General features: G+C 48.2%; 2 protein-coding genes, 3 long non-coding RNA genes and 3 pseudogenes across 18 annotated transcripts; 3 read left to right on the top strand and 5 right to left on the bottom strand.

Moving 5' to 3' along the window:
* Nucleotides 1-15111: 15111 nt before the first annotated feature.
* Nucleotides 15112-15626, bottom strand: LOC147367344 (uncharacterized). The gene is made up of 2 exons (XR_015170046.1): nucleotides 15544-15626; nucleotides 15112-15432 (listed from the first exon to the last, which is right to left on the bottom strand). It is a non-coding gene; the product is annotated as an uncharacterized LOC147367344 (long non-coding RNA).
* Nucleotides 15627-21797: 6171 nt separating this feature from the next.
* LOC147367345 (liprin-alpha-1-like) lies at nucleotides 21798-61231 on the bottom strand. 2 transcript variants are annotated; one of them, XM_086416286.1, is made up of 14 exons: nucleotides 61017-61231; nucleotides 59990-60128; nucleotides 40766-40867; nucleotides 40130-40294; nucleotides 38935-39036; nucleotides 38510-38713; nucleotides 36449-36595; nucleotides 34922-35056; nucleotides 33646-33729; nucleotides 31708-31931; nucleotides 29660-29891; nucleotides 25287-25438; nucleotides 24264-24439; nucleotides 21798-22979 (listed from the first exon to the last, which is right to left on the bottom strand). In XM_086416286.1, exons 3-14 carry the CDS (start codon nucleotides 40790-40792, stop codon nucleotides 22918-22920), a joined length of 1710 nt encoding a protein of 569 aa, XP_086272412.1. In that variant the 5' UTR covers nucleotides 40793-40867; nucleotides 59990-60128; nucleotides 61017-61231; the 3' UTR covers nucleotides 21798-22917. The 2 variants fall into 2 exon arrangements, with proteins under 2 accessions (XP_086272412.1, XP_086272413.1); XM_086416287.1 differs by lacking the exon at nucleotides 59990-60128.
* Nucleotides 33791-34772, top strand: LOC147367346 (uncharacterized; annotated as a pseudogene).
* LOC147367347 (2-hydroxyacyl-CoA lyase 2 pseudogene) lies at nucleotides 53383-58660 on the bottom strand (annotated as a pseudogene). The gene has a single exon (XR_015170025.1). The product of XR_015170025.1 is annotated as a 2-hydroxyacyl-CoA lyase 2 pseudogene (transcript).
* Nucleotides 61232-68505: 7274 nt separating the features above from the next.
* Nucleotides 68506-71767, bottom strand: LOC147367348 (uncharacterized). Its single transcript, XR_015170036.1, has 3 exons — nucleotides 71608-71767; nucleotides 70806-71416; nucleotides 68506-69208 (listed from the first exon to the last, which is right to left on the bottom strand). It is a non-coding gene; the product is annotated as an uncharacterized LOC147367348 (long non-coding RNA).
* A 4595-nt stretch (nucleotides 71768-76362) lies between these two features.
* LOC147367349 (tumor necrosis factor receptor superfamily member 10B-like) lies at nucleotides 76363-116825 on the bottom strand. 11 transcript variants are annotated; one of them, XM_086416385.1, is made up of 10 exons: nucleotides 114421-116825; nucleotides 86866-86965; nucleotides 86129-86242; nucleotides 85025-85136; nucleotides 84121-84194; nucleotides 83950-84033; nucleotides 83441-83506; nucleotides 82866-82925; nucleotides 81606-81672; nucleotides 76363-79740 (listed from the first exon to the last, which is right to left on the bottom strand). In XM_086416385.1, the coding sequence occupies exons 1-9, from the start codon at nucleotides 114565-114567 to the stop codon at nucleotides 81656-81658; spliced, it is 774 nt and encodes a 257-aa protein (XP_086272511.1). In that variant the 5' UTR covers nucleotides 114568-116825; the 3' UTR covers nucleotides 76363-79740; nucleotides 81606-81655. The 11 variants fall into 11 exon arrangements, with proteins under 11 accessions (XP_086272511.1, XP_086272509.1, XP_086272514.1 ...); XM_086416383.1 differs by lacking the exon at nucleotides 114421-116825 and adding an exon at nucleotides 91173-91469; XM_086416388.1 differs by lacking the exon at nucleotides 86129-86242.
* On the top strand, nucleotides 104143-108131 carry LOC147367350 (uncharacterized). Its single transcript, XR_015170038.1, has 2 exons — nucleotides 104143-104282; nucleotides 107780-108131. It is a non-coding gene; the product is annotated as an uncharacterized LOC147367350 (long non-coding RNA).
* A 9152-nt stretch (nucleotides 116826-125977) lies between the features above and the next one.
* LOC147367351 (rho-related BTB domain-containing protein 2-like) lies at nucleotides 125978-138633 on the top strand (annotated as a pseudogene). The gene is made up of 9 exons (XR_015170030.1): nucleotides 125978-126195; nucleotides 126823-126926; nucleotides 127526-127717; nucleotides 128311-129328; nucleotides 129630-129749; nucleotides 131275-131425; nucleotides 135782-135870; nucleotides 136870-136975; nucleotides 138319-138633. The product of XR_015170030.1 is annotated as a rho-related BTB domain-containing protein 2-like (transcript).
* Nucleotides 138634-141681: the final 3048 nt, after the last annotated feature.

The following is a 141681-nucleotide window of genomic DNA, read 5'->3' on the forward strand; positions in this document are numbered from 1 at the left end:
AGAGGGTAAATTTTGCAAAAATACGCAGACAATGAACAAAATCACCACCGACAAAAGCATTGTGGCCTCTGTCCCCTCAAAAGAAGAAAAGCAGAAAAAGACCCTGGATGGCTCTCATTCTTATAAAGCCAAGCAGGGGACCCCATGTGGATGAGGCAATGGTCGAGGTGGTAAAATTGACTCCGATGCTTTTCAGGAAAGCAGTGTAAACGGCTGTGACCGAGGATGTCCTGGCCCCACTGACTGACTCTGGAGGGCATGGTGCATGCCTTCAGCATGCTGGGGATGAGATTGCAGGGGCGGGGAGGGGGGGCTCGGGAATCACCATGGTGTTGGACCCATCATGAGAATCAATCTGTTGTCAACTTCAGCAGGTAACTCCATAGGATATGACCGTGTTGAAGGGGTGGGATGCGGTAGGGGTCAAAGGTCAGGGGAAAGGGCACTGACATGGAGAATAGGAGTCTTTGTAAAGAAGGATCGTAATGAAGTACGTGACCTTACTCAGTGCTGGTTGGTGATAACAGGGAAGAATGGGGGAACTGAACAGGAGCAAAACCAAGGTCAGTCCAGAGAAGAGGAGGGAGGAGACTGGAGGATGGTGGAGGATTAAGACAGTATCTTGCAGCCCATGGGGGAAAGCTGGGCCACAACTGACCCTCTCCCCCTTTTCTGATTCTGATTTGTATCTCACTCCACACACCCTTGTTAGATTCAGAACACAGGGTCCCTCTGATGAAGGTGGAGCCAGAGAGACTGAGCTCCTGTCCTCAGCACTCAGGACTCATCTCATCTAAGAAAGATGCTTTAAGGAGAGGAACTGGGTTTTGGTCCCAGGGCCCGGTGTGGGGGGCTCCACCCCCAATAATCTGGCATAGAGCAACCGCCCGCCCCCCCCCCCCACAAAAAATGGAACCTCTGCATCAATTTTGTGGTGCCAAGATCTAGAGATTTGAGGTCAAGGCCTTGTCAAGAGAAGGAGCAGGAGGTGGCAGGTCAAGTGCGTCTTCAATGGCTATGACCCTTGGTGTCCGAGCCCTAGACTTCAAGGCCATGGCTGCCTCCCCTCCAAGTCCTCCAGGTGGCAGGCTTGGAAAGCAGACATGTGCTGCCCTCTACTGGCTGGTCAGCTCACTTCTGCTGAGCTCAGGGTGAGGCTGAGGTGAATGGGACAGAAGGGGAACCTCCTAGGTGGGGTGTGCTGCTCTGCACCAGCCCCTTCACTCTGGGAAGGGTGTAGGAGGGGCCATGGGGACCTCCCAAGAACTCTAGGGGGGTGGGAGAGCCAGGACCTGAAATCCAACAGCAGGGGAATTAGGTCTCCATGAGCTTACAGGCCTGAGGCGTCTGGCCCAAAGATGAGGATGCAGAAAGGCCAGCAGGGACAGAAAGGGAAGGCGGCTCAGGAGTGGCAGGAGGCTCACAAGTGAGAGGCCACAGCAGGATCCCAGCAGGCAGGGTCTCGGCACCCCTTCCAATAGCTCCGTCAGAACCAGTCCATACCTCCAGGAGCCCAGCAAGCCCAGGTGGGACTCAGAGATACCACCTGGGGAGGCTGTGGGGGACCTGGGCCAGCCCAGTCAGGGGAAGGGTAGGGAGGAGAGGGATGGAGGAGGGGCTGAATTCCAGTCCCCCAGGAACCTGGTGCCCAGAAATCGTGAGTCAGAGCAGGAGACACATTCACACAGGGCAAGCTTGAGCCTGAGGCATAAAAGCGAGAAGGAAGGAGTGGGTCACACAGCAAGAACACACACTCCTGCACCCGCGTCACTCAGAACTCTAGAGGAGAACGGGAGGATGGGGGAGAAAAACACACACATGCCTCTTTTTATATAAAATTGCATATTTAATTTGGTCATGAATTCATAAACACATGAGTATTTTGTACCTAATGGCCTTTCTTGTACTGTTTGATATTTCCAACAAACTCTTCTAAGGTGAGAACTTCCAATGGAGAGAAGAGTGAAAAGATAAACAACCACTAGTGAAACAATTGAGTGCCTGTCGTGGGTCAGGGGCTCTTTGGACTGGATATAAAACAAGGCAACTTCAGGGTCTCCTCAAGCTTACCTTAAATAAACATGATGAACACTGACAAGGCTAATACTTTAGGTGGGCACTAAGGACGTCCTCCGAGAAAGGGATAAGTGACCTGACACTTGATTGACAAGAGTTCATTTCTATCTTCCTCTGAAGATGAAGGCAGAGTGCCCTCCACAAAAGGAACAGCAAAAGCAAGAAACACGTGACTTCCGGGGAACAGAGGGGCAGTAGGGCAGGACCTCTGAAAGGGAAGAGCAAAGGGCTATTGCACCAAGGCCACTGAGGTAGGACCCCTACCAAACTCCACTGGGGCACCATACCCTGAGGGTCCCTACATACTCGGCCAATTCTAGTTTGGGTCCCGCCATGCCAGTCTTGGGCACACGAAGTTTTGAGATGGAAAAGATAAACTGAGGAGTACTAGTTTCATAACATCACCCTGCCATGACTGGAATACTGTAGAGATAGGTGTGGTGGAAGGAGGGCTGAAGTGCTTACAAAGTTTTTTTTAAAGTAAGAGGAAGTGATGTGCCCTCCCTGGACTGAGGGTGCTGCAGTGCATCTTCCACACTAAGAGTACTCAAGCAAGGAAACCTCCCACTAAGAACTGGGAAAGGTAAACGGAGGAGGAGGCAGAGAAGGGGAGGAGACACCAGGAGAGGCCCCCTTGCATGTCTTTATTCTGAAAACAAGATCACAATACAGATGGGGCAAGATGGCAGAGCAGAAAGACCCTGAGCTTGGGTCCTCTCACGGGCAGCCCAAATTACAACTATTTGCAGAGCAAGCACTGATAAAAAAGACAGGAACCTACCAGCATAGATCTTCTACAACTAAAGACATAAAGCAGGAACCACACTGAGATGGTTGGAGTGGGCAGACTCATAATATCATCAAGTACCATACTCCTGGTTGGACAACCCACCAAGTAGGGAATTATATTGCAGGGTTTTTCCACAGGAGAGTTCTGAGCCCCAGTTGGGCTCTCCAGCCCAGGGATCCTGCATCAGCAAGATGAACCCCCAGAGCCTTAGGCTTTGAAGGCAAGCAGGGTCCTAATTCTGCGTGTCCCACAGGACTGGAGGAAACAGAGACTTCAGTCTTAAAGAGCACACACATGCACTGGGACCTAGGGCAAAAGTGGTCACTTGATGGGAAGCTGGGTTAGAGCTGCTTGCTGGTCTTAAAGAGTGTCCCAGAGAGGCAGTGGGTGGGTGCGGCTCAGGCTGTGGGTATAGACACTGGTAACAGCTATACTTTTTACACTGTCCATGGGATTCTCATGGCAAGAATACTGGAGTGGGTTGCCACTTCCTTTTCCAGTGAACCATGTTTTGTCAGAACTCTTCACCATGACCCACCCATCTTGGGTGGCACGGCATAGCATAGCTCATAGCTTCACTGAATTAAGCAAGCCCCTTTGCCATGACAAGACTGTGATCCATAAAGGGGATTGACTGAGGAGCCTGGCAGGCTAGTCTACGGGGTCACGAAGAGTTGGACAGAACTTAGCGACTGAACAGTAACAGCCATACTTGGAAGCTTCTTCTATTGGTGGACACGGGTGCTCATAGGCACTATGGTGGGATCTTCCCACTAGCTCATTAGCCCCAGTAGCTAATGAGTTGGGTGAGGTTGGTCAGCCCCACCCAACAGCCTGTAGGCACCACTGCTGGGATGTTGTTATTGTTGTTCAGTTGCTAAGTCATGTCTAACGCTTGCTGCTACTGCTAAGTCACTTCAGTCGTGTCCGACTCTGTGCGACCCCATAGACGGCAGCCCACCAGGCTCCCCCGTCTCTGGGATTCTCCAGGCAAGAACACTGGAGTGGGTTGCCATTTCTTTCTCCAATGCATGAAAGTGAAAAGTGAAAGTGAAGTCGCTCAGTCGTGTCCGACTCTTCGCGACCCCATGGACTTCAGCGCACCAGGCTCCTCTGTCCATGTTATTTTCCAGGCAAGAGTACTGGAGTGGGGTGCCGTGTCTAACGCTTTGCAGCATGCAAACGGACTGTAGCATGCCAGGCTTCCCTGTCCTTCACTATCTCCCAGAATTTGTTCAAATTCATGTCCACTGAGTCAATGATGCCATCCAACCGGTTCACTCTCTGTTGCCCCCTTCTTTTCCTGCACTCAATCGTTCCTAGCATTAGGGTCTTTTCCAATAAGTCAGGTCTTGCATCGGGTGGCCAAAGTATTGGAGCTTCAGCTTCAGCATCAGTCCTTCCAATGAATATTCAGGGTTGATTTCCTTTAGGATTGACTGGTTTGATCTCCTTGCTGTCCAAGGGACTCTCAAGAGTCTTCTCCAGCACCACAGTTCAAAAGCCTCAATTCTCAGCCTTCTTTTTGGTTCAACTCTCACATCTGTTCATGACTACTGGAAAAATGATAGCTTTGACTATACAGACCTTTGTCGGAAAGTAATGTCTCTGCTTTTTAACACACTGTCTAGGTTTGTCACAGCTTTTCTTCCAAAAAGCAAGTGTCTTTTAATTTCATGATTGCAGTCACTGTCCACAGTGCTGGGATGCTTCAAGCCAAACAACTAACAGCCCCACCCATCATCAGACAGCTGAGTAAAGACATCCTGAGCCCACTGCCACCTCTAGGCATGCCTCTAGACATGGCACTGCCCACCAGTGGGCCAAGACCCAGCTTCCCCCGCCAGTGGGCAGGTAAGGGCCCTGCCCTCCAGGAAACCTTCACTAGCCTCTGGACAGCCTCACCCTGTCCAGGGGGCAGAATGCAAGAAAACCACAGTCCTGCAGACTGTGGACGCAACCTGTACACAGCAGGTGACACCCTGTCCTAGGACCAAATGGGCCCCAACCCTGCCTATTAGCAGGCCAATACAAGCTTCAGGACACGCCAGATTCGATCCCCAACTGTGTCAGAAACTACCCCCTACCCCCACCCTGCACCAGTGATCTAACCCTAACTCGGGATACCTGGGCCCTGTAGCCAGACTCCAGGGCATGGCTCTGCCTGCCAGTCATCTGGCACTAACCCCAGGACCTGGCTTCACCCACCAGTGGGTGGGTAACAGCCCTGGAGTTTTCTGGAGCCTGGCCATGCCCACCAGTGAGCCAGCACTGGCTCCAGGTCCCATGGGGCTCTGCAGCCAGCTTCCTTGTGACCAGGTACCACTAATGAACAGCTGGCAGCCTCCACAAAGGTAGGCCCTAGCAACCAGGCCTATGACACCGCCTACATAGTCCACCCCCAACAACAGAGGGAACACCCCCTAGAGCAGGGGTCCCCAACCTCCAGGATCTAATGCCTGATGATCTGAGGTGGAGCTGATGTAATGATAGCCAAAATAAAGTGCATAGAATTGCCAATAACATATTGAAGAGAAGTAGTAAAACAGGGCATCCTGCTCTTATTCTCTATCTTACAGGAAAAGCTTTTTGTCTCACTACTGGATAAACTCTTTGAAAAAGCCCTTTGATTTTTTTTTTTTTGGATTATTACCTTGTCCTTCTAAAACCCAGGAACAATATTAAGCAAAATGAAGAGGCCAAGACTCAGAGAAACGTGGCTCGGTATTTTAAGAAGTATGAAGATATAATTGGTCCCTCAGAGGACTTATAGAACAAAGGAGTTTGACCACAGCTTAGTTTGCTACTTTAAGCAGAGCTGTACTGGAGAAGCCCAGAAGTTTTAAAAGCAGATAAGTTTTCTGGACTCTTGGAATATCTTACCAAGATATTCTTATCTTGGTATATCTTACCAAGCAGATAAGTTTTCTGGACTCTTGGAATATCTTACCAAAACTTCGAGATCGGCTTCGAGAAGTCTTATAATAAGTAGGAATGACTTGTCAATATTACAAAACTTATTTCCTAGCTTCCCTTTTATTCTGGTGAGAAAAGCAATAGCCAGGTCAAGATTCTAAATAAATGGAAAAGTATGTTTAGTCATTGGAAAATTCTTTCAGGGGCAATAAAAGCATATGTATCGTACAAAACAACCAATTGTCTATTTCTTTCTTGGGAAAGGTAATAATATGAATAGACTTGTTCACAAAGGAAAAATCAATCAATGTTTTAAAAATACAGCTGATATTAATTCCTTGTGGCAGAGTGGAGATGCACAGGAGGGAAAAGCCCAAGAGCTTTTGCTTCGGTTAAAGGGATGAGTTGAAAATAATTGTTTGTGCAAGGATATATATCAGTGAAAAAAATTACAATACCTATCACATCTGCTTTTTTGGATCAACTTAGAAGTGGTAGAAGCATAGAAAAAAAATCTTTTTATAATACCTGGGGTTTTCCACTGGAGACCCACAGGCTTTTGACAGGTTATGTGAAAGTCTAATCTTCTCCCTCCAGTTATGTGGACACAATAGCACTTAATTTTTTTTAGACCCAAGATCTATACTTTAATTTGACAGATTTATAGATACAGCCTCTGACTTCCTGGCCCTGTATGTGCAATATTTATGTTTCTTCTTAAGCATGCTGTGAATCCCATATGGACTGTGGTGAAGAAGGAATGAGAGATGTGGAAGCTATCAAATATCTCCCATGGTTTGGACCACACCACTGAAGGCAAACTAAGGGGGAATTATGGATGGAATTGAGCTTCCCTGGTGGCTCAGACGGTAAAGAATCTGCCTGCAGGGCAGGGGACCTGGGTTTGATCCCTGGGTCGGGAAGATCTCCTGGAGGAGGAAATGGCAACCCATTCCAGTATTCATGACTGGGAAATCCCATGGACAGAGGAGCCTGGTGGGCTACAGTCCATGGGGTCACAAAGAGTTGGACATGAATTAGCGACTAAACAACGAGCTCTTCCCTCTTCATATCCAGACTCCTTGAGAAGCCCACATTGTACATGAAAAGGCACAAGAACCTTTCCTGTGATGTGAATGGAAATTAAACCACAATACTGTGGTGCCCCATTTTTACTAGTTCAATGTGGCGAGGGTGTAGGGAAACAGGGAAACTTGTTTACTCTTCAGTTCAATTCAGTTGATCACTCGTGTCAGACTCTTTGCGACCCCATGGACTGCAGCATGCCAGGCTTCTCTGTCCATCACCAACTCCCAGAGTTTACTCAAACTCATGTCCATTGAGTCAGTGATGCCATCCAACCATCTCATCCTCTGTCATACCCTTCTCCTCCTGCCCCCAATCTTTCCCAGCATCAGGGTCTTTTCAAATGAGTTGGTTCTTCACATCAGGTGGCCAAAGTATGGAGTTTCAGCTTCATCATCAGTCCTTCCGATGAACACTCAGGACTGATCTCCTTTAGGTGGACTGGTTGGATCTCCTTGCAGTCCAAGGGACTCTCAAGAGTCTTCTCCAACACCACAGTTTAAAAGCATCAATTCTTCTGTGCTCAGCTTTCTTTATAGTCTAATTCTCACATCCATACATGACTACTGGAAAAACCATAGCCTTAACTAGATGGACCTTTGTTGACAAAGTAATGTCTCTGCTTTTTAATATGCTGTCTAGTTTGGTCATAACTTTCCTTCCAAGGAGTAAGCGTCTTTTAATTTTCAGGGCTGTGAGTGATTTTGGAGTCCAAAAAAAAATAGTCTTTCACTGTTTCCACTGTTTCCCCATCTATTTTCCGTGAAGTGATGGGACCGGATGCCGTGATCTTAGTTTTCTGAATGTTTACTCTTAGTGTGAGTTAAAATGATCCAGCCTTTTTATTTTGAGGGCTTTGTCATTATCTGAGCAAAGGTATAAAATTCTCTAACCCACTGACACAACAATTTCACTTCGAAGCATTTACCCAATAGACAATACACATACATGTATGACTCATACAAGTATAGCTACCCACTCCAGTATTCTTGCCTAGGAAATCTCATGGACAGAGGAGCCTGGTGGGCTACAGTCCATGGGGTCACAAAGAGTTGGACATGACTAATCTACTAACACACACACACACACACACACATACACACACACACACAACAGCTATTATCTCTGCTACTCACTTGACATAAGCATGTAGTGTTGTTGCTGTTGTTCAGTTGCTCAGCCGTGGGCAACTCTTTGTGACCCCGTGTACTGCAGCACACCAGGCTTCTCTGTCCTTCAGTATCTCCTGGAGTTTCCTCAGACTCATGCCCGTTGAGTGGATGATGTCATCCAACTGTGCATTACCTTCTATTTTATTTTCGTTTTGTAGACTGCTTGTATTCTGACCAGACAATTCTGTCAATATAATAGCTTTCTTATTCTCCCTTCCCATTTTTTACTTCAGAAGTCATTTTCTTTCCATACTGTGTCTTACATATGTTGTCTAACACAGAGTTTGTTCAGTGATCATATATCTTGATTTTATGGAGACATTTTTCATTTCCTGGGTCTATTTAAGCTTCCCATATGGCTATTATTGGACCTCTCTGGCTGAGTCAGCTGGGGCTGTGTCCGCCCAGCAGAGAGGACAGTAGACCAGAGCAGGTGTGCTGCGTCTGCAGTGGAGTGGGTGCGCGTTTCCCAGGCTGGGTAACTTGAGATGTCTGCCTTTACTCTGTGCTGAGGTATCAGCTGGGGTCGGGTTCCTCTGTAATTCCACCCTGTCCCTCTTGTGCCCAGATCGGACTCATCCCAGAATGACAGGACTTGTCACTCGCAGGCCAGCACCTGCTTGAGAGAGGGGCGCCCCCCACAACCAGAGTGTCATCCCTGCTTCCTGCAGTGCTCTGCCTGGTGCTGACTGTCTAATAAGAAATAGAGTCTCGTCAGCATAGGACCAAGGCCAATCTGGGGGAGAAAGCTGTTTTGATCAGAAAGTTGGGAGAATCACTAAGCTTTCACTCTGGCCACATTTTTGGAAGAGTTCGCTCTGACTTCTTAGTGATGAAGAGTCATGCTGGGGGATCCTTTGGCTGCTGCTGCCTCCATGTTCCCTTGTTGATATTTTCTGGGTGCAACCCCTGAAGCTACAGATGGGTGGTCTCTGCCACAGGTTTTTGGAGGCCGCGGTGCTCTGGATCGGCTGTTAGCTGTGGGCATTGGATCCAGCCTGGGAGGGAAAGTAACAGCTCCAGACTGGAAAGTAAAACCTGCTTTGCTCCCCGGCTGTGGAAGAACATGCGCCCTGAGCTGCCTGCAGAGTTGTCAGAGGTGGTGGTGACCCTGTGGGGGTTGGACCCTAAACGCTACCGCTGAAGTTCCAGATAAACAAGTGGGAGAGGAGTTGGTAGTGTGCCAGCAGGCCCCTCGCTTTATTTTAGGAGGGAGCCAAGGTGGGGGTGACCCCCTGAGTAGGAACTGGGCTTTGGCCGAGCCGCCTCCTCGCCTGGCATTGGGTCATGCGTCAGTCATCTGTCCTGTGTCTTCAGTGTCCACAAAGAGGTCTGTGACCACTCTCCATTCTGCCAAGGGAGCCTGGTGCCTTCCTCTAAGGGTCGGGCCTCGGTGACTAGAGCTGCACGGGGCCGCTCAGAGTTCGGGGTATAAATATTTTTAGCTTCCTGGACATCACAGGGTCTCGGTTGGCTCCTGAACTAGCTGTAGTGTCTTGACACAAAGTTAGGCATCGATTTTCTGTAAATGAACACATGTTCAGAAACATCTGTATGTTCCAGAAAGCGTTATTTACAAAGAACTTCGGTGCTGGATGTGGGCCGTGGGCCATGGGCCATGGCTTGCTGACCACATAGCAGAAAGCTCAGGGTGGGCTGCTCGGTCAGCAGGTGGCCTTGAGAGGTCACCAGACCCACTTCCCTGACTGGTGGTCATGAGGCGGTGGCAGGCCCCACTGCACACCTGGGCAGGCTGGATGTGTGGCAGGTGTTGACACTGAATGTATGGTGTGCCTGAAGCATGCCATCCGTGTTCCAGTTTGTGCCCTGATTCCTGGGTCATGTGCTTTGGCAGTGTCCCACCTGAAGAGGGTGATCACTGCCAGCAGTCTTCCTGGAAGTGGGCTTAGGAGTCGTTGGCAGGCTGCTGGCTCTGTGGTTCTGGTTCGGGGCTGGCCTCCTGTTTCTTCATGCTCAGGCACCTCAGAAGGCCCCCTGTGGCTGGGGTTTTTGGGAGACTTCTGGGGAGCCTGGTGTGGAGAGGGTTCAGGAACACCTGACTGGGGGGCCCTGGTGTTGCAATGCCCCCTGGAGTTACCTCCCTCTGGGCCGGCTTCCACGTTGAGTGATTTTGTTTGCATCACCCACACTGAGCAGAAGTGCAGGCTGCCTCAGGGTGGGGCATCGGGTCTAGTGTGGCAATGCTGGTGGGCGTCTGATGCTTCACTTTGCCCCTGTTCCAGTCAGCTGTCGGCCATGAACACCAGTCAAAGCTTTCCAAGCACTGCTTGCAGGTTGACTCCATCTAGGGGTTTGGAGGCAAGTTTGGCGTCCAGGTGGACAGGTGAGTGAAATAGGTGAGTGAAGCGTTGTGAGCAGACAAGAATCGGGGTAGTGGTTTCCCCTTGGGGGTCAGGAAGGGGGCTCCTGGGTGCTGGCCGCGTGCAAGTGCTTCATTACCAAAAAGGCATCCTGTGTGCCTGTCTCTGGCACGTGTGTGAAGCTCCCACGAGATGGTTTGAAGACATCAGGAGAGGGCAGTGCTGGAACCCACCCCTGCTTCAATCTACCTCGGCATTCTCACCAACCATGTAATCCCACCATGGAATTATCCATGACATGGCTTCTGTCTACACGGGGTATCCTGTGTTGAGCTTGCCGCCAAACCCTACACAAGGGTGAGAGTCCAACAGCAGGGTGGTTAGGACAGATGTCAGGCAGCTTCTGGGGTCTTCTCCTGCAGAGGTCCGTAGAAGAGCCTTGGTCAGAGACCTGCTTCTCAGGTACAACACCAGTCTCAGAAACCAAAACTCACTCTTTATCAAGCAAAGAGTTGGCATACGTTTTAAGTAGGGTATCCAGTAAACTAAGACGTCTATGCTAGTGGGATCTTAGAGCAGAGAAAACTGTGCCAGAACCTTGAGTCCATGAAAGAGAACAAGTTGACATGGATGAACTCACCACCCAGAGCCACCATAAGAAGTATATTAGTTAGCTTGTGCTGTGTAACAAACAACCTCAGAACCTAGTGGCTTAAAATAACGTGTATTTATTATCTCAGGTTCTTTCAGTGGGGTCAGAAATTCAGAAATGGCTTAGCTGTGCGATTCTGGCTTGGGAGTCCCTCGTGAGGTTATTGTCAAGATGTCATGTAGGGCTGCAGGTTTCTGAAGGTGGTTCTGGGGCTGGAAGAACAGCCTGCAAGATGGCACACTCACAGGGCTGTTGGCGGAGCCTCAGCTCCTCCCCATACGGACCTCTCCTCAGGCTGCTTAAGTGTCTTTACAACATGGCAGCTGGCTTTGCCCAGGGCAGGAAGTCCGAGAGAGAGTGAGGAAGAGTCTGAAATGCCTCTGACGGCCCTCTTTTCAGTAGTTACATGCTGTCATTTCTACCTTATTCTATTCATTAGAAGCGAGTCACTAAGCTCGGTCCATACTCAAGGGGAGGGAGATTGGGTTCCCTTCTGAGCAGAGGAACACCCCAAAACTTGAGGACATAATTTAAAACCACCACAGCAAAACCCCAGGGACAGCAGTATTCTGGGAGCTTCTTTCAACTTAGACTTTGTGACAGACTATGGGACGGTATCAACTGTCGGTAGCCCCCCTCTCTCCTCCCCACTCAGAAAGTGGCCTCAGCTGGCTGTGTCTATGGGGCCTAAGACCTCTGGGTGTCGGCCACCGTGTCCTCACTCTGGAGATCACACTCATTCTCCTCTAAGCATCGCACACCTGGAACCCAGCATGCTGGGCAACCCAGGGAGCACACCCCATCCTCTCCCACAAGTTGGCTCCAGCACCAGTTTTTAAATATTTATTTATTTGGCCACGCTGGATCTTAGCACCAGTTTTTAAATAGTTACTTATTTGGCCACGCTGGGTCTCAGCTGCATTGCGCTGGATCTTTTAGTTGCAGCACGTGGGATCTTTAGTCGTGGCACGTGGAATCTAATTCCCTGAGCAGGGATCAAACCCAGGCCCTTTGCATTGGGAGCATGGGGTCTTAGCCACTGGAGCATCAGGGAAATCCCAGTAGCATCATTTTTTGAAGCAATAAGACAAAATGAGCCTTCGATTTTATAAAGTCTCAGCCAATTCTGATAAAGAGTGCCTGGTCACATTTGCTGAGTTTTGGGCAACTCGGCAGCATGTCAAAAAATTGGGCCCGATCACACGTACAGACTCATTCTCTGATTTCCAGGACACAACAGTAAACATCAGTTCATGTTCAACAGGCCAAAGGAGAACAGCCATTGTGTGGTTATCTACTGTTGCACAGTGAACCACCCAGAACTTAGTGGCTGCAAACAGCCACCCATTATCTCTCATCAGGCTGTGGGTCGGGGGGCTGATTGGGGCCTGATGTGTGGTCGATCTCCAGTGGGGACACTCCTGCATCCACAGTCAGCTGGTGGGTTAGCTGAGGTTGGCTGCTCAAGGGTAGCCATGGTTCATGATGGACAAGCTGGCTGTTGGCAGGGATAATGATGGGAGTCTTGTCCTCCAGCAGGCTGGCCTGGGCTAGTTCACAGGGAAGTGGCCAGAGAGCAATGCTCTCAAGGCCCTGGAAGCTTGTCACTTTGCCTCTTTCTGTTGGCCAAGCCAAGTCACAAGGCCAGCCCAGAAGCTGTAGAAATATGCCATGCCTCTTGACAGGAAATGTTGCAAAGTAATGTGGCAAAGGGGGCAGTTACAGGCCAGGGCAGGAGAATCATGGCCTCCTACAATCCACTCCATGTGTGGTCTTCTTGACTTGATGCTGAAGAAGAGACTGGATAGAATGCAACATCTTCCCGCTGTTGTTATTGTTGTTCTGTTGCTAAGTTGTGTCTTACTCTTTGCAACCCCATGAACTGCAGCACCCCAGGCTTCCCTGTCCTTTAGTATCTCCTGGAGTTTGCTCAAACTCATGTCCATTGAGTCTGTGATGCAACCTGACCATCTCATCCTCTGTCTCCCACTTCACTGGATAGAACTGAACATCTTCCTGCTAAAAACTCTTTAAAAGCAAAAAAGACAGCTTTGAAACAGAGTTAGAAACATCTATTTCAAGCCAAGGGCCAAACATCGCACTGAATAGTGATGTGTTACAAGTGGTCTCATTGAAGTCAGGGACAAGTCAAGGATGTGGTGATCACCTCTGCTAATTATCAATGCTCTGAAAGTTCTAGAATGTGCTATCAGACAAGAAAAGTCAATAATAATTGTAGTTGCTGAAAGAGGGAAATAAACTAGCCACTGATTGAAGATGATATGATGGCCTACCTGAAAAACTCAAAAGTATCAGCTGAAACATGGTGATAATAGAACAGCTCTGTCAGGGAGTCAGATGCTAACAACTCTCCAGAGTTATTGTTGGCAAAAGAATCAGTGTACCTGCTGGAAACTGCAGCAGAGAAAGGATGCAATCCAAAAAAGGAAGGTGCTGGGAGAAATAGAAATACCCTATGATCAAACTTAAGAGGAATAAAATACCAATATGCACAAAAACGTAAAGTTCTCCTGAGGAACAAAGGATGGGAGGAAGGGATCGGGGGAGGGAGGAGGAGGAAGGAAGTTTGTATGGATGGATGGATGAATGAACAGATGATTGGATGGATTAATGAGTGGATGGGTGGATGGATGGATGGGTGGTTGGATAGATGCATGGACAGATGGGTGGTTGGATAGATGGATAGATTGATAGACAGATGGAGGATGGATGGATGAGTGGATGAATGGATTAGTGAGTAGACAGATGGATGGACAGATGACTGGCTGACTGGATGGACAGGTGGATGGATGGATGGATGAATTACTGAGTGGATGCATGGATGGATTAGTGAGTGGATGGATGGATGAACAGATGGCTGGCTGGCTGGCTGGCTGGAGGGTGGATGAACGGAGGATGGAATGAATAAGGCAGATGTTTACACTTCAATTCTAGAAACATATTCTACACAATTGAGTAGGAGCTGGGCAATGATTGTTTTCTCCAAAACAGTGACAAGTGTTTGGAAAACGGCCTAAGTGCTCATCAGTGAGGGGGGAGGTACAATCTGTGGACACCCCACAAGGAACAGCCCTCACCCTCCTTCCTGCCACCTTCCCCATCCCCAGGAGCTCATCAGGGGTTCTGCCCATGCCCCAACCCCAACCCCATCCTCACGGGGGTTGCTGCTTGAGTTCACCACCTGTTAAACTCAACTCATAAGAAGCTCCCTTTACTGAGATACTTTAATAAAACCTCCGGGGAACCCTCAGCACCTTCATTTCTAAAAAGGTGGCTCTGGTGAACCCTCTGGGGCACAGAGAGCAGAGCAGATACGCTGGGAACAAGCGCATCAGTGCGGGGTGAGTTGACCACCCTCACGCTCACACTTAGAAACAAGGAAGACAAACGGACAAGAAAGCCTTCACTCTTTTTGTGTAAAATAACTGTGAGCCTGAGTCAGGCTCCACCTGCTCCTCAGGGCAGGTACATCTGGGAGGTCACGTCTCCTCACCAGGGTTCCTCTCCAGAGTGGACACACCGAGTGTGGGGACTGAGCTGTGTCCTGAGTCTGCACTCGAGAAATGAGGAGCTGGCCGGCCCTGAGCTCCTGGCAGCAATCCATGTTTCCACCAGATTCGTTTTAATTTTTCCAACTAGGAGGACCCTCTTACAGGACTTTCAAGGTCTTCCCACGTGGAGGAAACTTGGATGAGCACGATAGGACTTGGTGTGACCTGGCAGATGTACAGACTCTTAAAACCCTGAGAGCCCAGGGTCTACAGCTCCCATAAAGGAATCTGCCGAATAGGACAGGCCTGACAAGTCAAATGCGGGAAAAACAATGCAGCCTGGGGGCTAAGCCTTTTCTTTCACTTTCTTGACATTTATATTTACATTTCTTTTAATACATTTTCAAAAACTTCCTTTCTTTTTACACTTTTCACATTTTCAAAAGTCCCTTTTTCATGTTTTCAAAAACTTCCATTTCTGTATTACACTGCCACTGCAGCCCAGCTGTTACAAAAATAATCTGTATGAAGTATTCATCATCTATCTTTTAACAACACAACTGCCGCAAATGAAAAGCTGTCATGGTTTTGAATGCTAGAACTTTATTTAAGCAGGAACAGTGGACATCTGTATAGAGAACCCCGCAAGCGACACAACCGGGGCGGGGCGGGGGGGGCTATCTCTCCCTACTGAAGGAGGGAGGTGCACCGTTCTGGACGTGGGAGGGGCTAGGGGCCGGTCAGGGACATGATCTCCTGGATCCCCAGGCGCAGCTTCGGCCGATGCGGCGGGTTGCTGATGCTGATCTCACGCTGGATCTCCGTGTGACAGGGCAGACATGATGACGCCGCTCTTCACGTTGGCTCAGCAAGCAGCCACCTACCAGGCCGGCATCCCGACCCAGAGCTGGGTACGGGAGACAGGAGGCAGGAGGTTATGCGTGGCTGTGGAGGGACTGATGCACCGGCCGCAGGTGCGGGCGCGGGTGTGGGTGGAGGTGAGGGGGCGCATACACACCTCCAGCCAGACCACAACAGTTGGCCCGTCCCAGTGTGCGAAGGCACACCTTGTCTCCCGGCTTCCTCCAGCAACTCATGCCTACAAGTAAGGAAACATTCAAAATTCAAGAATCACTACTACACACGGGTATAAAACAAGTTAACCTAAGTATTTATTCTCTTTATAAATTTGCAAAAGTGAAATAGTATGCATCTCATCATTTTCCTTTAATCTTCTAAACCATCTACTTAATAAAAGTTCAGACATATTACAAAGAACACCTGAGTCATGAAATGCTGAATGAGTCCCCGCAATTCCTTATAGAATCACCTCCTTCCCGATGAAAGAGTTATCGCCAACCTTAAAGGATTCAGAAGTCTGCACATCCAAGGGAGGAGGGTAGTCAAGGAAAAACATCCACTCTTCCCTTTCTAAACAGTGAGGACAGATACGTAGAAGAGGAAACCACACCGGGGTCTGAGCAGAGGAACCTGTCCCTGAGAGAGCTTCAGGGATGCACAGCATTTCACAACAGACACACAAAGAGCAGCGCAGACTTTCAACACAGAACACTCTAACACAGCAAGCAAGGAGAGGGCTGGATGGGGGCTGTTTCTATCCTGCACTGCTGTTCAGCTAATTAGCCATGTGCTAAATTAAGATACTGGTCATTCTTTTTTGACTAGGCCGCTGTGTGGCTTGCGGGACCCTAGTTCTCCAACCAGGGATCAAACCCCAGGCCCCATGCAGTGGAAGTGCAGAGTCCTAGCTATTGCACTGCTAGGGAATTCCCTAAAGATACACAGTGGCTTTTCAATACACTCAAATGGCGTTAGACTTTACTTAAGATTGTGAAGTCTATGTATGGTTAAAGCTCGAACTGTTTCACATCAAATTTCAAGTAACTGTTCCTTTAAGTCAACCTTAGGTTTCCTAGAATAGTAAATATTCTATTTTCTAGGAATAATTATACCAGAAAACACAACAGGTATCTTAATAGCTCAAGAAGTGAAAGTGAAAGTGAATTCACTCAGTCGTGCCCAACTTTTTGCAACCCCATGGACTGTAGCCTAGCAGGCTCCTCCACCCATGGAATTTTCCAGGCAAGAGTACTAGAGTGGGTTAGTTACCATTTCCTTCTCCAGGGGATCTTGGATCTCCCAGGGATCAAACCCAGGTTTGCCACATTGGTAAAGGCAGATGCTTTACCGTCTGAGCTACCAGGGAAGCCCCTTAATAGCTCAGGGAGAGTTTTTAAAAAAGGCAAACTTTTTAAATTCCCATATCCCAGGGGAACAAGGCATGTATCACGTGCCTGGAGTTCGCGTCCCAACCACAAGCACCATCCAGAAGCAAATGGAAGACTCGCTTGGCTTCTGCTGGGGTTTATTTCCTTCCTCGGCTATAAGATATTGCATCACTCTGCTGTCACCGGCTCTCTCTCAGCTGAAACCTAGCTTTATAGAGACAGCTTCAGAGACGAGCCTGGGGGGCTGCCTGCTCTGTGGAACACTGTGATGACCCTGCTCGGGCCACCCTGCGGGGCTACTTAGCTCAGACCTCCTCTGCCCCCTTGAGGGTCAAATTCGTGACCCCTGTTTTACAATTCGTTAAAACACTTGCTTAGCAGTAAACTGACGTGGCATGCTTCCTTGCCTTAAAATTAGAGCCACAGGAGAAAGATATTCGGAAATACGGTGAATTCTATGGGGAACAGACACGCCCAAGAGAAAGCCACACCATCTGTGGATGACAACGGGCACTTTAAAGCAGGACATGAGCACCACGGTCAAGCTGTCTTTCCTAACAAGATGGCTGTGTGAGCTTCTTCCCATCAAATGCTACACACGTGGCACCACCCAGACAACAGGTGTGGCCTTGTTTTCCGAGACTGACCGTCCGCACAGCCCAGCACCTCCTACGAGGGTTCGCTGGGCTCCCCTTCACCAACACCATGCCCCACTTCTGCAGCGCTGCTCAGCTCAGAGCCTGGAGCTGGGGATGAGCCCCACGGGGAGGCTTCAGGGCACACACAGCTCAGCACACCTGCTGACTCGGCTTCCCCTGCGAGCTGGCGCGTGACAATGTCCACCAAGGGGAAGAGGAAAGACAGCATTTAGAGCAGGAGGTACGTGATGCCTGAGGGGAGTCCCCACACACCCAGGACACTGCAGTGACCAACAGGGATGCGGACGGTCCCGCGGCCTCGGCCTCCCCTCCTCACGGAACGCGTCCAGCACCTGGTGACCCCGCAGTGCTCTCTCTGGGAGTTTCCACGCAACGTGAAAATCTGAGATTCACCAACCCTCAAAAATGCTCTGAAAGTGGATGCATTGGCTGCGTACATTTAGCAATTAAAAATACTTTTGAGACAAATTGGGGCTTAATAGAAAGAAAATAGTTTTGAGAAACAAACTGATTTTCACATCTATAATGCCATAAATGTTAAACAATATATCAAGTGATATTTTTTCTGGAATACTAAAACATTTTTTCACGTTTTATAGATAAGGCATTTTCCCTGAGTCGGTGACAGAACTGAGATTACCCACTGTGGTCAGAAAATCCTCGTACTTTGAATTGTTCTCTATGAAGCCACCAGAACATCCTAGAGTTTGCCACACGTAGCAACAGAGCAAAGAACAACCCACTTGTGCATGTGCACACACACACACACACAGAGTTAGACATCCACCTTAACACCAGATCCAGAGAAACCTGCCTACCAGAAAACACACACATGCACACACAGACCCCTAGACACAGGCACCGAATCCACTGAGATTCCTTTAAAATTATCCTTCCATCACTTTCAATAGGCACAGAGCTCCTGAAACTGACGACGAGGCGCACAGGCTCCTTACTTAAGGGCGTCCCGCATGTCCTCGTGGCTGGCCGTGCACAGCACCCCGTCTGCAGCCAGTCCAGCCGAAGGGACTGCAGAGAGGTGGGGGTCGAGGTTTCACATTTGATGGTGGTCTTGTCATCTCGTACCTCTTCCTGTAAAGCTGGCAGCTGAGGGAATGAGGTAAGTGTAAAACTGAGTAACAATAGACTGTGTCGAATATGTGAATCTGGAGCTCTGTGAATCTGGAGGTCTCAGGAGAGACTGGCAGCTAGCTGGTCACGTGGAGTAGCTGTCCCCATGACAGCATTTCTGTCATCGAATGTGCCGGTGCTGCTCTAGTGTGACCACCCCGCCCCTCCCCCCAGGTGGCAGGGACCCCCACGTGACAGCCCCCAGGCTCGCTCTCTCCGGCTCATCCACCCTCTAAAAGTTTCCCCAGACCCTCAGTAGCAGTGGGCGCTGCTGCGAGTGTGAGTGTGTGTGTCCTCGTGCCCCATGTGATGTTGCATGACTAACCGCAGTCTGTGTTTGCACACTTCCTCCCGCGCTCATGGGACCATGCAGCATGGCGGGAACGCAGAGGCTGGATTCTGCTACAGTCAGGACTTACTCCTGCTGAGCTTCGGGGTGAGTACAGGCCGGCCTGGTCCCGCAGGGGCATGGAGGCCACACCCTAGGAGTGGAGGGTCAGCGGGTCTCCAGAGGTCAGCCCGGGAGAGCCCTCAGCAGCAGAGAACATGACCTTGGCACCTGGCTGCCGCCGGAGTAGTCAGAGCACGGCCTGAGTCTCCCTCCCGTCCCGGCACACGGGTGTCCCTCCCACAGCGGCAGTGCTGCTGGCCACGCCCTGTGTGTACGTTCTCAGAGGGAACAGGGCCCAGAGCATCAGGGTTCACGAGGCTGCCCTGCCCTGGGCCTCTCTGTCTGGAGGCCAGTGTTTAACACTGAAGTGCACCGGCATCTAGGGGGTCGGCCGCCACTGAGGGGCCACCGTCCCTTGCAGGTGCTGCTCTGGGTGGTCCTCTGGTGGGTCCGGCCCGGGAAGCCAGCCCTGCTCGAGCCGCTCTGAGAGCAGGAGGCTGTCTGCTCTGTCCTGTTCACGGCTCAGCTGGAAGGCTGGATTGGGTTTTAAGTTTTTTTTACCAGCAGTTTTTAGCTATATGTCAGAATAAAGTCAGCCACAGAGTTCTCTCCTTGATCTGCTTGGTCCTTCGTGTTTCTCTGGATTCTCAAAGCAGCTGAAGCCCAGAATGGGCTGGGGGGGTGTCTGAAGGGGCAGGGACTCAGGCACCAGTCGCCGTCCCAGGACTGACTCGTCTGTTTGTTTCCAGTTTACCTGCACTAATTCTGCAGGTGATTATACAGCGTCCAGAATACAACAAAAGACTACATTTTAAACTCAATGCAATCTTTAATCTGTTAATACTTGTTATATGGACCCTAAGATATTTTATTACCGAGTTTTTAATTAGTGAAAAATTCATGAATACCATAGAGAAAATATTTTAAAATTTAATGTTTCTTTTATTTATGTAAACTTATGACTTCATTTATATACTTACTTTTTCTTGTATATCTGGGCTATGAATCTCCTTTCAGATCAGTTCATGTTCTGATACCTGATTTTAGTCTTTCAAATGTATGTACTGTAATGCTTGTCTGTATAAATCCTATGAACAAATATAGGGCTTTTATAAATGATGCATTTATTGTAATTATTCTTGTTTAATTTTTAAATGTTAAACCATGAGAGAAGGGGTTTTACTGCGATTGTAAAATCATCATGACACGGTGTGCATTATCCTTCCAGAATGTAACCAAGCTGTCCAACAATCACTCTGAAATGAGCAAACTTAATTTCAACCAATTGTTGTATTTTAACGACTGACCTAAACTGTACTTTTTTTCTAGGAGGAAATGCTTTTTGTCTGCAGTGTGAAGCGATTTAAAAGTACTGGGTGTTAAATGTGAGCTTCTAATGAAATTTGGGCTGAAAGGATGACTAGAAGACGACTATGAAAATCTCTCCGGTAACCTAGTCTCTGTGGCCCTGGATCCCTCGCCTCCGGTGAGACTCTTCGAGGACCAACCTCGGTGCCCTGCATCCGCTGTGGAGCCATCGAGCTGAACACGGAGGGCACCACATCCCGGACAGACAGACAGCATAGTGCAGCTCTGACAAAGGCCTTATTTTTCTTATGTAAATCATCTTTTTACATCTGTTTGTAAACATGTTTAAAGAATGGACCTAGGCGTACATTTTTAGATTTTGGTGACATAGCCATTTTGAATAGTATAAGTAGCAAATGTAACTTTTACTTTTTCAGCAGCACATTAAAAAAGCTAGTAAGAGATGCGTTCAGATCATGGTACCTTATGCAGCTGATATCTCGGTAGACAGAGACAGCATGTCTCTCTACATGTGGGTTCTGCCTTTAATTTCCTTGTACAATTCATTGTTACCATTCTGTTTTTCTATTAATCTTTTGTGATCTTCCTGAATATGTGACAAAGTATGTACAGTCTACTTTTGAACTATTTTTATCACAGTATTATTTATTGCTTTCTTTCAATAAAGTCAGAGCTTCCCTGGTGGCTCAGAGGATAAAGCGTCTGCCTGCAATGCCGGAGACCCGTGTTCGATCCCTGGGTTGGGAAGATCCCCTGGAGAAGGAAATGGCAGCCCACTCCAGCATTCTTGCCTGGAGAATCCCATGGACAGAGGAGCCTGGCGGGCTACAGTCCACGGGGTCGCAAAGAGTCGGACACGACTGAGCGACTTCACTGCACTCACTGCTTCAATAAAGTACTGGAGCAAAATTTCCCACTGCCAGTAAAGAGTGACGAGGGTAAGCTGTACTCTCAATGAGAACAGACCAGAGCTGGTAATGGGAGCCCGTGTCATCACACGGACATTCTGTTAAGAGAAACGGATGGATACAATGGAAAGGCTAGAAGGCAGAAGTATAGGTGTCCCCAAAGGACGACCGACTAGGTGTTCGTACCCTTGGCTCCGGAGACAAGAGGCTTCATCACTTCAGCATCTGCGGGGACAAGGCCCCTCTGCTGCTGAGGCCTGGGCAGCGGGCCCAGGGTGGGAACAAAGTGCAGGTGTCAAGGCTCACCGTGGATCCCAGGGCGGGGTGGCCGAGGGCAACCCTGACTCGGACCCGAATGATGCACTAGGGAGTGTGCGTGTACATGCTTGTGTGTGGGAGCTTTTGATCTTATTTTAGTCAAGTCTTTATTATTCATATATCCATAGAGACAAGAATGTAGCAAAGGGAGGTGGGAAGGAGATTCAAGAGGGAGGGGACATTTGAACACCTATGGCTAATTCATGTTGATGTATGGCAGAAATCAAATCTATATTGCACAGAATTATGTTTCAGAAAAAAAGAACATAGCAAGGTGGTCAGGAAAGTATGAAAAAAAGATTTCTCATATTTATAATCACAACTCTGTGTACATCTGGGAGCAGGCTGCCCACCATCATCACACCTTCCCGCCAGCATCAGACGTTTACCCCAAGCATCAGGCCATAGTCCAGCATCAGACCCTCCCCAAGCATCAGGCCCTCCCCAGCATCAGGCCCTCCTCCAGCATCAGGCCCTAGTCCAGGATCAGGACCTCCCCCAGCATCAGGCCCATAGTCCAGCATCAGGCCCTCCTCCAGCATCAGGACCTCTTCCAGCATCAGGCCCTAGTCCAGCATCAGGCCCTCCTCCAGCATCAGGCGTGGCAGCCCCACTTGTCTGATACTCCTGAGCACACTTAGGCAGCCCCAGAGCAGCAGGACAATAGCTCTTGCAGGAGGTGCATCTTTAGCAATCACCTGCGGAGCAGCAGTAGCAGCTGGGGTCTGTTTCAGGCCAAGGAGAGGCAAAGAAAAGGCACTTTGTGCCGAGGCAGCAGTGGGTGTGGGCACGTTTCAAAGCTCTGCTTCCTCCCCGAGGGGGCTTTGCTCTCCAGCTCTCTCACGTGGTCACTCGAGGGCCCCAGGGCTGTGTCCTTCCAGATTCACGGTCTCCTTAATATCTCAAGCCCAAGTCCTGAGTTGCATCCCAGTCTGGTGTGGCAGAGGGCTGGGAACACACAAGCTCAAGGGCTGAAAGGATCCCAGGGGAACAGTCGGGCCCCAGTGGGTGGCAGAGCAGGGGATGAGGGTGGCCGCCCACAGAGGGCCCCGCAGCAGCACTGGAAGGAGAGCAGGGGTGCCTTAGCTCACTCGGGGACGTTGCCCGGCCTCAGCGCCCAGATGTTACTGCCAGCAGCTCTGGGGATGCAGAAAGCCCGGCGAGTGACACCACTCCACTCGGGCCGTGTGAGTGGGCACTGCCTACCATGGCCTCAGTTTTCATTCCGGTTCCAACTGTCCCTCCAAGGGCTCCTCTTCCGAATGGCACATTTTCTTGATGTGGGTGAACGCGTCCCTGCTTGTTTCTGTCAGCACTGTTGTCGGTCATCGTGTGTTTTCCTCTTTACAATCTGTGCTTGCTGCTCTTCCAGTTTAACTTAGGAGCAGCCCTTATTTTCTGCATTTCCTAGTTGTCAGCGTTCACTGGGGCTTTCCAGGTGGTTCTAGCGGTAAAGATCCTGCCTGCCACTGCAAGAGATAACGAGAGATGTGGGTTCGATCCCCCTGGAGGAGGGCATGGCAACCCACTCCAGTCTTCTTGCCTGGAGAATCCCATGGACAGAGGAGCTAGTGGGCTACAGTCCCTGGGGTCACAGAGAGTCAGACACGACTGAAGCAGTTCAGCACACGCTCAGGTTTTAGTTCAGTCGCTCAGTTGTGTCCGACTCTTTGCCACTCCGCGGACTGCAGCACTCCAGGCTTTCCTGTAATTCACTATCTCCTGGAGTTTGCTCAAACTCATGTCCATCCAATCAGCGATGCCATAGAACCATCTCATTCCTGTTGCATCCACCAGAGAGGTGGCTGGGGCTCGGCAAAGTGCATGGTCCCACTGCATGGGTGTGAACCTGCCCTCACCACTCCCTAACCGCATGACCATCACTGTCTCCTCCTCTGTAAATCGGGAGGTGGCAGCACCTGTTTGGTAAGGGGCACACACAGCATCTGGTATATAATCAATGCACCATCCATCTCAGCGTTACATTTAGTAATAATAAGGATAGCATTTAATAATCTGCTCCTTTTTCTCTCTTCTCACTTAACTGCACTCCAGACCACATCTGTTTTACTTACCCTTATAAATCCCACACCCAACACAAACAAGACACTCAACAAATCTCTGGCTGAAGAGGCAGGAACATATCCTGTCCTTAAGGAGATGAAGCCGAGTGAGATGGGGGCCTGATGATAACACTGTGTGATGAGGAGACGCCAGGAGGACCTGCGTGGCTGTGGGATGGAGTAGGGGGCATGGGCAGAACCCGTGATGAGCTCCTGGGGATGGGGAAAGTGGCAGGAAGGAGAGGTGCTGTTCCTTGTGGGGTGTCCACAGATTTTACCTCACCCCTCACTGATGAGCACTTAGGCCATTTCCAAACACTTGTCACTGTTCTGGAGGAAACAATCATTGCCCAGCTCCTACTCATTCGTAGAGTATGTTTCTAGCACTGCAGTATAAACATCTGCAATATTCATTCCATGCTCTGTTCATCCACCCATCTGGCCAGCCATCTGTTCATCCATCCATCCACTCACTAATCCATCCATCCTTTAATTTAATTCTTCCATCCATCCACACATCCGTTCATCAACTGATCCGATCATCTCGGACCCTAAAGAAGACAGATGCCTCGTCTGCTCCTCCCAGGAGGACACCCAGCGTGAGTAACAGGGGCCTCATGGGGACAGCCGGAGAGACACAGAAGGGACATGCATGCAGACCCTCCTCCCTCTGAACGGTGAAGCACCCACCTGGTCCTAGCACCTCCTTGCCGGGGTGTCCAGGCCGGCCCTTCTCCTTCTTGCCAAACAAACGGCCGATGGAGGACTTGATGCCCTTCTTCTTTGGGGCTTTCTGCAGCAAGTCCTGGCCGCTGCTGCTGCTGCTGCTGGGGTTGCCCCCGGGGCCGTCCTGAGAGCCTGTCGAGCTTTGGGGAGAGAAAACAACCTTTAACCGGCACCCTTGTGCAAACACACACCCCTCCACAAGACCTACTGATAGAACTGGCCACCCAGCAACACCCGCGCCTCAACCTCGCAGCAGACAGTGGAGTCTCCTTCACCAACCACACTCCACACGAGCAATGCAGGCTTCCGGCCACAAACAATGGCCCCGGGAAGCTGAGATTCTCTGCCTGGAGCTCTCCCCTGAGGAGGGCTTCACTCCAGACGAGCTGGTGCAGAGGGCTCTCCAACCCTCCCTCAGGGTCGCTGCTCGGCAGGTGATGACCCTCCCAGAGAAGGCGAGCTCCCCTGCTCTGGGCAGTTCCCCCCGCTTCCCGCAGGGTGACCGTCCCCGGCCGTGGCAGGAGAGTGACGGTCACTGTGCAGGGCTGCTGGTCAGGTGACCACACGTGCCCTCCATCGAGTGCTGCCTGGCTCACAACGGGAGCTCAGCAGGTGGGGGTCTGAATGAGGACAGGGTCAGTCACAGGAGGTGACAGACAGTCTCCTGAGAGGAGACCCCTGAGAAAAAGGGAGGGACCCTCAAGAGCAAATCCAAGAGGCACGGAGCCGTAACCATCAGGAATGCACCCAGGCCGGGCAGAGCTCTAGCAAGAGCAGGAAGAAATCTCCCACAGGAGTCAATACGTAGAGACGGATGTTTTCTAAAATCACTGAGGTCACTGAGCTCTTCTACCCCAGCACCTGAAGTTCACCACTAAACACAGGCACTGAATCCAGTGGGATTCCTTTACAATCATCCCTGCAACTCTTTGAAGACAAGAGGCGCAGGGCTCCTGAGACTGACGACGAGGCACGCAGGCCCCTTACTTGTGGGCATCCCTGATGTCCTCATAGCTGGCTCTGTGCGGTGACCCCCTGTCCAGCCGGTCTAGCCGAAGGAACCGCAGCAAGGCGGGGGTCGAGGCTTCACATTTGATGGCGGTCTTGTCATCTTGTACCTCTTCCGGTAAAGGTGGCAGCTGAGGGAGTGAGGTAAGTGTGAAACTGGCTAATGATAGACTGTGTCGAAAAAGGCAATCACACAGGCTTTACATTATAACCAGAAACTTATTTGAAAACATAGTAGCGATGCTATCCGCCAAGTACAAAAAAATGTGTTGTTCTAGCTTAATGCCATCTTAAAGGACTGTCTTGTTCAAGAGAAGCGGGGCCGTGGGGCAGCGAGAACACCCTACTGAGTGCACAGATCCTGGCCTGGAGCCTCCCTGCAGCCTGGCTCCACTCTCCCTTGAATCCAGCGACCAGATGGCCCTGCCAGGCAGGACAGCGGAGCCACGCCAGCACCGTAAACCCTGTATGGCATGAACTGCCCTGATGAAAGGACTGTGTTCATCGCCAGATGCTGCTCAGGAGCACCACTAGCAAGAGTAAGAAACCTCTCAGCAAAGCCGTCCAGACCTTTCTGTTTGAAGGAGAAAAGGAAACAGCTTGTACCACCACCCAAGATCATGTTTAGTGATGATGCAGGTCACTGAACCTATGACAACAAGTGAAGTATAGAAAAGGTACCTAACCCCTGCATGCGAACACCACGTGTCTGGCTCGGCTTTCTCAGAAACATACAGACTGGGGGCTACACACTGAAGTGCTTACACGCAGTTTGAGTGTAATTTGCTCACTGTGGTTTACATAAAGTAAACTGCTGCTGCTAAGTCACTTCAGTCGTGTCCGACTCTGTGGGACCCCATAGACGGCAGCCCACCAGGCTCCCCCGTCCCTGGGATTCTCCAGGCAAGAACATTGGAGTGGGTTGCCATTTCCTCATCCAATGCATGAAAGTGAAAAGTGAAAGTGAAGTCGCTCAGTCGTGTCCGGCTCGTAGCGACCCCATGGACTGCAGCCTACCAGGCTCCTCCGTCCTAGGTCTTCACTAAGAACTGATTTGTTTCAACCTAGAGGGGTGGGATGGGGAGGGAGACGGGAGGGAGGTTCAAAAGGGAAGGGATGTATGTGTACCTATGGATGGTTCATGTTGAGGTTTGACAGAAAACAATAAAGTTCTGTAAAGCAATTATCCTTCAATTAAAAAATAAACTAATTAAAAAAAAATGATCTCGCCTGGACTCCCAGCTTTTCCGCTGGTCCTGGGTCTGAAGACAGGAAACACTGGTGGCAACAGTGTGGGGAACAGATTAACCCCTTCGGGGTCCAGACAGGTCTCACTATACATTTGCTACTGGGTGTGCGAGCCTGGGCACGGTGCCCGGCCTCTCTAAGCCTTAGTGTCCATGTCTGCTGAATGGGGATAACAGCAGCCTGGACCTCACCTGGGTGTCTACGGGATTAGATGACAGACTCGGAAAGCATCTGACACGGTGCCTGGCGCACAGAGTCTCCTGCACACTGCTACCCACCATCATTAAATTGGCTTCCTCCAAATCTAACATCTATGGCTCTGAGTCAGTCATTTGTTTTAAAAAAACTCTAAGCGGAGATTCCATGGTAGTCCAGACATTAGGACTTGGCACTTTCACTGCCGGGACACCGGTCTGATCCCTGGTTGGGGAACTAAGATCCCATAAGCTGTGCAGCATGGCCAAAAAAATAAGTAAAGAAAATTTTAAAAATAATAAATAATACTATGTCTACTATAAATAAGCATGAGATGATTAGAAGGCAAACAAGTGGGATAGAGGCAAACTGTTACAATCGTCCCAACGAATGACCTATTTCCAACAGAACCATCAACATATTTTAAGTGGTGGGTGAGTTTCATTACTTCCATTAAAATGTCAGTTCTTCACCAGTACATAACCACACAGTGTTCATTCACATAAAATGATAAGGACTCTCTAATACTTCACAGAGAAACAAAGGCATGCTAAATTACTAAATAGTTTACCTTTCAACAATGCTTCCTTAAATCACTAGGCTGATAGATGCATGCAAAGAAAGGAAGAGAAACCAGATGTATTGTGACTTTGAAGCTAAAACTTCAAGAATCGGCATAGACAAACACAGTATAGCCAAAACGATGGCAAACATAGAAGTGAGATGAAGATTTAGACAACGTGTAACTAGAAACAGAACATTTTTTTTGACCACAGAAGTGAAATAAGCTATTCAAGATTTACTAGAGAAACACTATAAATTATTACTCAGGAAGATACAGTTCTATTACAACATCATGATTTATTAAAGCACAGCATTCTCTACAATAAAGGGCCTTAACAGTTGTCTATTCTCAGCCAAACTTCTCTATAAGTTAGTTTCTCTTAATAAAAAAGATGTTATACTTTAAAATAGTGATTTAACTGATGAGGAAGTTACCATAATACCTATGTTAACACTGAACAAATCTAACCACCTATTGGATATTAATGTAAAACGCTTACCTAGAATTTGATGTAAAATTTCTCAAAATAAATTTATTAAAGTAGGTTCCCTGTGAAAATATGTAAGAATGGAAGCTAGCATAATAGCAGGTGCAGTCTTTACATTTTATTCACCATAGAAGATAGTTTTTTAAAGAGTCTAGTAGAAACATTAACTGTGCAAAAGCTGATGAGATTTATAGTCTTAAATACAAGCACCAAAATAGAAAGGATATTGTGTCAAAAGTCCATTAATTCTACACTTAAGAAGATCATTTCTATAGGTAAGGATAATCTCATTTATGAATTACACATGATATGTAGTTGAGGATCCATCTACATTATGCTTGTAAATGCATAGTGATAGGCTAATTCAAACTTACTGCTCTGGGGGGAAAACACCATTTAATGAGACATGAAGACAAAGCACAAACCCGACTAAGTGCACCCACAACACTGCTATGACCAGAGCAGGTGGGAGGACGGGGAAGGGGAGATGGATGGGTAAACTACAGCCTGGGGGGCGAGGGGGGCAGTGGTGGGAAGCTGGGGTCTGGATTGACAACCACTAAGCAGACAACAGGATGAGCCAGGAAATCAAAACCAATGATGAAAGCAGACACACCGTCAGAGAACTCCAACAACAGGACAAAATATACAGAACTGTTCTTCTACAAATACTCGGAAGGAAATCAAGCATGAAACCACAGAGAAATCGTCAAAGAATTTTAAATATCAACTACTTAGCCAAAGATGCAAATTAGAAAAACAGTGTCTCCAAAGACCACAAAATGGACTAGTTACCACTTCACATGCCGCTAAAATGATTCACAGTTAATTTAATTATATGCTGACTAACAATGCAGCTAACATGAAATGGGTGGTAACAACAAAAAAAGGGATAATACAAGTGCAGTGACAAAGCAGAGTGCTGTAAACATGATTTCATGGGGTAAACAGCAATGCACTCCCAAAACCTAAGCTAAACATGGAAGAAAGCTGGAACACGTGCTTTAGAGCTGCACACTCTGTCACCAAAAGCCCTAGGTCGTCATCCTGTTTTCAGACTCGGAAGAGTGAAGAAGCCCGACCTCTTCCCTGGGGCCCTGGGGCACCGGGCTTTTAACCTGGTTTCACACGCAGAGCTGGCCTGAGCGCGCGGCCAGGCCCATCAGCAAGCAGACCAGTGTAGATTCTTGGTTTGGTTCCCGCTGCATGCCCTGCACCCTGCAGCCAGGCATCCCCAGAGGGAAATGTGCCGCCCAGTTTCCACGTGCAGTGAGAGCTGCCTAAGGTTACTCTCACGAAGCGGTCTGCTCCCTGAGAACAGCAACTTCCTGCAGCTGCTGTGTCCAGCACAGGCCAGGCCCAGCGTTACAGAGGCAGGCTCTAGCTGAGTTCATGATGACGTGCTAAGCCTGTGGTCCAAATATCAAGACTAATTTGTCGCTGTGCGATTATGGAATGGTGGTCCAAATATCAAGACTAATTTGTCGCTGTGCGATTATGGAATGATTTCGCTCAGTTGTGTCCGACTCTTTGCGACCCCATGGACAGTGGCCTACCAGGCTCCGCGGTCCATGGGATTTTCCAGGCAAGAATACTGGAGTGGGCTGCCATTTCCTTCTCCAGGGCATCTTCCCAACCCAGGGATCGAACCCGGGTCTCCTGCATTGCAGACAGATGTTTCACCGTCTGAGCCGCTAGGGAAGCCTGATGAAAGACTAGGCAGTTTTAAAAATCTTAGACCTCTGAGCGTAGCAAATGTACCTGACTTTCTTCTGGGTAAAAAGAGAAAAAACAAACAAACAAAAGAAAAGTAGTGTGCTCGGGGAGGGACGCGGCAGGGAGGAGGCCGACACATACCAGAGTCATGATGCCCAGCTTGTCTACCTTCCGCGCCAGGCTGTGCCGCCTCCTTCGGGGCTTGGAGCGCCCTCTGCTGGGCAGGCAGGAGCCAGCATGCGAGGAGGTGGCATTCAGGTTGAGGGAGTTCAAGGATTTAAAACGACGAAGGTTGCTTGAGCTCCCCGTGCCCACCCTGCTCTCAATCCCCTCGGCCCGCTGCTCCGTGTTCTCCTTCTTTTCTTGGATCAACCTAAAATAGAAGAAAATCATCACCTGCCTTTGTCAGCAGAGGAATGTGTCTGGACAACAAATTTGGGCTTGCATTCTGTGTCACGATTAGCAAATTCCACGAACAGTTGCTCAATTAACATCTCAGCAAAAAGGTTCAACTTTCCCTCTTTGGAATAGTCTCAAACTTAGAATAATTTATCATTGAGTCTTACAAAGTGGCCCCTGATCATTCACGTTTGATTTGACCTATTTACTCTACCATTCTGATGGGGTCTGGGTGGCGACTCTCTCCGTGTGAGGAGATACCTGAAGTTGACAACCTTTACCTTCCCTGCTCTCAGGGCAGAGATGTACGTCAGTGCCTCAAGTCTTTTCCATTGGGAATCAGGAACTCTGTATAACCAAAACAGCGATTCACGAGCAAGCTAGAGTTTCTAAACACGAGTCTCCAGACCAGATGAAGTGCTGAGGTGATCTTTTAATTTTTTTTTTAAGGTTGTATATGTACAAATGCATCACTTGAAGTTCTCCGCCAGCTTTGTGTGAGTTTCTGGATTCATGTCAATGTGCTGCATTAACCTAGAATTCAGTTACTGCTCTTCTCCCCTAATGTGTCGTGGATGATTTTATATACAGGTTAAATACATGATTATGCAAATAAAATGCTTTTCAAATTAAAATACAAGATCCTTACAGGTAGTAAACTCTCCAGTTTCACTTCTACTTATACATCTTGAAAGTTTTTCAGTGTTGACAAGTTGATGGACAGAATTTACCATTTACATCAAGTCAACTTGTTGCATAAGGAAAAATCACTTTTACCTGACAACTTGCTGTAAAAATAAAAATATTAATATATAACCATTCCAAATTTCCTATGGGGATGCAAAAGACAGTCTTTCTGAGCTTGTCTGTGCTCAAACACGGCCCATAAAGCAGTCTGTCTCGGCGTCAAAAGTGCAGGTAGCACATCTGTGTTTGCTGGTTGTGGCGTTCACCCCTGCCTTTTGCCCGAGCCCCCCGCACTCGACCGGCAGGAACGGGCACCTCGGCCAGGGCTGACGGGACGAGAACAATCTGAGCAGCAGCTCTGCCAGGCCCTGTGCAGGGCCACCGGCCTGCGGCCACTCTGAACGTGGACTCGGGACAGGAGGCACAGGTGCGCGGGTGTGGCACCAGGCAGGCCTCGGGGCCCCCAGCCACCCGGCTGCACCCAGACCCAAGGCCCCCTGCTCACCACGAGGCGGGCCTTTGGGTTCTATCCTGTTTTGTAAACTGTTAGAACTGCCAAGACTGTGTCTAAAGAAAACATTTTATATATACTGATGAGATGAGAAAAACTCAAACACATGTCCTGAGAGTGACATACAGTAACATATCACTATCTTACAACAAGCCAATCTTCATACTGTATTAAGTTAAAAAGGAAATGCAGATCTGAGTGGGAATTTGCCAACCCCAGAACCCCAGCTTTTCTGTTCCAGGTGGCTTTTCACCAGAACGTGGGAGGCTCCGAGGGACACATGAGGATGAACCCTCAGTGCCAGAGGGTGCACGGGCCGCAGGGGACACCACCTCGGCACCTCACCCACCTTGGGGCCCAGAGCTGAGGGGGGGACACCCCACAATGATCCCCCACAGAGTGCTGACACCACCCGTTGGACAGAATGCCCTGGCTGACTGAGCTCTATAATCAAGGGCAATCTCAGAACGGAAACTTCTTGAAGCAGACCTGAAGTCAGTTTTCTTACTATGGAACACTCAGACTTCTCTAAGCAGAAGACAGCTCTTCAGAGAAACTGAGTTTCCGGGGAGTTGGGCTCAGGCGCACCCACCGGATCTCTTCGTTGATCTTGTCCAGCTGCTCCTGAATCATCACGGCCAGAGTCTCGGCATCGGCCTGCCCGCTGGGCGACAGCAGAGCGGCCGAGCTGAAGAGGGTGACCCCGTCGCCTTCGCCGTCAGACGTGCCTTCGTCACTCTCGAACGCCTGGGCCACGTTGGCTAGCACGCTGGCTTGCCGCCCGTGCTCCCGGTCCTGATCCTTCAGGGGCTGCACCTGGGCACGAGAGGACCACGTCTCGTCAGCGACATTCTGGGCAGCTCAAGTCTGTCAGGAACTGAACACAATTTTACATGGAAGCCCTGACTTTGGACAAATGGGCCATGCTTATGAGACACTGCCATCTCTTAAGCGAGCAGAACTGAAGAAACGGGCAGGAGGAGAATCCAGTTCCTAGATGGCCCGGTGACACTCAGGTCTTAGTGTGGACGGAAGGCAATCCTATGAGGTTATTCACAAGGGTGGGCTGATGGAGTCAGAGACAAAAACCGAACATTAAAAAAATACATCCATGCTTCCGTCAGCCAGGCTGAAGGAAAATTAGAAAAAAATCCTTCAGCTCCACAGCCGCTGGGTCCCCCTCAGCGGTCATCACTGGTACTAGTTCACCGGGGAGTGCCGTCCTCGCGGGTTCCCAGCCCTCCGTTTCCCAGGCTAGTCTGAACACGCACAGACAGGAGCGAGCAGGGGCAGCCAGGGGACGGGAGGGCCAGCCCCTCTGCGGCTCTCCTCTCGGGGCACAGGCCCTCGGGCTGTTCTGGGGATGGCCCCTCACACCGCGAGGGCGGCTCTGTCATTTGAGACGCATGGGAGAGTGCCTGCTGGGCCCCGTGCCGCCCTCCCGCTCTCACACCTCACACCCTTCTCTCCACAAGTCTCCCCCCACTGCCCCACTCTCACCCAGGTCCTGCCTTGATTTCCCAGACATGACTTCAAAGCAACCGAGGGGCAGCCTCGAGGTGCTGGCCTGCCAGCTCCCTATCCCCCGTGGCCAGTACCCTCACCCTCTGTCTTTGTCACGACCCCTCCCCAGGGCTCGGCCACCCCTTTTTGAGCCCACGGAAATAAAACCTGTCACAGCTTCCCCAATAAGGCATCGGCATTCCAATATTTTTAAAGCAAAACAAAACTTGACTTTGAATTGGCTTAGTCATAAACAGCATCCCAATCTCAACAGCCTCTGAGTAGCAGTTCTGAAAGTAAGGAAGTGCATCCCTGATTGTGAGAACTTGACCTCTCTGCCTCAGCAGGGAGGGAGCCTCACTGCAGGTCTCATGATGGGAGTCAGAACCACAGCCCCCTGGGAGCCCGCGTGTGAGGCTCTGCAGTCAGCCCCAAGAACACAGGTATGGTGGGGACAGTACTGACACTTGAGGCTGGACCTGGGATCCCCACTCCATTTCCTGAATGGTCTGTATCGCCGTGTGGCCAACCCTTCTGGGAAACCTCTCTCAGGACTCTCTGATGCGAGCCCCCACCATCGCCCATTCCTGACGGGCCTTCTGTCACAACGGAACTACGGTTCTCCTCCTGCCTAGGAGCAGCCATCCCACACACACACACCATGTCTGGACCAGCAGTCGGGCATGTGGGACTCCAGCGACACGTCCGAGGCAAACACCTCCACACCTGGGCACCAATGAGCCTCGGGCTGGCACCCTCAGGTTTGTCTGAGGGGCACTCATAAGGTCCAACTGTATCCCGAGCAGCTCCCCCGCCTGGCTGTTCAGAGCAACAAGCAGCCTCTTTGAACGTGGGGACCCCCTGCCCACCACCTACGGGCGACCACATCTGGCCCTGCTCCCGAGGTTGGGTGCCTGGATCAGCAGACAGGGTTACACACACACACTCGATGGCAAAGACGGGAGCAGCGGCCCCTGCCCAAGCCGCATCTCTGGCCCAGACGCGGCCTCCCCATCAGCACACGCACCCACAGCAGCTCCTTGTTCTTCTCCTCCAGTTGGGCCTCCATCTGGCGCAGCCTCTCCTTGATGTTACGGTGTCTCTCTTCCACCTGTCGGCCAAGAACAGCGTCAGCTCCTCTCGCAACGACCCTGTCCTGACGCAAGCGGGCTATGCTCTGCGCAGACCACTGGCTCCGGGTTCGTGGGGGGCACGCCCGCACGCCTGCTCAAGCAGCCAGCGCGGCTTCGCGTGTGACACGTGGGTGACGGAGGGTGCTGGTGACCGGCTCGTGAGAGGAGACGTGCTCGTCCCCGCCCCGGGCCCCACACCCGCGGCCGCTGCACCCCCTCCTCAGACTGTCTGTGCTGAGCCAGCGCTGGCAGGGCAGTGGCAAGCACGGGACTCACAAGAACACACGTTCTACCTTCCTAAGCTGGGAGATAAGTTCCAACAGTTTAGCCTCCTTAGTGACAGAGCTTCCGGAAGACCAAAGTTCAGACTACAAGGACGACCCAGGACAGACAGCAGAGATGTCAGGGGAGAGAAGAAACCAACCCTTGAGAGGAAGATCACAGGCAGAAGGGTGCCCCCTGGCGGCTGTTAGTGACCCTGCTCTGGTTGGGTTTGCGAGCACCCGACACCACCGGCCTCCCGCGACTGGCCGGCCCCTCAGCCGCTCACTGAGCTCCGGGCAACGCTCCGGACAGCCGCGCCCGCACGGGCCCACCTCTCCATGCCCAGCCAGTACCCACCTACAGTGCGGGGCCACACCTTTCCCATCAGAGGGACGGGGTGGCTGGCTGGCTATGGGGACCATGCCCCCAGCAGCGCCACGTCTCCGGGACGCCTCTCAGCCGCGGGCTCCCGGGGACTGCAAGCTGGGAGTGGGGCCCCGGGTCTGCACCGTGCCCCGCTGTGACTTACTCAACAATGTATGAATAAAGACTTAAAACTGTGTTCATTACAGAGCTATTTTGGCCATCTCTTAAACGAGAATGGGATTTTTCTAGCTCTCTATCCTGCTAGGCTTTGAGTTGCTGACTGAACTCTGAGCAGCAGTGACTCGGAGCTGAAGTATCCTGGGGACACACAGAACAGGGGACAAAACTGGAGGGAAATCAACGGAACGATGACACGGGAGCGGGGACTGTCTGACACTCAGGGCGCGCTCCCATCCCAGCCGGGCAGCACGCCCCCCGCGTCTGCGCTCCTTTGTGGACTGAGCAGCACGGGGAGGGGCACGGCGGGACAGCATGGAACAGACCCTCCCCCGCCCGCCCCCCAGGGACCCAGAGCAGCACCTTGGAGAGCGCGGCCACCAGCTGAGCCAGCTCAGCCTCCACTTCAGGCAGCGTCTCCGCCCTCAGCAGCGTCTGCTGCAGCTTCTGCTCCTCCAGCTCCAGGTGCTCCTGCAATGGTCGGTTTTCATCCTCCTCCTACAAAGGGAGAGCAGAGCATCCAAACAGGCCAAGTGGTGTAGCCTCTGCTGTTTTTAGTAAGCTGAGACAAAACCTAAATGCACGTCTCTACTGGATTAGTTCTGTTTCGCGAGCTGCGTCACGGTAATTTTTCTCTCAGTGTTCCTGGGCTTGGTCTCAGTGGGCAGAACACCTCCTGCCAGAGTATTTGCTTTTCCTAAATGTCCCCAAAGAAGTCTTAAAAAAAAAAAAGTTCTTATATATTAAAGAAGATCAGTTATCTGTAGAAGTGTATTCATTCTTATTGACAAGTTAAGGGAATAAGGGTTCAGTACTGACCCTTCTTAAAACATCACCAGAATCATCATTTGAAGGGAACCCTACCGACCGCAGATGGCCACGGGCTTGTAAGCCAAAACATGGCTTTCATCTCCTCTGAAACAAAGATCTGATCAGAGTGTGCCTGGTGAAATGCCAGTCAACTAATATTTGTAAATGCACGATTATTCTTTTAACAGATCTTCTTACTCTGAAAAACTTTCAATGTAGAACATTTAGACAGATTCTTTTTTGAAAAGGAAAAAAAATTAAATTATCTATACGCTCGGGTTCCTGAGAGGTTAGCATTTGTTTCTAAGCAGCTTTCTTATGTTTTCTCTGTATGTATTACTCTATGTACATACATAAACAATATGATATGCTTTAAAACCCTCAGAAAACAAAAGCATATGGTACGTAGTATTTTCTGATCTGCCTTTTACAGCCATTATTTTGTATATCGTAATGTTCTTAATTAGCATTCCACATCATAAATTTCAATGGCTTTCTAGTATTCTATTTTTGTGGTGGGGCCAATGATACACTTTGTCACACACCAGATTGACTCACTTTGTTTTGGAGAAGCCAGATTTGGTTTTCCTGGGTAAGTCCTGATTATCTGAGATGACATGGGAACAGGAGCGAGTAAAGCTCACCCAACCATAGGAAGTACCAACCCTAATCAGACTGGAGCTCTAACCCTGCCTTTTGACCCCAGTTCCCAACAGGCAGCCAGCTGCCATGAAGTTCCCTGCTGCTCTCTGCTCTTTCAGAAAAAATGCTAACAAGTCAACAGATTCAAGTAAAACAAAAGCGTCAGGAGTGGAATTCCACAACATGGTTAAACCAAATCCCAAATCATTCAAACCTGTAAGTTGCAGTCACCCTCAATTTTTAAACATTGGATTTCCTTTCAGTACAGTTGATTTATCATGATGTACATCCACACTTTTGAACACAGTATTTTCGGGTCATAAGAACTTTACACTGGGACTTGATTTCCAACATGGGAGTCACATGAAAAGGTCTTTACCTTCCTTCTTCAGTATTCACTACTATAAAAGTCAGACACAGGTCAGTAAAGGCCATTACCTGTCGATGCAGAGAATCCTTATTTGCGATTTCCTTTTCAGGTTTATCATCAAGGTCATGCACAGAGGAGGCTTCGTGCTGTGCGGCGAGGTAGCATTTCTCAAGTGTCGTGATTCTCTTCTCCACATCCTCCTTCTGGGCCATGGCCTACACCGGGCATTACAGAGGAGAAAAGTAAGTCATTATTGTGGAATACTCCAGCACACTTAAGAGTAAAAAAGCTGGACTAAATCCTAAGTTTCAAATCAAACATAAAATTAGCATCCTCAAAATTAAACTCCTAGACATGGCAGTTTTCTTAGACGTGAGCAAAAACGCGCCTACCTCAAATGTCACATTTGCCACGATGGCACCCATCTGTCTTAATGTCTGTCTCGCCACTCGATTTACCAAGCTTCTTTTCTACATAATAAACCCAAACAGCAAACAAAAAGTACACTAAACTACCCTGTCATTGCAAGAATTCCAGGAGGGAAGGGATCTGGCATGAAATGAGGACCTCTGTCTCCTACACCATACAGGCGGGCTTGACCCAGAACACGGAGGGACCTTCAACAGATCCAACAGGGAGCTCTGAGGCTCATTTCCTCGGGTAAAAGTTGGAAAAAATCTCATGCAATTTCCTCAAAATTAAAGTAAGAATATCAGTGAGTGGAAACAGAAGTCAAAGTGTAACACAACTGGAAGCAGCCTGCTCAAGCCTAGTTCTTCTAAAGCAGAGTTACACCACATGCCTGAAATGCTCACACCAGGACCAGAACTTGCTGCTGGTGCAACTCCCGCCTGCCAGCTCAAAATCCATTTCAGGTCCCTCCGTAGTCACTAAGTAACCAGTGTTGTCCTAACATTAAAAGTGAAAGGTCTTAAAAACGCTTTTTCCAGAATTCTCTACATATTAAACTCTGCCACCTAATCTCCTCCTATTGCCAGAGTAATGTGAACAGGTTATACAAATATGTGCAAATACTTCTGTTTTGAGTTCTCACACAGAATTACTCACACCAAGCTACTAAACAAGTACACCTGCTGGAACACATGTTGGAGGGGTTCTCTCTGAGACGGTCTCACGGTAGAGGGGTGGGGCAGGGTGGGCACTGTCTGCCTGTGTACAAAGGAAAGCTGAGGCTCACAGGAGGAGGCCTGAGCTCCCAGCACACTTCTGTTTTCACACTGACTGTTAGGTAGTTTCTCATAAATCATGACACCCGCAGACATGACCACCAGAAACATCATGATTCTACATGGTTACACAGCACGGGCCTGAGGATCTGAGGGTGAGCAAAGGCCACTCGTCTTGTCTGACCGCCGGTGTCACTGTCACACATCCCTTCAAGGAGCAGAACCTTAGAAAACTAGAGAAGATGGCCAGGCAAGCTGCCTCAGCAGAGCCCACACAGCATGCTCCCATCTCTCCGAGAGAACGGGCTCCACAGACGTCACCAGACTCGCCTGAGTGAATCAGAAGGAAATTTCAGCATCATCGGGAATACATTCAACAGGCAGGTAGGGGGATGAACTGGGAGACTGGGGTTGACACATACACTACTGATACTGTGCATAAAGTCAACAGTGAGTAAGGGCCTACTGTACAGCACAGGGAGCTCTACTCAGTGCTCTGTGGTGAAGTTAATGGGTAGGAAATCTAAAAAAGATGGAGATATGTGTGTGTACATATATATATATATATGATTGATTCACTTTGCTGTACAGCAGAAATTGACACAGCAGTGTAAAGCAACTATACTCAAATCAATGAATGAACGGATGAATGAATTTTTAAAAAGGAACACACTAGGCCCCCTAGAACTTGTAGAAATGAGCAGTCCACACCCAGGGTGCAGCACAGCGCTAGGGCTGCCCTTATGTTGGTCCACTGCAATGGACCGTCTGGACCAGGCCTCTTCTACCCCGAGACCTCGACGCAGAGGCAGGGAGGCCACCAGCCGTGGTCTCGCCAGAGCTCTGCTCTTGCTCACGCAGCCATCCCAAGGCTGAGACCACCGGGAGAACAAGGGACCCACATTCCACCTCAGGACAACAAACACGTCCACCGTCACTCACTTCTCGGACGTCCCGCTGTAGTTTCACGTTTACTTCCTCGGACCTGAGGAGATCCTTCCTGGCCGTGTCCAAGTCCTCCTCCAGGTCTGTCACCTGCGCAGAGAGGGCTGCCAGGAGCTCCTTCATCTGGCTCTGATCTCGCAACTGGTTGTTTATGATTTCCTGGAGCTGGATCACCCGAGCCAGAGAGCCGTCGCGGGTTCTCTAAGGGGGAAAGGAAGCCTTAGACAGCCTTGTTTTGGGAGGGAGGGAACACAGCACTTCCGGGCAACCGGTGAGGTCAAAACTGCCTTCTGTGCTCTGGAGCTCACACGACCCTCACAGTCGCACAGAACTACATGGTGCTTTGGTGACAGGTCCCAACAGCCCCGCACAGACTGGATGGTAAGACGAGAACCAGACAGAGAGTGAGACCGAGGACTTGCCTTTCCATTGGCACTTGGCATGTTTTCTTGCTTGGGATTTACATCAAGCACCCCATCCATCAGTATCTTTTCCGGGTTTTTCTTCTCTTTAAGAATCATCAGCTAAAACCAAAAGTTTGAATCAAAATAAAGAAATTAGTAAAGACAGCAAAACTCCATTTGGAAAAACTCAACTCAAAACTGAAAATACAGCATAAAAAGAAAATACATGGTGATGCTATCCATCCCAAAGAGAACCAGGTGATCAGAGTCAGAATTTGTCTTCTACTGGACAAAGGGGTACTTAAGAGATCCTGCAGCTCTGAGCCACAAGTCTAGTTTACTAGTCATTAAAATAACCCAAGTGGGAGGGTCCTCAATCAGAAAGATAAATAACATCTGACGTCCACTACAGCCTTCATACTTTTTTTAAATGAAAGGATACAAATGACAAACCCTTCACTGAAATTACACGATGACTGATCAAACTCCTCTCTTTGTGTGTGGCACCTAATTCTTCTTCTGACAAACTACACCTTTCAAGTGCGCCTCGTAATCACTCTCAACTGAAATAAAAGGGGCCGAGTCACTGTGTGTTGAAGTGTGTATATACTTTAGTGCACTTCTTAGTGTACACTCACCCCAATACACGGCTGCTGTAACAGAAGACATTTAATGCATCTCTTTGACCTTAATGTCAAGAAGTTCTGCTTATTAACAGCTTTAAATTCTAAGTTAGAGAGGAAAAAAAATGTTCCTAAACTAATTCTATTACCTAGTTTTTAATTGCAAATTGATATACAGAATATAATAAATCTTGAGACATTTATGCCAACTAATACTTTTTACCTGGGGCTTCCCAGGTGGATCAGTGGTAAAGAGTCCGCCTGCCAATGCAAGAGGGCAGGTTCGATCCTTGGGTCGGGAAGATCCCCTGGAGTAGAAGATGGCCACCCACTCCAGTATTCTTGCCTGGGAAGTCCCAGGGAGAGAGGAGCGTGGTGGGCTATAGTCCACAGGGTCGCAAAGACTTGGACATGACTGAGCATGTACACAGGCAACACTTTTTAACCATATAAAATTCTGACTTCTTACAGAAAAAATGTATTTACAAGAATTCAAGAAGCTCAAAAGTCAACTAGTTACATAAATACATGCATCATCCACCTAACAAGGCAGCAAGTGTACAAATCCAGGACAGCCGGGTGGCTGGTACCTTCTCGTCCAGGGCCTTGTGGTGCTCAAACAGTGATTTCAGTGCCTTGAGCACTTCCACCTCGCTCTTCATGCCAGCTGGGGACCGCGCCTGCTGCTTGCCCATCGTCATCCGGAGCGATGGCACATATTGGGAAATCAGGCATTCCAGGTGTTCCAGCAGCAGCTGCAGGGCAGGGCCAAAGGAGCACCTTCAACCTCATACTTGAATTCAGGGCCGATAACTCCTCTCAGCCTCACGCTAACACCAAAACCATGCTAAGGCAAGTTGGAATCCCACCAGTTCAGTCTAAAGTTAGAGTGGACTTCCCCAGTGGCCTAGTAGTTAAGACTCCACACTTCTGCAGGGGTCCTGAGTTTTAATCCCTGTTCGGGGAACTACGACCTCACACACACTGTAGCATGGACAAAAATGTAAGTTAAGAGAACTCCCCCCTCAAATGTACTAAAATTATATTAGCTCTCATCATAAATTTGAAGCAAAGTATGAGAACCCCGATCGGATCCACCCCGGTCTGCTCAGTGGGAAGATGTGAAAAATGACTTGAAAACCAGAGAGAGTTTAAAGACAGCAACACGGAACCCAGTGGTGACCCCCGCGGGGCAAGTGTCAACACGTAAGAATCCCCCTACTGACCCTGGTGTTGTTCCTTTCGGCTCTCATTTCGGCTATCTCTTTTTCTCTTGCTAGAAGCTGCTCTCGGCATGCATTGAGTTCTTCCGTAGGGGATGCCAACTCCTAGAAAACAGTTAAATGAGTAAGTAACTAAATGCAAACACAAATTAAAAAGAGAGCGAGACTGAAGACTGACCCTGTCAAGTCTCTCCAGGCTCCACACAGAGGGTCTCCCTGCCCCTCCGGAGAAGAGGGGTCCGCTGACCCCAAGACCACACAGACCACCACAACTCAGACCGGCCTTTAGCCTCCACCTTGACCTGGCAGGCATGCGGCAGGGGAGAACCCGGAATCCAAGCCTGCCTTCTCAAGACCCAGGGAAGTCTGAGAAACTTTCCTAAACATAAACCTAACAACAAAGTGGACAAAGAGGTTCTTAAACGACACACAGACCAGTGACCTAGAACCACTGGGGAGAGGGCAGAAGAAAGGGAAGATCTACAAGGCCACCAGGCTTTGGAGTGTTCCTCTGGGAAAAAGGCTGATGGCACCCCACAGCCATCTGTTAGCCTGACTCCACTGAAGTCACCCAGTCATTCAACAAACTGGTTAAAAGGTTAAATTCATGTTTTATGTATTTTATCACAATTTTCGTGCACGCGGTGCCGTCCACGTGGTGAACTTGCTCAAACTGAACCACACGGCATCTTTCATTCTTCTATTTTTCCTCGCACACGTAAAAAAAGTCCTGGGCTGCATATCCCCTACTACACACTGAGTATTAAGCACCTAGAACACTGCCCAACACTTGTAAGAGGCATGTAGTAGACATGTGAAGCTATGAGGGTGTATGTTATACATGTAAGCAGTAGGTAGCCATCATTAAAATACTGGACACACTGTTCTGTGTTTTGTAAGATGGGAGGTGATAAGGGGCTTAGCCTTTCTGCTTCAAGGACTGACTCTATAGCTCAATCCACGTGCCCCAGTGACTCCTCCAGCCAGCGTTTCCCTTCTGGTGGGGCCCCCGGCCATCCTCCACGCAGCACCTGCACAACCACTTACAAGGTCAACCTGCTGGGGTCGATCCTGCCCAGAAGGGCAAAACGCCCTGGCTGGCAGGGACCCCCGGCAGGGCCCACAACCATGCAAACAAAATGAAACACAGCCCCAGTGCTTCACCGGGTAAGGGCCAATCCGACGGGCCCAGCCCCTGGCTGCTCTCACGTCAGTCCACTCCGCTTCCAGAACTTGGGCCGAGGCCGAGGTCTTCCTTGTCTTGGCCTTTGTCTTGGGATTGCAGCACTGGAAAAGTGCCCATAGGCGGGCCCTTCTGCGACCCATCCTTGTGGATGGGGGCAGTCCCCCACTCGGGGGCAACTGCTGTTTCACGGTTAGATAGCTCAGCACCGGAGCTATCACCACCGACCTCACACTACGACCACCACTATTCACACTACGACCACTGCTCTCACACACACCGCTCTCAGACACCGCTCTCACACACCACTCTCGCACACAACGCTCTCACACACCGCTCTCACACACACCGCTTTCACGCTATGACCATCAGCACTGCTGTCTCTAGAAGAAATGGCACGAAGGCTCTGCCTCCAGCATGTCTCCCAGGAGCCCGGAACCTGGAACCCACTCAGTCACAAGGGCTCCATGGTAACAGGGGGGCTGGGCTCAAGCCCACCATCAGGGGTGCAGAGATGGGGGAGGGGCTGCCAAAAAGATGTCAGGTGAGTGTGGCGTGTGGGAGAAGGAAAGCCGTGCCCACAGCTCAGGCCCACCGTCAAACATAACCCTGCAAGGATACTGGTTCACAGTCGAACCAAATAGTATAAACTGCTTCAGAAAGCACCACCACTAGGAATGAGCACGTCTTCTAAGTGGGCTTCTGCCTCCTTCACCCCCCAAACAAGCCTCCAGTGAGGCTACTGAAAGGGCACCCCTGAACTCAAGGGTGTCCCCAGAACCCACTCAGGTGAGGAGGACTCAGCGTGCTAGCTGCCCCTCACTCTCACCCTGAGCTCGGTCCTCCCTGAATGACTCCCTCACTCGAGCTCAGCAAGGGCTTGACCAACCTCGCTCCAGGCACTTAAAATGAACCCACAGTGGGTACAGGAGTTTCGTCAATCTGCTGCGAACTCGCCCTTTTAACTTCGACCCTGGGATGCCAGACAACTCTGCCTCTGGGGGAGCTGCACGGTGGAGGTTCAGGGGTGTCCCTGCCTCGAGCCGCGACAGCCAGCGCCTCCCAGACCCCGCCAGGTGCTGCCCCTCCCTCCGCGCCCGAGTCTCCCACCTCCTCTCCTGGCCCCACTCCCAGCCTCGCAGCTCTCCACTCACCAGGGCACAGGCCACACTGCTCCTGGCTCAGCCGGGACCTCAGCTGTCACTTGAGGACCTCCGTCCCCAGGGTGCTTGGGGCCCTATATCCACCCCTCTCAGCAATTATGGACTCTGGGAGGGACAGAGTACAGTTTGGGGTCCCACCCGCAGTTCACCCTGAACACATTCTCTTTTTGTTTCGCTTTATCTGCTGGAGTTCTCTGAGATGTCTTTTTAAAACCTCAACTGTTGCTTTCAAAAAGACTGTAAAATCACTGTGCTCAACTTTAAGAATAAAATCTTCATTTTCAACCTTAAAGTCAAACTGGAGGGAAGACTAAAAGCAGTCATTTTTTCAAACTGAAAAAGAAAACACACACGTGACCACGTCACAGAATACAGTTCACACAACCCCTGGCTCTTCAGCCTTCTCCTCGACCACCAGCAGCCCGTCATCGCAAGGCCTGCCCTGGGCCGTCAGGGGCAGGAGAGGAGGGCAGACCGGCTCCTCTGTCCCCAGGCCGCATGGGCCACTTGCTTCACCTTCTTCCCAAGTTCAAGTGGTGCTGACACAGCCCGGGGAAGCTGGGGATTCTGATCAGAAACACAACCGTGGGTACTAAGCGAGGACCTCTGGTTCTTGTTTTCCCCGGTATCAAAGATGATCAATATAATTACTGTGAATTTTACATGTGGCTTCAGATGAGAGAAGACACCGAGGGCTTCCCCACTTGCAGTTATAGACGCAGGCAGCTTGTGGGTCAGCCTACCAAGAGCTACAGAAGCTAAATACATTTTAAAAAGAGGTCCTTAGGCAGCCACAATCCAAGATTTCAAAAAAGCCCAGTGAGGGAGCTGGACACTGAGAGGGCCACTCCTTCCCTCGGGGCATCTGAACAAAGCTGACTCTGGGAAGAAAAGGCAGGGAAAAAGTCAAGTAGAGGGTACTGGCTAACACAGCTCTGGATGGTTCCTTGGGCTGGGAAGACAAAAATTCGAGCTCAGGCCTGATAAGTCAGTCCGGATGTTAGAGCCTAAGCTCCCTAAGAAAAGGGAGGCACAGAAAACATACCCAACACTCTGCCCAAACCGGCTGAGTGCTGAGTATCAATCACCTCTTGGTGCTTGGGAGACAGATGGTGGGCTTCAGGACTGGGCGAGAAGGGGGCGGGGGAGGCCATGGGAAGCACCCCAGGCTTCCAGACGGACACGCTGGAGGGCTCCTCCCTGCGGTCAGGGGGAAGGTGGGTGAAGGCTGCTGAGACTCAGCTTACAAGGACAACCCAGCCTCAAGTCACTCAGGCCCTGAGTGAACAGACAGCTCTGTCCCCACTAGAGGTCTGCCTCAGAGGAACCTCTGGAGAAGACAGCATCACCAGAAACTCTAGGGTTTTCCATAGATAATGTCCAACATGCAACCAAAAAAAGCAAAAAGGGTGTAACAACAAACAGGAAAGAGAAAAAGAACTGAAACAGATCCAGAGGTATCAGATGTATATCAGCACATCAGAGGTATGCTAGAGGTATCAGATGCAAACTTCACCAGTTCAAAAATATACTTGACAAAAGGAAAAACGTCTGAGAATCAAAACCGATTCTAGAACTTTCAAATAACAGTGACTGAATTTAAGAACTCAGTCTCTGGGCTTAACATCAAATTGGACGTAGCTGCAGAGAGGATCGGTGAACTGAAGGATAGATAGGTTAAAAATATATATATATAAGAAGGAAAAAAGTATAGAATATATCGAAGGAGCCTGTTGTTAAACTACATTGTTAAAAACTATAAATGGGGCCCCTCATGGTGGAGAAAAGACAGAAAGGGGAATAAGAAATGCCTCCAGGGGCTGAAACTAAAGAGCCTCTTAATGAAAGTGAAAGAGGAGAGTGAAAAAGCTGGCATAAAACTCAACATTCAAAAAATGAAGATCATGGCATCCAGCTCCATCTGCTGCTGCTGCTGCTGCAAGTTTCTTCAGTTGTGTCGACAGCAGCCCAGCAGGCTCCCCCGTCCCTGGGATTCTCCAGGCAAGAACACTGGAGTGGGTTGCCATTTCCTTCTCCAATGCATGAAAGTGAAAAGTGAAAGTGAAGTCACTCAGTCGTGTCCGACTCTTAGAGACCCCAGGGACTGTAGCCCACCAGGCTCCTCCATCCATGGGATTCTTCAGGCAAGAGTACTGGAGTGGGGTGCCATTGCCTTCTCCATGGATTATAAGAACATTAAAGATACACACACACAGAGTTAACTGTGTGAGGCGATGCATATGTTGGGCAATCATTCCATGATTCTATGGGCATCAAGTCATCACAATGTAGACCTGAAATACACAAAAACTATATCTGTCAGTGACCCCTTAGTGAAGCTAGGGTTCTAAAATCAGGGCCTGGCACCTTATAGCTGGCAGGTGTGGGAACTCGGGTTCATGTGCAGGCTGTACACACTCTTAATCACAGGTGAGACCTGAAGCAACCAAGCAACTCTCCATTTTTCTTTTTCTGTTTTTCTCTGTTCTGCTTGCCATTTGTGTTTAACAGATTCCCAGTATGGAGTGAGCAGCGTCAATGCAGCAATAATGTTCCCCATCTAAGGCAGGAGCATGTAACACCAGCAGACTTCCCAATTGCCCCGAGAGTAACTGGGGTGCTGCATCACAAAAAAAAGCAAAGAAACACAACATTCCCCGAGACAGAGCTGCCCGACGGCAGTGGAGACTATGGTCCACCAGATGTCCCAAGGGAACTCCCAGGGGCTAGGAGCCCACGCTGGGCACCCCCAGCTTGAGGCCACACTTGCCTTTCCACCATTCTGAAGGTCCTGGCAGAAGAAAGCCAGGCCATGGAAGGGGGATGGTGTGGCTGGCCCGTGGGACTCAGGGCAGGACTGACTTGGGTCTGTGCTGGGCTCCACATCCAGTCACCACTCTTGGAGTGTACAAAGTTCTTGGGATCATTGTAGGTTTCTGGCAAAAAGCAATGGAGCCAAAGTCACTTAGGATGGTTTTTAAGGAAAAAACCTCACTGAAGATTCACTCAGTGCCAGCCTCAGCCCCTACTGAGGTGCAGACTCCTGGTCATCCAAGGCTGTGCCCACAGCCCACCAGGGCAAGGGGAGCCTCCTGGACACTGGGTGACACATGGCGTTCTTCCCCCACTTTGAGTGAAGGGCTGCACCCCCGTGGATGAACCTGGCTCACCCCTCCACCTCTGATGCTGAGGCCCCCGTGACTCCCACGACCAGAGGATTCAGCCTCTCCCAGGGCCTCCGTGTCACTGCACAGGCCCCGTGCGGGCCACTCACCCAGCAGGCAGGCTGAGTCCTGTGCGGAGCCTCCCAGCTTGTTGGCCTCGCTGCACACACTGGGGCCGTGCACTAGCACCTCGTGTCCACTGAACGAGTGGATGAGGGCCTCTAACAATGACAGTGATGATGACGAGGAGGAAGAGGTGAAGGGGGCTAAGATCCAAGTGTCAGTCCCTGATTCAGGCATCTGTGCGTATTAACGCATTTAACCTCATGACAAGGTTGTGTGTCTCTGTGTGTGGGGCGGGGGCCTGGTCCTGCCACTGTTCTCACCTTGGAGCCGGCAATTCACTCTCAGTATCCAGGGGTGGCTGCAGCCACTGGCCACAGACTGGACAGTTTTAACACAAACTCATTCGCCCCCAGGTCTGGAGTCAGAAACCTGTGATCAAGGTGTGGGCAGGGCTCAGCTCCCTCCAGAGGCTCCAGGGGAGGGTCCCTCTGGCCTGGTCCAGCTCTTGGGGGACCCCAGGCCTCCCTGGGCTTGTGGCCACATCACCCCGACCTCTGCATCCATCTGCACAAACCTTCTCCCCTGGGTGGCTCTGTGCTTCAAATCATTCCCTCTTCTCTTCCAAGCATATCCATCATTGGATTTAGGGTCCTCATGCATCCCGGGTGATCTGGTGCAGTGGTCAGTAACTTACTTCCTGCCGAGACTTTTCATTGGAATAAGGTCATCTTTGTGGGCTGCAGAAGGATGGATGGCTTTCGGGGCCACCACTCAGCCCACCATACTGGTCATGAAGCCCCTGGGCAGAGCCTGACTGGGCTTGGTGCAGGGAGCTTCAAAGAAGCAGGGCTCCAGGACTTCAGTCCTAAGGCTGCCTTAAGAAGACAGTTAGGATGACACTCGGGCACAGGGACCAAATGAGCAGGGCTCCAAGGTGTGCTGGTGGGTGTGGCGCTCACCTGCAGGGAGCCTGGAGCCTGACATGATGGCCCAGGGCTGGGGGAAACAGCACATGGTTTGGGAATGGACACATCTCAGGATGGATGAAGGGAGGCAGGCATGGCTGCTCAGGCCAGGAGAGCCCAGATCTTCCTGCTGCCCTCAAGGGGCAGGTCAGATGGGCACAGGAGGGAGCCGTGGTTTAAACGACCTGGGTCGGAGTCCCGGTCTGCTGCTGTGTTGTCTCTGGCGAGTGACTCAGCCTCTCAGAGACCACCTATTGCTCCTCTGCAAATCTTTGCCATTCGTGACTTGCTTCACAGTTGGGGGGAGATCTTGGTGCTCTCAGCAACCCCGCCACCCCGTGGCTGGGGTATGCCACCTCTCCATGACCTTGAGGCCACTAAGACTACCCCTGCACAGACTCTCTTTGCAAAGAAGCTGGAGGCCGCTTCCCCTACCATAGGAAGCCTTGTGGCACCGAGACAAGAAGCAGCAATGCCTCTAGCCTGGGGGCTCCTGGCGCGGGGATGACCACATGGGGCCCTGGGAATGACCGTGGATGGCCCCACACGGCCAACCCGGTCTTTCCTGTTACAGCTCCCATTTCTTTCTGTGTGCTCTGTTCAACCACACGCAAAGACCCAAAATATATTCCTCCGAGTCCATGGAGATTTCTCTCGACACTAGTCATGAAGCAGTGCCCAGGCCACATCCCTGGGAAAACACGCTCAGCTGTTTACGTGAGCGACAGGGTCCCTCCCAGAAAAACATCTGGCAGGATCGGGACAGGGTCGTGGGACTCAGTGGACATATGGGATGTCCTCGTTCTTACACATATAGGATGTTTTAAACCCTGGTGCCTAGCCTGACAGCAGTCTGTTCCCGGGAGGAAGAAACAATAAGATGCTGGTCCCCTCCCCCAGCTGGAAGCCCCAGACCGGTGGCTTCTGTCCGGACTGGCCCCTCGGGTGGGGAGTCTGGAGGCCACAGAACCGCAGGGGCCTCGAGCCTTGGCGTGGGCATGGGGAGGGCCAAGGGGCTCGGGGAGGGGACAGGGTCAGGGCCCTTGCAATGGACCGCCACCAAATGCTGGACCAAGACAAGAAATAACAAACGCCACACCTTAAAGTTCCTAAAGAGCCAAGAAGGCCCAGAAGAGTGACCAGGACTGTGCCGTCCGAGGTGGGGGAGGGGAGGGGGGAGGCTCGCCCAGGGCAGACTGGACGGGGTTAAACCTCTGCTCCCGGCTCAACTCACTGGAACAGCGACCTCACCACAGTCGTTCCTGGCACTTTCCTTTTAGAAGGAAGAAGGGACTCACAGGGCAAGCAAAAACGTCCCCGTGGGGGATTCCTGGTGGTCTAGGATGCCAAGGTTCCCTCTTCGTCCCCACGATTGCCTGAGCCGGCGTGTTGTGCGTCACGGTCACCCATCTCTGCTGAAGGGCAGCCACCTAGGTTGTTGGAAGTTTGGCCTCAGTGAGGCCGAGCCTGGGTTCCCTAGCTGCCCCTAGAGGGCTCCTGGGCAGCACATTTCCCCAGCCCATCCTGACCCCACAGCTGCCGCCCACCCCAGAGGGCCCCGTCACTGCCATCAGGGAATTAGGGGTGCCTAGTCTCAGGCCCGAGGGTGGTGGGGGCGCCCCCACAGCATCCTGTGTGTGCACCCCTCCCTGGCTCATGGTCCAGCAGGAGCTGTGGGGAGCGTGTGTGCACAGCAGGGACACACAGGATGGCTCCCGAGCACCGCCGGGCCAGGAAGCCACGGAGCCAGGTGGGAGGCCTGGGCCAGACTTCTGACCACCACAGGGGCCTGGTCAACTTCCCCCCTGTGCCCTAGGCTTCCTCAGCTCCAAGGATAATACCACCACTCGGAGGGTCTCTGATGCCAGGGCTGCTCTGTGGGAGAGGTCGTGTTCTCCGCAAATGTGTTGAAGGCACGTGATGCCTGGTCAGTCCCTAATGACCGGGTGCATTCTTGGCAGCCCTGGGTCCTGCCTGCTCTTCCTGTTGGCACTGGGGTCCCACATGGGTGTGAGCTGGAATGCTGGTTCCAGGCTGGGTCTGTCTGCTTAGGTGACCGACGGGTCCCCCAAGAGGGAGAGCGTCTGGCACGGGGTGGGCCTCACCCCCTCCTTCTCCTGATCGGCTCCAGGACCACCCTATTTCCAGTTCCCGGAGTAGGAAGACAGGGGCCTTTTCTGGGTCACTTTAACATCTCACAGGAGCCTTGGTTGATGATATTTGCTGAGTGATCCAGGGGGCTGGGGGGACAGTCCTGCTGAGCTCCTACTGTGTGCTGGCCGAGGATGCTCCTGCAGTCCTTCCCCAACCTCGGCAGCATCCTCAGGTTCATTTTAATACTCGTGGACGAGGCGGCAGGCTGGGACTGCCACTGGGGGCTGACCCTGACTTCCTCACGCCTGCCCTCCACCTGGACGGCTCCCGAAGGGGACAGAAAAGTGCTCAGTCCCTGGGCAAGGGTCTGCAGGGAGGCATTTCTGCACCGTGGTTTCTGCTGACCATGTCTGCACCGCCCAGGAGGAGCAGTCACATGGGGCGCTGGCATAAGCATGCCTTCTACACATCCTGGACGTGGTACCCTCGACTGTCTCCAGTGAGCCAGGACCCAGAACGCGGTCTCTGAGGGAGCTGGGGCTGCAGGACTGGCTGGGGCAGATTTACCCCTCAGCTTCGGCATAGGGTCTAGCTCCCAAGGCCTGGCTTGTTGAAGGAATAAAAGATATGTATTCATTCACAGTCTGCTTTGATGATTGGTGGGTAGGTTACTCAGATCCACACTCTCATGGGAAACAACAACAACAAAAAAGTGTCACGCCTTCAAGTTGCTGAAGACCTGAGAAGACCCAGAGGAGCAACTGCCCAAGAGGAGGAGTCTAACAGAAGACACCTCCCTCCCCATGGAGCTGGACTCCCAGGAGACGACACTTTCAGGTGACCCAGAAACCACCTCCCTTCTCCAGCCGCTGGAATTACAAGGAAGGTGGTTCTGGTGCTGAGCAGGAGAAGGAGCGGGTGAGGACCCCAGTGGGTCCAGGCATGTCACCCTGGTTCAAGGTGATCCTATCCATAACACCCTCAGATGAGTGGAGAATGCAAGTGCCAAGTCTTTCTGGATAAGGACACCTTCTTCCCAGGCTTGGGAACTGCCCCATGGGTTGTGGAAGGGTGGCGGCCATTGTGGAAGAACACCAGGCACACCAGGATGAAAGACAGCTGGAGGAGAACCAGCAGAAGTGACCCCTCAGCTTTGGGATTCTGAGAGGATTTGATGGATAATAAATCTAATCAATCAGCTAAGCTCACCTTATTTAGAGAAATAAACCTCAAGATAGAAAGGTCCTGCACAGGACAGGAAACCATTAAAGAAAATCACACAGCCAACTTGGAAGAGAACCAAACAGAATGGGCAGAAATAAAAACGTGTCATAACGAGAAGTGAAAATACAACAGACACGTTTGAAGACACTTGACCTCTTCAGGAAAAGGAGACACGTGGCCACACAGCAGGGGCACGCTGATAATGTATGCAGCCCCCTGCCCAACCCCCTGCTCTCCAGGAAGAAAAACCAACTCTGATCTGTAGCTACATCATTTGCCAATTTCTGTGGTGTAAATACTCCCGCCATGGCCTGTTTCATGTACCAAAGGGTTAACACCCAGCTGGCAGAATTCCCAATGAGCCAGAAAGAGCTGACTCTGGCACACAACTGGCCTAGAGACATGGGAGGACGTCAGAACTGCAACCAGAGGGGCACAGATATCAGCCCGACTACCTGGGACCAGGAAGAGCCGTCCTTGGGAACTTTAAAGACAAGACTCTTAAAACATGTCCAGAATTCACTTTATAACTTTGCCATTTCCTTCTCCAGTTTATAACAAGTACGCTTCCACAAAACCAAGAGAGGCCCAAAGGAAGTCAGGTGGGGTGTATAAAAGCCTCAGCACTTAAGACTCAAGAGACATAAAAACATTATGGCCAAAGAAATGAATATGTAATGGTAGAATTATGAATAGAGATATGAATAGCTTCGGGACTAGACAATGGCCCCTGACACCTCACTGTAGGAGAGGCTCATGGCATAGGCACTAAGCCTGGGGGTAGGAGTGAGATGGCGGCTGAAGACCACATTTTGTTGTTGTTCAGTCACTAAGTCACGTCCAACTCTTGGAGACCCCATGGACTGCAACACACCAGGCTTCCCTGTCCTTCACCACCTCCCAGAGCTCACTCAAACTCATGTCCATGGACTCAGTGATGCCACCCAACCATCTCATCCTCTGACACCCCCTTTAGTCCTCCTGCCCTCGATCTTTCCCAGCATCAGGATCTTCCAATGAGTCAGCTCTTCACACCAGTTGGCCAAAGTACTGGAGCTTCAGGTTCAGCATCAGTCCTTCCAATGAATATTCAGGGTTGATTTCCTTTAGGATTGACAGGTTTGATGTCCTTGCAGTCCAGGGGACTCTCAAGAGTCTTCTCCAACACCACAGTTCAAAAGCATCAATTATTTGGCACTCAGCCCTCTCTATAATCCAGTTCTCACGGTTCAGGGCAAAGAGTCTGACACGAGGACCCAGCACCCAGGTTCAAGTGCTGGCTCTGCCCCTGTCAGACCCAGTGGCCTTGATCTCCTTGCCCCACCTCTCAGAGCCTCAGTTCCTTCCCTCGGTAAAGGGATCTGACCCCTGTACCACAAGTCAGGTCAGGATGCCCACAGAAGGTGGGGTAGGGATGGGGCTTTGCATCCAGGCTGACAAGTCCCTGACAACATCTGTTGCTGCATTATCCTTACATACGGAGTTGTTGAAATTAGACTTGAGGTGCCTCCAAGTCGAGAACCCCCATCCCAATGTCCAGGCTATGAGGAGGGACCCCTGCCCCCCAACTCCATGCTCATCACCACACTCAGCCAAGTCTGGGAACTGTCTCGGACACCAGCTCATGCCCACAAGGCCTCAGCTGGAAACTGCAAGAAACATCCCCCTCTCCCCTCTGTTCCATGTCCACGGCAACCCTCCCCACCCGCCAGCAGATGAAAGCCCCTCCATTCTAGGATGGAAAAACCAAGGTCCCAAGTGGGGAAGCCCCTTGCCTGAGGCTGTTCAGCCCCCAGGAAGTGGCCAGCCTGGGTCTGGACCCACACACGTGGCCTCAGAGGGTCTGTGCAGGGTCTGAGCCTCCCTGGGAGCTCAGGTACCCTCACCGCCTGACCAGCCATCCTGGAGTCTGGTGTGGAGGCAGCTGCCATCCTCCAGCAGGCAGTTGTTCGCTTGCTTTTCAAAAAACAATATCCACAAAGACGGGAAACAGATACCACCATGGCCCACCAGCTCCAGGGAGGAATGAGGAGAAACTACAACCTGCCAGCCCTGGGGTGCCGTGGCGAGCCCTGAAAGGCAGCTTGAAAGCAAACTGACCTTGTAGGGTTCACGTGTCTGCGGCCTTAACAATTCTGCCAAATCCGGAGTCAAGTTCAACATCAGGGAGGTGTGGGCCTCGGTCACCCCCAGTACACAGCCGGGAGTTTCCTGTGTGGCCTTATCAGCAGTTACCAGTGGACATAAATAATGCCCTGGCTTTGAGTTTGCACTTGAAAAATGCTGATGGATTTCAGTTACAAGGAAACATTTTGGCCCATAAGCTGCTCTTTTTTTTTTTTTGAGTACTTGGGCCCCCATGGACCAGACGTGGTTTATTCAGTGTGTGAGACAGGAAGCTGCAATACTTTGGCCACCTGATGCAAAAGAGCCAATTCACTGGAAAAGACCCTGATGCTGGGGAAGACTGAAGGCAAAAGGAGAAGGAGGCAGAAGAGGATGAGGTGGTTAGATAGCATCACCGATTTAATGGACATGAATTTGAGCAAACTCTGGGAGATAGTGGAGGGATGGAGGAGCCTGGCGTGCTGCAGTCCATGAAGTCACGAAGAGACGGACACGACGTAGTGACTGAACAACAAGTGAGCAGGGGAAAGGACACAGTTGAGCTCACAAATAGGCCCAAGGACTCCCCAGGGCTGTCAGAGCCTGTCTTAGCTCTGACTCCTTCCAACCCCTCCCTGTCCTCAGGGAAGACTGCAGGGTCACTGGGCCTCACGGCTTAGGCCCAGGGCAGGCAAGGATGAAACTCCAAGCCAGCTAGGCACAGTCCAGGGGTGGGAAGAGAGCCAAGAGCACTGACCCACGAGGCCCTACATGGCAATGGAGCCGTCCCGGAAGTCCATCCTCCCGACGAGGATGCTGACCACAGCCGGGGGGCCGTCTTGGCACCACTGCTGGTCGTCACGCACCCTGACCTCCTGATCCTCACTCTCGCGTGAGAGCAGCAAGCCCTGGGTCCCCAGTCCCTGGGCTGCCTTGTGATAATCAGTGTAAGCCAGGCCACAGGCCACATTGCTGCCCAGAGAGGGCACGTGCTCCCTGGAAATCTGGGTCCAGGCAGCATCATTTCCTATCAAGGCCATCACTGGGATCTTGTGTCTGACAAAGGTGTCAAATTCGATGAGGCTATAGCCAAACGCTCCATCCCCAAACAGGCACTAGACCTCAGCATCTGGCCGACACAGTTTGGCCCCAAGTGCAAATCCGGCACCAACCCCCAGAGTCCCGAAAGCCCCAGGATCAAGCCAACACAAGGGCCCACGGGGCTGCACCAGGGAGGCAGCTGTGCCCACAAAGTCCCCGCCATCGACCCAGGATGGGGTTGTCAGGCAGAGTGTCCTCCACCAGCTGCAGGACCCGCACCGGGTTAAGATGCTGGGCTACGGGCATCAGTGCCTTCTCCCGAAAGGTCTGCTCCTTCTGTTGGTCAGCTTGCCGAAGCTCCTCTGTCCAGTCTGAGGCCCACATCTGACCCCGGAGGCCCTCCACCAGCTTCACCACAAGGAGCCCACATCTCCCTGCACAGCCTCTTGGGGCTTCCAGAAAATGTCTGAGTTGATCAGGACAACAATGATTTTGCTGCTGCGGCTGAGGACACACCCATAGGACAGGCGGAAGTCACACACTGCTCCTTGCCAGGACGACCACGTCTGCCTTCTTCAGGGCGGCCCTGCGGTTCTGCTGGAAGTGGAGGGGGTGGTTGCGGCCCAGCAGTCCCCGTGCCATCCCCGCCAGGAAGCAAGGGATGCCCAGGTTCTCCACGGCAACCCAAAGCTTGCCTGCGGATGTTGGAGGCAGCAGGGCCTGGCTCCTAATTAGCATGAGGGGCCTTTTGGCCCGACTCCAGATCTCCACACATCACTGAACCTGCTGGGGGGAGGCCTGGGGAATGTCCAGGGGCAGAGGCCCCTCAGGCTCAAGCTCCCAAGCTCCTGCAAAGAGGTTGGCCAGGGGATTTGCTAAGTACCAGTGGACCGCTGGACTCATGACAACCTTGGGCGGCTTACCTGGCACCATCTCCTTCTGAACCATGAAGTAGGGGTACAGCACGTCCAGAGGCAGTTCCATAATCACCCGGCCAGGGGTGCCTGACTGTGCAGCAGCCATCGCGGCCCTCAGGGTGGGGATGATATCCCGTACTCTCCGCACAGAAGCACAAAACTTGCAGAGCGGCCTGAACAGGGCTATCTGATCAACTGCCTGGAGTGCACCCCGATTCTGCAGCAGGGTGTTGGCAGCCCCACCCAGGAGCAGGACTGGGGACTGGGCTATCTGGGCATTCTTCACCGCAGTCACTGCGTTGGTGAGGCCGGGGCCGACCGTCACTGATGCCACGCCCATCGTCCCAGTCAGGCGGGCCACAGCATCAGTGGCAAACACAGCTGTGACTTCGTGGTGGGTGTCCACCACGCAGATGTCCAGCTTCTCACAGGCCACCAGCAGTGGCGAAATGTGCCTGCCGACCAGCGTGAAAAGGAAGCGCACACCGTGGGCCTTCAGCACGGCTGCCACATTCTCCCCACCATGCCGGATGCTTGCCGCGTCCACCTTGTGCATCAACTGATAGAAGAGCCCCAGGCGGTGAGCGGCGCCCAGCAAGGCGGCCACTAGCGTCCTGAAGGCCAGGAGCAGGAAAGAGGAGAAGAAGCCCCAAGCTGGGGCGGCAGCCGCCGTGGTCTCCATGAGCTGACACCTGCTTCTCAATGGGTCGGCGGGAAGCCCTGCCTCTCTTTGATATCAAGGACCTGAATCTTCGTCCTAGTGGTGAGCCCACCCCACGACTACACCCCCCACCCCCAAGTCAGCGTGCATGACCCTCTCCTGAAGCTGAACCCCTCCGCTCCAGCGAGCGCCTGGACTCCAATCTGAGTCCCGACTCCAGGCCGTGAGTCAAGGTCAGATCCTTTCAGGATGCTCCTCCTACCCCAGTGGCACTTTAACCTTCATCCATAGGAAATGGCGCTGGCTCCAGAGGAATTCCCCACAAGGTGCTCTTATCCCTTTCCTGGGAACCCTGGCCGCTAACGCCACCGCCAGCCATCGGAGGGACAGAGCAGTCGGGGCTGGGTGGAAGAGGCGCTTCTGCAGAAGGCAGGCCTGGGCCGCCTGCCTCCAGGACCTTTCCCTGCCATTTCCATCCTCTCTGCTGTCCCAGGGGTCTCTGACATGACACCCCTCCTGGACCTTCATGTGTGAAACTGACTTGGGGCCGTCTTCTGGATCAAGGTGTCAGATCCTAATTTGACAATGAGGGCCCCTTTTGTGGGTGGCTGGGGAAGCAATTTTTAAGCTGAGTTCCTCTGGGCCCATGGTGCCTGGCGGAGGATGGAGGGGCAAGTGGATCACCTGTGGTCACAGCCAGTCAGCCAGGCTCAGCCTCCATCTGTCCTATATGCAAAGTTATGAGCACGTTTCTTCCAGACCCACCACTTCCCCCTCCACTGGGTTCCTGGCCCGGGCACCCAGTGTTGTGTACAGGTCTCTGTCTGGGGTACCTCTGGGGCACTGGACAGGGGATCGGGGACTTGCATGGACACTGTAGAGGGGGGCCTTCCTTGGGGAAGTTTCTGACAGCTCCTGGGAAACAGGCCTGCACGCTCCTCGCACCTCTAAGCATGGACCAGGGTCATCAGTTTATACACCCTGGGAGCAGGTGAGAAGCGCACTGTGGGGCACTCCTAGACCTGCTAAAAGTCAGAACCTGCATCATGACGACCTCAGGGGCTTCCGTGCACACCCCAGGACCCTGCACCAAGGCAGCCAGGCCAAGGCTTGGTCCCCGACAGACCATCTACCCTGCTCAGCCCTCCAACCACGTGCTGTGCCTCCCCCACCCATGGCTGTACTCGAGGGGTCCCGTGTGAGCTTCCCCCACTCCTGGGATAACCACTCGTGTGTAAAGGCTCAGCTTTGTGGCAGGGTGAATGGTTCCTTCCAAAAGAGACACCCACATCCCAACTCCCCATATTTGCCGGGGGGCCTTTTTTTGGAAATGGGGTCTTTGCAGATGAAATCAAGTTAGATAAGGTTACAGTGGATTAGGTGGGCCTTGTGCAGGATGATGGGTGTCTTTATAAGAAGAGGAGAGACACACAGAGAGAAGGAGGCCGTGTGAGGAGGAAGCAGAGGCTGGGGGGATGTGGCCACAAACCCAGGAACACCTGGAGCCCCAGAAACTGGAAGAGTTGGGAGTGACGTTCCTCCAGAGCCCAGGTCTGGGGGCCCAGTCCTGCTGACCCTGGACTTTAGACTTCCGGCCCCCAGAACGGGGAGATAATCGATTAGTATTGTTTTAAGCCTTCCCACCACCCAAGTTTGTGGTCGTCGGTATCAGAAGCCCCACCTGGGACACTCAATGTTCTGTGTCCCTAAGATCCACCAATCGACCGCTACCTCATCCAGGCCAGTCTTCTCCCGGTCATCATGGGATGTCTTCTCAACAATAAACCTCCTGACTCGGGAGAAAGGCTCACGCTGCACACAGGGGCCCCATCTGTGTGGGGCTCAAAGCCCCACACGCCAGCTGGCCCAGGGGAGCAAAGGGGGTCACACATCTCTGAGCCCCCGTGACCTCCACACCCTGCCCAGTCAGAACTGCAGACGACCGGGCCAGCAGACATTTCAGGAGGGCAGACTTGCGTATCTGCCCCCATTCCTCTTGCTTCACTGTCCTTTTGCATCCCCCTACCCCTGCTCCTGGGCTTCGCTTGGGCCTCCCCTGGGGCTCAGCAGGTAAAGAATCTGCCTGCAATACAGGAGACCTGGGTTCGATCCCTGTGTTGGGAAGATCCCCTGGTGAAGGGAAAGGCTACCCACTCCAGTATTCTGGCTTGGAGAATTCCATTGACTCTGTAGCCCATGGGGTCGCCAAGAGTTAGACACGACTGAGCAACTTACATTTAATTCATCCCTGCTTCTGGTCCAGCATGTCCAGCTGGCCTTCATGTTTGGGCCGGGGGGACACTGGTAACATCTGGGGACGTTTTTAGTTGCATTTATGAATGCTGCAAGATATTAAATGCCAACAACACCAAGGCTGAGAAATCCCACTTTAAGACTCTTCATCTTTTGGGGGTCATTGTTTGAGGATCCAATGGAGTCCGTGGATTTCTTTCTCCCTGGGGAAGCACGCATAAGCCCCAAGTTTGTTTCACAGTGGGCAAGGTCATGTGGCTGGGCTCTCTCTGAGGCTATCTTGTTCCCCAAACCCTCTCACTTCTTGGAATCAGAGCACACCCGGGAATGGGTCATCCCGGACATCTCTCCGCTAATTGGGCTGGTGTGGACCCGCACACACCCCGCTTGCTACCTGTGCCCAGCCAGCCCGTGAATAGACTCTGGTCTCTAGCAGGGGCAGGCAACAGGCTTCCTGGGGCCTGACTCATCTCAGAGGAAAGCTCGGGTTTGCAGGGGCCATGGAAAAATCGGTAATGAATTGAAGACACCACAGGAAGATGGCTCATGCTCAGCTCCAGCTTTTCAAAATCTTGAACCATTTAGTTTATGCCACGATAACAGTTTCACCTAAAAAGGGCCCAATCAGGGACTTCCTTGGTGGTCCAGCGGTTAACACTCTGCCTTCCAATGCAGGGAGTGTGGGTACAATCCCTGGTTGGGGAACTAAGATCACTGCATGCCTCGAGATGTGGCCCCAAAGTTTTTTTAAAAAAAGGTCCAATCAACCGCTGAAAAACTTTTAAGGCTATAGAATCAAATTATCACTGAAATTTGGGGTCACTGTGACTTTGTGATTTGTATTAATAATAAGAAATACATTTTTGGCCTTTGTCCCCCGGTCCTGGCACAGAGCTCCTAAAACTCTGGGAATTACCTAAGTGGGGAGAGCAGACAAGGTGTCTCTTGTTAGGTGAATGAGGTGACTTTTCAAAGAGTGCCTCCTTTCCAAAGAGGGGCGCTGCTTGCCAGGGTAACTAAGCACATGGTTAGAGGATTGGAACTTTCAGTCCCTCCCCTGCCCCCGCCCACCATGTCTGGGAAAGCCAGAAGGGCTTCTGCTTGAAGCAATCACCAACAGCCAGTGATTTAATCAATTGTGCTTGTGTGATGACTCCTCCATAAAAACCCCCAAACAGAGCCTCAACAGCTTCTGTGTTGATGAACACATGCAAATTTGGGGAAAGTGAGGCTCGGAGAGCGTGAAGTTCCGTGCCTCCCACACACACACACCCTGTCCTGTGTATCCCCCTCCATTGGCTGTTCCTGAGTTTATTACCTTTTACAATAAGGCTGTGATCTACTATGCAACATGTTTCTCTGAGTTCTGTGACCACTCGACAAATTAATAGAACCCAAAGTCATTAGAACCTCTGAACGGGTAGCCAGTGGGTCAGAGCGCAGGTGACAATCTGGGCTTGCAAATGATGGCTAGAGTCGGGGGAGGGTCTTGTAGGGCTGGGCCTTTAACCTGTGGGGTCTGGAACTACCCCGAGATAGGCAGAGTCCACACTGAGTTAAGTTGCAGGACCCCCAGCTGCTGTCACAGAAGAGCTGGGTGGTGCTGGGGAAACAACGCATGCATGTTGAAACTGGAAGAAGCCTCGTCACTGATTAGTACAACTCGATCTTTCCTGGTGGCCATAACCAATGTCTTTATGCTTGATGTTTATTTCAAAGTCAGAAGTTTTAAAGAAGATATGTGTGCTGAAGGATTTAATTGGACTTGGAAAGGCTATTCTTTCTCCTTTGTGAGCATGGCCATTCCAGTATCATAAGAGCAATAATGATATATGACTGAATATTCACATCACCAGTGAGAATTTCCCGGATGCCAGACTCTAAGTTAAGTACCTTAGGATACCCCAGTGATGTACTGACTTGTTTCCCAGATGGTTCAGCAGAAAAGAACCCGCCAGCCAATGTAGGAAATGCAGGAGACCTGGGTTCAAGCCCTTGGTGGGGAAGATCCCCTGGAGGAAAAATGGCAACCCATTTCAGTATTCTTGCCTGAAAAATTCCATGGATAGAGGATCTTGGGTGCTACAGTCCACAGGGCTGCAAAGAGTTGGACACGAATGAGCAACTGAACACGCACACAGTCGTGCAAATACTGTTGGTATCTCTGCTGGACAAATGGTGAAACTTCATGGCTGTTGGTGTTCAGTCATCCGATTTTGTCTGATTCTTTGCGACCCCATGGACTATACCCTCCAAGGAATTCTCTAGGCCAGAATACTGGAGTGGGTAGTGTTTCCCTTCTCCGGATGATTTTTCTGACTCCCCACATATTGTAAGACTAAACTTGAGAATTCTTGTTTTTTATTTCATTTCAAATAGCCTTTGGGTACCTGAAAGGACAGTGTAGGTACTTTCAAGATGTCTTCTGCAAAACAAAGCCCTTTTGGCAAATATGGTCATGATATCCAGGTAAGTGTTGCTGTTGTAAGCGTCACATCTCAGCCAGAAGGCAGATCCGAAGCTCTTCCTCTGGCAGAAACAAATTCACAAAATAAGCCAGGAAAGAGAGCTGGAAAAACAAACCACACCAACAACTGGAAAAGCATTCCTCATGAGACAAAGCTAGAGAACAACCCAATATCCTTGTGGCCCAAAAACCCTCTTGGCAATGAATGTTCAGTAAGGAAGAGATGAAACATATCAAGTTCTAAGGAGAGGCAATGCCCATGGCCAGTGTAGTTTAGAAACGGCCTGACTGCTCAGATGTAGACACACACAGTGTAAACCCTTTGCAGACAGGTGTGATGGTCATCACCATAGTAAGTGTTTACTCTGGTGACAACCTGCCCTGGGCACCACATAAGGGAGCAGACCTGATGCTCTTCCTCTGCCCCCACACCATTCACTCATGAAGGCAGCTCAGGTGCTATCGTGCCCTGCCTGCCTGTCTGGCTCGTCCATGAGCTGTGACCACCTCCAGGGAAGGACTCCGCCTTCTCTTCTCTCTGCACCAGGAACCTGCACACAGGAGGCCTTCAGAACCTCAGGAGATTCACCACACCCCCACTATAGCCAGAACCCTCCCTAGGCATTAAAACAGCTGTGGAGTCACTTTGACCCAAGCCCTGGTTACGGATCCCTGGAACCTACTACTCCCTCTACAGCGTGAATAATCAGGTCCTTTATACACAGATTCCCGGCTGTGAGATCTGAGCTTTGGATTCATTGTCAGCTGTATCCCTCCCGTGGCAGCCAGGTGGGCCGCGATGCAGACAAAGGAGCTCATGAACTGAGTTTCAAGCGAGGCACTGAAAGGACAGCAATGGATGTAACATGTTGCAAACTGAGGGAGGGTCCCTACATGTCTCATGTCAGCGTGGTTCAGACAAGCTGACAGACAAGCAGGAGAGGACTCACAGGCAGACGGCTTCCCTCCTCTTTCAGGTGGAGCTCTGGGACCACAGCAGGAACCGGCACTCTCAACCCCTGGGCTCAGCAGCGGCCTCATTCTCAGGCCAGCAGCTCTGCCCTGATGGGCTCAGGAAGGCCACCAACCGCCCCAGGCTGACCTCATGCCCCTCCCACTGCTGTAGCCTGACCTCACCCAGCCCCACCCCTTCTGGCAGAAGGCCAGCTCCTCTTCCCTTGATTCTTGCGTGAGGCCTGGCCCTGGGCCCCGATTGGTCATCGCACCAGTCCTGAGCCAATCACGGTGGCCAGGGGGGATAGAACACACCGATTGGCCAGGTCCAGGTCATGTGACCGTACTCTCCAGCACACATGTGAGCTGCTTTTCCCTTATCCGAGGTGGAGACAGTGCGATACCCCGAGAGGAGGGCTGAGAGTCCAGTCACTGTGTCCATGTGCTCAGTGTCCTGGGACGTGCCCCGCATCCTCTCTACTCACCACTTTGTCCTCTGCAGGCACAATATTCATGACACACCTCTTCCCTTCCCAAGCGCTGTTTCACCCACATTCAAGGGAGCCGGGCCTCCTGTTTGAAGATAGGTTTGGAGATCCTCTCCTAACCTCTGGGCTTGTTTCTTGTATCATGTTAGAATAATTTATTCAGTCTAAAACCCCCCACAAGCACCACCACATGCTGCTTTGCGTATTCAGGATTTTTAGCTGTTCTGAGTTGAGGGCATGGCACACGGGCCTCCCAAAGGGAATGAATTTTGTCCAAGGAAGCACCTGAGAGGCTAAATCAGTGAATCACTTTGCTGTACACCTTAAACAAATTATTGTAAATCAACAATACCTCAACTTAAAGAAAAGATATCCCTTCATCAAAAATTGTTCGAAATTTTGTAAAGTTTTTCTTTCAATTGTTGGTTCTTCAGTTCAGTTTAGTTCAGTCGCCCAGTCGTGGCCGACGCTTTGCGACCCCATGAATCGCAGCATGCCAGGCCTCCCTGTCCATCACTATCTCCTGGAATTCACTCAAACTCACATCCATCGAGTTGGTGATGCCATCCAGCCATCTCATCCTCCGTCGTTCCATTCTCTTCCTGCCCCCAATTCCTCCCAGCATCAGGGTCTTTTCCAATGAGTGAAATCTTCGCATGAGGTGGCCAAAGTACTGGAGTTTCAGCTTTAGCATCATTCCTTCCAGAGAAAGACCAGGGCTGATCTCCTTTAGAATGGACTGGTTGGATCTCCTTGCAGTCCAAGGGACTCTCAAGAGTCTTCTCCAACAGCACAGTTCAAAAGCTTCAATTCTTCAGCGCTCAGCTTTCTTCACAGTCCAACTCTCACATCCATACATGACCACTGGAAAAACCATAGCCTTGACTAGATGGACCTTTGTTGGCAAAGTAACGTCTCTGCTTTTGAATATGCTATCTAGGTTGGTCATAACTTTCCTTCCAAGGAGTAAGCGTCTTTTAATTTCATGGCTGTAATCACCACCTGCAGTGATTTTGGAGCCCCAAAAAATAAAGTGTGACACTGTTTCCCCATCTATTTCCCATGAAGTGATGGGCCAGATGCCATGTTGGTTCTTAGTGTGTGTCTAATTGGTTTGGTGGTGTTTTGTGAGGTAGGGATCCAACTTACTTTTCCATATGGATACCAAATTTTCCCAAAGGGACGATTCCTTTGTTCTTCCTCCTGGAAGTGTCCTTTCTGGGTTTACATATTAAGAAGCTTTTTTTAAAATGCCAAGCATCAAGAACTTCAGAATTTCTTAATTTGTAGAGCACCCCAGAGGCATGTTTCCATTTCTGTGTCTTCTCTTTGCATTTCACCATTGCCAGTCTCTAGTATACACAAGTACCCTCAGAGGAACCGTGTATGTTTCTGTGAGAACAGAGGATGTGAGCATGGAGGAGGGTCTGAGTCCATAGTGACCATGTGACCATGCTCAGCACCCCAATATTAAGTCTGGCTGAGACTTCCTAAGGCAAGGTCTGCGTTTCTTCCTCTCCGTGTCTGGATACGCATAACAATGTTGGTGGATTGGGACTTGGGTCTCTGAGTCCAGCAATGTAGAGATATACCCATAGCCTGCTTTTCCATTATATTTTCCTCCTGTGGGCTCTGCTGAGCTGGTGTGGAGATATTTCTGCTAAAGGCTCGAGAGGTAGTCAATCCTTCTGCTTCTCATCCCCTGCCTCATCTGTACTTCTGTCATTTTTTTTTATATAGCTAATTTTCAATGTTGTTAGTCCTTGTGTCATTCTGACTCTCAGGCACCTGTGGTTTAATAGACCTCCAGCTCCTGAGAGCTTTTTGCCTGGTGGAGACATGGAGAACTCAGGTAGCAGCACCACATCACACTGGAGCCTGGACCAGAGAGAAGGTTCTTGCCAGGAAGGCTCCGTCCCTGCTGTGGGGGGTTCGGAGTTATCACTTCTGATTGTGCATCCCCCGGGCCCTCGGTGCAGGCCCCACTCTGAGATCTGGAAAGGAGGTGGCTTCTCTCATCGACACAGAACTAGTATTTTTTTGTCCTCGTCCTTGTCCAGTCCCATTTGGTTCCCAGGCTCTACCCTTGACCCTCACCCACAGGATCAGGAGAGCCCAGTTCTAGAGGAGTTTCATACAAGGAGAGGCTCCTGGAGACACTCCAACCCCTGGGCCTAAATAAGCATTTCCTTGTAGTTTCACAGCCCTGGGAGGAGATACTGGGTTTGTGTCCATTTTACAGTTGAATATGTTGAGACTGAGATCACTGTGTGATTTGCCCGGGGTCACACTGCAGGTCAGCAGATGAGCTGGGATTTGAACCCAGACTCTGTGTCTTGGAGCCCATGACTGTACATGTGTTTCTGCCCCTCGGTTAAATTTATTTCAGTATTTTTTTTGGGGGGGTGCATTTGTATATGGGACTGTTTTGTTCTCTCTCTGATTGTTCATATCTTGCTATATTGCTGAGTTTATTAGTTTTAATGGTTGTTATTGGTGGAGTTTTTATGGTTTCATATAAATCCTGTCGTAATCGAATATGACAGTGTAACTTCATCTCTTCCTTTAATCTGATGCCTTTAATTTCCTTTTCTCGCCTAGTTACTCAGGGTAGGACACTTCCACTACTATGTTGAACAAGACTGGTGAGAGTGGACATCCTTGTTCTTTCCTGATCTTTTAGGAAAATCCCCGTTGGCTCCGATGGTAAAGCGTCTGCCTACAATGTGGGAGACGCAGGTTCGAACCCTGGGCTGGGAAGATCCCCTGGAGAAGGAAATGGCAACCCACTCCAGTACTCTTGCCTGGAAAATCCCTGGTAGGGGGGTCGCCAAGAGTCGGGCACAACCGACAGACTTCACTGTCACTTTTCACCTCTTTGCCACTAAGTTGGATGTTAGCTGTGGGCTTGTCTTATATACCCTTTGGCATGTTCCATGTATAACCACTGTACTGAGAGATTGTATCAAAATTGATGTTACCCTTTGTCGAAAGCTTTTGCTGCAATTATTGAGAAGATCATGTGATTTTATTCTTAATTTTGCTCATATTGTGTATCACAGTGATTGATGTGCGGATAATAAATCATGCTTGAAGGCATGATTTACATTTTATCATAGTGTATGATTCTTTAATGTATTCATCAATTTGGTTTGCTAATATTCTTTTGAGGATTTTTACATCCATGTCCACCAGGGTCAGGGTTCTCTGTTGGTTCATATGGTAAAGAATCTGCCTGCAATCCAGGAGACCTGGGTTTGACCCCTAGGCCAGGAAGATCCCCTCAAGAAAGGAATGGCTACCCATTCCAATATTCTTGCCTGGAAAATTCTCTGGACAGAGGACCTGGTGGGCTACAGTCCATGGGTCACAAATAACTGGACATGACAGTGATTCACACTTACAAGACTCCTTCTTGACATTCTTAATACTTAAATTTAAGATTTTATCTCAGTCAAAAATTACAGTCAAAGGCAAAAATGTCAAAAGTCCAAGAGTCCTTAGAAATAAATGACAATAAGGCATAACAGATGAAAGCAAGAAGGACTCCACATAATTTACTTTTCCTAAGAATTTTAGATCTTCAGAGGAATTCTCATTAAGCTGAATTAAAAGGCAAGCTTTAGTTTAAAATGGAAACCTTTTTTGGTATTATGTTTCTATGTTGAGACTGAAATTTCATTATTTATGTATGATATTTTAAACAATACTTTGTGGCTATTAAAATCATATTTTCAAAACCTTTAATGACATTTCTAAGCACTTATAATGGAAACATAACTAGGAATAGAAGATGATCCCATATAGCTTTAGATGACAGTACAGATGTGTTGAATGATAGTTTTCAGATTGTATTTATTTATTTTTAATCAAAGAATCACTGCTTTACAGTGTTTGGTTGGTTTTCCTCATACAACAACACAAATAAGCCATAAGTATATTATCCACTCTGGGTGAGCCTGCCTCCCACTTCCCGCTATCCCACCCTCTAAGTTGTCGCAGTGCTCCATGCTGGGCTCCCTATATTACATAGCAACTTCCCACTAGCTAGCTATCTTGCATATGGTAGTGCCTATGTTTCAATGATACTCTCTCAATTCATCCCACCCTCTCCTTCTCCAGCTGAGTTCACAAGTCCTTCCTCTACATCTGTGTATCTATTCAGTTCAGTTCAGTTCAGTTCAGTGGCTCAGTCGTGTCTGACTCTTTGCAACCCCATGAACCACAGCATGCCAGACCTCCCTGTCCCTCACTAATTCCTGGAGTTTACCCAAACTCATGTCCATTGAGTTGGTGATGCCATCTAACCATCTCATCCTGTCGCCCCCTTTTCCTCCTGCCTTCAATCTTTCCCAACATCAGGGTCTTTTCAAATGAGTCAGCTCTTCGCATCTCATGGCCAAAATATTGGAGTTTCAGCTTCAACATCAGTCCTTCCAATAAACACCCAGGACTGATTTCCTTTAGGATGGACTGGTTGGCTCTCTTGCAGTTCAAGGGACACTCAAGAGTCTTCTCCAACTCCACAGTCCAAAAGCATCAATTTTGTGCTCAGCTTTTTTTTATAGTCCGACTCTTACATCCATACATGACTACTAGAAAAACCAAGCCTTGACTAGACAGAATTTGGGATTGGAATGAAAACTGACCTTTTCCAGTCCTGTGGTCACTGCTGAGTTTTCCAAATTTGCTGGCATATTGAGTGCAGCACTTTCACAGCATCATATTTCAAGATTTGAAATAGCTCAACTGGAATTCCATCATCAACAAAAAACTAGACAGGTTTCCATTTGACAAACTAATGTCTCTGATTTTTAATATGCTGTCTAGGTTGGTCATAACTTTCCTTCCAAGGAGTAAGAGTCTTTTAATTTCATGCCTGCAATCACCATCTGCAAGGAAAGATATAAGCATCTGAATGCAGAGTTCCAAAGAATAGCAAGGAGAGATAAGAAATCCTTCCTCAGCGATCAATGTAAAGAAATAGAGGAAAACAATAAAATGGGAAAGACTAGAGGTCTCTTCAAGAAAATTAGAGATACCAAGGGAAGATTTCATGCAAAGATGGGCTCGATAAAGGACAGAAATGGTATGGACCTAAGAGAAGCAGAAGATATTAAGAAGAGGTGGCAAGAATACACACTAGTACAAAAAAGAGCTTCACGATTCAGATAATCACGATGGTGTGATCACTCACTAGAGCCAGACATCCTGGAATGTGAAGTCAAGTGGGCCTTAGAAAGCATCACTACGAACAAAGCTAGTGGAGGTGATGGAATTCCAGTTGAGGTCTTTCAAATCCTGAAAGATGATGCTGTGAAAGTGCTGCACTCAATATGCCAACAAATTTGGAAAACACAGCAGTGGCCACAGGGCTGGAAAAGGTCAGTTTTCATTCCAATCCCAAAGAAAGGCAATGGCAAAGAATGCTCAAACTACCACACAATTGCATTCATCTCACACACTAGTAAAGTAATGCTCAAAATTCTCCAAGCCAGGTTTCAGCAGTACATGAAATGTGAACTTCCAGATGTTCAAGCTGGTTTTAGAAAAGTCAAAGGAACCAGAGATGAAATTGTCAACCTCCACTGGATCATCAAAAAAGCAAGAGAGTTCCAGAAAAACATCTATTTCTGCTTCATTGACTATGCCAAAGCCTTTGACTGTGTGGACCACGATAAACTGTGGAAAATTCTGAAAGAGATGGGAATACCAGACCACCTGACCTGCCTCTTGAGAAACCTATATGCAGGTCAGGAAGCAACAGTTACAGCTGGACATGGAACAACAGACTGGTTCCAAATAGGAAAAGGAATATATCAAGGCTGTATATTGTCACCCTGCTTATTTAACTTATATGCAGAGTAGATCATGAGAAAAGCTGGGCTGGAAGAAGCACAAGCTGGAATCAAGATTGCCGGGAGAAATATCAATAACTCCAGATATATAGATGACACCACCCTTACGGCAGAAAGTGAAGAGGAACTAAAAAGCCTGTTGATATAAGTGAAAGAGGAGAGTGAAAAAGTTGGCTTAAAGCTCAACATTCAGAAAAATAAGATCATGGCATCTGGTCCCATCACTTCATGGCAAATAGATGGGGAAACAGTGGAAACAGTGTCAGACTTTATTTTGGGGGGCTCCAAAATCACTACAGATGGTGATTGAAGCCATGAAATTAAAAGATGCTTACTCCTTGGAAGGAAAGTTATGACCAACCTAGATAGCATATTCAAAAGCAGAGAAGTTACTTTGCCAACAAAGGTCCATCTAGTCAAGGCTATGGTTTTTCCAGTGGTCATGTATGGATGTGAGAGTTGGACTGTGAAGAAAGCTGAGTGCCGAAGAATTGATGCTTTTGAACTGTGCTGTTGGAGAAGACTCTTGAGAGTCCCTTGGGCTGCAAGGAGATTCAACCAGTCCATCCTAAAGGAGGTCAGTCCTGGGTGTTCATAGGAGGGACTGATGCTGAAGCTGAAACTCCAATACATTGGCCACCTGATGCGAAGAGTTGACTCATTGGAAAAGACCCTGATGCTGGGAGGGATGGGGGGCAGGAGGAGAAGGGGACGACAGAGGATGAGATGGCTGGATGGCATCACGGACTCAATGGACATGAGTTTGGGTGAACTCGGAGAGTTGGTGATGGACAGGTAGGCCTGGCGTGCTGCGATTCATGGGGTTGCAAAGAGTAGGACACGACTGAGCGACTGAACTGAACTGAACTGAATGTGCTGAGAGTGCTATGTCTAGATGATGGAAAAACAGTGAGGTTTCTATATATATGTATCATTTTAATCTTCTGCAGCAAATATGTCTAACAAAACATATAATAAATATTATTTTAAAATATACAACGTTTGACCCTGTTTATAAGAGAGGCCTTTTTAATATGATAAAATTTACTTTAGTGTAATTATTTCTCCCAATAAACCAAATGCTTGCAAGCAAGCATTACCTTGAACAATGCTAATTTTTTTTTAGACATGAACTAATCTTTTTTTTATTTTTTCACGTATTTATTTATTTTTGGCTGCACTGGATCTTATTGCTATGCTCAGGCTTTCTCTAGATACAATGCACGGGCTTCTCATTGATGTGGATTCTCTTGTTCTGGAGCATGGGCTGCAGAGCGTGTGGGCTTCAGTAGTTACGGCACACCGGTGTAGTCGCCCCATGGCAGGTGGGATATCCCTGGACCAAGGACAGAACCTGTCTCCACTGCATTGGCAGGTGAATGCTTAACCACAGGCCCAACATCAAAGTCCTAAAAAAAAAAATTTTTTTTTTGAAAGGGGAATTCCAGGCAGTTTCTACATTTGCAGTAATCACAGTGATTCAACAGTAACAGAGTGAATTTATTCAATGGTCCCATACACTGAGCATCCAATGTCCATGACTTTAATCCTCATTTGTTGCTGTTGTTCCGTCACTCAGTTGTGTCCGACTCTGTTACCCCATGCACGGCAGCATGCCAGGCTTCCCTGTCCTTCACTATCTCCCAGAGTCTGCTCAAACTCATGTCCACTGAGTCGGTGATGCCATCCAAGCATCTCATCCTCTGTCACTCCCTTCTCCTCCTGCCCTCAATCTTTCCCAGCATCAGGGTCTTTTCCAATGAGTCAGTTCTTCCCATCAGTTGGCCAAAATCCTTGTTGTCCAAAGGACTCTCATGAGTCTTCTCCAGTACCTCAAATGATCTAGAAAAATAATTAGTATGAAATTATTGCCATTTTAACCATCTCCTGAACGTGCCTTGCTTTATTTTAGAAAACTCATTTCCAGATTTCCTGCTTCTGCTTAGAAGAAGTAAGAGAGCAGGCTGACCAAGAAATGCATCCTGGCCCAGGTCTCTAGCTAGGAACTGGGGTTTGTGTCGTGGGGTGGGAAGGTGCAGCTCTGCAGAGCCTTTGTGTAACTGTGGCTTTATTAGGGTAGTCACGGGTCTAGAACAAGCTTGACTTTCAGCCAAAGCACCTCATGTTATTTTCAACTATTATAAAAGGAAATGAAAGGGAATAAGATGTAGTGTTCTGGTGCTATACTCTGTTTTTTAAAAGCAGGATGGTTATGCAGAGTCTTTGAGCACAGCAAAAAGGTTTTCTTATTTATTTTTTTCCTCCTCCTATTTATAGCCAGATCAAATTCTTGAGAAATCTAGGTAAGGGGCCAAAGTTGAGGTTAATTGGTGTTAAATCCAGGAGAACTGGAGGAAGCCAGGAAGATGGAAGAAGAAGTGGATGGGGCTGCAATCAGTAAAACCGGCTGGCACCCTCCTCCTGCAGCACACCCCTCTGAAGTGTAACCCACGGTGCTTTGTCTTCAGTCAGTCCCTCCCGCTGGCCCCACAAGGACAGGAGAGCGACTCAGCTTTGCCCACTGAGCACAGGGGTGGTTGGCCCAGTTAATCTGCCCGTGTTAAGAAATTGAGCCTGCAGCCCAGCACACGGGGCGCCAGACCCATCCATTCTGCGTGTTTTGGCAAAAGTGGCTGAGGATGACAGTCCAACAAATACCAAAGCTGCTTCTGATTCCAGACTCACTCCTGAGTGCATTTTCTTTTAAAGTATAATCAGGCTCCCTCCTGATTGCACTTTGTCTCAGATTGCATAATAAACATGCTTTTGTTTAAAAAATTGTTTTGCATTGTCACTTCTGAGCTATGTTGATGATATCGTATCTGAAATAGCAACAGAGTTTGGTTTTTTGTTTTTATTTGCACTCCAGCAGGGTTCTGTCTTCAAAGAAGTCAGAAGAATGACCTGAGAAGTGTCACGCTTTTGGAGGCCAATGCTAAGGTGAAGGGTATTGCAATATCCAGGGAGAGGATACTTCTAAAAGATGAACTTCAATAAGATACTTTTGAGCATATTTTCCATGGGGTTTTAGTAGATGAAAAGGATCCAAATATGGAGAAGAAATGGCAACCCACTCCAGTATTCTTGCCTGGGAAATCTCATGAACAGAGGAGCCTGGTGGCCTACAGTCCATGGCATCAAAAAGGGACAGACACAACTTAGCAATTGAACAACAACAATACACAATCAGGCAGATTGTGATTTGGGGAAACACTGCTTGATGGAAATGTAGAATAAAATGGAGAGTGAAGTGACCTAGCAATATGGAGCATAGCGTTTTGGAAGAAATTAAAAGTGTATAGAATAATAGTTGCAAATATTCAAACAACAAAGTCTGTGGCTAAAGGAAAAAAAGAAAAAGATCCAAATAAAAAAAGCAAGTATTTGTAAAAACAGTTAAAGATCAAGCTTCTGAAATTCAGATGACAATGATACTCACTGAGAGTTGTCAGCTATGAGGTCTTCATCACAGAAATCTTCTTCCTATCAGCAGGGTGTGTATAGAAGGAGAAAAGCCCATGGGGATATTGGCTTACATGAATTCGGAGAAGGCGATGGCACCCCACTCCAGTACTCTTGCCTGGAAAATTCCATGGATGGAGGAGCCTGGTAGGCTGCAGTCCATGGGGTCGCTAAGAGTCAGACACGACTGAGAGACTTCACTTTCACTTTTCACTTTCATGCATTGGAGAAGAAAATGGCAACCCACTCCAGTGTTCTTGCCTGGAGAATCCCAGGGATGGGGAGCCTGGTGGCTGCCGTCTATGGGGTCGCACAGAGTCAGACACGACTTAAGTGACTTAGCTGTAGCAATAGACTGGTTTTACGGCAGTGTCAATTAGTAGAGGCCCATAATCCACAGGCGGTTTCTCAACAAGACTTGGTTCACATGACTGTTCAGATTGACTGAGGAATGAGCTATCTGTCCAGCAGGGGAGTCATCCACCAAGATGTGGCTGTTGGGAACTGTATCGCTGAGGACACACTTCAAGTTAAGATCTCAGACAATGCCGTCTCCAGAGACTTGTTCCCCATGGACTATGTCATTGCCTGGGGGACAATGAAAACAGGCGGGTTTGGTGGACGGCCCTTGAAAGTCTGGTTAATAATGAGTTCTCCAGTGCCAGTGACCTGTGGGCCTTCAGAGTGATGCTGTGGGAGCTAGCTTTTGACTCTGGGCCAAATGCCCTACGTGGACATGGACCCCTTTGACATGGCCGCGTGCCCTAAAAGACGGTTACCTCGCTGTCCTGAGGACCTGTTTGCTGTGATGGCTTGTTGCTGGCCCTTCGATCTGGAAGGGAGAGCCCAGTTCTAGCAGCTGGTCATGTATAGCCACCTCTGCCATGTCCTGATGATAACAGATGAGTCACTAATTGCACCCCATGTTCAGCAATATATCTTGAAAGAAAAAGATCAAAGAATTTGTTCACCTGCCTTAAAACCACCACAGGTAAATACTATTAATAATCTTGTTTTTTCCTCTTAACATTTTTAAACACTTTTTTTTCAACATTTTTTCATTTCCTTAATTATTTTGCTACAATGTTACTTTTGATAACTCCCTAACATACTGTATGGGTCTAACACCAGTAATTTAACCAGGATCCCACTGGGAACATTTTAATTATTTTGAAGTTTTTGACAATTGAATAATACTACAAAAACATTTTGTCACATAAGTGTCTATATGTGTGTTAGACACTCAGTTGTGTCCAACTCTTTACAACCCATGAACACTAGCTTGCCAGGCTCCTCTGTCCAGGGGATTCTCCAGACAAGAACATTGGAATGGGTTGCCATTCCCTTCTCTAGGGGATCTTCCCAACCCAGGGATTGAACCCAGGTCTCCTGCATTGCAGGCAGATTCCTCACCATCTGAGCCAGCGGGGAAGCCCAAATGTCTCTATAATCCATGATTATTTAACAAGGCTAATAGGTAGACTAAAATGGTCATTAGTGTGGATATGGTTTCAGCAACTCAGAGAATGGAGCAAAAGCCAAGTGCTTATTAAGACATTGTCTGGACACTCTCCAGGGAGGGAGGGGTGGAAATCCTGGGAAGTGGTTTGCATCAGGAAGATTCCAGACTCCTGTGGGATCGTAGCATAATGGAGGACAGAGAGAGCTGTCAAAGCCAGAGACCTTTTGCTGTGATTCAGCAGGGAGAGCATGAGGTGTGCCCAAGGGGACAGAAAAGACAAAAGAAACCAGAGGAAGAGCAGTCAAGTGCTGAGACATGGTAAAACCTGAGTCTGAGGAGTCAAGAAAAAAGAGGCAAAGATGACTCAGGACCCAGGAAAGGGATGGGTGAAAAGTCACTTCATGTTTTTGTGGAAATCTATTCCAAAAACTTAGTGTTGTATTTTCTATTTGTCCAACTCAAACTATTGAGGGATGTAAAAAAAAATCTTTAAAAGTTTATATGTATTTAATGAAATTCCATAGACTGAATGTTTAACATCCAGGCAGAGAGACTGTGTGCACCCTGTTTATCTTTAGTACTGGGGACAAATTTCTGGCCTTTAATCCTATTATCTTCAATTTATAAAATGGACATGACATTTTTCAGACTTGCTTAAAGTTTAAGTTTTTTGAGCAAAGATTGTGGGCAACTTTGCTTAAAGGCTGTTTGGTTAACAGGACTTTTCAGGTGGTGCTAGTGGTAAAGGACCCTCCCTGTCAATGCAGGAGACCTAAGAGATGCTGGTTCCATCTCTGGGCCAAGACGATCCTCTGGAAGAGAGCATGGCAACCCACTCCAGTATTCTTGCCTGGCGAATCCCATGAACAAAGAAGCCTGGTGGGCTAAGGTCCATAAGGTTGCAAAGAGTTAGACATGACTGAAGCGACTTAGCATGCAACACGCCTTAGAAGAGAGAGGTTGGCTACTGCCCTGTAGGGACTAGAGGTTGTCCCCTGCCGATCAGGGCCATGTACTCATATTCTAGGCTTCTTTCCTCCAGAAGAGACTTTGTTTCTATTCCAGAAGAAAATACAGGATCTTTCTTACTGAGAAGGAGAGCAGGAGTAGATGTGTCAGCCATCTATTTAAGCTCTGAGTTTCACAACCTGGAATTGATGCATAAACCCCACTGCACACACAGGTACACGTGCCTCTACCCTCTCCCGCTGTGGGGAACCAGGGCTACGTTTACTTGGCAACGAAACAGTCTGATCCTTGATCCAGAGATCTCATGACGGGATGGTGTGTGCACAGTTGGCTAGCATGTATGTTTGTATGCATACACATACACTTGTATACTGGTATATACATGCTACCCAGGTATACATGCACACTCATAAAGACTCACATAAATAACTGTGGTAGGGTAACTCATTAACTCGCAAGTAGGATCTCAGACCTGTCAGAATTTCAGACAAAATACCGAGAAATGATCAACAGAACAGTGGGATGTCTCAAGATCAAGGTAAAAGGATGGTGACTTCCCCTCCCCCTGCCCCAGTCACTCACTTGCTCTGATGAAACAAGCCGCCATGTTTTGTTCAGCCCTGGCCTGCTGCGATTCATGGGGTCGCAAAGAGTCGGACACGACTGAGCGACTGAACTGAACTGATGGAGAGGTCCAGGCTTCCCTGGTGGCACTGGGGGTAATGAACCCGCTTGTCATTGCTAGAGACCTAAGAGATGCCAGTTCAATCCCTGAATCAGAAAGATCCCCTGGAGGAAGGCATGGCAACCCACTCCAGTATTCTTGCCTGGAGAATCCCATGGACAGAGGGAGCCTGATATAGGGTCGCAAAGGGTCTGACACAGCTGAAGCGACTTAGCAGGTACACACACACACATATGGAGAGGACTGGGTTCCCTGGTGGCTCAGCCGTGAAGAATCCGCCTGCCAATGCAGGAGACTTGGGTTTGATCCCTGGGTTGGGAAGATCTCCTGGAGAAAGAAATAGCAACCCACTCCAGTATTCTTGCCTGGAGAATTCCACGGACATAGGAGCCTGGTAGGCTACAGGCCATGGGGTTTCACAGAGCTGACATGACTGAGTGACGACTAAACAATCAATGGAGAGGCCCACATCACAAGGACAAAGGACAGCCTCCTGCCAACTGCCCCAAGAACTGAATCCAGCCCCACCTCATGTGTAAGCTTGGAAGCACGTCCTTTTCCATTCAGGCCTTGAAGGGACCACAGCCCCAGTCTGGTGAGACTCAGTATCAGAGAACCAACCTACACTGAACCATTAGAAATGGTGATGTAATAAAGGCTGTGACAAACCTAGATGCCATTTTAGAAAACAGAGACATCACTCTGCCAACAAATATCCATCTGGTCAACACTCTAGTATTTCCAGTAGTCGTGTACGGATGTGAAAGTAGGACCATAAAGAAGGCTGAGCACCGAAGAACTGATGCTTTGTTTAACCGTGGTGTTGGAGAAGACTCATGAGAGTCCCTTGAACAGCAAGGAAATCAAACCAGTCAATCGTGAAGGAAATCAACCCTCAATATTCATTGGAAGGACTGATGCTGAAGCTGAAGCTCCAATAGTTTGGCCAACAGATGGGAAGAGCCAACTCACTTGAAAAGACTCTGATGCTGGGAAAGATTGAAGGCATGAAAAGAAGTGGTCGACAGGATGAGATGGTTGGATGGCATCACCGACTCAGTGGACATGAGTTAGAGCAAACTCTGCGAGATGGTGAAGGACAGGGAAGTCTGGCATGCTGCAATCCACGGGCTCACGAAGAGTCGGACAAGACTGAGTGACTGAACAACAAGAATAAGACTGTAGTTCTAAAACACTAAGTTTTAGGTTAATGTCCACTAATACGTGCTCTTACCTAACCTGTAAAACTGCTCGGATGCATCCCATATGTGAAATGTTAGTCACTCAGTCATGTCCGACTCCTTGTGACCCCATGGACTGGGACTTGCCAGGCTCTTCTGTCCATGGGATTCTCCAGCCAAGAATACTGGAGTGGGTTGCCATTTCCTTCTCCAGGAGATCTTCCAGACCCCGGGATTGGACCCATGCCTCTGCATTGCAGGCAGACTCTTTATCATGTAAGCCACCAGGGAAGTTCAAGCCTGTTGATTATATAATATTGCCCCTAACACCCTCACCCCCCCACCCCCCACCCCTCAGCTTCTCATAAAGTGTTAACAGACCTAAAAACAAATGGAGGCCAGGTCAGTCTTCTCCATTCAAGGACAACTTAGGTGATCTGATACAGGGGTCTCACACAGGCAACACTGCTTTTCAAGAATTTATTTTCAAGTAATTATAAATTCACCTCTTCCTCCTGATTTGTGATCTAAAATATTTTTCTTCCCACTCCTGATATAATATGTAATCGTTCACAGGCAGGAGTGGGGGCAGTCAGGGGGTGTGCAGCTCTGCACAAGCACCTTTGCTCTGGGAAAGGGGACAGGGCTGGGACCACGGGGCTCCCCCAGGAAATCTAGGTGGGTGGGGGATCCTATCCTAAGGTCCAGGGGAAGGGAGTCGTGTCTCCATGAGGTTACAGGGCTGAGCCACCAGACCCACTGTGATGAGGATGCAGAAAGGACAGCAGGGACAGAAGGGGAAGGTGGCCCCAGAGTGGCAGGAGGCTCACAAGTGAGGGGCCACAGAAGAACCCCAGCAAGCAGGGCCCCACCAGCCCTTCCCAAGAGCTCTGTCAGAGCCAGTCTGCACCTCCAGGGAGCCCAGCAGGCCCAGACAGGACTCAGAGACACAGACACCACAGGGGGAGGCTGTGCAGGTGCCTGGCCAGGCTGGGGCCTCTCTCCCAGGGGAAGAGTGGGGAGGAGGTGGACAGAGGAGGGGCTGAATTCCAGTCCCCCAGGAATCTGGCATCTGGAAATCTTGAGTCAGAGCAGGAGACACACCCATGCAAGATGAGCCTGAGGCATAAACGGGAGAAGGAAGGAGTGGGTCACACAGCAAGAACACACCCCTGTACCCTTCACTCAGAACTGCTCCAGAGAACCAGAGGATGGGGGAAAAACACACACATGCCTCTTTTTATATACAATTACATATTTAATTTGATCACAAATTCATACAATTGTATATTTATGGAAAACTATATAATTTCTAACATTTTGATAGTTCTTATACTTTTTATAACATTCCACATTTGTCAAATTGTATAAAACTATATATAAAATTATAATATTTGTATATAACATCACATATTTAATTTGGTCACAAAGTCATAAAATTGCATATTTATATAAAATTGCAAAATTTTTATGTAACTGCCATGTAATTTGGTCACAAATTCATCCAATTGCTTATTTATATAAAATTATAAAATTTGTATATAACATTGCATTTTTAATTCGGCCACAAATTCTTTAAATTGCAGGTTTATAGAAAATTGCAAAATTTGTATATAACACTGAATATTCAATTTTATTCAAAATCATAAAATTGCACATTTACTAAAATTATAAAATTTGTATATGATATTGCATATTTTTTTTTATTATTTTTGTATATTTAATGAATTTTTATTATCCAATTTTTAGATGAGATATATATAGTATTACGGTTGCTTTTTAAAAATTTTTTTAATTTAAATTTATTTATTTTAACTAGAGGCTAATTACTTTACAATACTGTATTGGTTTTGCCATACATCAACATGAATCCACCACGGGTGTACATGTGGAAATTGCATATTTAATTTGGTCACAAATTCAGTACTGAGGAGAAACCTGAACAGGCATCCAGTCTTCAAGTAAAACTTTAAATTGTAACATTTGCATTGGCATAAAGCAGTAATGCTTCCCGGATGGCTCAGCAGGCAAAGAACTCGCATGCAGTGCAGGAGACACAGGACACTCGGGTTCGATCCCTGGATCGGGAAGATCCCCTGGAGTAGGAAATGGCAACTCACTCCAGTATTCTTGCCTGGAGAATCCCATGGACAGGGGAGTCTGGCAGGCTTAGTTCACAGGGTCGCAAAGAGTCGGACACGACTGAGCGACTAAGCACCCACCGGAAAGCAACAAAGGAGTCAAGTTTCACTTTTCTTGAAGGTTCTCATTAGTAAAACACACAATAAATGTGTACAAATGAATATACATGACAAATACTGACAAGGCTGATACTCTAATGGGCACTCAAGGAAGTCTTCTGAGAAAGGGACAAGTGACCTGACACTTGACTATTTACTTTTTTAAACTGTTTTACAAATGCACATGCTTTTTGTAACATATAGGTGACAGTTTCAAATTTTATTGTATCTTATTTATTTATTTTAGCTGGGCAGACTCTTCACTGCAGCACACAGGCTCCTCTACTGTGATGTGCAGGCTCTACAGCACATGGGCTCAGTTGCGGAGCACATGCTTAGTTGTGGTGTGTGGGATCTCAGTTCCCCAACCAGAGACTGAACCCAGGCTCCTTGCATTGGGAATGCAGAGTCTTAACCACTGAACCGCCAGGGAAGTCCCAGGAATTCATTTCTATCTCCTCCTGGGGATGAAGGCAGAGTGTCCTGCACAGAAGGAACAGCAAAGACAGGAAACACCTGACTTCCAGGAGAGGGAGGGACATCAGGGCCAGAGGGATGTAGCACCAAGACCACGGGGGTCGGCCCTTCTCAAAACACAAGAGAACTCCACACACTGTATCCATTTGTACCTACATTTTAGGCAATTCCAGTTTTGACCACACCAGTCACATCAACCTTGGGAAGACAACATACAAGCCTTGAGATGGACTAGACCAAAAACCTCCCTGAGAATTGCTTCTGCTATTAAATTATCCTGCAGTGATTGGAATACTATGGAGAAGGGTTTGGCAGAAGGTAAAATAAATAAATAAATAAATAAATAAAATACAAAACCCTAATATAGCAGGCATTTTAGGTCAGTTCTCACAGTATTTAAGAATCATCATTTCTGTGTCTTTTCTGCAGAAGGTCAAAGCTTACAGAGGGGCTGAGATCCTTAATCAGCCAATTCAAACACAAAAAGGCAATTCTGGGCTCAGAGCACCAGTATCAAGGGGGGCCCGTCTAGTGCGGAGCAAGCCAACACTGAACATAACCAAGGAGCCCATCCATTCTTCCTCCCAGAAACTATGGCAGATCCTTGTCCTCTCTTCCTTGAGCCCAGATGGAATGAAGGTCACTGATAAGAGCAGACGTGACACAGAAACTATCTGACACTCGTATCTAACCCACGTCCCACCCTAACCTCCCAGATGAGCAGGAGGAAGCCCGGGGAATGACAGCCCAGTTCACGGTCACCAGACACAACACGGGGGTGCCAATTCCACTCCCTCTCTGCTCACTTGTTAACATCTCTCTATGAAAAATACAAATATTCACCCAACTATAAAGTTGACATGTTTAAAGCCTGGACCCTGAAGAAGTCGCCAGGCAATCCCAAAGTGGTCAAATTCCCCCAGCAGTGGGCTTGCTCTCCTTTATTGCTGTTCTTGTTTTGTAGGTTTTTGTTTGTTTGTTTTTGCCTCATGGCTTGTGGGATCTTACTTTCTGACCAGGGATTGAACTCAGGGCTCTCAGGGCAGAGTCCCAACCACTGAACAGCCAGGGAATGCCCTCCTTTTGTATTTCTAGTTTATTTAGATTGCCAGTACTCAACCAGGTAGCCCACATAAACCTAGAAATTATATTTGCAAAATGTTTTTCTACACATACATATATATGCACAAACATAAAAGTACCAAGACATATAAGATGTTTGCACTTTAATGATGTATATTACAAGTTACGGGGCCTCCCTGGTGGCTCAGTTGGTAAGGAGTCTGCCTGCAGTGCAAGAGACCTAGGTTCCATCCCTGGGTAGGGAAGATCCCCTGGAGAAGGAAACGGCAACCCACTCCAGTACTCTTGCCTGGAGAAACCCCATGGACAGAAGAGCCTGGTGGGGACAGTCCATAGGGTCCCAAAGAGTTGGACATGACTCAGTGACTAACACCTTCATTATAAGTTACATCATTAAATGCATACATACTAACATGAATGACAAATTTCAAACAAATACAAATAAAAACTAGAAGTCTATTAGCAGTGTGTCCTGAACTGAAAGACTGAGGTCCTCAAACGGTCAGGGCACAGCAGAGCCTGTCTCACTTTCTTCATAAACATGTTAATACTTTCCTGAGTTCCGCAGGCACTCTTGAATTGTCTCATTTGTCAACCTTTGCCCCAGCATTTCCAAGGCATCCATCGGGGTGTTGACTGAGGTCCCCTGTCCCTTCTTGGTGACTGGCAGCATCACACAAGGCATGTGGAGAGACCCAGGTCTATTCTCTGGTCACAAGGATCTCATTTCATGTGAGGCCCAACTGCCTCAGGAGCGAATCACAGAAGTCACAAGGAAAAGATAGCTGCAAACTCACTGAAGAATAGCTTCAGGCCTAGGTTGGGGGAAAGTCACAGAGACAGAGTTGGAACGGGCTTTCACAAAGGCAAAGGACCCTCAATTCAGGCCTAGACTTCAGGATGGGAACCTGAGGAGCTCCCCCTGCTGGTAATCCTGCTGCTCTGCGCCCCTGACCTGCTTCCCAGCAGCAAACAAGCCACACAGGCACTGGGCATTGAACTTCGCCAGCACCCAGAGCAGTTGGGGACAGTCCAGGTCAGCAGAGAGTCCTGCCCCAAGCAGGGGATGCGGGCCCATCTGGAAGAGGAGACTGCTGTCACAGAGGGAGAAGGCATCTGTGATATGAGACAGAGGGTGGGACAGCGAGGGGCAACAGACCTCAGAGGAGGGCACCTGCCTTTCTCAGGAGGGTGAGGCCTCCTGGCTGCCACCTCTGCACTCGGGACAAAGCAAAGGCCTGGAGGGAGGAAGGTCTCCGGCCTCACACCCCGCTCGGCCTCACTGCCTGACACTGCGGTACAGCTCGATGGGGACAGACTCCGAGCAAGAATTTAACCTTAAAATGGAGCAAACACCACCCGCCTCATGGACTGTGCTGCAGATTCAACGCTGTGTGTGTGAAATGCTGTGCACACCACCATCCACAGTACATAAGGAGGGCACCCAACACAAGTTTATATTCTCTAACAGTTACACTGAAAACATGAAAAATAACAATACTAGTTTTCATAAAATATGGTACTAACTCAAAGTATTCTAAAAAATTTCCTTTCAATATGTAATATAGATAGCTAATGGGAAGTGGCTTGATAACACAGAGAGCTCTGTGATAACCTAAGGGAGGTGGGATGGGGGCGTTGGAAGGAGGCTCAAGAGGGAGGGGATATATGTGCACCTCTGGCTGGTTCATGTTGCTGTACAGCAGAAACAAGCACAACATTGTGAAGCAATTATCCTCCAATTAAAAGTAAGTTAAGAATTTTTTTCACTGCAATATGTAGTGTTAGCTGCTCAGTTGTGTGTCTGACTCTTTGTGACTTCATGGACTGTAGCCTGTCAGGCTCCTCTGTCCATGAGATTCTCCAGGTAGGAATACTGGAGTGGGTTGCCATTCCCTTCTCCAGGGGATCTTCCTGACCCAGGGACTGAACCCTGTTCTCTTGCATTACAGGCGAATTCTTTACCATCTGAGCCACCAGGGAAGCCCCTCAACATGTAATCAATATACAAAAAAAAAACTGTTAACGAGACAAATTATAGTCATTTTTTCTACCAACTCCTTGAACTACAGTATCGAGTTATATACTACAGCTCATCAGATTTAGCCACAGTTCAGGCGCTCCACAGGGCTCCCAGGTTGCGCCAGTGTAAAGAACCTGCTTGCTAATGCAGGAGATGTAAGATGTGGGTTCGATCCCTGGGTTGGAATGATCCCTGGAGGAGGGCATGGTAACCCACTCCGGTATTCTTGCCTGGAGAATCCCATGGACTAAGGAGCCTGGCAGGCTACAGTCCATGGGGTTGCAAGGAGTCAGACATGATTAAAGAGACTTAGCATGCATGGACAGGGCTCCACAGCCTCCCTGGGCCAGTGGGTGCCCTGCTGGACAGCACAACCTCTCGGATATCTCCGAGTGGGTCAACCTGGCCCTGAGCAACCAGGGAGGAGAGAGGATGGTGGAAGAGGGAAGGACAGGGAGGTGTTAGGGGCCACTGTTAGAGGACAGAGGGGTGCAGGGTGGGAAAAAGAGGAGGGGGCAGGGAGGGAATTAGAGTCCCGATGGTTCATGGACAAGCCATCCCCTCTCTGAGTTGCCCTAACCGCTATGGAGACAGAAATTAGGACACTGTCCCTCCTCCCTCCACTCCTGATCCCCTGCCCAGGAAAAAAACACTCACTTTCAGTGGCATCTGTTGGAACCAGCAGCCATCTTCTCCTCTGAGATCCTTCAGGTGCTGCTGGTTTCTGTAAAACACAATGGAGAGCAGCCTTGGTCTTAACCGGGGGTCCTAGGTTACAGAACTGAGCCTAGTAAACCTTGTTCTGAAATTCTGGCAGATGCAGCCGTAAGCAAATCAAAACCAATGCAGGACCTTTGAGGGGAGCGGACAGAAGAGTCATTATTTTATATATGATTGTGTTCTTATAAAACTCTAATGGTTCAACAATAATACTTAAATGTGAATGTGTGGATGGATGAATGTTAAAAATTATGACAATAAATTCTATAATGAATTATGAGTTGGATAAACTCATCAGGTTATAGAACATTGTAATACAAAGATACAGCCTCAACAAGAAATGAGCAATTTACTGAAGAAAAACACACATGGAGTTGAGGTATTATAAAACTCTTAATTTAAAATGCTAACTCTTTTCATAAGAAAAATATAGAATAGCTAAAAGATCTCAATTCCTCCTAGATTAATTTATAAATTAAGGTAATACTCAAAAACCTCAAAACTATTGAAATGATACGACCCCAAACTGTAAACGTCTCTGTATGTGTGTGTGTGTGTGTGTGTATACATATATAATATACATATGTTTAGTCACTCAGTCATGTCTGACTCTTTGCGACCCCATGGACTGTAGCCTGCTGGGCTCCTCTGTCCATGGGGATTCTCCAGGCAAGAGTACTGGGGTGGGTTGCCATGCCCTCCTCATATATATATATATATATACACACACACATATACATAGTGAAAATACTTCTGTATGTTGACAAAGAAATTTTCCTTCAAGTAGATTTAATTTAACAATACTTTTGAAATAAATGTGAAATTCCCACTATGATGAGGAATGGCTTAAAAGTATGTAACAGTCACACAGAAAAATATTATGTAGCTCTGACTCCATCACTGGGTCAGTCATGGGAGGAGTGATTACCCTTCACCTGCCCTGTTCCAGACGAGGGATGTGGTGACAAGACAGATGAGAAGTAGCATCAGAGCTGCCAGTGGACCAGAGCAGGGGTTGGGGCTCCCTTCCCCTCCATGCCCTGGTCTCTCTCCAGAGCAGGGGGTGGGCTCCCTTCCCTCCATGCCCCGCTCTCCCTCCATCACCACCTCCCCAGAGAAGAGGAGACCTGACCCATTGCCTCTCCCTGTCTCTACCACAGTCCCAAGCAAGCAGAAGGTCCAGAGCCCCACACTCACCAACAGGCAGTCTGCTTGCTGCATCTCGGGACTGGGTGTTGTTTTCTGCAGCTTCTTTTTCTGCCAAGGGACCAGAATGGAAAGTCAGTCTCCATTGGTCAGCCTGTTGTTGTGTGCATGGTCCAGAGCCCCAGACCTTCCTGGGGGACATAAGCGCCAGAAAAGGGCCTCGAAAAAGCAAGGCACTGACCCAGGAGTCACAAACCCACAAACCCCTACAGCTTCTGGGGGGACAGTGGGTTCTGCCTTCCCACCTACACCTGTGCTGTACCCTCAAGTGGGCATAGACTCAGCACATCTGGGCTCTGCTGATGGCACCCAGACTCTGGTGTGATGCTAAGGGGAACTGAGCACCCCTGCCTGACACCCCCCACGCCCCAGGGCTACAGAGTGAGGGTGTTTCAAACAGTAAGGACAGGGCCAGAGCTGCCAACCAGCCTTAGGACATCTCTCAGCAGGCCAGTCTCCCTCCTACATTCAGCCAAAGCCCCCAGGCCAGTTGAGAGAGTCAGGGACAACAGCATAGGACAAACCCGGGACCGTGTCCACCCTGGGCTGTGTTGTGATGCAATTACCGAGGGCCTGATGCCGCCAGATGCTGGAGAAACTGATCACCTTGTGCCAGCACTCATTAAAGAGACCTAGAAGAGAAGAGACATCCACTGAGTGGTGGGGAGGGCGCTCTTGCCGCACCTCCCTTCCTAGGGACAGGGTACAGGTTGGGGGCTCAGACACTGAACAAAGAGCCCCAGGCCTGTGACTGCATGTGGGACATTCTGAATCTGGAGAACCCTCAGGGAGGAGAAGAGAGGGAAGAAAATGAAGTAAAATTAAACCCATGTAAAATCTCTGTGCAGTGCTACTGAGCCACCCTCTTCTCCTGCCTCCTCCCACCAGACTCGGCCAAGGGGAAGAGGGGACTGTCAGCTGAGTTGGGGGCCCGATGTGATCAGTTTTGTAGGACCAGGTGAGGTGGGAGGAGGAGGGGTTTCCTGGGGAACAAGTCAGAGACAAGCCAGGAGGAACAGGAGGATTGGGGAGATGGAGGGAGCCAGCACCATCTCCTTCCCTTCTAGAACCTTACCTTTCAAGCAGCACCATACCATACATCCGATTAGCAAAACGATGATTCCAGTTACAGTTATTCCAATCACCAGCCTTGAAGGGCCTGAGGATGGGGAGGGAGTCATGGGTAGTCTCTGGCTCATGGTTGCTAGCTCTCCAGGAACTGGGGCCTCCCCATGGGCCGGGGTACCTGATTCTTGGTCCACACACTTGATGTTGCTCCAGGGGGTACAGTTCATGACCATGACCTTCCCATCAGGGTACCTGGGTACAGACACAGGGGGACCCATCAGGGACAGCTGGCTGGATGAGGAGAAAGAGGGGGCAGCCTCCCGTCCTGGGTCCCCTGACAAGACAGTGGAGGGGATACAGGCTCTTGCTGTCTGCAGGGGAGGGTCCCCTCACTCCCCCTCCCTGGGCGGGAGAAAGATCCAGGATTGTGTACTGTGGCCCGCAGGCTCCTACTGAGTGTTCAGAGCTGTCCTTCAGGAGCTGGGCTTCCTCTGCAAGGCCCGCCTGGCCTCCCTGGGCTGCACGGGAAGCTCTGTGCGGGGGGGACGGGGGGCTGCCTCATCCAGCTCAAGGGTCAGAAGGGTGTGGACACAAGTTTGACTCATCCTCCAGTCAAAGTTGAACACGAGGCCCTCTCATCCACCTGTTGACTCTTCCTACCAATCTCAGCCAACACTGGAGCATCAGAGGACAGTGAATTACTATTGGCCCCCAAGTCCCCGAATAGGAAAGATTCAGGTGCTACTGGGGAACAAGGGGCTGGGTGTGAGGCCTGTCGAGTTGGCTCTGGTTTTATAGGAACCTTGAAGGAGCACACACGTGGCCTCCTCATGACTTCTGTCTGCTGTCAGCACTTCAGTCTTTCTAGGTCCCTCCCGAGGAGACGTGGGAAGGGGCCACTGGGAAAGCCGTGCAGGACAAACAGTGGTGGTAGGGAGCACTGCTGCAGGCTCAGGAGACCCCACAGGCACAACGAGCTCTGGGAGGTGGGAAGGGCTTCACGGAAGCAGGAGACAGAAGTGGGTACAAGGAAACTGGGGTGTCCTGTGGGTTGGAAGCCCCCCTAGGCTCCTGTGTCTCACCCAGTGCTGCATTTTTGACAGAATTCAGGTGCATCTTCTCCACGGAAAGTGCCAGGTTTGCACTGACACTCAGAGTCCTTGGTCGGGGTGCAGCGATTTTTTTCTTCTTCTCCTAGAGACCAAAGATAAGGTTTTGAGAGTGTGTTTCCCTCATATGTCTCTCAACCCTTCTTCACAACCCAGATCTCCATCCACTCAGTTCAAGAAGTAATTCGGAGGGCTTGCTGGGTGGTCCAGTGGTTAAGAATCCGCCTGTCAACGCAGGGGACGCAGGTTCCATCCCTGGTCTGGGAAGATCCCACATGTTGCGGGGCAGCTAAGCCCGTGTGCCACAACTACTGATCCTGTGCTCTAGGGCCTGTGCACCACGATGAAAAGCAACAAGGAGTAGCCCCCCTCACCACAACTAGAGAAAGCCCTTGTTCCACAACAAAGACACAGAACAGCCAAAAATAAATGAATTAATCTTTTTTTAAGTAATTTTGTGGTCATTTTCTGTGGCAACACACATAGACCATCCATAGAACAGCCACTGTTCAGGCATCACCAATAGAGGCATAAAAGGGACTGTGCATCATTACGGATTGCATCAGGGTTGGGAAGAGAAATGAGAGAGCCCAGAAAGAAGTGGGCTGGGGTGAGGTGTAATCTGAGACGCTGTGGATGGAGAGGAACCCTTGGATGATGTCTCAATGGGTGATGCCCTGCCAGAGAGGCAGAGGGACCTCAGGTCATGAAGGCTTAGAGAGGCTGAGACCCCAGAGCAGAGGGCATGGCGCCCGCAGGAGCCTGGCCCAGGATCAGACACATGACACAGCTCAAACCCAGCCCTGCCCCACTCCCCCAGGCCTTCTGCACTGTTACCATCCAGCTCCCTCCATCAAGGGACAGGTTATTCTCCTCTTTCCAGCTGTGTTCTGAAAGACTTCCTTACCAGTTGGCATGCGTTATGCAAATAACTTCTGTTTTCATTATTTTACTGACCTAAGACAAGATGAAAACCTAGCTGGGCTGGAAATCAGATCTCTGACTCCTCGTCCCATTTAATCCCATCTCATCACCCAGCACCCTAACTGCAGGCATGGGGGACCACAGGTTCTGTACCTGATTTGCAAGTCGTGCAAAGTAAGCAAGAAGGGAGGGTGTTTGAATGACTGGTGTAGTCTATCCCATCGGTGCATGGGGCACAACCTCCAATGGCTTCTTCCATGTAAAATCCTGGGAAGGAAGGGAAAAGCTGGTGAGTAAATCCCCGCAGGATTCCCTGAGGCTGCCCGTGTGGCTGGGGAGGCCTCTTTTGGCCATCTGTGGAATCCACAAGGGGAACTCTTCTCAACCGGGCTTTCATCTTTTGATTCTTCATCTAACACATACCCTAGACCAGTACTGCCAACAGAAATATATTACAAGCCACACATCCAAGTCACATTCATAGCTGGCACATTAAACAGTAAAAAGAAAGGCCAGGACTTCCCTGGTGGCTCAGTGGTAAAGACTCTGCCTGCCTATGCAGAATACATGGGTTCGATCCCTGGTCTGGGAAGATCCCACAGGCTGCAGAGCAGCTAAGCCCACGTGTCACAAATACTGACCCTGCACTCTACAGCTCAGGAGCCACAACTACTGAGCACACAGGCTGCAACTACTGCAGCCCGTGCACCCGAGAGCCTGTGCTCTGCAACAGGAGAAGCCCCCCAGGGAGAAGCTCAAGTACCGCAACTGGAGAGCAGGCCCCCCTCTCCACAACTAGAGAGAGCCCATGCAGCAACACAGCCTCAGCACAGCCAGAAATAAATACACAGACATGAAGACAAGGGTTGGAGACCAGTCCTAGAATCTACCTGGTGGACATAACTTCTGCTGGGGGCTCCGTTCCAGTGGGGCTGATGACTGCTGGTGAATTTCATCCTTCCTTACAGACATGGCTGAAGCAGCTTTGACCTATGGGGACAAAGCAGGGACAAGCATGAGTGGCTTCCACACTCTCACCCCTTCTAGGATCCACCCCACATTTCCTTGACCACTACCTGCAAAATGAAACACAACTGGGACCTTGCTTCCCAGCTCTAAACTCTCATTCATGTTTGTTCTTTGGCCTTTTGTGCCAGCAAGTAACTTACACTTATGTTTTTCCCCCTGTATTCCTTCCTCTTAAAATATGTTTATTCCAGCAAGTATGTGCTCAGATACGTCCAACTCTTTGCAACCCCATGGACTGTAGCCCATCAGGCTCCTCTGTCCATGGGATTCTCCCAGCAAGAATTTGGAGCGAGCTGCCATTTCCTCCTCCAGGGGATCTTCCCGACTCAGGGATCAAACTTCAGTCTCTTGCATCTCCTGTGTTGGCAGGCTGGTTCTTTACTACTAGTACCACCTGGGAAGCCCAGAAAGTATGGGCAAGGAAAATTTTTTTTATAAGAATACAGAAACCATAGAGATCCCTTGGATTAGAGAAAACATCCATTATTTTGTGTCTTGACTTCTTCTATTTGACCATATGTGTGAATACGCTCAGGCTCTCTCTTTCTTTCTCACATGTGTGTGCACACATACACATACATTTTCACAAATGAGGGTTCTGTCATGCATACAATTTTTCATAATCAGGATATAGAATCACATATTGAGTAATGGACTTGTGGCTTTAATCCAACACGTGGTCCCCAAAAGGAAGCTGTCAGTGTTCCACAAAATACCAGAATCACATGGAGAAAGAAGAAATAGCAATACAGGGCTTTTAGCCAAGTCTCTGTGCTAAAACGGAGAAGGCAATGGCACCCCACTCCAGTACTCCTGCCTGGAAAATCCCATGGATGGAGGAGCCTGGTGGGCTGCAGTCCAGGGGGTCGCTAACAGTCAGACACGACTGAACAACTTCACTTTCACTTTTCGCTTTCATGAATTGGAGAAGGAAATGGCAACCCACTCCAGTGTTCTTGCCTGGAGAACCCTAGGCACGGGGGAGTCTGGTGGGCTGCCGTCTATGGGGTCGCACAGAGTCGGACACGACTGAAGCGACTTAGCAGCAGCAGTTAGCCGCTGTGCTAAAAATGACACAATGGGCCCAGTCTGAAATCACTGGAGCCTGAGGCTTCCACCAGGATTAATGTGTTGATGATAGTGTTCTGACGTTCAGGGTTGTATTGTCATTTGGGAGGAGACTGTCCTCATTTGTGGGAAATATACATTCAAGTGTCCAGTCATGGGATCTGTCATGTCAGCAGCTATGTTTCAGATGATACAGGAAACAAAGGGTTTTGTATAGTTTTGTAACTTTAATCTGGGAGTGATTTAAAGTACAAAGTGACATGAAGAGGAAAAAAAAGAAAGAAAAACAAAGTTAAAGTGGAAACAGCTTATGTTGAGCCCAGTTCTACTGCCTGGATCTAAACAAGATAAAATGCCACCTGTTAAGTATTTGGGGACAGCTAAGCTCATATGTGTCCCTAATCATCCCTTCCCCAGTCTGGGCCTCCTCCGAGTCACCCCAAACTGGTGGACTCTCCTTTCCCTGCCCTCACAATCCTATGCCTTCCTTTCTTCCCTGGTTCTCCTCTCACAGACTTTCTCCCTCAATGTTTTGCTACAAACAGTTTCAAACATCCAACAAAGTTCTAAGATTCATTCACTAAACTCTTATATGCTCACCACCTAAGTTCTGTAACCTAGGTGTATCAAATATTTCTTTCTCTATCCATTCCCCTCTGTCCATTCTCCTAAGTGTCTCATTTTTATGATGAAATTCATATCTGCAACTCTTAATACATCGGCATTATGTCAGTAAGTCAAGCTCAGTATTTCTTTACAGTTTACTTCAATGTTAAGATTTCCAAAGAAAGATGTGCACAATCTTAAGGATACCATTCAAAGAGTTTTTTTTTTGTTTGTTTGTTTTTTTAATGCATACACTTGGGAAATCCAAACCCTCTATCTAGATCATGGAAATTAGCTTGCTTCAAAACATTCCCTCATGCCCCTTCCTCAGTTATCCTAATCTCTAATGTGACTCCAAGAGGGAGTGGCCTTCATCATATGGAGGAAGGTCCCTTCTACCCTGATAAAATGAGACTTTTTTCTGACAGTAAAGACTCTGCCTGCAACGCAGGAGACCCAGGTTCAATCCCTGTGTCAGGAAGATGCCCTGGAGAAGGGAATGGCAATCCACTCCAGTATTCTTGCCTAGAGAATTCCATGGACAGAGGAGCCTGGCAGGCTACAGTCCATGGGGTTGCAAATTGTTGGAACACGATTGAGCAACTAACACTTTCCCCTTTTCATTACAGGGGGTTAAGTGTCAGTTCAAATTCTTTTTCGGCATCTGTTAAGCTGTTCATATAGTTTTTCTCCTTTACACTGGTTTGTGTGTGTGTGTGTGTGTGTTACATTTTTAATTAGAGGATAGTTACTTTATGTGATGGTTTCTGCCATAGTTTTTAAAGATCTAGAATTTAGTTAACTATTTGCTTTGTAAAGGAATTTTGCCTCTGCTTTTAGGAAGGGTATTTAAAAGTATTTTTTCTTCTTCTCAAATGTTTCCGTTAGGTTTAGGTATTAGGGTTATGTTGGCCTCAGAAGAACTAGTGAAGAACTCCTGTTGTCTGAAAGAATTTGTGTCAAGATTTGTGTTAGTTCTTTTCTGGTCTGAATTTTTGTGCCCTCCCCTATGTCCTAACGTGGGGGTCTCCTGGTTATCCACTCCCAGTCTCAGCAATCTCATGGATCCTTGAAACACTCTACTGGAATGGAAGAATCAAAACCATGACACTGTGGTGCCCCGTCTTTACTTCTTACACTGGGAAAGTGTTAAAGTTCAGTGTGCAAGTGCGTGCGTGCGTTAGTCGCTCAGTTGTCTCCAACTCTTTGCGATCCCATGGACTGTAGCCCGCCAGGCTTCTCTGTCCGTGGAATTCTCCAGGCAAGAGTACTGGAGTGGATTGCCATTCCCTTCTCCATAGGAACTTCCCAACCCAGGGATCGAACCCTGGTCTCCTGCATCACAGGCAGATCCTTTACCGTTTGAGCTCAGTGTGCAAGGGTGCAGGGAAATAGGGCACCCTTGTGGACTCCTGGTGTGAGTTAAAATGGTCCAGTCTTCTTTGGGAGAACAGTTTGTCATTATCTAGGCAAAAGTGTAAAATTATCTAACCCACTGACCCAGCAACTCCACTTCTAAGGAGTTACCCAACAGACAATGCACATGGCTACACTGGATACTTGACAGGCACCCAGACCCATTCATCACGTGTTCAACATGAGTCCTACCTATTACAGACCGATACTTTAAAAACGAATTCTATACTTCTTGTGAATACAAAATGCTATTTCTTTCCAGATTTTTGGTACTAATTTGGTCAATGAAAGATGCATATTTCCACGATTTCTGTAACTTTGTTAGACCCTCAATTTTTTTTTTATTTGACCCTCTAAGCAGCTTTGAAAAGAGCCTCAAACAATGCAAGAAGGCGGTGCCAAGTGTGCACATTTTTCCCCATGGTGAGTTTCTTAAAAATGCTCACTCAGGGATGGGGAAGCCTGGTGGGCTGCCGTCTATGGGGTCGCACAGAGTTGGACACGAGTGAAGCGACTCAGCAGCACCAGCAGTGCTGAAACACACCCAGAGCCTCCAACTCCCCTCTGAAAGAAGGTGGTGAGAATCTGACCCAAGCTGAGTTGATTGGTGGTTTCTGTTCATAAAGTGCAAGGAGCTGGAAGCAATTTTGAAGTTGTTCTCCTTTCAGAGAAAAGGAAATGTAAGGGTGCTTAAGGCAGTGGTGGGGGAAGATGGAGCCTACACTTAGTGATTTACAAAGGACACGTTTTAGAAGATACATGCAGTGCAAAATAGCAAAAGAGAGAAAAGAGTGAGGAGGGTCGGCAGAGGGAAAAGGGAAGGGAAAGGAAAGAAATGACGATCTGATGCTCCCAGGGCCTGGGGCCAACCCAGAGGTCAGGCTCTCCAAGGAGCCAGATCTTCCAGGCAGCAAGTAGACGCCAGGGATCCGCACTCCTCTCGGGCCCCCCACCAACACGCCGCGAATTGGACTTGCCCAGGCGGGTCCTGATGGGATTTGCCCAGCCAGGCGCGCCCGGGCCTTTTCCGGGCCACCAAGAGCGCCTTTTGGAGCCAGGACTCGCGGCGGGAACTCACCAACAGCAAGACACCCAAGACGGTGAAGATGAGAGCCCAGGGGCCCCGGAGTCGAGGCCTGGGGCCCTGGGTGCACCCTGCCCGGGAGCTCGAGGAGGCTGCTGCCCTCTGTCCCCGCTGCCTGGTGCGGTCGGGGAGCGTTCGCTGTCCAGGTTGCCGCGGGGTGACAGCCTTCAGAGCCATCAGAAATGAAAGTGTGTTTTGTGGGGCGCGCAATCACCCCTGCGAGGTGCCCTGAGCGGAGCTCAGCTGTTTAGCTTAGCCTACCTCTACTTGGGATTGCTCCACCCGCGGTAGCGAATGAGCCAGTGCTTGCTGATATAATCATTACCACTTCCAGCCAATCACGAGTGGCTCAGGAGAGGAGCCCGGGCTTTACCAAAAGGGGAATTTCCGCCAGCGAACCTCGTGTGACACGGTTTTTCATTCAGCGCCAGGCAGGTCTGTGCCTTTGGGAGGCGGGGACAGGGCACCTCCCACATGCTCTGTTGTCATCTGGCCGGAGAGACTCAGAATCTGCGTTCCAGGCAGGTCCTAATGCCCCACGGGTTGAGAAAATGAATGAATCACCTGTCTTCTAACTACTGCCTTCTGCCCACTCCCAGCTTCTGCTCCTCCCCGCCCCGCCCTTCATTGACCAGGGCCCCAAGGAGGCCAGAGAACATGGACAGCCAAGAAGGAGATCCAAGAGGTGCCCTGTACTGTACTATAGGGGAGTGATGGGTCAACTAAGAAATTTTGAATTGTTAGAAAAATGAGGAGGTTGCCAGACTCACTTGCACTTTCTGAGATTTAAGTACTTAGGAAATGAGACAGACCTGGTGAACCTTTTTGCCCTGGGCCTATATCATATAAATAGTGTTAATAATCACTTTACTATAGAATTACAAATAAGTATTTATTTAAAGGCAAAGAATTGTTTAGTTGCTAAGTCATGGCCAACTCTTTTGCAAGCCCATGGACTGTGGCCCACCAGGCTCCTCTGTCCATGGGATTTCCCATGCAAGGATACTGGAGTGGGTTGCCATTCCCTTCTCCAGGGGATCTTCCCGACCCAAAGATGGAACTCAAGTCTCCTGCGTTGGCAGGTGGATTCTTTACCACTGAGTCACCAGGGAAGCCCCCAAAGGCAAACGATACACACCATATTTTCCTGTTGTGAACTCTACTTTTCAAAGATCTGAAGTATCATTAGCACGGTTTCTAAGTTTACTTTTGTCACTTTTATTTTATAAACCTGAAGTTCTACCCAACAGAACGTTTTGGAGTCCGGTGAATAACTCCCCGCCCCAATATAAGTGGCATCCAGGAGAAAGAAGGTGGCCTAGCTATGACTATGTAGTTGAAACACTTTATTTGCAGATGAATACATCCACCAAGTCCTATTTTTTATGTTCACAACTCTGAATGTCTCTGATTTCACAAACTGGAGTCACCATTCACATTGAGGCAATGCAGCACTTCCTATCATCAGGCTCAGAGAAGGGTCCAAGTCACCCTGGACTGTCCCATCTCCCTAGTTTGCCAGGATCAACAAGTTACCAAATCAGGATTTCCATGGTGCTTCAGTGGTTAATGATCTGCCTTTCAATGCAGGGATCTCAGGTTTGATCCCTGAGAGGGGGAACTAAGATCCCACATGCCTCAAGCTACTGAGCTGGCACACCCCCAGCTACTGAGTCCTGCCTTCCACAACTAGAGAGTGCATGCACTATAAGGAAAGAAACCCACAGGATGGAAGGAAGATCCCCCCTGCTGAAACAAAGACCCAAGGCAGACAAATCAATAAATACTGGCTTTTAAATAAAATCTATTTTTAAAAAGGTACCATACCGCCTTTGATGGTACCTAAAAAGCTAGCATTCACTCCTCAGGGTTCCCAGTATCTTCTTCTACTCTTCCTCGCACCTCCCAGAGGGTCTCTGATATGTGTGGGCTCTCCCCACGGACTCCATACTTCTGCTGTTCCCGAGCTCAAGTCTGTCCCCCATACTTCACTGGTGCTGGGCCCTCTATCCTATGAGGGTGTGAGTGCTTATGACAGCAAGGCAAGTACAAATTGTTGTTGTTTTTTTTAAAGTTTCCATCAAAGTCTGTTACAGCGCCTTTCAGATTTAGTCATGCAACATAAAAAGAGAAAGGAACCCTTATTATGAAAACCTCTTCCACTGAAAGGAATAATCTCCTCTCAGATGAGCCTGGTTCCAAAAGGAGTTAAATCCCTCTCTGCCTTTGCTTTCTGGACAGGAAGCGCCACAGGCCTGCTTCCTGTCAGAATGTTGCAGACTGGAAACAAGGGTTTCTGTCTTGGGCTGCTGGGCAGCCCTGGGAGGTGTTCTCGAAGTTGCGCCCTCAGAAGCCTGCTGGGGGCCCAGGGTGGGGAAGAGCTTTCGTATGTGTTGTTTGTCACAGCAGTGCCCCGCAGCCAGACCCTGTATTGGATTTTGTTTTTCTTTTTTTAAATTGTGGACCAGAATACCAATATGTCCACTAAGAGCTCTGAATTCTGATCATCCAGAGTCAATAAATCCCTGTGTGACTTGAGGAAAGTTTGGGGTTTTGTTAGTTTGGAAAAAAATTTTTAATTAATTAATTCATTTCTGGCTGTGCCAGGTCTTCATTGCTGCGCACTGCCTGTTCTCAAGTTGCGGAGAGCAGGGGCTACTCTCTGGTCCTGGTGGGCGGGCTTCTCATTGCCCTGGCTTCTCTTGTTGTGGAGTACAGGCTCTAGAGCCCAGGCTTCAGAAGTTGTGGTGCAGGAGCTTGGTTGCCCCGAAGCATATGGAATCTTCTCGGAGCAGGGATCGAATCCCTGTCCCTGCTTTGCCAAGCAGACTCTTAACCCCTGGACCACCAGGGAAGTCGGAGAAAGGTGTTTTGTTTTGTTTTGTTTTCATTTTATTTTTGGCTGCCTTATGGCATGTGGGAACTTAGTTCCCTGACCAGGGAGCAAACTTGTGCCCCTGCAGTGGAAGCACAGAGTCCTAACCACTGGACCACCCGGGAATCCCCGTGTTTTGTTTTGTTTTTAATTTAACAATTTTAAAAAAGGTACATTTTGTCCCTTGACCCCTGAGGCCTGAGGCAGGTCTTTTGTTAACAGTCCAACTAGGGGAGGGGGGAGTCTACGCTGGTCCTGGGGAGGGGAGCTGCCAGAGAGAACCCAAGGCAGATTGGATGCAACGGATGACTTGGGCTGGTGGAGGTCCTGTGTACCCCCAGCCTCATCACCTACCATGACACTGAGAACCAAGAGGAAGCAAGAGACATTTTAACCAGCCCCGCAAAACCCTCCTCAGTCCCTGTGCTAAAGCCTGCAGTCATACACTCTCTTGAGTCTGTTAACTCTCAGTTTACATCCAGTCCTTTTTTCTTTTCTTTTTGCCTTTTCATCCTCTTCACCCATTTCTCCCACCCCACCCTGCTGCCTCCTACTTCTGGCAGCTATCAGTTTGTTCCCTGTATCTCTGAGCTTGTTTTTTTTTAAGATCTCACATATAACAGAGATTATATTGTAGTTGCTTTCTCTGTCCTGTTTATTTCACTTAGCATAATGCCCTCAAGGCCCATCCATGTTGTCACAGATGTGTCTTCTTCAATGTCTTCTTTTCAATATGCATGTCTTTTACCTCCATGGTTAAATCTATTCCTAGAAATTTTATTCTTTTTGATGCAATTGTAAATGACATTATTTCCTTAATTTCTCTTTCTGCTGGTTTATTATTAATATAAAGAAATACAATGGTTTTTTTTCATGCTGATTTTGTATCCTGTAGCTTTATTGAATTCATTTATTCTAAGAGTTTTTGATGGAGTCTTGAGGGTTTTCTATATATAAAATCATGTATCTGAGAACAGTGACAGTTTTACTTCTTGGTTTCCTATTTGGATGCCTCTTTTCCTTGCCTAATTCCTCTGGCTTGGACTTGTAGTACTATGTGGATAAAAGTTGTGAGTGGGGCATCCTTGTCTTTTTCCTGATCTTAGAGGAAAAGTTTTCAGATTTCCTGTGAATTATGCCACGCAGAGAACTTCCAGATAAGGAAGACACCTCTAGATCAGCAAAGGGTACTTCTTATTGCCCTTTAGTTACAATCAAAAAACATTAAACAAGATTCAAATACCACTAGGCTTCTCTCAGACCTCTCTTGTGAAGGAGTTATGCTTTCAAAAGCCCAGTCACATGTGGGATCCTCCCCTTTAGAGGAAGGACACAAGAAGACACCAGAATGAATCCGCTTTGGAGGGAGCAGTCATTGTAACCGCCATTACTCTTTCTCCTGGGGCAGCTGAGAATGGTATGGGTGACGTCATGTGTCACCCCATCACCTTTTGGGACATCTTTTCATGGGCAGATTTCTCCCTGTCCTTAGCTGCAGTCAAGAGCCAAACAGGACAGTGCTGGAGAGAGATTGCTCATAGGAACCTTTATGTATTATCTGATTGTTGCCATAATGGTATGTTTATTTTCTATAACAGTTAGTGTTAGTTGCAATCTTGCTAAACTCTTTGCAACCCTATGGACTATAGCCTGCCAGTCTCCTCTGTCTATGGGATTTCCCAATCAAGAATACTGGAGTGGGTTGCCTTTCCCTCCTCCAGGGGATCTTCCTGATGCAAGCATTGAACCCAGGTCTCCTGCATTGCAGGCAGATTCTTTACCATCTAAGCCACCAGGGAAGCCAGGAAATGCAGGTCCCTGCTTTCCGCTACAGACCAGGGCATACAGGATGGGGGTGAGCTTTGTCTGGACCACTTCCCTCCCACGGGGTCTTCCCTCCCTACGGTGATGACATTCCCCCTCTGAAGATCTCATGCTCCCTCTGAAGGTGTGAATACTCTGCCACGGTCTGCCCTCATTCACCTGCAGAATTCTGAAGAGCTCTGTACAGACCTGCCCCTGTCCCGGCCCCAACATAAAACACTCTGACTTCTCAACTCCAGTCCTGGGCCTGACTTTTCTCCATCATGGGGCAGAACAAGTACATGGAATCAGTTGTGAGCAACCCTGACATCATAGCTCCCCCAATCTCCAGACCGAAATGAACAAACTGTTGGTAAGAACCAAAAGAGTGCATGGGTATTTGTGTGTGTGTGTGTGTGTGTGTGTGTGTGTGTAGGAAAAAATACCCCTCTAGGTTAACCCAGATATTCTATTTCTTCTAGGAAGCCCCATGTTCTAGTAAGAACATCATCAAGAATCTAATATAATCTATTTTCAAATATATTCACAAGTTCTTGGCTCTCAGGATGCTGGTGATTGAGGTTTTTGGGAGAAAGGATGGTTGAAGGGCTCCAACATAACAACAGATACATGCCATCTTGGGAATGCACTTATCTTCTCACGGTTATCTTCCTAACTGTTAGAGAGCCCCACAGGAGATGTAGTGTCCATGTTGGGGTGGGGAGATTGGGGAAAAAGTGAAATGTCAGGAAAAAAGGTACAGAGCTGGACGATGGGAGTTTCCTATTGTGAGCTGTCACAGGACATCTGGTGCTGGTTTGGAGGAAAGCGGGGATAACTGAGCAGGAGCAGACTGTGGAGCAGAGGAGAGATGGCACTGGAGGGCTGCCATGGCTTCAGGGTGAGGCAGAGGGGCCAATGGGCAGGGGCAGAAGGGCAGCCCCTGGGAGTGGATACAGCTCTGTACTCAGCACCTTGGCTTTGGGAAGGGGACAGAAGCCTGACTGTGGAGCCTCCTAGCAACTCAAAGGGAGAAGAGCTAGGGCCTAAGGTCCAGGAGAGAGAAAAAAAAAAAAAACAGGTCTCTGTGAGGTTGCAGGGCTGAGTCACCAGGCCTACTGAGAAGGTTACAGAAAGGCCAGTGGGGACAGAAAGAGAAGGTGTCCCCAGAGTAGCAGGAGGCTCACAAGTGAGGGGCCACAGGAGGACCCCAGCAAGCAAGATACCTTCCCGACAGCTGTCACAGCCAGTCTGCACCTCCAGGAGCCTAGCAGGCCCAGGTGCAACCCGAGACACCACTGGGGCAGGCTGTGGGCAGTCAGGCCCGGCTGGGGCCCCTTTCCCAGGGGAAGGGCAGGGAGGAGATGGACGGAGGAGGGGCTGAATTCTAGTCTCCAAGAAACCTGGTGCCTGGAAATCTTGAGTCACAGCAGGAGACACACTCATGCAGGAACAAAGAGGGGAAGGAAGGAGTGAATGACCCAGCAAGAACATACACCCCTGTCCCTGTGCCACTCACAGCTTCTCCAGAGGAGACTGCAAGGAGGGGGAGGAAAGTACACACATGCTTCTTTTTATATAAAGTTATGTATTTAGGTCATGGATTCATGAATATACGAGTCTCTTCTAGCTAGTGGATAATGTAGCTATTTCTTGTATTGTTTGATAATATCAACAAACTCTTCAAAGGGATCTCCAACTGTTTCCCTGTCTAGAAGAAGAGATAAACCAGGGACTCCGCTTTCTTTAGGAAATGCACATGCAGAGGCTATCTGTCCTGTGTTCTTTTGTCCTATCGTCAAGCTCACCGATCCTTTCTTCTACCGGTCAATTGCACAGTTAAACACGTGTAGTGTGGATTTTTCACTTCAGCTGTTTGACTTTTCAGCCCTACAATTTTGTGTTGATTCCTTTTGATAGTTTCTATTTTTACAGACCATTCCCTGCAGTAATCCTCACTTCTTAAGTATCTGCTCCAGCTTTGATAACTGTATGCAGCTGAGTAGCCATCACCCAGTCAAGACACAGAACACTCCCAGCACCCCACACAGTCTCTTCTGCCCCAGTAGTCCTTTCCCACCCACCCCATCAGGACAGGCACTCCATCCCAGGATATATGGGACTCAAATGAGGAATATATATGAGGGCACTTAGGAAAACAGAAGAATAGTTATTCCACAAGTGCGGAGATGCTTTGCACCATTATCAGTAGTCTAAATAAGGAAATGAAAGCATGCGATAGTCTCCAGGGAAGGTGAAAAGATAAAATTAAGTACCAATTTTGACTTTTTGAAACCATCTCAAAACAGGAGGCTGTATCCACAATGACAAGAATTTCTACATGAAACTAGGATGCAACCTCATTCTTTTCTTAAAACTTAATTTAGGACTTCCCTGGGAGCACAAAGGATAAGAATCTGCCTGCCAATGCAGGGGACACAGGTTCCATCTCTGGTGCAGGAAGATCTCACATGCTGTGGAACGACTAAGCCCACGCACCACAACTACTGAGCCAGAGCTCTAGAGCCCTCGAACTGCAACTAATGAGCCCAAGGGCTGGAACTACTGAGGCCGCGTGCCTGGCGCCCACGCTCCGTAACAAGAGAAGCCGCTGCAATGAGAAACCTGGGCACTGCACTGAAGAGCAGCCCCTGCTCACTGCAACTAGAACAAGCCCACGTGCAGCAATGAAGACCTACCGCAGCCAAAAATATAAATAAATAAATGGATCATATGAAATTTTTTTTTCACAGTTAGGAAAAATAAAACAAAGAAAGACCCACAACATCAGATCAAAGCTACTGAATTCCAGGAACCAAAGCTGGACGCACCTGTGCCCAAGTGTGTGTGTGAGGCTGGGTTACAGTAAAAATACACTTGTATATTTACAAGTACAAAATATGTTTGGTGGGTTGACCCAGATTCTACTCTTCTAGAAAGTCACCTACTAACGTCATCAGAAAACATATATGGTTTTATTTTCAAATATATTCAATGTAATAATTTTGAAAAAATCAGAAATTTTTAGTTTTAGGAGGCTTATTACTAAATATTATAATAACCACACAGTGGCATACATGCAGCCTTTATTCAATCATTCAACAACCATAGGAGCACCTGCTCTGTGCTGCCTGCTTTAGGTTTCAGGAATATATTGACAGCTAGTGAAAACAAGACAGGTAATAAGTAACATAACATCGCTTAGAGCAGCCAGTCTACCACAGCTGGCTCCCTTCCCCTCCATGAACCTGATCTCCCTCCTTCACCACTTCCTCTTGGGGCAGAAGGTGGGACCAGAACGGCCTTTTCCTGTTTCTACTGCAGTCCTGGGCAAGCAGAAGGGCCAGGGCCTCACAAGATCCATCACACGTTCATCAGCACGGACTCTGTTGTTTTTCTAGCTTTAGTTTCATTACTTTCTGTTCTAATCTGTACTATTTCCTTCCTCTCTTTGCTTTACCTTTAGTATGTTCTTCATTTTCTAGTGTGTCACTGAATAGTATTAGGTTATTGATTTGAGATTTTTCTTCTTCCTTAATGCAGTCATTTATAGGCATAAATTTCTTTCTAAGTTTTCAGCTGCTTTAGCTATATCCCATAAGTTTTGGTATACGGTATCTTCAGTTTCATTTATCTCAAAATATTTAACAATTTCTTTTTTGATATCTTCTTTGACTAACTGGTTATTTGAAAGTGTCTTGTTTAAATTTTATCATAGCTGTGAAGTTCCCCAATCCCTTCCTGTTTGTGATTTCTAATTTCATTCCATTGTGGTGGGAGGGTATGTGTTCTATTATGGCTCTCCTTTTAAATATATTGATATTTGTTTTATGAGCTAGTATATGGTTTATTTGGAGAAGGCAATGGCACCAGTACTCTTGCCTGGAAAATCCCATGGATGGAGGAGCCTGGTAGGCTGCAGTCCATGGGGTCGCTAAGAGTCGGACAGGACTGAGCAACTTCACTTTCACTTTTCACTTTCATACTTTGGAGAAGGAAATGGCAACCCACTCCAGTGTTCTTGCCTGGAGAATCCAGGGACAGGGGAGCCTGGTGGGCTGCCGTCTATGGGGTCGCACAGAGTCGGACATAACTGAAGTGACTTAGCAGCAGCATATGGTTTATTCTGGAGAATGTTCCATGCACACTTGAGAAGAATGTATTTTGTTCTTGACTGGAGTATTCAATAGATGTCTGTTGGTCTAATTGTTTTATAATGTTCATGTCTACCATTTTCGCGTTGATCTTCTTTCGGTTCATTATGAATCCTTACAGATTAAGGAAGTTACATTTCTAAGTGTGATTTGTGTTCTGAGTACTTTTTTTCTAGTTTGTTTTTATCTTTGTTATGATTCCTTCCCTTTGGCTTTCTTAATTTTTATACATCCTTTAGGCAAGTTTTATAATTTGTTGTCATATTGAAGTTCTTCCCCTCTCCAAAGTGGTAAGAAATTTTTTCTCATATTTTTGCAGTACTCTTCTGGTTTCATATATTACAATTAATTGATTGATCCACCTATTTTTAATTATCCAATAAGAAGAGCATAAGGAAGAAACATCATTCTTTTTCAGAAGTCATCCTCGTTGCTGTATCATCATTATTGAAGAGTTAGTTTTTTATCATTAATAGGAAGTGTCATCATCATAACACATTATTAAGGAAAGGTTTTAAAGGTTGGGTTTTTTTAAGAGCATCTTTCATTATTAATAAATATGAATTAGATGAGAGAGACAGATCCTGCAAGGAAGACTGAGGTCACTGAAGGAGGAAAGCCCAGGAGGTGAAGGTCAAGCCTAGGGACATGGGGTCCCGGGTTGTGACAGCTCTTCCAAGTCTTCAGCTCAGTTCCAGATCACAGAACCCCCTTCCTTTGGGTCACTGTGACTCTCTACAGGTCGGACCATTTTTCCTCTTGTTTTCCCGCCAGGGCCCAATGGCATGGGCTTTGTTTGAAGGCTCTTCCCTCATCACTGTATTTGTTCTGTGCCTCTTTGTGTCTCTTAAGGACTACGAGCTCGTTGAGAACAGGAATTAGGACTTCCTTCTCTAAGTTCTAGAGGCCCAGGTGGTGCTGTTCAATAGAGTAATCACCAGGTCCTTATGGGAATGGAGCACTTCAAACAGCTTCTCTGAATCAAGATGTGTTGCAAGTGAAAAATACGTTCTGAATTTCAAAGACAATATTTAAGAAAAAAAAGTCCAGCAGTATTTTATATTGATTGTTGTTGTTTAGTCACTAAGTCATGTCCAACTGTTTGCGACCCCATGGACTGTAGCCTGCCAGGATCCTCTATCCATGGGATTCTCCAGGCAAGAATACTGGAGTGGGTAGCCACTGCCTTCTCCAGGGGATCAGGGGATCATTCCCTTCTCAGGGGATTTTCCCCACCCAGGGGTGAAACCTGGGTCTCCCGTGTGGCAGACAGACTCTTTACCATCTGAGCCACCAGGGAAACTCCTGAGCTTCCCTGTACCCCATTTTCTCCCCTCTTCCTATAGAGCCCCAACCGCCCCCAGGCTTTCCCATGCTGGTGGGGTCTTCTGAGGCTGCAGAGCCCCTCCTCATCCGACTGTGTGGCCCCACACTGCCCCTTGCCCTGTCCATCCCCACACCTCTTCAACACATTTCCCCTTAGGCCAAGCTAGCTTCTCCACTGGGCACAGCAGGCTGCAGGTTAGGGCCCATGATCCCATCAGTGGCCCATGAAAAATTTTTCAGTATATATGTAGAATCTAGAGAAATGGTACAGATGAACCTATTGCAGGGCAGGAGGAGAGACACAGATGTAGAGGACACACATCTGGACACGGGATGGGGGCGGAGGTGGGGGAGGGAGGGATGGGATGAACTGAGAGATTGGGATTGACATACACACACCGCCACGTGTAAAATAAATAACTAGTGGGAACCTGCTGTATAGCACAGGGAATTCAGCTTCATTCTCTGTGATGACCTGGAGGATTGAGGATGTCTAAGAGGGAGGGCTATGTGTATACATATAGCTGATTCATTTCATTGTACAGCAGAAAATAATACAATATTGTAAAGCAATTACACTCCAATTTTTAAAAAAATCTTGAAATCATACAAAACTATTTGCATAGAGTTCAATCTCAGTTATACTCATCTTTATACCTATTGAGTCCGAAATGTAATCTTTAATTATTTTTGTAAGCAAGAAGGGGCCTAGAAAGCCCAAAGGTGCTGACAGCAGACAGAGTCATAATGAGGCCACGAGTGTGCTCCTTCAAGGTTCCCATAAAACCCTGAGCCAACTTGACTGGCCTCACACCCAGCCCTGTTCCCCAGTAGCACCTGAATCTTTCCTATTTGGGGACTTGAAGGTCAATAGTAATTCGCTGTCCTCTGACACTCCAGTGTTGGCTGAGGTTGGTAGGAAGAGTCAACAGGTGGAGGACGAGAGGGCCTCGTATTTAAAGCTTGACTAAAGGATGAAGCTCAGCTTGTGCCCACACCCTTGTGACCCTTGACCTAGATGAGGCCTCCCCTCACAGGACTCCCCCTGCAGCCCATGGAGGCCAGGGTGGGCCTTGCAGAGGCCCTGCAAGGACAGCTATGAACACTCAGCAGGAGCCCGGGGGCTGCAGGGCACAAGCCTGGAGCCTTTTCCCACCCAATGAGGGGGACTGAGGGGATCCTGACCTGCAGACAGCAGAAGCCTGTCCCCTCTCCACTGTCTTGTCAGGAGACCTGGGACAGGAGCTTGCCCCTTCCTCCTCCTCATCCAGCCAGCTGGCCCTGTTGGGTCCCCTACATCATCCCTGTGTCTGTACCCAGGTGCCCTGAGAGGAAGCTCGTGGCCATGGCTTGTACCCCCTGGAGCAAAGTCAAGTGTGTGGACCAAGAATCAGGTACCCTGGCCCATGAGGAGACTCCCTCTCCCTCCTCAAGCAGTTCACACACACATACACACACTCACACACACTTTTACAAATAAGCATTATACTTAGTGCAAACAAACAAAAAATCAGATCACAGGATCAAACGTTAAGGAACTATCCTCAGGTTTTAAAAGACATTGATCTTTTGTGTATTAACTATAGGTTTTGTTTTGTGAAGCCCAAGAATACTGAACTCTTGCCTGGAAAATCCCACGGACGGAGGAGCCTGGTGGGCTGCAGTCCAGGGGGTCGCTAAGAGTCGGACACAACTGAGAGACTTCACTTTCACTTTTCATTTTCATGCACTGGAGAAGGAAATGGCAACCCACTCCAGTGTTCTTGCCTGGAGAATCCCAGGGACGGGGGAGCCTGGTGGGCTGCCGTCTCTGGGGTCGCAGAGAGTCGGACACGACTGAAGTGACTTAGCAGCAGCAGCAGCAGCAACAGCAGCCAGAATACTGAAGTAGGTAGCCTATCCATTCTCCAGGGGAACCTCCCAACCCAGGAATTGAATCAGACTCTCCTGCACTGCAGGGGAGTCTTTACCAGCTGAGCTACCCAGGAAGCCCTACATATGGCAACTTATATCTATAACAGTCTATTTTAAGTTGATAACAAGTGTGATCCCATTCTAAAGCTCATCATTTTTAGTCTCCTACCCCCAACATTGTACATTTTTGATGTCACTTTTCACATCTTTTCATCTTGAATATCCCTTTGTTAATTATTGTAATCATAGTTATTTTTACTGCTTTTGTCTTTAAGCTTCATATTAGCTTTATAGGTAATCAAACCAGTACTGTTACTAAATATTTACCTTCCAGTGAGATTTATTCTTTCATATCTGTTCTTGTTATTATTTGATGGCTTTTATTTTCAGCTTAAAAAAAATTTTTTTAACATCTGTTTTAAGGCCAGTTTAGTGATTAACTCCTTTAGCTTTTGTTTGTCTCACCATAACCATAATGTGCTCAGTCATGTCCGACTTTTTGGAGCCCACCAGGCTCCTCTGCCCATGGAATTTTCCAGGCAAGAATACTGGAGTGAGTTGCCATGTCCTCCTCCAGAGGATCTTCCCCACCCAGGGCTGGAACCTGCATCTCCTGAGTCTCCTGAATTGGCAGGTGAGTTCTTTAGCACTAGCGCCACCTGTCTGGAAAACTGTTTTGTTTATGAATAATCACTTTGCTATGAAGAGTATTACTAGTTAGACGTTTTTTTCCTTTTAGCATTTTGAATATATTGTGCCACTCCCTTCTGACTTGCATTTTTGTGCTGAAAAGTCTGTTGATAGCCTTATGGGGGTTCCCTTGTAGGCAACAAGTTGTTTTTCTCTTGCTGTTTTTAATATTCTCTCCATTATCTTTAACTTTTGACATTTTAATTATAATGTGTCTTAGTAAGGATCTCTTTAAGGCAGCAGCAGCAGCAGCAGCAGCAGCAGTAAGGATCTCTTTAAGGTCCTTATTTGGAACTTTCTGAGCTTCCTATATCTAGGTGTCTGATTCCTTCCCCACATTAGGTAAGTTTTCAGCCATTATTTAATCACATAAGTTTTCTGCCCCTTTCTAGTTCTCTTTTGGAGCCCTATAATGCAGTACTGCCCTATAATATCCTTTAATGTTGTCCCATAAGGTCCTGAAGCTATCTTCACTGTATTTCATTCTTTTTCCTCTCTGATGTTCTGATTGGGTGAGTTCCACTGCCTTGTCTTTTTTAAAACATTTTTTAAAATATATATTTGCCTATTTATTTGGTTGCATCAGGTCTTAGTTTTGTCACATGGGATCTTTTGTTGCAGTGCATGGACTCTCAAGTTGTGGTGTGTGAGGTCAGCAGTTGCAGCATGGGCTTAGTTGCACCGTGGCATATGGGACCTTAGTTCCCTGACTGGGGATTGAACCTACATCCTCTGCATTGCTTTCTGGTAGCTCAGCTGGTAAAGAATCCACTTGCAGTGCAGGGGACCACAGTTCAATTCCTGGGTCGGGAAGATCTGCTAGAGAAGGGATAGGCTACCCACTCCAGTAATCTTGGGCTTTTCTGATGGCTCAGCTGGTAAAGGATCCACCTGCAATGTGGGAGACCTGGGTTTGATCCTTGGGTTAAGAGGATCCCCTGGAGAAGGGAACGGCTACCCATTCCAGCATTCTGGCCTGGAGAATTTCATGGACTGTATAGTCCAGTTCAGTTCAGTCACTCAGTCCTGTCCAACTCTTTGGGAACCCATGAATTGCAGCACGCCAGGCCTCCCTATCCATCACCAACTCCCGGAGTTCACTCAAACTCACGTCCATCCTGTCAGTGATGCCATTCAGACATCTCATCCTCTGTCGTCCCCTTCTCCTCCTGCCCCCCATGCCTCCCAGCATCAGAGTCTTTTCCATTGAGTCAACTCTTCACATGAGGTGGCCAAAGTATTGGAGATTCAGCTTTAGCATCAGTCCTTCCAAAGAACACCCAGGACTGATCTCCTTTAGAATGGACTGGTTGGATCTCCTTGCAGCCCAAGGGACTTTCAAGAGTCTTCTCCAACACCACAGTTCAAAAGCATCAATTCTTCGGTGCTCAGCTTTCTTCACAGTCCAACTCTCACATCCATACATGACCACTGGAAAAACCATAGCCTTGACTAGACGGACCTTTGTTGGCAAAGTAATGTCTCTGCTTTTGAATATGCTATCTAGATTGGTCATAACTTTCCTTCCAAGGAGTAAGCATCTTTTAATTTCACGGCTGCAATCACCATCTGCAGTGATTTTGGAGCCCCCAAAATAAAGTCTGACACTGCTTCCCCATCTATTTCCCATGAAGTGATGGGACCAGATGCCATGATCTTATTTTTCTGAATGTTGAGCTTTAAGCCAACTTTTTCACTCTCCTCTTTCACTTTCATCAAGAGGCTTCTTAGCTCGTCTTCACTTTCTGCCATAAGGGTGGTGTCATCTGCATATCTGAGGTTATTGATATTTCTCCCGGCAATCTTGATTCCAGCTTGTGCTTCTTCCAGTCCAACGTTTCTCATGATGTACTCTGCATAGAAGTTAAATAAGCAGGGTGACAATACACAGCCTTGACATACTCCTTTTCCTGTTTGGAACCAGTCTGTTGTTCCATGTCCAGTTCTAACTGTTGCTTCCTGACCTGCATACAGGTTTCTCAAGAGGCAGGTCAGGTGGTCTGGTATTCCCATCTTTTTCACAATTTTCCACAGTTTATTGTGATCCACACAGTCCATGGGGTCGCAAATAGTCCGACACGACTGAGCGACTTTCACTTTCACTTTCCCCTGCATTGTAAGCTGGAGTCTTAACCACGGACCACCAGGGAAGTTTCCACTGCTTTGTCTTTGAGATGACTGATCCTTTCTTTACTTTACCTAGTCTGCTGCTGAACCCTTCTATTGTTTGTCAGTTCAGTTATTGTATGTTTCAGCTCTGTGGCTTCTATTTGACAGTTTCTTATATTTTCCATCTCTTTGTTGAAGTTCTCACTGTATTCATCCATTCTTCTCCCCAGTTCAGCAAGCTTCTTTATGACCATTACTTTGAACCCTTTATCAACTAAATTATTTATCTCCATTTCATTAAGGCTTCTTTCTAAGGCTTTATCTATTTAGTCACTTGGAACAGGTTTCTCTGTTTCTTCATTTTGCTTGATTCTCTGTGTTTGTTTCTAGACAGTAGATGAAACAACCACCTCTCTCCCAGTCTTGAAGGAGTGGCCTTGTGTAGGAAATGAATTTTTCATTCAGCCCTACCCCTGCTCTTAGTCATCTCTCAAACTCTTGGGATTGTTGAAGCAGCCTACTATATTTTTTAAGAGTTCCCAGTAGTTGAGCATGTGCCAAGACCTGTCCTATTGCAACGGAGCAGGACACTATGGTCCTTGCGCTCCCCCCACTACGTCCTCTGCCTGCCTCTTGTCTATGGAAAACTTCAGTCCAAGAATAAGTTTCATCAAAGAAGTGAGAAATGCAGAAACAAAGGAAAATAGTCAAAGGAGACCAAATTATAATAATGTAGTCATTAAACTTAGTCAAGGATCTTTAGTTCTTTCTCAAGGGCTATAGATAATATTCTGAGCCATATCCTGTGAGCTGTCTTTTTTTTTTTAATTAATTTAACTGGAGGCTAATTACAATATTGTAGTGGTTTTTGCCATACATTGACATGAATCAGCCATGGGTGTACATGTGTTCCTCATCCTGAACCCCCTCCCACCTCCTTACCCATCCCATCTCTCAGGGTCATCACCGTGCACCAGCCCTGAGCACCCTGTCTCATGCATCAAACCTAGACTGGCGATCTAGTTAACTATGATAATATACATATTTCAATGCTATTGTCTCAAATCATCCCACCCTCATCTTCTCCCACAGAGTCCAAAAGTCTGTTCTTTATATCTGTATCTCTTTTGCTGTCTCACATACAGGGTTATCATTACCATCTTTCTAAATTCCATATATATTTGTCTTAGTATACTGTATTGGTGTTTTTCTTTCTGACTTACTTCACTCTGTATAATAGGCTCCAGTTTCATCCACCTCATTAGAACTGATTCAAATGCACTCTTTTTAATAGCTGAGTAATATTCCATTGTGTATATGTACCACAGCTTTCTTATCCATTCATCTGCTGATGGACATCTAGGTTGCTTCCGTGACCTAGCTATTGTAAACAGTGCTGCGATGAACATTCGAGTACACATGTCTCTTTCAATTCTGGTTTCCTTGGTGTGTATGCCCAGCGGTGGGATTGCTGGGTCGTATGGCATTTTGATTTCCAGTTTTTAAAGGAATCTCCACCCTGTTCTCCATAGTGGCTGTACTACTTTGCATTCCCACCAACAGTGTAAGAGGGTTCCCTTTTCTCCACACCCTCTCCAGCATTTATTGTTTGTGGACTTTTTGATAGCAGCCATTCTGACCCGTGTGAGATGGTACCTCACTGTGGTTTTGATTTGCATTTCTCTGATAATGAGTGATGTTGAGCATCTTCATGCTGAGCTGTCTTATAGATACTGAAACCCCAAGTGGAGAAGTTAACTACATGATGACCAGACTGTACCCAGGATATGAGGTGCCACAATTCCAAGAACTGGCCTCAGAGAAATGGAAACAAATGGACCCTGGAACTGTACCTAAAACAATCAAGATGATGCTGGTCAGACCACCGATGACCAATTTGAAGATGACTATCAGAGCTGACTCTGCTGTTTCTATATGTGGTTCCCTCCTCACTTCTGTCTATAAAAGCTCTTGCCCACAGGTTGCCGGTGGGGGCGGGGAGTCGGCCTTCGGATAGATGTTCACCACTCTCGCCCCCCAGTTGTCCGCATCTGAAATAAAGCAAACTTTCCTTACCACCAACCTGGCCTGCTTATTGGCTTTTGGGCAGAGAGCAGCCAGACCCACACACACACTTTCAGTAACACTATCCCAAAGGGGAAGATCTCAGTGCCTATATTCAGGTCGACTAGAAGTCAGCCACATACACACACAAAGAAATTTACAGGCCAATATTCTTGATGAACACAAATGCAAAAGTCATCAACAAAATTTTAGAAAGCTGAATTCAACACTACATTAAAAGGACCATACAACATAATCAGTGGGATTTATTCTAAGGATGCAAACTATGGTTCAAAATTTACAAATCAAAAAAAAATCACAAATCAGTCAGTGTGATATACCACATTAATAAAATGAAGAACAAAAGTCATATGATCATCTCAATGGGTACAAAAAAAGCATTTGACAAATTCAATATTGATTTACGATACAACTCTCAACAAAGCAGACACAGAGGAAATACACCTCAACATATACAACCCTATGTGACAAGGCCACAGCAAACACCACATTCTATACTGAAAAGCTGAAATTATCTCCTCTAAGATCAGGAACAAGATACAGACACTCACTTTTGTCATCTTTATTTAACATAGTATTGGAAGTCCCAGCCAGAGCGATTAGGTAAGAAAAAGAAATAAAAAGCATCCAACTTGGAAAGGAGGAAGTAAAAGTGTCACATTTTGCAGGTGACATGATATTATGTATCAGATCAAATCAGTCGCTCAGTCGTGTCCGACTCTCTGCGACCCCATGAATCGCAGCACGCCAGGCCTCCCTGTCCATCACCAACTCTCAGAGTTCACTCACACTCACATCCATCGAGTCAGTGATGCCATCCAGCCATCTCATCCTCTGTCGTCCCCTTCTCCTCTTGCCCCCAATCCCTCCCAGCATCAGAGTCTTTTCCAATGAGTCAACTCTTTGCGTGAGGTGGCCAAAGTACTGGAGTTTCAGCTTTAGCATCATTCCTTCCAAAGAAATCCCAGGGCTGATCTCCTTCAGAATGGACTGCTTTAGATTTCCTTGCAGTCCAAGGGACTCTCAAGAGTCTTCTCCAACACCACCGTCAAAATGCTAAACACTCCATTTTAAAAAAACCTCTTAAGACTAATAAATGAAGCCAGTATAGTTACAGGATATAAAAATCAATATGAAAACATATGGTGCATTTCTTTACATGAATAACAAACCAGCAGGAAGAGAAATAAGAAAACAATTTAATTTACAATGGCATGAAAAAATTAAAATTCCTATGAATAAGTTGAATAAATTTAGCCAAGGAGGTCAAAGACCTGTACATTGAAAACTGCACAAATAAATGGGAAAGCAGTCCATGCTTATGGATTTGAATAATCAATATTTTTAAATGTCCATATACCCATAGAAATCTATAGATTTGATGCAAGTTTTATCCATATTTCAATGGCACTTTTCACAGAAATAGGACAAATAATTAAACTTTTTACAGAACCACAAAAGACTCCGAAGAGCCAAAGTAATTTTTTAAAAAAGATAAGGAAGGCTGGTGGCATCTTGCTTCCTGATTTCAAACTATGCAAGTGAAAGTGTTAGTCGCTCAGTTGTGTCTGACTTCGCGACCCCATGGACTGTAGCCAGCCAGGCTCCTCTGTCCATGGAATTTTCCAGGCAAGAATAATGGAGTGGGTACCCATTCCCTTCTCCAAGGGATGTTCCCAACCCAGGGATCAAATCTGGGTCTCCCCCACTGCAGGCAGATTCTTTACCATCTGAGTCACCAGGGAAGCCCTGTGTTGGAAAGGGAGAGTGTTAACCACTGGACCACCAGGGGAGTCCCTTCATGAAGGATTTTTGCATGTATATTTATAATAGATGTCCATTGGTATTTTCTTTTTTTTTTTTGGTAATGTCATTGTAAGTTTTTGATACCAGGGTTGTGCTGGCTTTATAAAACAGTGAAGAACTGTTGCCTGTTCATATTTTCTGAAAGAATCTGTATATGACTGATATTATTTTTTCTATGAATATTTATAGAATTCCTCAATGAAACTACATGGGCCTGCAGTTTTCATTGCTGTAAGATTTTAAGTGATGAATTCTCATTCATAAAAAGATATAGGATTAATCAGATTTTATTTTCATCTTGTATCTCTTTTGCTAAGTAATATTTTCAAGGAATTTGTCCATTTTATTCAAGTTGTCAAATTTATCAGCATGAAATTATTCCTAAGTTCCCCTTATTGTCCTTTCTATGGCTGCAGAGTTTGTTATAATATCTTATCATTAATTGTTGATATTGGTACTTTTTGTTTTTTGGCCTTTTTTCTTTTAAAATTTGGTTTGTTAATTTTGTTAACCATTTCAGAGAATCAACACTTGGTGTGTCAATTCCTTTCATTATTTGTATTCTATTTCATTGATTTCTACTCATATTATTATTTTTTCCCTATTCTTTTGAGTTCAATTTGCACTTATTTTATGGTGATTTAAAAATGTGAATCTTCAGGTCGCTTTTTTTTCTTTAATTAAAAAAAATTTTACTCCCCATTTCTCCCAACCCCCTATTCTTTTAATAGAACATCTTTAATTGGAAGAGCTTCCCAGGTGGCACCAGTGGTAAAGAACCCACCTGCCAATGCAAGAGACTTAAAGAGATGTGGGTTCAGTCCCTGGATCGGGAAGATTCCCTGGGGGAGGGCACGACAACCCACTCCATTCTTGCCTGGAGAACCCCTTGGATAGAGGAGCATGGCGAGCTACAGTCCATAGGGTTACAAAGGGTAGGACACGACTGAAGTGACTTAGCATGCATTCACACGTTAATTCGGAGAAAGCGATGGCACCCCACTCGAGTACTCTTCTTGCCTGGAGAATCCCATGGACAGAGGAGCCTGGTAGGCTGCAGTCCATGGGGTCACTGAGAGTTGGACACGACTGAGCGACTTCACTTTCACTTTTCACTTTCATGCATTGGAGAAGGAAATGGCAACCCACTCCAGTGTTCTTGCCTGGAGAATCCCAGGGATGGGGGAGCCTGGTGGGCTGCCTTCTATGGAGTCGCACAGAGTCGGACATGACTGAAGCGACTTAGCAGCAGCAGCAGCAGTAGCACACTTTAATTGAAAACTGCAGTTTAAGCACTGTGTTAGCAGCTTTTCACAAGTTTCCGTTTAGTATATATTCATTACTATTTGTTTTGAAATTCAAAAAAAAAATTCTTTTGATTTCATCTAAGAACCATAATGATTTGAAGGATGTTGCTTAATATTCAAATTTTGGAGTCTTTTTCTAGAGATCATTCTTGACTAGCAATGTAATTTCATTAAAGTCAGAGAACAGAGTTTATATGATTTCATTGCTTTTAAACTTATTTACACTTTTTAAATTGTCTAGAATGTGGTCTATCTTAGTGGAAGTATCACATTCATCAAAAAAGAATGAGTCTTCATTAGATGTTGCAAGCGTGCTCTCTGAATGTCAATTAAATCAAGATGGTTGATTTTTCTTTTTTTCTAATTTGGTCTCTCTGTGCAGCTTCGAGAATGTTAGTTCCTCACCCAGTGAACCTGTTGTGCCCTCCATAAGACAGCAGGGTCCTAACCACTGAACGGTCAGAGGAATTCCCATTATGGTTGACAGTGTTAACTTTTGCTGTTGTTTAGTGGCTAAGTTGTGAGAGACTCTGTGACCCCATGGACTGTAGCCTGCCAGGCTCCTCTATGGGATATTCCAGCAAGCATGCTGGAGTGGGTTGCCATTTCCTCCTCCAGGGATCTTCCCCAGCCTAGGGATCTAACCTGTGTCTCCTGCATTGGCAGACAGATTCTTTACCACTGAATCACTGGGGAAGCTCAATAATGTTACTACTCTTTTTCATTTTCATTAAAGGGTGATATGATAGTCCTTTGATTTCATCAATTTGTGCTTTATGTATTTTTAAAGCTCTTTTATTAGGCACAATATATTTATGGTTAAGATGTCTTCCTGATGAATTGACACTTTTAACACTACAAATGTAGGTTTAAAAAATCTTTGGTAACATCAGATGAAAACTTGAAATAGTCTTCTATGGACCTGGGCAATCCCTCAGCACTGACATCCAGTTATCTCTGTTCTGCCCCCAGCTTGCTGGTCACATTTCCCACCACCCAGATCAATACCCCCATTCCTCTCAGAGCAGGACAAAACAGTAACATTAGTGCAGGCATCTTAGAACCCACACCACCCACGCATTCAGGGGGAGTCCTGTCTGCAGCCTGCTGAGTAGCCCTGTGCAGGGGCTGTGGGGCACCGGGGACAAGGCCAGGTCCTTCCTTTCCTCAGGGCAGTTCTGGCCACAGAAACCTGAGGCAGCGACAGAGATTCCCATAAAGTTACCAAGGTGAAAAGAGCCTGGAAGGGCTGCAAGGCAGATGGGACAAGACTCCCAGTGGCAGGGAACAGGTGTGGACATGGAGGGAAAAGTCCCACAGTGCCAGGATCACAAGAACGAAGTCAAAGTAACTGGAGTAGGGGGTTGGGGCTGGGATGGACGAGGAGGAGGCTTCCTGGTGTGTAATCTCCATTGCACGCTGTTTGAGAGACAAACACTGGGGTGCACCAGGGTGCGGTGGAGATGTGAGACTTTGCCACTCACAGACTTGTGGCGTGTGTGTGTGGAGGGTGGCTTGGGGGTGTGAGAGAGAGAGAGAGACAGAGGAGGGAGACAGGAGGGCTGCGGTGGAGCAGCAGCATGGGACAAAAGAGAGGGAAACGAGGGAACTTCCCTTGTGGTTCAGTGGTTAGGATGCCGCACTTTCACTGCAGGGGTCAAGGTTGGATCCTAGGTTGGGAACCTTGATTCCTGCAGCCTTTGAGCCTTGGCCAATTAAAAGAAAGAAAGCAACTGAGAACGGACGATGGGTTGTGGAAGTGTCTTCAGTTCGGCTCAGCAATTTGTCCACTCTGCTACCAAGCTGGTGAAGTTCAGAGATGAGTCCCGAGTGGGGATTTCCTTTCGTGCTTCTTAGCACTTACACCCCGAAAGTGATGCAATACTGTTAGCTGGGTTTGCAGAGTCTAGTTGGACCTTGCTGTGTGCCCAGGTTACTTCCTGGAGCTGATGTAACTGTTTTAGGGTCTAGTTTGATTTTCACTCTCCCTTGATAGGTCACCCAAAACAACACTACTCTTTCCTCCCTGGGGACAAATGGGCCCTAAAAGCTGCACCGTTTCTTTTCTTTTCTTTTTTTTTGAACAAAAGATTCTTTAAATTCTATACTGCTTTACAATTGTCAAGCGATTCACACACAGGATTTCATATAATCTCACAATAACTGTTCTTTTCCCCTCATCCCTATCTTGCCCCTCCCTGCTTCCCTCTCCTCACTGGTAACCACCAGGTTGTTCTCTGTATCCCTGAGTCTGCTTCTTTTTTGTGTGTTACTCACTAGTTTGTTGTAATTTTTATATTGCACGTGTAAGTGTAAGTAACATCATACAGGGTTTCTCTTTTACTCTAAACCCCATCAGCTGTGACAAAGCCATAGTGTCAGACTTGTTCTCAAGGTCTTCCTGAGCTCTGAGACCTGTTTCTTCTAAGATTTGTGTGGCTGTGGGTAGTTGTTTTTACAAGTAAAAACACAGCTAGGCTAACCGGAGACCCTTCCGCCTGGAGTTCAGGGCAGCCATTAAATAGTTTTTTCAGGATGCATGCCACACCTGTTTCAGACTCAAAACAGAAATCAAAATAACATCTTCAGACCCTTTCCTCCTAAACTAGACAGAGCCCCTGAGGCTAGCCGCCTGATTACTGGGGATTTACCCTGTAAGCCCTGTGGGTTGCTGCGGAAGAAAGTGGAAGGAATTTGCAAAATGACCGACAGCAGCCCAGAAGGGGTGCTGAATGCAAGGGAGGGTGGGAAAGCTACTTTTCTGTAAAAATCGAGGGGAAGAATAGATGCGATGAGCATATTCTAGAATCTCAACATAAAAGGAGAGGAGAGAAGGAAAGGAAGAAGGGAGAGGGGAGGGAGGAGGGGGGAAGGAAGGGGAGCTGAGAGGCTTGCAAAGGAGTTTTCTATTATTTTTCCTTTGGAATTTACTTCTGGGACAGCCAGACAACCTAGAACCGGGACGGAGAACACGGGTTCTTCTCCCTCTGGGCCCGGGTCGGTCCTGCCAGGCCCTGAACCTGTTCCTCCTCCTCATTCAGCCCACGGTAGATCTCGCTCGGACAGGCCCCGGCCGCAGCTGACCCGGGCATGCACACCGCCGGGCCTTTTCCCGCCGCCATTTACCGGCCACCCGGCGCGCCTTGCGGAGTGGTACCCGCGGTGGTACTCACCCGCAACACGACACCCATGACGAAGACGAGGCACCCGAACCGAAGTTTGGGGCCACCGGCAATCGAGGAGGCCGGTGCCCTCCGTCCGTGCTGCCCCTTGCGGTCGGGCAGTGTTTGCTGTCGAGGTCCCCGCAGGTTGATGGTCATGAGGAATCTTCACGGTCGTCCGTGGAACTTGGAAAGCCGGCCTCTGATGGCCAGACGTCGGAGCTCTTCTGTATACCGCCGCGGAGCTCTTCTGTATACCGCCGCGGAGCTCTCCTGTATACCGCCGCGGAGCTCTTCTGTATACCGCCGCCCGGGCGCACTGTACTTAAGCTTTCGGAGAAAGCAGGCGGAGGTGGCCCCGCCTTGTCTTACTCAGGAAATTGCTCAATCAGTGCCGGAAAAATAAGTATCTCCGTCTCCCTCTCGACGGCGAGTTGAACGCAGCCCGCGTGCGTGCTCAGTCGCCCAGTCGTGTTCAACTCTTTGCTGACCCCATGGACTGCGGCCCACCAGCCTTCTCTGTCCATGGGCTTTCCTAGACAAGAATACTGGAGTAGCCTGCCATTTCCTCCTCCAGGAATCTTCCCGACCAGGGATGGAACTCTCCTCTCCTGCATCTCTTGCATTGGCAGACTGATTGTTTACCAGGGAGCCACCTGGGAAGGCCGAAGCACGCAGAGTTGGCATTAAAGGTTCTTCTTGAACCAGATTCCTTCTCAGGGGCAACGACCCTCCTGAGCTACCTCTAGTCCTCTGACTACCGCCTTCTACTGGCTCTCAGCTTCTGCTCCTCCCAGGCTCATTGACAGTGTGGGTGCAGGGGAGGGGTATCACTGCCTCCAGAGTCACGTGGCAGCTCTGTGCCAGGGGAAAGTTGTTGAATCAGAGGTTTGCTCTTAGCATCTTAGTAGCCAGGTGCCTGACTGGAGCAGATACTCAGTGAATAGGTGGGTCGACAGGATGAAGGTCACAGAGACTGCCATCGGTGGGTCTGAATTCAGGTCACAAATAGGCTTCGGATCTCCTCCATCACTACCTGTGCGTTGCAGTAATGCCAGGGTCAACGTCTGACTTTCACACGCAGGACTTCATACTAACTCCTCTCGACCCTACTGCTGCTCTTGCAGTCAGGCAAGCTAGAGGAATCCACTCCATTCAGCCTTTCTTGGAGATTTTTCTTCCCTGTAGAGTCTTTAAAGCCTTTGGGAAACAGAACTGCTGGCGGCTAATTGGCATAGGAAACCAAACCGGCCGGGAGGAGGAGGTCCCCACGTGGGTCGGGCTCGTCCAGCTGTCCCGAAACATCCGCGCTCTGCTGGACTTAGGTTGTGGGGAGTCCAGTATTGGGTGAGCGGCACAAGACTAGGTCCTACAAGGCTAGGGCGACTGTGGGCTGGGGACTGGGCAGGGGAGACAGGAACCGGGAGCCTCCAGCTCCACCCTTTTGTATCAGTTTTGTGAGGCCGGTGTGGTAGGAATTAAAATTCCTTTTTCCTCCATATGTTTATCCAGCGGTTCCAATATCATTTATTGAAAACAGTTTCTTTTCCCATTGAATAATATTACTGCCTTTGTTGAAATTCAATTGACCGTCTATATGTTCCATTTCTGGACACTATATTGTGTTCCATGGATCTATTCATTTTCTCTCCTGTGCCAATACCACGTTGCCTTGATTGTGTGTGTGTGTGCTCAGTCGTGTTCCACTCTTAGCGACCCCATGGACTGGAGTCCGCCAGACTCCTCTGGCTGTGGAATTTCCCAGGCAAGAATACGGGACTGGGTTGCCATTTCCTCCTCTAGCAGATTTTCTGACACAGGGATGGAACTGCGTCTCCTGCTGCTCCTGCACTGGCAGGCAGATTCTTCACCAGTAAGCCGCCTGGGAAGCCTGTTGCCTTGATTACCATAGCTTTATAGTGAGTGTTGAAATCAGGTAGTTTAAGTCCTCCAATTGTTCTCTTTTTCCTCTGAAATTGTTTGTGTTTCGATATAAGTTTTATATAAAATATTTAATTAAAAAAGTCCTGGGATTTTCATCGATATTGCATTGAAAGTGATTGACAAGAATTGACATTTTAACAATATTGAGTCTTACAATCAATGAGGTGGTTTTATATTAGACCTTTCTTACTTAATCTTAACAACATTTGGTAAGCTTTCTATGTACAGATTGTATACATCTTTTGTAAATGCATTCCCAAATGTTTCTGATGCTACTTTCAGTGGAATGGTTGAGATTATTGGTTTTTCTTTTCAGTCCATGGGTCCCAAAGAGGGGGACGTGACTGACTGAGCATATTGTAGACAGCTTATAATTTCAGCTTGCTTTTTTCCAGTTGGAGAATTTCAGCCTTATAATTGACGTGTTTATTGTAGTTACATTCATTGTTGTAGCTTTATTCAGAATATATGATTTGCCACAATTTCTTCATTTTGCCTTTGTTTTTTAACAATATTTTCACTGGGTATGAATGAGTAATGAGTCAACAGGTTTCTTTCACCACTTTAATTCTTAGCTCCATTGTTTAAGTCAGGTCATTCATTGGTCTTTTGAATGCAAAAAAAATTTTTTTTATGCACAAAATTTTCTCTTTGTTACTATGATGTGCCCAGGTGGTGTTTTCTTTATATTTATCTTTCTTTGGGACTTTCTAAGCTTTTCGAATTTGTAAATTGGTGTTTTGTACTACATTTGAGAAAATTACAGCCATTTTTTTTTCTCATTTGTTAGTTATTTCTTTTCAGTCTTCAATTCCAAACATATTCCATGGTGTTGTCCCGAAGGTCACCCGACTCTGTTCCCTGTTTTCTTTCAGTTTTTTTTAACCTCTGCTCTTCAGATGGAATGCTCTTTAGATCTATCAAATCTCTCTTCAAGTTCGCTCATTATGTCTTCTGCAGTGTTCAAACTCTGTTAATAACATTCAAGTGAATTTTTAATTTCAGATAATGGGATTTTCAGTTCTAAAATTTCCTTTTGGTTCTTGTTTTATAGTTATCAGTTCTGTGCTGAGATATCCTAACTTCTGTTCATTTTAATAATTTTCTACAGACCGAACATATATTTTAAAGCTCCCCAAAAGAGATTCTATTATGAATTAGAGGTGAGAACCAGTAAAAAGATATAAACTTTACCCGGAAGGAAGAGATATGTAATGGGAAGTATCGATAGCAGAAAATGTTAAAATCCCTCTGTCCATGGGATTCTCCGAACAAACATACTGGAGTGGGTTGCCATTTCCTTCTGTAGGGGATCTTCCCAACCCAGGGACTGAACCTGGGTCTCCTGCATTGCAGGCAGATTCTTTACTGTCTGAACCACCAGGAAAGTCGACAGAGAAGGTATTATACTTTATTGACAAAGAAGTCTCAAGGGAAACCCAAAGACAACAGAGAATAGATAAACAAGCACAACAAGGGAATTTTAGTCTCTGACAGCAACCGCTACAGTAAACACCTTCTCCTAGCCAGACAAAAATAAAACCTTACCCTAAACACCTACTTAGCTCAGGTCCTTTACCAGTTACCTTATGTCTAACTTTAAGCAGAAAATTATATGGCATCCTAAAAGACCAAAACCAAAAACACTCATTGAGTTTTAAGAGATAGAGCCAGCACCAGAATGAGACACAGATGTGGTGGAGATGTTGGACTTACCACATCGGGAATTTAAAACAACTAGGAATAATATGCTAATGATTCTAATAGAAAAGTGGGCAACATGCAAGAACAGATAGGAAATGTAAGCAGGGCGATGGACACTTCAAGAAAAAAATGAAAAAGAAATTCTAGTAACAAAAAACCCCACAATGTAACAGAAATAAAGGATGCTTTTCCTGCCCTCATGAATAGAATCAACGGAAGGGGAAGCATCAGTGAGCTTGAATCAATGTCAACAGAAACTTAGAAACCTAACTACAAAGGGGAAAACAAAAGAATTAAAAGGGCAGAACAGAATATTCAAGAACTGTGGGACAATTGAAAAAAGAAGTAACATAAACACAAGGGGAATACCAGAGAGAAAAGGAAAAGAGAGGAAAAAGAAGTATTCGAGGAAATAATGACTTCAAATTTTCAAAAATAAATGATAGACACCAAACCACATATGTAGGAAACTAACAGAACAACAAGCAGGAAAAATATTTTAAAAAATTTATGCATAGGCATCTCATACCCAAGCTACAAAATACCAAAGGAAAAAAAAGAGAATCTTAAAAGAGGCCTAACCTCGAGAGGGAAGGGATATGTGTATATATATAGATAGCTGATTCAAGATGTTGTACAGCAGACACTAACAACATTGTAAAGCAATTATGCTCCAACTTAAAAAAAATTTTTAATTGTATGGTTTCAAGATTGATTGTGAAAAAACTGAATTACAATTCTAAAAAAGAAGAATCCTGAAGGGAAAACATTTTACCTGCAGAAGATGAAGAATAAGAATTGTAAAAAAAAAAAAAAGAAGAAGAAAGTGAGGTAAAATACTTAAAGTGTGAAAGGAAAGAAAATCCCACCAAACCAGGGTTCTTTGTGGAAGAAAATTATTCTTCAGAAGTAAAAAGAGAAATAACAACTTTCTCAGACAAACAAAAATTGAGGAAACTTGGGCCTTGCAAGATATGCATTTAGGAAGGTTGTTTTTTTTTTTCCAGAAAGAAAAGAAATGATAGAATTCAAAGACTAAGATTTGCGTAAAGAAAATAGCTTCAGAGAAGGAATAAAATAAGACAGATTTTTTAAAAAGGCAAATTAAAATCCTTTACTTATTTTTTTGAAAGAAGGTCTATATATTCAACAGTTCTTTATTGAACATCGACTCTGGACCAGTAACTATTTAGACTCTGGACAGCCAGAATGTCATCCTGGAGCTTATCCACTAGTAAATATAACCACAAACCACTTTCTGATTCTTCAGTGAAAACTATATTAATTATATTGCTATGAAGTTTGACTATTTCATTCAGATTAGAGACAAATGACATTCTAAGATTACTTATTCTCATTTGGTCCAACAAAAACTCTGGAGTGAAGTCACTCAGTCGTGTATGACTCTTTGTGACCCCATGGACTGTAGCCCACCAGGCTCCTCTGTCCATGGAATTCTCCAGGCAAGAATACTGGAGTGGGTAGCCATTCCCTTATCCAGGGAATCTTCCCAACCCAGGAATCAAACCCAGGTCTCCTACATTGCAGGTGTCTACCGTCTGAGCCACAGAGAAGCCCATTTGATGGGACAGACAACAATTTGTTCCAAATGATACTAGCCAAAATGTATGTAGTGATGATAACTTCTTGATAAGTGAAGTGAATGAAAGCAGTATTATGAAGGATGGGAGAGAGGGGTTGAGGTGACATTGCTATTGAGTACTTGTACTGCCTGTGAAATGATACAGTGTTATTAGAAAAAGGACTTGGATTAGTTTATTTTTAAGTTCTTGTTATTTGTTTATGTGGCTGCACTGTCTTAGTTGCAGCAGGTGGGTTCAGCAGTTTTGGTGCACAGGCTTAGTTGCCCTTTGTAAACCAAAGGACAGCTACTTAGAAAGTACAAAAAGAAAAAGAAGAAGTAAAACTTATATGCCAACAGAGGTTAAAAATGAAATCATATAAAGTGTTCAATTAAACCCACAGAAGCCAGAAAAAGTGGAAGTCAATACAAGAAACAAAGAACAAGGCAATGAGTACAGAACAGTAACAAATATTTTAGATTTATAACTCAACTATATAAATAATAATTAAAACATCAGTGGTCGAAATACTCCAACTGAAAGGCAGGGACTGTCAAACTGGATAAAAACAAACAACACTCAACTGCATGATGTTTGGGGGGGAAAAAAAGGCAATGTAGATATAGACAAGCAGTAAAAGTGTAGAGAAAAATATGCTAACACTAAAACTAGAAAGATGGGATGCTTATATTAATTTCAGACAAAGCAGACTTCAGAGTAAGGAAAATTATCAGGATTACAGAGGGGCAACATGCAATGGAAAAAAAAAAGTCAATTCTGCATAATTTTTCCAAAGACATAACAATCCTTAATGTGAATGCACCTAACAACAGAGTGTCAAAATATACATGAAGCAAAACTTGATAGAAAGGCAAGGAGAAATAAAAGAATCCACTATTATAGCTAAAGACTTCGATAGCCTCCATCAGTAACAGACAGATCCATCAGGCAGAAAATCAGTAAGATTCTAGTTGAGCTCAACAACACCATCAGTCAACTGCATCTGTGACATCTATAGTCTACTTCATCCAACAGCAACAGAATACATGTTCTTTTCAAGCTGACGTGGAATATTCACCAAGATAGATAGATCACAGTCTGGGCCATAAAACACTCCTTACCAAGTTTTAAAGAATAAAAACCTTACAATGTCTGCTCTCAAACCACAATGGAATAAAACTATAGAAATCGATAACAGAAACAACTGGAAAATCCTAAAATACTTGGAAATTAAATAATAATTTCTCAATCACACATGGTCAAATGAAAAAGGATTTAGAGAAATGGAATATTTTGAACTAAATGGAAGTAAAAATAAAATGTATTAAACTTTGTGGGCTGCAGCACAAGCAGTGCATGGGGGCAAGTTTGTAGCAACGAATGCACATGTTAGAAAGGAAGGAAGATCTAAAATCAATAATCTAAGATTTCATCTTAGAAAACTAGAAAAAAGAAGAGCAAGTTAAATTCAAAGTAAGAGAAAGAAAAGAACAAATAAAAACCAGAGCAAAGATCAACACAATTGAAAACAGGAAATTAATAAAGAATATCAACCAGACCAAAGCTGGATGTTTGAAAAGATCAGTAAAATTGAGAAATCTCCCATGAGGTTCATGGGACAGAGAGAAGTGGGGGGAGGTGGTGGAGAGAGAGAGAGAAATTACAAATTTCAAGGAAGAAGCAGAGACCATAACAACTAATCCCAGGGATGTTGACAGAATAATAAAGTAATATTATGAACTACTATTATGTCTATGAATTTGATAACCCTGATAAAATGGACCAATTCTATTTGGTAGATTAGAAATCTACCAAAACTTAAACAAGAAGAAATAGACAATCTGAATAGGCCTATATCTGTTAAAGAAATCAAATCAGTAATGAATAAAATACCCAAACAGAAAGTACCAGGCCCAGATGGGTTCACTGGTGAGTTCTACCAAACATTTAAAGAAGAAATTCTACCAGTTTTCCACAGTCTCTTCCAGAAAATAGAAGCAGAGGGAATACTTCCTAACTCATTCTATGAGGCCTGCATTACCCTAATATCAAAACAAAAGACATTACAAGAAAAGACAACTACAGACTAATATCTTTCAAATGTCCATGCAAAAATCCTCAACAAAACATTAGCACATCTAATCAAGCATAAGAAGAAAGATACACCATGACCAAGTGGGATTTATCCCGGGTATGCAAGACTGGTTTAATATCGGAAAATCATTCAGCGTAATCCACCACATCAACAAGCTAAAGAAGAAAATGGTTTGCTCATATCAAAAGCTGCAGAAAAGCATTTTTGAGGAGAGTATGTAGGGACTTCCTTCATACTGTTAAGATGCTGAAACTTTGAAATCCTGATTTTGCCCACATCTTCCTGGATGCTACTTCCCTGGTGGCTTTGATGGTAAAATATCCGCCAGCAATGCGGGAAACCCAGTTTCGATCCCCAGGTCGGGAAGAACCCCTGGAGGAGGGCATGGCAAACTAATCCAGTATTCTTGCTGGGAAATGCCATGGACAGAGGAGCCTGGTGGGCTACAGACCATGGGGGTTGCAAAGTGTCGGATACAACTGAGACTAACACTCCCAGATCCTCCTGTACTTGAATGGTTAATAAAACCACACTTCAGTTCAGTTGAGTCACTCAGTCGTGTCTGACTCTCTGCGACCCCATGAATCGCAGCACGCCAGGCCTCCCTGTCCATCACCAACTCCCAGAGTTCACCCAAACTCATGTCCATCGAGTCGGTGATGCCATCCAGCCATCTCATCCTCTGTCGTCCCCTTCTCCTCCTGCCCCCAATCCCTCCCAGCATCAGTCTTTCCCAATGAGTGAACTCTGCGCATGAGGTGGCCAAAGTACTGGAGTCTCAGCTTTAGCATCATTCCTTCCAAAGAACACCAAAAAAAAGTTTCTCCTAAACCCTGATTCAATTGCTAGTGTCCCCCTCCTCCCTGCCGGAAGCAACAGGATTTTTTTTAAATCTTCACTTCGAGAACCTGGCAGAGCTCCTGGAAGTAAAACTCCTCACTTAGAGGGATTCCTTCTAAGACTGACCTTCTTGGTATTTTTAATTTTCAGACTTATCCACACATATAGTTTTTTGATACTTTGATGCTGGATTCAAAGGAGGATTTCTCTTGCAGGTGTCTGCTTAGTAAGTGTGATTCTCTGTAGCTTAACTGTTTCCCCAGTTTTTGTGATAGAAGTTTGCCCTTTGACCTCAGTTCTCTGATGGGTCTAAGAGTTGTTCATTTATTGCTTTTTCAGATCTTTGTTAGGACAAAATGATGGCTTCCAAGTTACTTACATGCTGGACTGGAAATATAGAACAATTTAGAGGGAAAGAGTGGAAGAGAAGACAGTGAAATGAAAAAGTGATACATTTGGACTTGCCTGGTGATCCAGTGGTTAAGAATCTGCCTTCCAATGCAGGGGATATGGGTTTCATCCCTGATCAAAGAACTAAGATCCCACATGTGACTAAGCCTCAACTACTGAGCCCAGGTGCCACAATAAAAGATCCTGCATGCCACCGGTCAGACCCAACGCTGCCAAATAAATAAATATTAAAAAAAAATAAACGGGGATAAATTCTTTGGAGTGAAATTGAACAGAATCACAAATGGTCACTGAGTCATTCTAAAGAGTCGTGGCTGTTAATAGGTAGATAGCAACAGCCTCTGTGGTCTGGGTGCTTTGAAGAAAGAAAAAGGATTTCCCACACCTGTTCTTTGCTCAAACTCCTCAGTCTCAACATGGAGGCAATCAAATTTAGAGGTGTTTCAGCCCCAAACAGCTAAGAAACAGTCATTCAAATAGATCAAAGATTCAACGACTGTATTAATACATTGTATGCAGGTAAATAACAGATAGGCTTTGATTAAATTGTTTCTTTATTCAGAGTTTGGTCAATTAAATTCATTCATTTATTCATTCAACAAAGTCCTCCGGATATGCCAGGCACTGTGCTAGAAACAAACATAATTAAGAACACAGTCCCTAACAGGAGGGCACTTCAGCCAGTCAGAGATACAGGCACAGAAACGGAAACTTAGAAAACAACGTGGGGTCTTCGCTGGTGGGACAGTGGGTAAGAATCGCCTGCCAATGCAGGGGACATGAGTCTGATCCCTGGTCTGGGAAGATCCTAAGTGCCTCTAAGCAACTAAACCCATGTGCCACAACTGCTTAGCCTACACTCTAGAGCCCAGGAGCCGCAACTACTGAAGCCCATGCCCCTAGAGCCTGTGTCCTGCAACAGAGAAGCCACCTAACCGCAGTGAGAAGCTCACGCACTGCAACGCAGAGTAGCCCCCACTTGCCAGAACTACAGAAAACCCCCCACCCGCCCAGCAACAAAGATCTAGTGCAGCCAATAATAATAAAATAAATAAAAGGAAACAATCTGGCACATTAAATGATAGGAACACAAGCTTACAGAAGGATAAGGAGCGACACCTAATCCAGCCTAGAGCAGGAAGGAAGGAAGAGGAAAGAAAGAGATTGGGAACGTCTCCCATAACACAGCAGTGCCTGAACAGAATATTAACAAGCCTGCCTTCTCCCTCTGTAAACCTCACAGTTCAGTTCAGTTCGGTTCAGTCGCTCAGTTCTGTCTGACTCTTTGTGACCCCATGAACTTCAGCACGCCAGGCCTCCCTGTCCATCACCAACTCCCAGAGTCCACCCAAACCCATGTCCATTGAGTCGGTGATGCCATCCAACCATCTCATCCTCTGTTGTCCCCTTCTCCTCCTGCCCTCAATCTTTCCAAGCATCAGGGTCTTTTCAGATGAGTCATTTCTTCGCATCAGGTGGCCAAAGTATTGGAGTTTCAGCTTCAATATCAGTCCTTCCAATGAACACCCAGGATTGATCTCCTTTAGGATGGACCGGTTGGATCCCCTTGCAATCCATGGGACTCCCAAGAGTCTTCTCCAACACCACAGTTCAAAGCATCAATTCTTCGGCGCTCAGCTTTCTTTATAGTCCAACTCTCACATCCATACATGACCACTGGAATAACCATAGCCTTGACTAGACGGACCTTTGTTGGCAAAGTAATGTCTCTGCTTTTTAATACACTGTCTAGGTTGGTCATAACTTTCCTTCCAAGGAGTAAGAATCTTTTAGTAAACCTCACAAGCTAAGAATAATGTATTTTCCTTCTCATTCCTCTTTTCGCCAAGTCCTGATGGCTGTAAATCATAGGGATGAGAACTAGAAATAAATGGGGAATGCAACAGGGTATGCATATTTATACAACAATGATGAGGCATTGCCAATAAGCAGGAGAAATGACATGGGGCGTTGTGCATCACAGAGGCATTGCAGTGTTTGAAATATCTGCAATATTTGTACTTCATGGCTGAAGTTAGGCTGCTTTAGTATCTGGCCAAAAACATATTGGGGCATCAGTATAGGAATCTCACAGCCATGACACACTTATGTTTAGGTGACACTCTGTTCTTCAGACTCCCGAACCAGAGGATTTCTGCAATCACACATTTACAGGAGATACTACATTTAAAATCAGAAAGCAGGAGCTAGGAAAAAAACTCAAGATCATAATGTAGAAACCTTTACTTCACAGAGGAGGAATCTGAGAGGAAACCTGCCTCTCTGAGTGCGTGTAGCTCTTTACTAATAGAGATGAAACCAGAATGCAGGTCTAGGTGATTTCTTTCTTTCTTTTTTAATTGAACAATATCTAAGTGTTGAGCTATGTGCTGGGTACAAAATATGAAATTTATACTCACTGGTACTTCTCTACTGTCCTCCACCCAACCTCCTGCCACAATATCATACAATCTCACTCATAAATATTTTTTCCACAAAAGAAACACTACGTGTTTTAGGGATACAGAATTTTTCTAAGTTGTAAAATACATCACCATATACTGTGGGGAAGGGGTGTAGCTATGAGCTGGAGTGGGACCTGAAGAGGAAATAAAATTAAGACAAAGCTGGAGGAGGAGAGCAGATGATAAATGGGCTTCCTAGGCAGACACCTCTCTTCCCAGGAGAGTGGGGACCAGCCCCCGAGCAGACTCCGCCTTGGGATCTCTCTCTGGCATTCCCCAACCAGAAGCCCTGCTGCTGGAGGATGGAGACAACAGGAGGAAGACCAGAGATTCACCCAGTGGAGCTGTGCCTCTCAGCCTGAAGGGACTCCTGTCTCCTCGGGCCCCTGTGGAGCCTGGGCCTGGAAAGCTACCCACTCCCTTGTCCTCCTCTCTGCTCAAATGCTCAGAGAGGGGGCAGCCCCGGCAGAGAAGAGCTGCTGGCCCTGGCCCTCAGGGGCTGGTGTGGGAAGTTGTCTTGACTGCTTCTCTTCTCTCCCTCAGGTCCCAATTAATGGATTCTGACATGGATTATGAAAGGCCAAACGTAGAGACCATCAAGTGCGTGGTGGTGGGGGACAACGCTGTGGGCAAGACCAGGCTTATCTGTGCCCGGGCCTGCAATGCCACCCTCACCCAGTACCAGCTGCTTGCCACCCACGTGCCCACGGTTTGGGCCATTGACCAGTATCGGGTATGCCAAGAGGTAAGTTTGTAAGTCTATGGCCTCTCTTACGTTTGTAAGTCTATGGGATCTCTCCAGAGGGGCCCTATGCTGAGTTCACAGAAGCCCTTTAAAGTTTGAGTAGAGGCAGCTGAAGAGCACAGATCCCTGGGAGAGGCCTGAGGGGAGCCCACCCCAGGGGAGGGGTCCTCAGCCCTTTGTGTTTGTCTGAGCAGAAGCCTGGGGCATCTTGTGTAACATAGCCCCCAGTAATGGGAAGCCCTGGAGCTGGGAAAGGGGTGGTGCTTTGGAGAGATGAGAGCTGCTGGGAGAAAAGAAACTGCTGGCTAATGATACCAGAAGACCCAAGGCTGGGAAACATCTGATTGGCAGGTACAGCTGGGAACAAGGATGGGCTCCTTGGGAGATCGCATCACTCCCGTGACTGTCTGCCCTCTGGAGTCTCTTCTGTCCTGGCCAGCTCTTGTTAGGGGACTCAGGTGTTCTAGGACACACAGAGGGAGACACTAGTTGTCCCTCCAGCCCCCATGCTGTGGGACCCAGGAGTGAGCTGACCCCACCCCAAGTTGGCATGCAGGGCCCCCAGGAACCATTGCCTTCGCTTCCCTCCCCTCTCCCTGTCCCACCCCCTTCCCCCACCCCTTCCAGGTGCTGGAACGTTCCCGAGACGTGGTGGACGATGTGAGCGTGTCTCTCCGCCTCTGGGACACCTTCGGAGACCACCACAAAGACCGGCGCTTTGCTTATGGGAGGTAGGGAAGGCCCCCGCTGCCTCAGGGAGCCAAGTGGATGGGGTTTTTCCCCGAGGTATGAGGACACTCTGTGAAACTGAGTGGAAGGAGTTTCACTCTGTGAAACTGGGAGGAAGGAGTGGAGAAAAGAGCCCTGGGAGACCCTTGACGGGAAGGCAGCCTGGGTGGGCAGGGAGCCGGCTTTGCAGTCGGGCGGCCTGGTTTCAGTTCTCCCCTGTTAACCAGTAACACTGGGACTTTGAGGAAGGCCTGGTTTCAGTTCTCCCCTGTTAACCAGTAACGCTGGGACTTTGAGCAATTAGGAAGGCTGTTCTGAGATGAGTTTTCTCAGATGAGATGGTAAAAGTGGTCATGTCTAAATCTCAAGAGAGCTGTGAGGTCAACCCAAGAATCTTTGAAAGCTCTCAAGTGCTAACTTGGGGGTACAGAAATAGGTGCTATGATTAAATGTTTTGGGGAAGATCACGTGAGCCGATCCATATGACAGTTGTGGGACTGCAGTGTAGGGGTGCCGTTGGGTATGTGCTCTCCCTTGTTCCAGCAGCAGGGAACCTATCACTAGCTTTTTCTGCCTATAACCTCACTCTCTCCCACCCCAGATCTGATGTGGTGGTTCTGTGCTTCTCCATTGCCAACCCCAACTCCCTCCACCATTTCAAGACCATGTGGTTCCCAGAAATCAAGCCCTTTGTCCCCGAGCACCTGTCATCTTGCTGGGCTGCCAACTGGACCTGCGTTACGCTGACCTGGATGCTGTCAATAGGGCCAGGAGACCCTTGCCTAGGGAGGGTGCCTAGGGAGGGAAAGGTGGCAGATGAGGAAGGGGAAGAGGAAGTGGGGGGAAGTTGTGTGTCTCTCAACTCCCTGCTCAGCCCTGAGAGAATGCACAGAGCCTCACTTCTCTCTCTCCATTTGAAGCAGACTCACATAGGGAGCCAGTAAGAATGATCATTCTTTCATCCATCCATCCATTACACACTGAGTGGATAATACTGAGCTAAGCATCATGAGGAGAGAAGGAGAGGTAATCTTTGTATGAAAGGAGCTTATAATCTTGCTGGGAGATGAACTGGATAGGTGAATATGTTAAAAACCAGCATGCTAATTGCCAGAGAGGTAGTCAGCCCTCCCATTACTTTGAGCCGGGGAGATCACCCAGGCCTCCCATAGACAATGGAGGGCTTCCTGGAAGAAGAAGGGATCTGGCCAAACAGAGGAGAAAGGGAGTGGAAATGAGCAGGGCAGGAACGGGGCTTAGACCCAGATCCTCAGCAGGGATGCCCCCAGTCAGGTGAAAAACACACAGGATCGGGGGAATGCATCTCCCTGCCCCCAACTCCTCCGCCACCGACATGAATTTGACTTCCCTTCTTGAACGTGCCAGGCCATCAAGCCCAATGAGATCCTTCCCCTGGAGAAGGGCCAAGAGGTGGCCAAAGAGATGGGTATCCCCTACTACGAGACGAGCGTGGTGGCGCAGTTCGGTATCAAGGATGTGTTCGACAACGCCATCCGGGCAGCGCTTATCTCCCGCCGGCACCTGCAGTTCTGGAAGTCCCACCTCCGCAATGTGCAGCGGCCCCTGCTGCAGGCGCCTTTCCTGCCCCCCAAGCCGCCGCCCCCGCTCATTGTGGTGCCCGACCCCCCCTCCAGCAGCGAGGAGTGCCCTGCCCACCTCCTGGAGGACCCGCTGTGTGCAGACATCATCCTTGTGCTTCGGGAGCGGGTGCGCATCTCCGCGCACAATATCTACCTCTCCACATCCTCCTCCAAGTTCTACGACCGGTTCCTCATGGACCTGAGTGAGGGGGAGCTGGGGGGACCCTCCGGGTCAGAGGGTCCCCGCTCAGAGGACCACCGGGGTCACCCTGATCACCACCACCACCATCACCACCACCACCATGGCCGGGACTTCCTGCTCCGGGCAGCCAGCTTTGATGTGTGTGAGAGTGTGGAGGAGGGTGGGGGCTCTGGGCACGCTGGGCTCCAGGCATCCACCAGCGACGGGATCTTACGGGGCAATGGGACAGGGTACCTGCCTGGGTGGGGTCGAGTGCTGTCTTCCTGGAGCCGAGCTTTTGTGAGCATCCAGGAAGAGATGACAGAAGACCCACTGACTTATAAATCCCGGCTGATGGTGGTGGTGAAAATGGACAACTCCATCCAGCCAGGGCCGTTCCGGGCTGTTCTCAAGTACCTGTACACAGGGGAGCTGGACGAGAACGAGCGAGACCTCATGCACATCGCCCACATCGCTGAGCTGCTTGAGGTCTTTGATCTGTGCATGATGGTGGCCAACATCCTCAACAACGAGGCCTTCATGAACCAGGAGACCACCAAGGCCTTCCATGTCCACCAGACAAACCGGGTTAAGGAGTGCTTGGCCAAAGGCACCTTCTCACGTATGAAACAGGCTTTAGGAGCTGGGGTCCCAAAGGCAGGGGACTTCCCTCCAGGAGCCTTCTGCAGAATCTGGGTTGGTCCGAGTAGCATTCTGAGTCATCTCAGCCACTGATGTCCTGGAGATACCGTGGCTCTGCTCCTGAAACCTAGAGCCCCCAGCTTGAGATTGGGTCATGTGGTGCTCACAGACTGTGGCTTCAGGAGGAAGCAGTCATCTGGGAGCAGTGTCGACCTGTGGGGTTGGTTGTCCCATATTCTTTCACCCCATCCTCACGTGATGCATCTTCTCTCACCCAACAGATGTGACCTTCATCCTGGATGATGGCACCATCAGTGCCCACAAGCCCCTGTTGATTTCTAGCTGTGACTGGATGGCTGCCATGTTTGCGGGGGTCACTTGTGGAGAGTTCCACCAGGGAGGTAAGGCTAGGATGGAAACAGCTGGGAGGGAGAGAGGCTTACTCCCTTTCCATCTGAGGCATCTGTCACTTCATGGTGCTTCCTTCAGCCTTGACTCTGTACAAACCACCAAGTGATGGGCCCAAGAGAAGTTTATGAGATGGCTCCTATAGCCAAGGACTTTGCAGTATACCAAGATGGGCAATTATGGTCACATCCTAGCTCTATAGTTGAGAAAAAACTTTTTTCTTAAAGCAGTAAGAACAGATTTTTATTCAGAAACTATTGCAATAGGGGAAAAGAGACCTCAGTATAGAACTGGTTTTAATTCTTAGTTGAGCATAATCAAGTGGGGTTTATAGTCAAGGTGTATGGTAGGGAGTCAGTGGGTAGAAAATTACTAAGAGGAAACATCAGGAGTCAGTGGGAGTTCTAGCCAAATCAAGACTGGGGTTCAAGTCTGACCTCCTTTCTACCCTTCTCTGAACTGTGACACTGACTGTCCATCCCTCAGCCTTGTAGTTAACAGTGTCTTCCTTTGTGAATCTACTTAAAGTTCCAAGGGTCCACACCAAGTTTCTCCAGCTGATCTGAAGTTTCCCTTGAGTATGCGGATAAGGTCTTTTATTTCTCCTGAGTACCCTTCTTAGCTCTGGTCCCTTAGTCAGTGCTCAGCAAACACTTGAATGAAAAGCTGAACAAAGAATGTTAGAGCATAGCATCCTGTAACCCAGAGAAGGCATTTCCTAAGGTTTCTGAGTCAGGAAGATCCTTTGGAGGAGGGAAGGGCACCCCTTTCCAGTATTCTTACCTGGAGAATCCCATGGAAAGAGGAGACTGGCGGGCTACAGTCCATAGGGTCACACAGAGTCGGACATGACTTAAGCGACTTAGCACACACTGGAAAGGGAGTCCTTCTGGGAAGTGAAGCGGAGAGTTCGAGATTTGAGTTGTCTCTGCTCCCTGAAGCATGAGTGGGTTGAGATGTGCAACGTGTGAGATGGGAACTCTCCAGAGTCACAGAAGCAGCTGTAAAGTTCCAGCCAATTCCCAGTGCAGCCTGGAGAGGCTGGCGGCTGATGAGAAAGCAGTTTTTGTGTTGGTCCCGCTCTGGAGAGATCCCAGAGGCCCAGAGCTGTAGCTTTGAGCAGCCCAGAGAGACCAGCTGGTGTTCGCTCCGTTCATCCACATCCCACTTGCACTGCTCCCCGAAGGATAGAGTGGGGCCAGGTGCAGGTGACTGGAAGGACTCCTTCATGCTTCCTCCAAACCAGAAAGATGCTAACGTGAGTCCAGGTCCTTTTAAAAGCTGTTGGAGCCCTGCTCACAGGTGCTCAGCAGATGGGTTCATTGCAGGCTGTTGGTGTGGGAGATTAGCCTTTGGGGAAGGAGGTGTTCTGAGCAGGTCCAGGGACCGCAGAGGGGTGGCAGCCTGTCTATGGGAGACCAACTGTCCAGGCCAGGGCCTTCTGAGTTCTTCAGAACTGCTGCTCTTTCCCTAAAGCTGGACCTTGCTGCAGCCTGCTCCATTCCTTCCCACCCGCAGGTGGTATTTCCTTTCACAAGCAAGAGCTGCATGCGGGCTGTGCTGGAGTACCTGTACACTGGCATGTTCACCTCCAGCCCCGACCTGGACGACATGAAACTCATCATCCTGGCCAACCGCCTCTGCCTGCCACACTTGGTCGCCCTCACAGGTAGCTAAGCCCAGGGGAGGGGCCTCCAGGGAGGAGGAGGAGTCAGGGGACCCCCTGGGAGTCGTGATTTCTTCTCTCACCTGTCTCCTCCTAGGGGACAGGCCGCCAGCACCAAGGGGATACGTTTACATAGCGTGAGATACATCGGTGCGTATTGGGGTTGTGGTGAGGACGTGGATGTAAGGAAATGTGTGAGAGGGATGCTTGGTGGGGTCACCTTATAGGTCTCTCTAGAGGTTATTGCAGTGCAGCAAGTGGGCACCAGTAGATGCCAGGGCTCGAGGTTCTCAGCTTGGCCACACTTAGGCAAGCTTAAGAAGCCAGAAAGAACAGAACACCATTCCTCATTCCTACCCTTGCATCTCCTCCTCCTTCCTTTCGTTTTTCTTCCCCTTTCTCATTTCCTTCTTCTCTTCCACCTTCCCTTTCTCTTTCTTCTAGAAACACAGTAAACATTGACCTAATTGTTGGTCACTCCTAATTCTTTGATTCCTGGAAGATCCTGTGAGCTAGAGCTCAGGTTTCAGGATGGACCAACCCCAGAGGCTTGGGTGGAGCAGGGGCTGGGGCAGGAGGGAGACCAAGGAGCAGCGCTTGGGGTGCCAGGGCAGGAGGAGAGATGGTGCAGTGCAGATGAGAAGTCATGTGGAGCCTGTGGTGCCCGCCGACAGGTGGTGCTCCTGAGCTGGAGTCAGCATGTGTGTTCCATTGATGTTGGTGTTGGTACCTGTACTGGCATTGATGTCCAGGTTAATGTCCTTGGGTGGGTCGGCAGCAGAGAGCAAGGCCTCAGATACTGAGTTGAGGTTCAGGGAAGGACCTGGTGTCAGAGCTGCTGTGGCCCTTGGCAGATGATCAAGATTAGGACTTGGCTATGAGGGAAGCAGCGATCCTATGATGAGAAATGAGTTGAAAGGTGGCGCTTGGTCCCTGGAAGAGGTGGAAATGATTGACCAGAATCAAATATTAAGAGCTGAGCCTGCAGAGGCAGGCCAGGGGACACTGAGGGCTTTAGGGCAGGGAGTAAGAGGCTTCTAAAGATTTCAACTGCAGAATTCCCTGGTGGTCTGGTGGTTAAGGCTGCACTTCCACTGCAGGGGGTATGGGTTTGATCCCTGGTCAGGGAACTAAGATCCTGCATGCTGAGTGGTTCAACCAATAAATAAATAAAAAATAAATAAGATCACAGCTACAACAATTTGAAAAAGTGGTGCAGCATTCCCAGAACACAGAAAACAGTCCAAAACTCTTAGACTAAATAACTTTTGAAAGATTTGCTACACAGAAATGGCCCAAATGAAAAAAAAATGTATTCAGGTGTTTCTTTAAGTTTGTTTCATCATAGCAAGCAATCAGAGACAAGTCAAACAGGCACACTGGTTAAGCACACGTGGATGGCTTTTGCAAGGTAGCCATTAATAATGTTACCTCTCACTGCTGCATGGAAAGGATTATAGAAAATAACCTTGAATGGCCTTTCCTGGGAAATGCTTCATAATCGCTAAAAAACACATTTAAAAAATATGTTTCTATGTACCTTGCCAAGGAACAGTGGAAAATGCCAAGTGTTGTATAATAAGTGACATGTTTTGTGATATAAGCTTACTATGAAGTTATTAATTTAAGCTTAATTTTTAAAATGTTAAATATTGCACATAAAGCATGTAATATGTGTTCATCTTGATAAATTATTACAAACCAAGTGGCCCTTGCTCGCCACACCAGAGCCCCCAGTCTGTCCCTCTCAACCATAGGCCCTCCCCACCCCGAAGTAACCGTTCTGCCTATTGCTCTAAGATTTTATAACTGCTCTTCCTTACTCTTCTTCATAGTTATATCATCCAAGTGTGCATCCTGAAACACTATAGCATGATTTTATTTTTTATATATCTTTTAAGGTTTTTTTAATCTGTAAGTTCCTTGTCTGTTAAAAACAAAAACAGAACTTTCCCTTGGGATATGTTGGAAAAACCCTCTGATCCAGGGAACCTAGATTTTTTTACTGATCGCCTTCCTGTAGTCCACCATGTTTCCGTCTTATCAACTGGCCTTCAGGTCTAGAGGCTAGATTAGATCCAGTCTTCTTTTGGTGAGACTACATTTTGTAGGCTGTTTCTGTTTTTCATCAAGAAACATAGATCATCTGTTTTTCTCGCTTTTTGTGGTGTTAGCAGCCTTTGAATTTTATTGCCTGGATCCATTCATTTATTAAGTGTTGTGAAATGGTAATATTCCAGTTCGGTCTTTTTTTTTTTTTTTTTAATCTGTTAGAATACTTTCAAAAGGAGGGAAACTTTCCCTCACCTATGGTTTGATTTCCCAGTAGAATAGTTCATGTAGGAAAGGCAGGTGAATATGTGGTATTTTAACTCACCAGTTGTTTTTCTTTTCTCTTATATTTATGTACTTATTTGGCTGCAGTGGAGTCTTAGTGGTGCCATGAAGGATCTTTAGTTGCGGCATGTGGGATCTAGCTCCCTTTCCAGGGGTTGAACCTGGTCCCCTGCATTGGAAGTGTAGAGTTTTGGCCACTGGACCATCAGGGAAGTCCCTGTTTACCAGTTTTCAAGACACACATTTGTTTGCTATCATCTTTTGAGAGTGACCAGTTGATTTTTTGTTATTAATATTACATATGATTATGAATTTTTGGACTTGAACATACTCTATTGGTTTTTAGTTCAGGTCAGTTGCTCAGTCGTGTTCAACTCTTTGTGACCCTATGGACTGCAGCATGCCAGGCATCCCTGTCCATCACCAACTTCTGAAGCCTACTCAAACTCATGTCCATCACGTCAGTGATGTCATCCACCCATCTTGTCCTCTGTCGTCCCCTTCTCCTGCCTTCAATCTTTCCCAGCATCAGGATCTTTTCAAATGAGTCGGTTCTTCACATCAGGTGGCCAAAGTATTGGAGTCTCAGATTCAGCATCCGTCCTTCCAATGAATATTCAGGACTGATTTCCTTTAAGATTGACTGGTTGGATCTCCTTGCAGTCCAGGGGACTCTCAAGAGTCTTCTCCAACACCACAATTGAAAAGCATCAATTCTTTAGCACTCAGCCTTCTTTATAGTCCAACTCTCACATCCATACATGACTACTGGAAAAACCATAGCTTTGACTAGATGGACTTTTGTTGGTAGAGTAATGTCTCTGCTTTTTAATATGCTGTCTAGGTTGGTCATAGCTTTTCTTTCAAGGAGCAAACATCTTTTAATTTCACGGCATCAGTCACTATCTGCAGTGATTTTGGAGCCCCCCAAAATAAAGTCTCTCAGTATTTCCATTGTTTCCCCATCTATTTGCCATGAAGTGGTGGGACCGGATGCCATGATCTTAGTTTTCTGAATGTTGAGTTTTAAGCCAACTTTTTCACTTTCCTCTTTCACTTTCATCAAGAGGTTCTTTAGTTCTTCGCTTTCTGCCATAAAGATGGTGCCCTCTGCATATCTGAGGTTACTGATGTTTCTCCCGGCAATCTTGATTCCAGCTATCGGTTTTAAATAATTGCAATTAGCTTTATGGAAACTCAGATACTCTGCTGTTCCTTTAACCTGTAGAAGTCTTCTCAAGTTGGCTGCAGAGTCTCTAGAAGAGCTTTCGATGCTCTGGAATGACAAGATGTGCCAGGTTCATTGTGTACATTTCCTGCCCCATACCCGTATCAGCCATTTCTCTAAGAAGTCTTGGCTTCCTGTAGTTGGAAATGGGATTTCAAGGCTACAGTATTTGCATTAGCAATGCTTTTGCTATTGGGATGGCTGTTGTTTCTAGGTCTTTTCCCATGGACTCAGCTGAGACATATTACTTTTAAAGATAAAATACTTTATCAGTTTATACTGACACAGTTAAAATTCAGAACTCAAAGTGTTTACTTCTTCCCTAGAAAGGTCTTAACATGAAATGCAAGGTTAGTACACAATTTGTTACAAAATTTAAATTAAAATGAACAACTTGATTTAATCCTTAGTTCTAATCTATAGTTCTTAGCAAATTTGAGATTTAATACCCTCTCCCATCAGTATCAATGGCTGATTCTCAGGGGTGGGGGCTTTCACCCCACCTGTATAACTCCTTGCTGCAACATATGTAGCTTAAAAAGCTTCATAGGTTATTCTAGTCTCCGCCTTCACTTCCCACCTCATCTCCAGTGGGAAAGTCTTGCTCCAATCCTGGTTTCCTCACTGGTAGGAGCAGACTTAAATCTCCTATGGCCTTTCCTGGCCTGTTGGGACTTGCCCCGGACCTCTCTTTGCCCTGCTGTGGGCCCCTGCTGGGGTCGGGGAGGGGATAAAGAAGTGCCTGTCCACTCCTGTGGTTCTTCAGCCCGTTCCTGGCTGTGTGTGTGTCACAGAGCAGTACACAGTGACTGGGCTGATGGAAGCAACCCAGATGATGGTGGACATCGACGGGGATGTCCTTGTGTTCCTGGAACTGGCTCAGGTAGGATGACAGGGAAGGAATCTCTGCAACATTCTCAGCTCTGGGCTCTGCCTGTTGGCAGCAAATGGGGAGGGTTTGGGAGGTGGTGGGTAGGAAGGAAACCCATTGACAGACTTGGTTCCCCCAGTGGGCAGACCCATCTTATCCTGCAGGCCAGAGGATTCACCCCAACATGCCAAGAGAAGAGGCTGGCTGTGGCAGGAAGGGACAGAGACTTCAGGCAACCGTTGGGCCGGGGAGGGAAACCAGAGCCCTGTATAGACGTGGTTGCTGCCGGCTGGGGTCATTTAAGGCACACTGGGGACTCTCCATCTAAGATGAACTTCCTCCTCCATTTTCCCAAGTGACAGTGTCAGTTGCTCAGTCATGTCTGGCTCTCTGCGACCCCGTGCACTTTAGCCTGCCAGGCTCCTCTGTCTCTGGGATTCTCCAGGCAAGAATACTGAAGTGGGTTGCCATTTCCTCCTCAAGGGGATCCTGCTGACCCAGGGACTGAACCCAGGTGTCCTGCATTGCGGCCAGATTCTTTACTGTCTGAGCCACCCAGAACAGGCAAGCAAAATCTCCCCTACGAGCCCTCAGGGTGCCAAACATTCTAAAGATTAGTTTATGAAGTTAAAACATGGCAGATATGCCTGGGAGGTCAGCTCTCTAAGCCCGGTTGTCAGCACCTTAGTGCAGGCTGCTCTGGCCCAGCATGGAGGACGAGGGGTCAGATCTGAGGAGGGCAGACCCAGTAGGAGGCCACCTCATAGGACTGTGGGTTTCTGGGGCTGTTGGGGGCAGGTCACGGGTGAGGTGGTGGTGATGGTGCCAAAGAGCAAATCCATGTCATTCCATCGTGGTTTTGTGTGGCCTTGCCACTCGAGGTGGGTTCTTTGTGACTCAGGGCCTTTGGCCACCTGCGCCAAAGCTCTGGCTCTGAAGGCAAAAGTAGACATCTGTGTGCAGACCTTGTCCCAGGGGTCCCAGCACAGACATGCTCCTGTCTGTTCCCAGTTCCACTGTGCGTACCAGTTGGCTGACTGGTGTCTTCACCACATCTGCACCAACTACAACAATGTGTGTCGCAAGTTCCCCCGAGACATGAAGGCCATGTCCCCAGGTGAGCATCCCCAGCGGCATTTGTCGCCTCCCTCTCCTTGGGTCCAAGCCTCTGACCTGACCCCAGGGCGCCCAGAGGCTGCCAAAGACCCCTGTGGGTGGGGAGTAGCCTGCAAACATGCACCCAGCCCAGCGGAGGGGGTCCTGGAAAAAGCGCTGGTGTGGAGGGCGGCCCCCCAGCCCCAGCCTGCCAGAGACTGTGGGCAATTCACTCTGCCCCTCTGAGCTTCTGCTTTTCACAGGTACAGTCAGACTAGAGGTGGTGTTTTTTAGATGTTTGTGGATCAAACTCCACAATAAGAAATCCATTTTTGTTTGTTGATTTTTACAATGTTGGTTGGTTTCTGCCAAACAACAATGCAAATCAGCCATAATTATACATATATCCCCTGCCTCTTGAGCCTCCCTCCCATCCCCACATTCCACCCCTCTAGCTTATCAAGAATTACATTTTACCTTGTGACCGAGTACACATATTGAAAAATTTATCAGTTGTTTTTAATACTGTTCACGACTCATGACATTAATTTCATAACCTGGGAATGGGCACAAGTCACAGCTTGGACAACACAGATCTGGGCATCCTCTGGGGTCCCTGCAGCTTGGTCTCTGCTTAATTGATGTCTCAGGTCCTGGGGCCTGACAGGAATCCAGGGGTCCAGGATTCATGGGATCCAGGGAGAGGTGTGGCTGGCCTCCCCCAGTTGGTCTTCACTGGGCACAGTCTGCTTTGCTGTGACCCTCCTCCCTAGTACTCTACCAGTTCTCCCACTCCTGCTCTCTCCTCGTCACCCTTCTAGCATTTTCTTTCTAAAGCACGGCTCCAACTGCCTCACTTCCCTGGTCCCAAACTTTCGTGGAGCCCCCACACCTTCTAGAAGAAGTCCAAACCCCTCAGCCTAGCCTTCCCTCCCATCTGAGCTCCTGCATACCCCCACCCCCCGTACCTCCCGTCTCAGAACCTCAGCTCTGCCAGCTGCACCTGCTGTCAGCCCAGCCAGGCCGAGCATCTTCTTGCCCACAGCTCTTCTCACCATTTCTCCCTCATCCCTTGTCGCAGCCTGCTTTATTCTCCAAGCCTTGATAGGATCTTCCCTCTGCCTTTGAAGAAAGACGCAAGTGGAAATGCCTTTCCCCAGTGTGGACCGTCGGCTCCACTCCCTGGGCAACTGACTCTCTTTGGGGGCTCAGTGAAGGCAGGGCTTCCACTTCTGGTCCCCAGGGGTTGGCATGTGGGCCTAGGAGGACCAGAGGCATGTTCCATGGCAGCGGGGCAGGGGTGGGAGTCCCTCTGCCCCTCCTCCTGCGTCTTCCTCACCCAGCCCTACTGCCGTTCTGCCCCAGAAAACCAGCAGTATTTCGAGAAACACCGGTGGCCACCCGTCTGGTACCTGAAGGAGGAAGACCACTACCAGCGGGCCCGGAAGGAGCGCGAGAAGGAGGACTATCTGCACCTGAAGCGGCAGCCCAAGCGGCGCTGGTCGTTCTGGAATAGTCCGTCCTCGGCGTCCTCTTCGGCCGCCTCCTCGGCGTCCCCATCCTCCTCCTCGGCTGTGGTCTGAGATGCTGCCACCCTCTTCTGACCCTGCTGCTGTTGTCCCCACTTGTCTTTGCCCCTCTGCTCCTCTGCATCGCCCCCTCCACCTCCCAGGGACAGAGGACTCGCATAACCAGGACCCTTTGGGTGGAGCTGCTCTCACCAGCCAACATAGCTCAGCACAGACAGGAGGGAGCCTGGCCTCGTGGACCAGAGCAGTGGCCCTGTGCAGAGGTCCTGATTCCATGGCTGGCCGGGAGACAACTCTTGGAGGCGGGCATCGGGGAGAGAGCTGAGGACTGTGGCATCTTGTCTGTGGGTTGGAGAACCCTAGCATCAAAGGGGAAATTCTCCTGCTGGGAAGCTGTGTGTCCTGGTCTGCACAGGCAGCCCCCTCCCAGGGAGCAGCAGTGGGCAGGCAGGGTCCTACCTCTGTTGGCCCCACGTCTCCATTTATGGAACTGAAGGGTTATAGTGGCTTTGTGGGCCTTTCCACGTGGAGCCTACTCAAATCCTCACTGGAAAAGTCAGGGTAGAACTTAAGCCTTCAGAGCCCAACTCCAGGCTTCCACCTCTGTGGTGCAGCTGCCAGAAGCCGCAAGTAGAAGGCTTGCCCTCTGCCAGCATTGCTTCCGGGGTGTGGGCAACCAGGCCTGAGAAGGTGGCAGAGGTTTTTCAGAGCTTCAGCCCTGGAAGCAGTGCTTCTTGGTGCAATGAGAAACTTCTCTTTCCCCCCATCCTTTACCGCTCAGGTTTGGAGATGGAAACAAAAGGAAACACTGGAACAGGGGGAGAGAAAGTAGAGGGTGATGGGACCTGAGTACAGCAATCCCATGCTCCTTTGGGCTCCTCCCCCCCGCTGCTGGCCAGCTCAGCTTCTAATGGGGAGAGGGTAAATTTTGCAAAAATACGCAGACAATGAACAAAATCACCACCGACAAAAGCATTGTGGCCTCTGTCCCCTCAAAAGAAGAAAAGCAGAAAAAGACCCTGGATGGCTCTCATTCTTATAAAGCCAAGCAGGGGACCCCATGTGGATGAGGCAATGGTCGAGGTGGTAAAATTGACTCCGATGCTTTTCAGGAAAGCAGTGTAACCGGCTGTGACCGAGGATGTCCTGGCCCCACTGACTGACTCTGGAGGGCATGGTGCATGCCTTCAGCATGCTGGGGATGAGATTGCAGGGGCGGGGAGGGGGGGCTCGGGAATCACCATGGTGTTGGACCCATCATGAGAATCAATCTGTTGTCAACTTCAGCAGGTAACTCCATAGGATATGACCGTGTTGAAGGGGTGGGATGCGGTAGGGGTCAAAGGTCAGGGGAAAGGGCACTGACGTGGAGAATAGGAGTCTTTGTAAAGAAGGATCGTAATGAAGTACATGACCTTACTCAGTGCTGGTTGGTGATAACAGGGAAGAATGGGGGAACTGAACAGGAGCAAAACCAAGGTCAGTCCAGAGAAGAGGAGGGAGGAGACTGGAGGATGGTGGAGGATTAAGACAGTATCTTGCAGCCCATGGGGGAAAGCTGGGCCACAACTGACCCTCTCCCCCTTTTCTGATTCTGATTTGTATCTCACTCCACACACCCTTGTTAGATTCAGAACACAGGGTCCCTCTGATGAAGGTGGAGCCAGAGAGACTGAGCTCCTGTCCTCAGCACTCAGGACTCATCTCATCTAAGAAAGATGCTTTAAGGAGAGGAACTGGGTTTTGGTCCCAGGGCCCGGTGTGGGGGGCTCTACCCCCAATTATCTGACATAGAGCAACCGCCCGCTCCCCCCCCACAAAAAATGGAACCTCTGCATCAATTTTGTGGTGCCAAGACCTAGAGATTTGAGGTCAAGGCCTTGTCAAGAGAAGGAGCAGGAGGTGGCAGGTCAAGTGCGTCTTGAATGGCTGTGACCCTTGGTGTCCGAGCCCTAGACTTCAAGGCCATGGCTGCCTCCCCTCCAAGTCCTCCAGGTGGCAGGCTTGGAAACCAGACATGTGCTGCCCTCTACTGGCTGGTCAGCTCACTTCTGCTGAGCTCAGGGTGAGGCTGAGGTGAAGGGGACAGAAGGGGAACCTCCTAGGTGGGGTGTGCTGCTCTGCACCAGCCCCTTCACTCTGGGAAGGGTGTAGGAGGGGCCATGGGAGCCTCCCAAGAACTCTAGGGGGGTGGGAGAGCCAGGACCTGAAATCCAACAGCAGGGGAATTAGGTCTCCATGAGCTTACAGGCCTGAGGCGTCTGGCCCAAAGATGAGGATGCAGAAAGGCCAGCAGGGACAGAAAGGGAAGGTGGCTCAGGAGTGGCAGGAGGCTCACAAGTGAGAGGCCACAGCAGGATCCCAGCAGGCAGGGTCTCGGCACCCCTTCCAATAGCTCCGTCAGAACCAGTCCATACCTCCAGGAGCCCAGCAAGCCCAGGTGGGACTCAGAGATACCACCTGGGGAGGCTGTGGGGGACCTGGGCCAGCCCAGTCAGGGGAAGGGCAGGGAGGAGAGGGATGGAGGAGGGGCTGAATTCCAGTCCCCCAGGAACCTGGTGCCCAGAAATCGTGAGTCAGAGCAGGAGACACATTCACACAGGGCAAGCTTGAGCCTGAGGCATAAAAGCGAGAAGGAAGGAGTGGGTCACACAGCAAGAACACACACTCCTGCACCCGCGTCACTCAGAACTCTAGAGGAGAACGGGAGGATGGGGGAGAAAAACACACACATGCCTCTTTTTATATAAAATTGCATATTTAATTTGGTCATGAATTCATAAACACATGAGTATTTTGTACCTAATGGCCTTTCTTGTACTGTTTGATATTTCCAACAAACTCTTCTAAGGTGAGAACTTCCAACGGAGAGAAGAGTGAAAAGATAAACAACCACTAGTGAAACAATTGAGTGCCTGTCGTGGGTCAGGGGCTCTTTGGACTGGATATAAAACAAGGCAACTTCAGGCTCTCCTCAAGCTTACCTTAAATAAACATGATGAACACTGACAAGGCTAATACTTTAGGTGGGCACTAAGGACGTCCTCCGAGAAAGGGATAAGTGACCTGACACTTGATTGACAAGAGTTCATTTCTATCTTCCTCTGAAGATGAAGGCAGAGTGCCCTCCACAAAAGGAACAGCAAAAGCAAGAAACACGTGACTTCCGGGGAACGGAGGGGCAGTAGGGCAGGACCTC

This window comes from Bos grunniens, chromosome 8, assembly GCF_055505025.1.
Source record: "Bos grunniens cultivar Pamir isolate PY7600 chromosome 8, Bosgru_T2T1.0, whole genome shotgun sequence".
Classification (NCBI taxonomy): Eukaryota; Metazoa; Chordata; class Mammalia; order Artiodactyla; family Bovidae; genus Bos; species Bos grunniens.

Coding starts and splice junctions, on each gene's coding strand:
- LOC147367349 (XM_086416381.1), bottom strand. CDS start 91,355: ATGGCTCTGAAGGCTGTCACCCCGCGGCAACCTGGACAGCGAACGCTC. Junction 86,243..86,865: donor GCAGAAGTTATGTCCACCAG/GTAGATTCTAGG, acceptor CTTCCTTCCCAG/GATTTTACATGGAAGAAGCC. Junction 82,926..83,440: donor CTGGCGGCATCAGGCCCTCG/GTAATTGCATCA, acceptor GTCCCTTGGCAG/AAAAAGAAGCTGCAGAAAAC.
- LOC147367345 (XM_086416287.1), bottom strand. CDS start 40,792: ATGAGAGCCGAAAGGAACAACACCAGG. Junction 36,596..38,509: donor TACAGCGGGACGTCCGAGAA/GTGAGTGACGGT, acceptor TGCCCGGTGTAG/GCCATGGCCCAGAAGGAGGA. Junction 22,980..24,263: donor CAAGGAGGTGCTAGGACCAG/GTGGGTGCTTCA, acceptor TATCTCTTGCAG/TGGCAGGCAGGATCTTTACC.